Source organism: Scyliorhinus canicula, chromosome 7 (assembly GCF_902713615.1).
Source record: "Scyliorhinus canicula chromosome 7, sScyCan1.1, whole genome shotgun sequence".
In the NCBI taxonomy this organism is placed as follows: domain Eukaryota; kingdom Metazoa; phylum Chordata; class Chondrichthyes; order Carcharhiniformes; family Scyliorhinidae; genus Scyliorhinus; species Scyliorhinus canicula.
The window spans coordinates 8,678,545-8,822,723 of record NC_052152.1 but is presented as its reverse complement, the minus strand read 5'-3'; the positions used below and the strand labels follow the sequence as shown (position 1 = coordinate 8,822,723).

At 48.6% G+C, this 144,179-nt stretch overlaps 3 protein-coding genes across 3 annotated transcripts; 1 reads left to right on the top strand and 2 right to left on the bottom strand.

Annotated features, from left to right (window-relative positions):
* Window positions 1-17,968: 17,968 nt before the first annotated feature.
* Window positions 17,969-32,764, bottom strand: LOC119968721 (lysozyme C, tracheal isozyme-like). The gene is made up of 4 exons (XM_038801352.1): window positions 32,539-32,764; window positions 29,087-29,260; window positions 23,813-23,888; window positions 17,969-18,197 (listed from the first exon to the last, which is right to left on the bottom strand). Exons 1-4 carry the CDS (start codon window positions 32,666-32,668, stop codon window positions 18,131-18,133), a joined length of 447 nt encoding a protein of 148 aa, XP_038657280.1. The 5' UTR covers window positions 32,669-32,764; the 3' UTR covers window positions 17,969-18,130.
* Window positions 32,765-79,688: 46,924 nt separating this feature from the next.
* Window positions 79,689-111,752, top strand: LOC119968631 (lysozyme C-2-like). Its single transcript, XM_038801253.1, has 4 exons — window positions 79,689-79,806; window positions 87,323-87,496; window positions 95,148-95,226; window positions 111,638-111,752. The coding sequence occupies exons 1-4, from the start codon at window positions 79,776-79,778 to the stop codon at window positions 111,750-111,752; spliced, it is 399 nt and encodes a 132-aa protein (XP_038657181.1). The 5' UTR covers window positions 79,689-79,775.
* Window positions 111,753-114,871: 3,119 nt separating this feature from the next.
* On the bottom strand, window positions 114,872-139,947 carry LOC119968720 (lysozyme C-1-like). The gene is made up of 5 exons (XM_038801351.1): window positions 139,794-139,947; window positions 131,560-131,781; window positions 124,581-124,754; window positions 121,248-121,326; window positions 114,872-116,251 (listed from the first exon to the last, which is right to left on the bottom strand). Exons 2-5 carry the CDS (start codon window positions 131,687-131,689, stop codon window positions 116,185-116,187), a joined length of 450 nt encoding a protein of 149 aa, XP_038657279.1. The 5' UTR covers window positions 131,690-131,781; window positions 139,794-139,947; the 3' UTR covers window positions 114,872-116,184.
* Window positions 139,948-144,179: the final 4,232 nt, after the last annotated feature.

The window sequence follows — 144,179 nt, the reverse complement described above, 5'->3', positions numbered from 1 at the left end:
TCACACAGAACACCCCACAAAAAAGGGACCTCTGTTTGGAAGCTAGAGAGCAGTTCAGAAAGGGGCAGTGGGATGGATTATAGCTGTAATACTTACCGTGAAGCTCGATGTGTCCATTCCTCCAAAGAGAGCAGCTGTGTCTGGTTCCCACAGATCCATTATCTACAAGCCATTCATAGCTTTAGAGTCGTGTTCGGTGATTGACAGCTCGCAAAAAAAATCTGCAGCTTTGATCTATTCATATCCTTTCATGCTTCAGTGGCCTAAGTGGCGAAACCCCAATGTTTGTAAACATTGACCACATCAAAGGGAGGTAAGTGCAGTGAAATCACACGCTTGAGTGATTGGAATGCAACTAGTGTTTAGAATGCACTTACATCCTCATGCTGTCCATAAAGCCACATATACATACTGGGTTGGATTCTCCGAGCCTCTACATCGAAATTGGGATCGGCGCGGCGGCGGAAAATGGCCATTTACGCCGAAATCCGGTCCGACGCCACTCCCGCAATTCTCCAGTCCCCGGAGAAGCGCTTGCGAATCGTGCACGCGTGATCTACTTGGAGCCATTGATAGAGACCCTCCCCGCGATTCTCCAAGGAAAACCGGCCGAGTTCCCGACAGCGTGGTTCTAACCACATATCAGCCGTCGGGAACGGCTAGTGGCGGCAGCAGACTCAGTCCGCAGCTGCCCTGGTTGGGGGCGGGGGGATCCTTCACCGGGAGGGGGGGGGGCCTCATGGACAGCCAGGCAAGCGATCGGGCGGCACCGATCCGCCGGCGCGCGCGTTCGCGGGGGAACCTACTTCTTGCATCTGGGTCCATGGTGCGAGTCCACCATGTCGCACGGGGTGGCCACCGGAGGCCGCCGCCCTGCGCATGCGCAGACTCCTGGCTGGAAGTGCGGGGCCCCGTATCCACAGCCACAGTTGCGAGAAGCACTCTGGGGCTCTGCAAACCTCCTGCAGGTTGGAGAATCGCTCAGGACTTTCTTAAGGAAAGCATTTTAACGCTGGCTTGGGGACATAGACACATTATTGGAGAATCCAGCACATTGTTTGAATGAAAAGTAACTGGCGGCAGAAGATCCCCTGTATAACTAACCACATAAGCTATAGCTGCCAATTCAGCTGTTTGCGCGCCCATTGCTGAGGGCAGCGTCAATGCTAAATCTATGACAGGTTTGCCTGTGTGGCCTTCAACATAAATACCACAGCCTTTTTTTCTAGTTCCATCCTCCAACATGGAAGAACCATCTACAAACATTTTAATTTTAAGTCCGATTGGTCTCTCTGTGCCTCTTCTCTTTAATTCCGGCACCAATGGGCCCTTGGGCACATTTATTTGTGGTCCCATGGTAAATATCATTGCCCGCTGAGAATGGATTTGAGTAAATTCATTTGACGGAGATATCCTGACCCTGGAGCACAGAATCGACCTAGCAGTACGGTTGTGGTCGATTGTGCTGTTTTTTATACCTTCATCCAATAAAGGTTGGATAGGAATGTGCTCCATCAGGATAGGAAGTGGATTTCAACACATAATATTAACATACTGGGCAGTTCAAAATACTGCCCAAAGGCGGCGCTCACACACAGAGAAGCCTGTTCCACTGAGATTAATTGCCATGAAGCATAGGCAACGGGCATTCGCCTGTCGTGTCGTTCTTGCAACAGAACGGCAGAGATTGTCAAGGTAATTGCTGCTAAGTCCCGCGTACAGCGGGCGCGATTCTCTCACCCCTGGGCCGGGCCGGAGAATCGCCAGGACCGCGAATCGCGTCACGCCGGTCCGCCGATTCTCCGGAGAGTGGACAATCGCGCCGTTGGCGCTGGCAAGGCGCCGGTCGGGGGCCCCTCTACGGGGCCACTCCGGTGATTCTCGGCCCCGGATGGGCCGAGCGGCCACACTAAAAAAGCCGAGTACCCCGCCGGCGCTGTCCACACCTGCTTTTACCCAGCGGGACCTCGGCGTTGATGCATCTGGGGACGGCCTGGTGGGGGGGAGGGGTTCCAAGCCCAGGATAGGCCTCTGCTGTGGCCTGGCCCGTGATCAGGGCCCACCGATCGGTGGGGTCGGCCTCTCGGGCTGGGGGCCTCTTTTGTTCCGCGCCTGCCCCTGTAGCCCTACGCCATGTTGCGTCGGGGCCGGTGTGGAGAAGGGAGCCACCGCGCATGTGTTGGTTGGTGCCGGCCCCAATGCGGATGCGCAGACCCGCGTCGCCCATCCGACGCCGGGGATCAGCAGCTGGAGCACCATGGGTCGCTCCAGTGCCGTGTTGGCCCCCTGTAGGGGTCAGAATCGCTGCTCTGAGGCCATCGCATTTCTCGACGTTTCAACACTTAGCCCCAGGATCACAGAATCCCGCCCAGGGAGTTTCTGGTTGGGGGATCTGTGAGGCTGGTCCCTGTGCGAGAGTTCGTTCGAGCTCTTGAATCGCCTGCGTGTGCCCGGGTGTCCATTACCACTCAGCGTGTTTCTTTAAAAGTTCAGACGACAGTGCCGCAATTGTGGTGAACCTGTCGATGTGATTCCAGCAGTAACCCACCAACCCTAGAAAGGATCTTAAAGGCCTCACATCCATACGGACCGGCAGTTGTAAAACTGATTCCGTGCTGATCAATTTCTTTCTTTCCATGTTTCATCACGGTTCCCAAGTATGTGACCTGAGTTTTCATTACTCCTGCCCTTTTCAGATTTGCTTTTAGCACAAGAGAGGTCAAAGGTTTCAATAATTCACCCAACAATTTAAGGGGCTGGATTATCAGTTTGGGAGACTGTTCTCCCAACGGAGGTGAATTGCAACATGGCGTTTCGATAGCGGGATTGCCTCTGGAATTTTCATGGCAAGGAATACGGATTGCTTGCCGATTTGAGCTCCCAGCGGGGGTCTAAGTCTAATGCCCACCAGAAACATGTTACCCTGTAAGCCACTCTGATACTCCAGGAGTAGGTTTTGGCCCTTCTTTGAGTTGACTCGAGATTTACCCGTGCTGATTTACTAGTCTAACCCTCTGACTCACACAAGTTCCTGATCTGTCTTCAGGTAACCGCAGACTACCTGGCTCAGGGTCCTTGATGTTATGAATATTCCCCTTCTCATTCAAGGAAACTCTTAGTCAACATTTCACTCTATACGCTGTCTTTTCCCTCTCTCTCTCGCAGAGGCAGTTAATTTAGTGCTATTTTGTGACTATCAATAGTTGGGATTCAGGCATGTTGGTGAAAAAATCCCCACCCTTAAGTCAAGCCCACCCAGGGTCACCAATGTTTACTGGGACCCTCGCTCCAGTCCTTTGATAGACACAAGGGGTGGGATTCTCCGTTGCCCGACGCTGATGGGGTGGAGAATCGACTCCAATGCCCAAATTGAGACTGATGCTATTTTGACACCGGTTAGCCATGTTCCGGCCCCTCGTGAATGGCTAACCGCATCACGCGCCTTTGCGATGGCATTGGCGCATCATCAGCAGGCCCTCCCGTGATGCTTCGCCCCCCCCCCCCCCCCGATGGGCAGAGTTCCTGATGGCGTGGGGCATGTGTGGTCTCAGCGGTCGGGAACCAGGCATGGCAGCTGCAGACTGTGCCCTGCAGTCGGCTGCGATCCGTGCCACTGGTCAGGGGTGGGGACTTCCGCGAGGACTGGGGGAACTGGCGGGGGGTGGCTAGGGGGTGGCCAGGGAGTGGTCTATGGGGTCGCAGATGGTGGGTCGGGTGGGGCTCACGCACAGCCGGCGCCATGTTGTACTGCGCGACCAGTTCAGGTTGTCAGCCATGCGCATGCTCGGCCAGAGAGCCGACCATTCTCCAGCCGTTTACGGCGCAGGAGCCGGGAGTTTCACCCAGCGCCGCTGCTCGCCCCTCACCGGTCCCGGAATCGGTGACTTTCTGGTCGCAAACCTTCTGTGAATTCTCCATTCGAGCCGGCACTTAGCCGCAGAAACGGAGAATCCAGCCCAATACCTTTAACTTTGAATCAAATCACTTTTTATTAAACACAGTATAAAAATCCCAACTGTAACAACAGCACAGAAATGATTCTACCTTCCTGTGGTAACATTATCAGTTCATAAGCCTAGTTTAGACTTAAAACTTCTGCAATAACTTTTATCGTGTAGTGACGTTAGTCTTGAGTTTTTTGCCCATTAAGCAACAGATTTTAAGTCCATTGAAAGCCATGGGGCTGGATTCTCCGTCGGCGGGGATGCTCTGCGTCGCCGGCAGCGCACCTATGCCCGCAGACTTCCCAAGGGTGTGGGGATGCCCACAATGGGAATCCCATCGGCCGGCTGGCGGGATGGAGGATCCCGCTGCTGGCGGGGGGCGCGCCTCACCAGAAAACGGGGTGTGGTGGGCCGGGAAATCCCGCCCATGAGCTGTTGGACCAGGGTTGACGCTGCAGTCATGGTCACTTTCAGGGTGAAGTCACGAGGCATGACGGAGACCTCTGGTGAGGGCACAATAAGAGTCTTCAGTCCAGTTCTGCTCACCGAACGTTAGCAACGAGACGAGAGACCTTGAGGGGGTGAAAAGGAGATTTCCCAGAATGGTACCAGGGGCGAGTGACGCTTGTTGCGAGATAAGATTGGAGATGTGTTGTTACTCGTGTCTTAATAAAGCTCGAAGTCTCAAGTGTGGAGAAGATGCTTTATTGTGAGTTCGTTCAGTTTCCAGAGCTCGGCCTAGAACTACCTTCCAGTGCTAACTACCAGCTTTGCTTGCTGTGTGTCCTGCTTACCAGCCCGCCTGCTGTGAAGAGTGTCTTGTGTATGTGTTGCTCCAAGTTCTGCCCTCAGTGAAGTGTGTCCTCACTTCCTGTCCTGATCTATTTATATGGCTCTCCCGTGCTCCCTCTAGTGGTTGCTCAGTTGTGTTGCATCTGGTTAACTTGTGATCACCACATCCCCCTTTTTCTCTTAACATATTTTCTGTACATCGTTAAAGAAAATTGTACATCCTGTCCCAGTGTATTTGTAGCTCTCCCTCTGGTGTTTGCTCAGTTGTTTTGTATCTAGTAAATCTACGATCACCCCATCCCCCTTTTTCTCTTTACATATTTGCTGTACATCGTTAAAGAAAATTATAGAAAACAGTTACTTATGATATGCGTATCTATACAGGCGATGGTGCTATTGCATACTGTACAAAGCCAATGTAGTTATATGTCCAATCTCAATAAAACATTTATGAGTCCAAACTTGATGAATTTGTTCAGAGCTTTTTTTTCTTTTTTTTTTTGTTGTTGTTGATGACGTGGTGATATTGATATTGCCAGTCCGCTGTGAATGTTGTTGGTGTTCCTTGTTATTTTAAGTACCCAATGCATCATCCCGAGGTGTTTGCATGGTCACATCACTGATGTTGACTGGCATGGACTTTTTTCTGTGCTTGTGGTGTTGATTTATTGTCTCATCCGCCTTGGATGCTGGTGTGCTTGCTCGTTCTGGAGCAGACGTGTGTTTATGCGATTCGTCGTCATCCCATGACATGTTTGTGGTCTTGTCATCGTTTTGCCATGCGCTGTGGCATTGTCCGTCATGTGCCGAGTAGTACCATTGTGTACAAGTCGTTGTTTCATTGCTGTTGTCTCTGTCGTTCCTGTTTTTGTTGTTTTCGTTGCCGTACTTGTTGCTGTTTTTGTCGTTTCTGTCTTTGGTGTTGTCGCTATCTTTGTTCCTGACTTTGTTGTTTTCGTTGCCGTTCTTGTTGTTGTTTTTGTTTCTGTCGTTGTCGCTGTCTTGGTGCCTGACTTTGGTGTTTGTCTTGTCGCGCTTCATGTTGCTTTTGTTCTTGCTGTTGTCGTTCTCGTTTCTGCTGTGCTTCTTGCTATTGTTGTTGGTCTTGTCGCGCTTCATGTTGTTTCTGTTCTTGCCGTGTTTCTTTTGACTTTTGTTTTTTTTGTTATACTCTACGAGTGTCCCGAGTGGATAATTTGAGTAATTTAGCATGCCGCCTCGCGAGTGGTGCGAATGATCTGATGTTGCATCGGTGCAGGTGACATCAATCAGTTGTGGAGAATTGGATTCCGCATCTTTGCTTTCTTGGTGCTCCTCTTCCTGAGTCAAAGTCTTCTCGATTACATTTGACGCGGTGTCTGTGGACTCTTGCCGCTCCTCTTCTGGAGTCAATACCTCCATGATTACAATTGACGTGGTGTCTGTGGACTCTCGGCGCTCCTCTTCTGGAGTTAAAATCTTCATGATTTCTGTTGATGTTATCTCACTGGACTCCAGGTGCTCCTCTTCTGGAGTCAGAATCTGCATGGTTTCTTTTGGCTTGGTCTCTCTGGACTCCAGGTGCTCCTCTTCTGGAGTCAAAATCTGCATGTTTTCTTTCGGCATCGTCGCTCTGGACTGTTGGGTGGCCCGACTCTGTGCTTCTGTACAGACAAGCTGAGAACTGTCAGTCTCGCTGTGATCCTGTACGTCGAGTGCGATCACCTTGTCACTGTTCTCGCTCTGTGCGTCGGTACAGACAAGCTGAGAACTGTCAGTCTCGCTGTGATCCTGTACGTCGAGTGTGATCATCTTGTCACTATCTTCGCATGCAGTGGGTAGAGGTGCATTGTCTTCTTCTTGTTCATGTGAGCTTGTTAGACTTTCATAGTCTGCTTGTGGTTGCTCAGATACTGCGGGTTGACCTTCATGGTCTTGTGCATGCATGGTGTCAGTGGTGAGATGTACGTTGTCTTCTTCTTGTTCCTGTGAGCTTGGTAGACTGTCATAGTCTGCTTGCGGTTGCTCAGATACTGCGGGTTTACCTGCATGGTCTTGTTCATGCATGGTGTTCGCCAGGGAGTGTTTGCTTGCATCCCTTTTGGAGTCTTCCATTACTCGCACTGTGGAGCCTGTCATCACTCGCTCTGTGGAGTCTTCCTGTGCTCTCTGTGTGGCGTCGTCTTCGTCTTGGGTATTGCTGTCATCCAATGTATCGACGAGCTGCCATGGTCTCATGGTGTTGGATTCATCTACCATGAGTAGAGTCGTGTTGAGCTTTGCAACGGTGTCGCTGATGCTGTGATCAGCATGTCCAAATAACTCCTCCATGTCTGAGTAGTATTCCTTGATAGCCATTTCATCTTCGTTGGCTTCTTCTACCACGAGTTGATTCGTGTTGAAGTTTGCGACCGTGTCGCTGATGCTGTGAGAAGCATATCCGACTGACTCAGCTGTGTCTGAGTAGTATTCTTCGAAAAACAAATCATCCTGGTTGGATTCTTCTACCACGAGTTGATTCGTGTTGAACTTTGCGACCGTGTCGCTGATGCTGTGAGAAGCATATCCGACTGACTCAGCCATGTCTGAGTAGTATTCTTCGAAAAACAAATCATCTTTTGTTGTTTCGGAATTCTTTTTGTTCTCTTCACTTTGGGTGGTGCAGACTGCTTTTTTCAGGGTGTTGTGCAAGTTGTTTTTAACTGTTGGTGTAAGTTCAGGCGTTTTTCTGTGTTCTGAGGCAAGAAAATTTGTGTTTACCACTTTAAGTGTCTTATTTTCAATTTTCGGGCATTTCCCTTTTAAGTGGGCGTGGTCGGGATGCTCAGACGTCATGACGTCACGCGCAGGAATGCATTGCGCATGCGCAAATCGGCCTTCCTCCTTCACTGTGCGGTTTTGTTTCCATTGCGCATGCGCGGCGTGCGCATGCGCATTACGATCCGCGACCAAAACTTCTTTTGACTGCGCATGCGCGGCTTGCGCATGCGCATAACGATCGGCACCGCGATATTTTTTGAACTGCGCATGCGCGGCGTCCGGTTCCGGCGCATGCGCATCACGATCGGCACCGCGATCTTTTTTTAAACTGCGCATGCGCGGCTTCCGGTTCCGGCGCATGCGCAGACGCCATTTGTAGTTCTTTGCTTACCGGAGACTGCAAAATGTGCTCCAACGCCATTTTTTGCCGTTTTTTCGCGGATTTCAGCGATTTTACTGTCCCACCAGGACTGCAAAATTCGTAAGTGATCTTCTCTTCCCGATTTGGACAGGGTTTCAGCCTTTTGGCTTTGTGAAAAATTCTTTTTATTTCTTCTTTTTGATCTGTACTTTTCATTCGCGATTTCTTGCTCTTTTGGTGATTTTTTAAGTTTTGCATCACTCAGTCTCTGTGCAGTTTGGACTCTGAGTATGTCTTGCTGTTCAAATTTCTCACAGTACTCTTCAAATTTGTTTAGTACCGTTTGTAAGCTGTTTCTGTCTTCACCTTTTGAGTATTTAAATCCATTATAAACTTTCCAAGCTTCATTTCCTTCGATGAGAATTGCTATTTTAATTTCGTCTGAGGCGGCTGCTGCATCATATGCTATGATAGCGAAATCGAACATTTGTTTAAACCTTTCCCAGACACTTCTTACTTTTCCAGGCGTGTCCAGGTGAAGTGGGAATCCAAGGCACATCCTCTCATCAGCAATGTCTTCCCAAGTCGAATGTCCAGCAGGAGATCTCCATGCCATTCTTGGTTGAGATTTCCATGCCATTTTTTTTTTTGTTTTCTGTATCTGCAGCTGAGTTGTCCTGTCATAAGCGTCTGAAATCACTCCTAGGTACCATGTGTTGTTACTCGTGTCTTAATAAAGCTCGAAGTCTCAAGTGTGGAGAAGATGCTTTATTGTGAGTTCGTTCAGTTTCCAGAGCTCGGCCTAGAACTACCTTCCAGTGCTAACTACCAGCTTTGCTTGCTGTGTGTCCTGCTTACCAGCCCGCCTGCTGTGAAGAGTGTCTTGTGTATGTGCTGCTCCAAGTTCTGCCCTCAGTGAAGTGTGTCCTCACTTCCTGTCCTGATCTATTTATATGGCTCTCCCGTGCTCCCTCTAGTGGTTGCTCAGTTGTGTTGCATCTGGTTAACTTGTGATCACCACAGGAGAAACATTGATTGTTCTCCTTGGAGCAACGGAGATGAAGGAGTACATTTGATAAAAGTGTGCACGATATTGACAGGTTTGGAAAAGGCAGTCAAGGGGAACCTGTTTCCATTAGTTCTTGCTACAAAGATTAGGGTTTAATGACATGGAAACAAACAACCCAATAATTATCGTTTTCACTGACAAGAATAATAATTGTGCTAAACAAGCGTGACACTGGTGTGATAAGATGACAAAGGGAGTAATTGCTGCGGTAATTGTTAGCTCATATAAAAGGAGTTTGTTAAAGTAAAGAAAATTAAAGATATTGATAAGGTTATGTCAATTGAAATTGCATTCCCTCACCCTCACTCACACACTCCCTCACCCTCACTCACACTCCCTCACCCTCACCCTCACTCCCTCATCCTCACTCACACACCCTCACCCTCACTCACACTCCCTCACCCTCACTCACACTCCCTCACCCTCACCCTCACTCCCTCATCCTCACTCACACACCCTCACCCTTACTCACACTCCCTCACCCTCACTCACACTCCCTCACCCTCACCCTCACTCCCTCATCCTCACTCACACACTCTCACCCTCACTCACACTCCCTCACCCTCACCCTCACTCCCTCACCCTCACTCACACTCCCTCACTCACACTCCCTCTCCCTCACCCTCACTCCCTCACCCTCACTCACACTCCCTCACCCTCACTCACACTCCCTCACCCTCACCCTCACTCCCTCACCCTCACTCACACTCCCTCACCCTCACTCACACTCCCCCACTCACACTCCCTCACCCTCACTCACACTCCCTCACCCTCACTCACACTCCCCCACTCACACTCCCTCACCCTCACACACTCCCTCACCCTCACTCCCTCACCCTCACTCACACTCCCTCACCCTCACTCACACTCCCTCACCCTCACTCACACTCCCTCACTCTCACTCACACACTCCCTCACCCTCACTCACACTCCCCCACTCACACTCCCTCAACCTCACTCACACACCCTCACTCACCCTCACTCACTCAAACACACTCCCTCACCCTCACTCACACTCCCTCACCCTCACACACACACTTCCTCACCCTCACTCACACTCCTTCACCCTCACTCACAATCCCTCACCCTCACTCACACTCTTCCTCACCCTCACTCACACACACTCCCTCAGCCTCACTCACACTCCCTCACCCACTCACACTCCCTCACCCTCACTCACACTCCCTCACCCTCACTCCCGCACACTCACTCACCCTCACACACGCTCCCTCACCCTCATCCATCCCACCCTCACCTTCACCCTCACCCAGCCACACATATTCTCTCACCCTCACTCACTCAAACACACTCCCTCACCCTCACTCACTCAAACACACTCCCTCACCCTCACTCACACTCCCTCACCCTCACTCAGACACTCCCTCACCCTCACCCACTCACACTCCCTCACCCTCACTCACACTCCCTCACCCTCACTCCCGCACACTCACTCACCCTCACACACGCTCCCTCACCCTCATCCATCCCACCCTCACCTTCACCCTCACCCAGCCACACATATTCTCTCACCCTCACTCACTGAACCACACTCCCTCACCCTCACTCACTCAAACACACTCCCTCACCCTCACTCACACACTCCCTCAGCCTCACTCACACTCCCTCAGCCTCACTCACACTCCCTCAGCCTCACTCACACTCCCTCAGCCTCACTCACACACTCTCACCCTCACTCACACTCCCTCACCCTCACACACACACACACTCCCTCATCCTCACTCACACTCCCTCAGCCTCACTCACACTCCCTCACCCTCACCCACTCACACTCCCTCACCCTCACTCACTCAGACACACTCCCTCACCCTCACTCACTCACATTCCCTCACCCTCACTCACTCAGAACACACTCCCTCACCCTCACACACTCAGACACACTCCCTCACCCTCACTCACTCACACTCCCTCACCCTCACTCCCGCACACTCACTCACCCTCACACACGCTCCCTCACCCTCATCCATCCCACCCTCACCTTCACCCTCACCCAGCCACACATATTCTCTCACCCTCACTCACTCAAACACACTCCCTCACCCTCACTCACTCAAACACACTCCCTCACCCTCACTCACACTCCCTCACCCTCACTCAGACACTCCCTCAGCCTCACTCACACTCCCTCACCCTCACCCACTCACACTCCCTCACCCTCACTCACACTCCCTCACCCTCACTCCCGCACACTCACTCACCCTCACACACGCTCCCTCACCCTCATCCATCCCACCCTCACCTTCACCCTCACCCAGCCACACATATTCTCTCACCCTCACTCACTGAAACACACTCCCTCACCCTCACTCACTCAAACACACTCCCTCACCCTCACTCACACACTCCCTCAGCCTCACTCACACTCCCTCAGCCTCACTCACACTCCCTCAGCCTCACTCACACTCCCTCAGCCTCACTCACACACTCTCACCCTCACTCACACTCCCTCACCCTCACACACACACACACTCCCTCATCCTCACTCACACTCCCTCAGCCTCACTCACACTCCCTCACCCTCACCCACTCACACTCCCTCACCCTCACTCACTCAGACACACTCCCTCACCCTCACTCACTCACATTCCCTCACCCTCACTCACTCAGAACACACTCCCTCACCCTCACACACTCAGACACACTCCCTCACCCTCACTCACTCACACTCCCTCACCCTCACTCACTCAGAACACACTCCCCCACCCTCACACACTCAAACACACTCTCTCAGAAACATCTTCTTCTCCACTGTCACCTTCGGGTGAGGGGTGGGCTCTTGGGCAACAAGGGTTACCTGCTAAGGTCTTGGCTAATGATGCCAGTCCGGAGGCCCCAGACCAATGTGGAGAATCGCTGTAACGATGGCCATGCAGCAACCAGGAGCATCACTGAGCGGTGCATCGGCTTACTCAAGATGCACTTCCGATGCCTGGAGCGCTTCAATGGTCCGCTCCAACATAGCCCCAGGAAGGTCATGAACATCATGGTGGCCTGCTGCATGCTGCACTACATTGCTCAGCAAAGGGAGGACATGCTGGAGGAGGAGGAAGAATGCCAGGCTTCACCTGATGAGGAGGATGGTCAGGAAGAACCGGTCATGGAGCCTGGGATGGAAGACCAGGCCGCCCAACGTGTGCTCCAGGGCTGCCGCACACGGGCTAACCTCATCACCTCCAGATTTGCCTGCTGGGAGACCTGGCCACTGGCAGCTCCACCAGCCTGTCCTACCTCTCCAAACTCTCAAGGCCCCCTTCCAGGTTCCCCCTTCCCCCAGGCTGCTCAGATCCTCACTTGTACCACCCCCTCGCTCCATCCCCCCACCTCAAGCAACCCCTTCACCCTCCGAGTGTCCTACCAACATCACGACAGGGCATTCACCCTGGGAAGGCAACTACTGTGCTGTCCTCGTGTGGGGGCATTCGAGTGGTAGACATCTTATGGCCTACCTCGTACAGATGACCCTCTCACCCACCGTGGGAGCAGAACGTCTGAGCAGAAAATTTCACCCAATACCTCTGAAACCTGCGGAAATTCAAGGTGATCCTGCCACCTGCCCTGAGCCTGAATTACGAGCAATGGAAACAGATAAAACTCTGCCTTGATGGTCCAGTAGGTTCTGGAAGAGGATTGGAATCACCCTGAATGAGATTCTCCCATTCTACTCTGGTATTTGTGGTTTTTATCAATATTGTAATTCCCCCTCCTTTTCCACATCCTTAAATAAGGATCTGCAGCCTGGAACACTAAATCTGTGCTCAGGTTGGAGTCAATTCTCTGCATTTTGCCACTACTAAGCAATAGATTTTCAGATTACCGCAATATCTTTTCCCTTCTCAAAGGTGGAGGGGATGTCTTCTGGTGCAGTGAGTAATGGTGTCCTTGTCCCTCAGTCAGAAACTCTCTGTTGGAGTCTGTGGTGAATGTAATATATAGATGTATATATGATAATTCACACTGTCTTTGTAAGCGCAGTAGCACTATCCTAACACTAGAGGGAGTAGCTCTGGGAGTACTCAGGAACTTGTACTGGGCTCCACCCTTGGCTCCGCCCACAGCTACTCCCCCTAGTGCGGCTGTATAAATACCCTTGTCCAGAGTCAGCCTGAGTTCACTAAGAGTTCATCAACGGGTAACAGGCTGGCTCTGAAGTAAGTTGATTAAAGCCTAGATTCATATCGGAAACACGTGTCTGGTGAATTGATGGTTCCATCAATTTAATCGACTTAAGAACAGTAAGTTATGGAATCGGCCCTCAAGCCTGGACGCCTGGAACTCGACCCGCAGGATGCAGAAGCTAAAGAAATCTTCTCCCACTGGATCCGGTGCTTCAAGGCCTACCTGGCAGAAGCGAGCACAGCCGAAACGACAGAGGATCAGAAGCTAAGTCTACTGCACGCGAGGGTGAGCCACAGAATCTCTAAGCAACTAAACTCGGCCAGTTCATATACTGCTGCGCTAGCAGTTCTAGATAAAATTTATGTAAGGCCTATTAATGAAGGTTACGCTCGCCATGTTTTCACGACTCGCCGCCAGCGGCCTACAGAATCACTCGCCGAATTCCTAAGGGAACTCAATAATTTGTCCAATGACTGTAATTACCAAGCGGTTACCGCGGCTGAACACAGGGAATTGGCGGTACGCGATGTTTTTGTAGCGGGCCTCAGGTCTAACTATGTGCACCAACGACTGCTGGAAAAGGGGGCCCAGGACTTAGAAACGACTGTGGAAGCTGCTACCACAATGGAGGTCTCCTTCCGCAGCCTTAACAGGTTCCCCGTGGACCCCGCGACCCCATCATGGCCCCCCCGACCAGCAAATCCCCCAGGCCTGTGCTACGCGGCCGCGCAGCCACCATGCTGCCCCAGCCAGCCACTATGCTGCTCCAGCCTGCCATTTCTGCGGCCAGAACCAGCACCCGTGGCAGCACTGCCCGGCCCGCAACGTGACCTGCGGCAGCTGCGGGCGGAAAGGCCACTACGCGAGAGTGTGCCACGCTAAAAGGGCCCCAGCTTCCAGCTCCCCAGCGACTTGAAGTAATCGCTCCCCTCACTCGCAGGCCCGTGGCGCCCGAAATGCTGCGGCCTATGGCCCGACTCCACCCCCTCCAGACACGTGCGATCCATGGGGGCCGCCATCTTCGAAAACCTCCACCACGCGGCCGGCCACGTGCGACTCATGGGGCCGCAATCTTGGACGCCATCTTCCTCGCCGCCCGCCAAGTGCGACTCATGGGGGCCGCCATCTTGGACGCCATCTTCCTCGCCGCCCGCCACGTGCGATCCACGGGCCCGATCGGCATCTCCTCGCTCGGACAACACTGCGGAAGAATTCGAATTCGACTATGAACTCAGAGGGCAGTCATCACGGGGCCACTCCAGCACAGCTGATCGAGCCGCCAACTACCCGCATCTCAGCACGGTCACCCTGGACCAATCACAACCGAAGAATCTAGGAAACTCGATGGCAGAGGTCCAGAGCAACGGGTACAAAACGTCATGCCTCTTCGACTCTGGGAGCACAGAGAGCTTCATACATCCAGACCTGGTAAGACGCTGTTCGCTCCCCGTTTTCCCCGTGCAGCAAACTACCTCGCTCGCTTCAGGCTCCCATTCGGTCCAGATCAAGGGGCGCACCGCCGCGACACTCACAATCCGAGGCGCTAGCTACTCAAAATTCAAACTCTACGTTTTGCCCGAACTCTGCGCGCCACTCTTATTAGGCCTAGACTTCCAATGCAACCTCAGGAGCCTCACCCTCAGCTTCAGACGGCCCCTGCCCCCACTCACGATCTGCAGCCGCGCTACGCTGCGAATCCCCCCCCCTCCTCTCTTTGCCAATCTCACAAACGACTGTAAACCCATAGCCACTCATAGCAGGCGGTATAGCCAGCAGGATAGGGTATTTGCCAGAGCAGAGGTCCGAAGGCTACTCAGTGAGGGGGTTATAGAGGCCAGCAATAGTCCCTGGACAGCTCAGGTGGTGGTCGTTAAGACCAGGGAAAAATTCCGTATGGTGGTCGACTACAGTCAGACCATAAATAGATTTACGCTCCTCGACGCGTATCCCCTCCCCAGGATTGCAGACATGATAAACCAGATCGCCCAGTATCGGCTCTTTTCCACGGTGGATCTGAAGTCTGCATACCACCAGCTCCCAATCCGCCCGGAGGACCGCCACTAGACGGCATTCAAGGCCGATGGCCGCCTCTTCCATTTCCTCCGGGTCCCTTTCGGCGCCACTAATGGGGCCTCGGTATTCCAACGAGCAATGGACCGAATGGTAGACCAGTACGGGCTGCGAGCCACGTTTCCATACTTGGACAATGTCACCATCTGCGGCTATGACCAGCAGGACCACGACGCCAACCTCCACCGTTTTCTCCAGACGGCACAGAAACTGAATCTCACGTACAACAAGGAGAAATGCGTTTTCCGCACAACCAGACTAGCCATCCTCGGCTATGTCGTGGAAAACGGAGTCCTGGGTCCCGACCCGGACCGTATGCGCCCCCTCTTAGAACTCCATCCCCCCCCCATTGTCCCAAGGCCCTCAAACGGTGCTTGGGATTTTTTTCCTACTATGCTCAGTGGGTCCCTCAATACGCAGACAAAGCCCGCCCACTCTTTAGGACGACACGATTTCCCCTGTCAGCCGAGGCACGCCAGGCCTTCGACGGCATCTAGGAGGACATCGCCAAAGCGGCCATGTGGGCGGTGAATGAATCCACTCCATTTCAGGTAGAGAGCGACGCCTCAGAGGTAGCTCTTGCAGCCACTTTAAATCAGGCAGGGAGACCCGTTGCATTTTTCTCCCGTACCCTATCTGCTTCAGAACTCCGACACTCTTCAGTCGAGAAAGAAGCACAAGCCATTGTGGAGGCTATCCGTCACTGGAGGCACTACCTCGCAGGTAGGAGGTTCACCCTCATCACCGACCAAAGGTCGGTTGCCTTCATGTTCGACAACTCACAAAGGGGCAAAATTAAAAACGACAAAATTCTGAGGTGGAGGATCGAACTCTCCACCTACAATTACGATATCAAATATCGACCCGGGAAGCTCAACGAGCCTCCGGATGCCCTGTCCCGCGGGACATGCGCCAGCGCGCAGATCGACCGATTAAACGTCATCCACAATGACCTCTGCCACCCGGGGGTCACCCGGCTCGCCCACTACATCAGGGCCTGAAACCTGCCTCTCTCCAACGAGGAGGTAAAAGCGGTCACCAGGAACTGCCCGATCTGTGCGGAGTGCAAACCGCTCTTCTATAGACCAGACAGGGCCCACCTGGTCAAGGCTTCTAGGCCCTTTGAATGCCTCGCAATTGATTTCAAAGGGCCACTCCCCTCCACTAACAAGAACGTTTACTTCTTAAACGTCGTAGACGAGTTCTCCCATTTCCCATTCGCTATCCCGTGCCCCGACATGACCTCCCGCACAGTCATTAGGGCCCTGCATAGCATCTTCACCCTGTTTGGTTTCCCCAGCTACGTACATGAGCGACGAGCTGCGTCAGTACCTGCTCGACAAGGGCATTGCCTCGAGCAGGACTATCAGCGACAACCCCAGGGGGAATGGGCAGGTGGAAAGGGAGAACGCGACAGTCTGGAAGACCGTCCTACTGACCCTTCGGTCTAGAAAGCTCCAAGTCTCCCAGTGGCAGGAAGTCCTCCCAGACGTGCTCCAAGCTATTAGGTCCCTTTTGTGCACGGCGACCAACCAGACCCCTCACGAGAGGCTCTTCATTTTTTCCAGGGGCACTACCATGGGGGTCTCACTTCCGGCATGGCTGAGGACGCCGGGCCCCGTACTTCTGAGGAAACACGTCAGGGCGCACAAAACCGACCCCCTTGTTGAAAAGGTGCGCCTGCTCCACTCGAACCCCCAGTACGCATTTGTCGAGTTCCCTGACGGCCGTCAGGACACAGTATCCCTCCGGGATCTGGCACCCGCCGGATCCAGTGCCCCCTCTACCCCCACAGAAGGACCTCTCACCCTACACCCCATGCTGCCACCCCCTTGCGCTTCCGAGCCCACGAGCTCGCACCACCAGTTCCGCGAGCCCCCGCCAGCCAGCCCCCAGCGCCCCCAGTCCCCGGTCGAACCAGGAGAGTATGAAGCTCGAATACAACCCTCCCTGGAGTCCGCCATCGTACCCCAGCACACTACACCCATCCAACCACCGCAAGAGGCTGCAACCCCGCTGCTCCGCAGATCACAGCGGACAATTCGACCACAGGACAGACTGACTTTATAGGCCACCACCCCCGCCAGACTTAATTTTTTTGCAGTGGGTGAATGTGGTGAATGCAATATATAGATGTATATATGATAATTCACACTGTCTTTGTAAGCACAGTAGCGTTATCCTACCACTAGGTGGAGTAGCTCTGGGAGTGCTCAGGAACTTGTACTGGGCTCCACTCTTGGCTCCGCCCACGACTCCTCCCCCTAGTGCAGCTGTATAAATACCCTTGTCCAGAGTCAGCCTGAGTTCCCGGGTAACAGGCTGGCTCTGAAGTAAGTCGATTAAAGCCTAGATTCATATCGGAAACACGTGTCTGGTGAAATGATGGTCCAGTAGGCTCTGGAAGAGGATTGGAATCACCCTGAATGAGATTCTCCCATTCTACTCTGGTATTTGTGGTTTTTATCAACATTGTAATTCCCCCTCCATTTCCACATCCTTAAATAAGGATCTGCAGCCTGGAACACTAAATCTGTGCTCAGGTTGGAGTCAATTCTCTGCATTTTGCCACTACTCTTCATAAACTATAGATTTTCAGATTACCGCAATATCTTTGCAAAATCTCTACGGCAGGTGATAAGAGTGGGAGGGTCTCCTGGTCAGCCATGTTTGACATGGAGAGGCAACAGGATCGCCACCTTTTCTGGGAAAAGTTAACTATGGAGATAGACATTAGTTGTTACTTTTACCCATGAGCCACCAGGCACAGGAAACCCTCTGAGTCGAACAACCGCATCCCAAACGGCTCATTCACATCCAGAATCATCTAAATCAGTCAATAGAATGCAACACTAGATATTTTGATATTTTCATACATTTATTTTAACGAGCTGTGACAGAAGGCTTCCTTTACTGCGGCCGTCCCGCCATCGTAACAATGCAGAGCGAGCTATTGGAAGAGTCCCACGCTACGCGAGGTGTGGCAGCGAGTGGGTTTGATCATCAGAATCTCCTCCATCTTTACAAGTAGCAAAAGTAGGAGTAATAATTGATCCATTTTCCCATGCAGTTTTCAACCCAGCTGCTCCTGCAAAACGCAAGCGTCAGAAACAGATCAGTCAGAGAAAAGCAATATTTATTTATTAATTTATCTTTCCCTGACACTCAAGGTCCCCCCCCCCCCCCCCCCCCCCGCCCCCAACCTCCTCTCCTGAGGTGCTTGTCTCTTCAGAGTGTGAAGACACCCAGACATAACCTAATTCTGGAAGCTTTAATGGTACCCGTGCCTGTTGCTGAGGCCATTCAGCCTATTGTGTCCGTACCAGTTCTCCGCAAGTCCCCTCGTCCCCACTCCCCTGCCTTAACCCTGCAGCTTCCAATTGGATCCACTGCCCTGCTCCTTCACCAGAACCCCCTTTTGTCATAATCCCCAGGAGGGCCGTAAGGAAGCCTTCATTGATCTTCCTGTGGGACGCGTGGCTTATGGGATCCCCAGTTAGAGGGCGGAGGCCTACCACCTGGGGCTGGCTCTGAGCAAAGGTTAAAAACAGGCCCAGATCAGGGCCTGGTGAGATAGATTGTCCCAGGATTGCACTGGGAGTGAGATGCTGCATTACACAGACCCTTGTAAAAGCTTGTAAATAATCTATATTATGTTGACCATCAGTCTCGTCTGCGTCATTATACCTGTACATTGTTTCTCTACCCTTTATAGAAACATAGAATTTACAGTGCAGAAGGTGGCCAATCCATTCGGCCCATCGAGTCTGCACCAGCCCTTACAAAGAGCACCCTACGTATCTACCTTATCCCCGTAACCCAGTAACCCCCACGTAACATTTTTTTTTGGACACTATGGACAATTTATCACGGCCAATCCACCTAACCCGCACATCATTGGACTGTGGGAGGAAACCGGAGCTCCCGGAGGGAAAACCCACACTGACACGGGGAGAACGTGCAGACTCCACACAGACAGTGACCGAAGCGGGGAATCAAACCTGGGACCATGGAACTGTGAAGCAACTGTGCTGCCCACTATGCTACCGTGTTGCTACCTATGCTACTGTGCTGCGACACCTTTGTGGAGGTTAGCATGGTAGTGCAGTGATTAGCACTGTTGCTTCACAGCGCCAGGGACCCGGCTTCCATTCCTGCTTGGGCCACAGTCTGTGCGGAGTCTGCACGTTCTCCCTGTGTCTGTGTCAGGTTGCTCTGGGTGGTCTAGTAGCCAGGCCGCCTATCTCACTGTGACGCTACCCGTCTCCATAACACCCTCACTGTGACGCTACCCGTCTCCATAACACCCTCACTGTGACGCTACCCGTCTCCATAACACTCTCACTGTGACACTCTCTATAACGCACCCTCACTGTGACACTCTCTATAACACACTCTCACTGTCACACTCTCTATAACACACTCTCACTGTGACGCTACCCGTCTCCATAACACCCTCACTGTGACGCTACCCGTCTCCATAACACCCTCACTGTGACACTACCCGTCTCCATAACACTCTCACTGTGACACTCTCTATAACACACCCTCACTGTGACACTCTCTATAACACACTCTCACTGTCACACTCTCTATAACACACCCTCACTGTGACGCTAACAGTCCCCATAACACTCTCACTGTGACGCTAACAGTCCCCATAACACTCTCACTGTGACACTACCCGTCTCCATAACACCCTCACTGTGACACTACCCGTCTCCATAACACCCTCACTGTGACACTACCCGTCTCCATAACACCCTCACTGTGACACTACCCGTCTCCATAACACTCTCACTGTGACGCTACCCGTCTCCATAACACCCTCACTGTCTCTATAACACACCCTCACTGTGACGCTACCCGTCTCCATAACACCCTCACTGTGACGCTAACAGTCCCCATAACACTCTCACTGTGACGCTACCCGTCTCCATAACACCCTCACTGTGACGCTACCCGTCTCCATAACACTCTCACTGTGACACTACCCGTCTCCATAACACCCTCACTGTGACGCTACCCGTATCCATAACACCCTCACTGTGACACTACCCGTCTCCATAACACCCTCACTGTGACACTACCCGTCTCCATAACACCCTCACTGTGACGCTACCCGTCTCCATAACACTCTCACTGTAACACTCTCTATAACACACCCTCACTGCGACACTCTCCATAACACTCTCACTGTTACACTCTCTATAACACACCCTCACTGTCACACTCTCTATAACACACTCTCACTGTGACGCTACCCGTCTCCATAACACTCTCACTGTAACACTCTCTATAACACACTCTCACTGCGACACTCTCCATAACACTCTCACTGTGACACTCTCTATAACACACTCTCACTGTAACACTCTCTATAACACACCCTCACTGTGACACTCTCTATAACACACCCTCACCGTGACACTCTCTATAACACACCCTCACTGTGACACTCTCTATAACACACCCTCACTGTGACACTCTCTATAACACACTCTCACTGTAACACTCTCTATAACACACCCTCACTGTGACACTCTCTATAACACACCCTCACTGTGACACTCTCTATAACACACCCTCACTGTGACACTCTCTATAACACACCCTCACTGTGACACTCTCTATAACACATCCTCACTGTGACACTCTATAACACACTCTCACTGTGACACTCTCTATAACACACCCTCACTGTGACGCTACCCGTCTCCATAACACCCTTACTGTGACGCTACCCGTCTCCATAACACCCTCACTGTGATGCTACCCGTCTCCATAACACCCTCACTGTGACGCTACCCGTCTCCATAACACCCTCACTGTGACGCTACCCGTCTCCATAACACCCTCACTGTGACGCTACCCGTCTCCATAACACCCTCACTGTGACGCTACCCATCTCCATAACACCCTCACTGTGATGCTACCCGTCTCCATAACACCCTCACTGTGACGCTACCCGTCTCCATAACACCCTCACTGTGACGCTACCCGTCTCCATAACACCCTCACTGTGACGCTACCCATCTCCATAACACCCTCACTGTGACGCTACCCGTCTCCATAACACCCTCACTGTGACGCTACCCATCTCCATAACACCCTCACTGTGACGCTACCCGTCTCCATAACACTCTCACTGTGACACTCTCTATAACACACTCTCACTGTAACACTCTCTATAACACACCCTCACCGTGACACTCTCTATAACACACCCTCACTGTAACACTCTCTATAACACACCCTCACCGTGACACTCTCTATAACACACCCTCACTGTGACACTCTCTATAACACACCCTCACTGTGACACTCTCTATAACACACCCTCACTGTGACACTCTCGATAACACACTCTCACTGTGACACTCTCTATAACACACTCTCACTGTCACACTCTCTATAACACACCCTCACTATCACACTCTCTGTAACACACCCTCACTGTGACACTCTCTATAACACACCCTCACTGTGACACTCTCTATAACACACCCTCACTGTGACACTCTCTATAACACATCCTCACTGTGACACTCTATAACACACCCTCACTGTGACGCTACCCGTCTCCATAACACCCTCACTGTGATGCTACCCGTCTCCATAACACCCTCACTGTGACGCTACCCGTCTCCATAACACCCTCACTGTGACGCTACCCGTCTCCATAACACCCTCACTGTGAAGCTACCCGTCTCCATAACACCCTCACTGTGACGCTACCCGTCTCCATAACACCCTCACTGTGACGCTACCCGTCTCCATAACACCCTCACTGTAACACTCTCTATAACACACCCTCACTGTGACATTCTCTATAACACACTCTCACTGTAACACTCTCTATAACACACCCTCACCGTGACACTCTCTATAACACACCCTCACTGTGACACTCTCTATAACACACCCTCACTGTGACACTCTCTATAACACATACACTGTGACACTCTCTATAACACACCCTCAGTGTGACACTCTCTATAACACACCCTCACTGTGACACTCTCTATAACACACCCTCACTGTGACACTCTCTATAACACACCCTCACTGTGACACTCTCTATAACACATACACTGTGACACTCTCTATAACACATCCTCACTGTAACACTCTCTATAACACCCTCACTGTAACACTCTCTATAACACACACTCTCTATAACACACCCTCGCTGTCACACTCTCTATAACACACCCTCACTGTAACACTCTCTATAACACCCTCACTGTAACACTCTCTATAACACACACTCTCTATAACACACCCTCGCTGTCACACTCTCGATAACACAACCTCACTGTGACACTCTCTAGAACACACACTCACTGTGACACTCTCTATAACACACACTCACTGTGACACTCTCTATAACACACCCTCACTGTGACACTCTCTATAACACACACTCACTGTGACACTCTCTATAACACACTCTCACTGTGACACTCTCTATAACACATCCTCACTGTGACACTCTCTATAACACACTCTCACTGTGACACTCTCTATAACACACCCTCACTGTGACACTCTCTATAACACACCCTCACTGTGACACTCTCTATAACACACCCTCACTGCGACACTGCCGATAACACACACTCACTGTGACACTGCCGATAACACACACTCACTGTGACACTCTCTATAACACACCCTCACTGTCACACTCTCTATAACACACCCTCACTGTCACACTCTCTATAACACACACTCACTGTGACACTCTCTATAACACACCCTCACTGTGACACTCTCTATAACACACCCTCACTGTGACACTCTCTAGAACACACACTCACTGTGACACTCTCTATAACACACCCTCACTGTCACACTCTCTAGAACACACACTCACTGTGACACTAACAGTCTCCATAACACTCTCACTGTAACACTCTCTATAACACTCCCTCACTGTGACACTCTCTATAACACACCCTCACTGTGACACTCTCTATAACACACCCTCACGGTGACACTCTCTATAACACTCCCTCACTGTGACACTCTCTATAACACACTCTCACTGTGACACTCTCTATAACACACCCTCACTGTAACACTCTCTATAACACACTCTCACTGTGACACTCTCTATAACACACCCTCACTGTGACACTCTCTATAACACACCCTCACTGTGACATTCTCTATAACACACTCACTGTGACACTCTCTATAACACACCCTCACTGTGACACTCTCTATAACACACCCTCACTGTCACACCCTCTATAACACACCCTCACTGTGACACTCTCTATAACACACCCTCACTGTAACACTCTCTATAACACACTCTCACTGTGACACTCTCTATAACACACCCTCACTGTAACACTCTATATAACACACCCTCACTGTGACACTCTCTATAACACACTCTCACTGTGACACTCTCTATAACACACTCACTGTGACACTCTCTATAACACACCCTCACTGTGACACTCTCTATAACACACCCTCACTGTGACACTCTCTATAACACACCCTCACTGTCACACACTCGATAACACACCCTGACTGATACCTAAAATGTGTATTTAATACTGAGATGTATATCATTATAGTATTTGTACACTCGATATAGAAAATAGCAGCAATTCTTCACTCAATTGTCGTCCATTAATTTATTACACAGAGAGAGAGAGAGAGAAGATCAAAACTTGAACTTACCAGGCCTCCATTCCCTTTTGGGCCACGATGATTGAGGCACAGTCAATGCTCGCTTTCAAGTTGTCACTCATGAGATCTGTATTGGGAAAAGAAATGTGATCATTTCTAAAATGTCCCAAGGGCATTTTTCAAAGAGTGGTGCCTGTGGCATTGAAGTCCAGTGGTTCATGTTTGAAGACTGGTGTGGGGATGGACGTGTAAGTGGCAGGGGGCAGTTATATGTGTGGTGAATATGGGAACAACAATGAAGGAGGGAGACAAAATGCATCCTGCATTGTAAAGTACGGGGCCCCATTTACGGGGGATTAGTTACATGAGAAATTATTTGGAGTCGTTCACACTGTACCTTTGAGGTGAATTTCTATGGAGATTCTCATGTCCCACCATTGTTGCTTAAACATAAATAGAGGAATCAAAAATAGGCATCTTTCAAGGCAACGAGCATTCATCACATAATTGAAATGACCATGAGGAATTTCTCATGTAATTAATCCACATGAGATTCAGTCGCTGTGGGAAAGACACGGCAATGAGATGTATGTGAGCATGTCGTACAAAGGCCCAGGGTGGAATGTGTTTGTCACTATATCTGATGTAACATGGGCAGGTGTGTGGGGGGCGGGTGTGGGTAGCCAGGGTATCGGGGGTCGGTGCAGTTGGTGCGTTACTGCGGTGCATGGTCTGGTGGACTTTGTACACATGTCCCGAGAACTTCAACAACAAAAGCAGCAAATGCTGGTCGATCTCAGCAGGTCTGACAGTAACTGAGGAGAGAGAAAGGAGCTGACGTTTTGAGACTGGACGACCTTTTGTCAAAACTGGAGATAACATGCCGAATCAGAAGATGAGGTGCTGTTCCCCCCACTGGAACATTGCAGCAGGCCAAGGGCGGACATGTGGACGTGAGAGTAGGACGGGGAGTTGAAATGGCAGCAACAGGAAGGTCTGGGTTCTTGCGGACGAACCGAAGGTGTTCTGCAAAGCGGTGACCCAGTCTGCGTTTAGTCTCTCCAATATAGAGTGGACCACATTGAGCACACCAAATGAAATAGACCAAATTGAAGGAGGTGCACGTGAAGCATTGCCTCACTCGAAACGAATATTTAGACCCTTGGATGGTGATCTGGGAGGAGGTAAAGGGGCAGGTGTTGCACCTTCTCTGATTGTATGGGAAGGTGCCGTAGGAAAAGGGTCAGATGTTGGAGGTGATGGAGGAATGGACCAAGGTATCCTGGTGGGAACGGTCCCTGCAGAATGCTGTCAGGGGGCAGTAACTGGAAGATGTGTTTGGTGGTGGCATCATGCTGGAGTTGGCGGAGCTGGCAGAGAATGATTCTTTGGTGGGATGAAAAGTGAGGGCGAGGGGGACTCTATCCTGGTCTGGGAGGCAGGGGAAAGGATGAGAGTAGAGGTCCGGGAGATGGATCGGACACGGTTGAGAGCCCTGTTAACCACAGTGGATGAGAAACCACGATTAAGGAATAAAGACATGTCAGCAGCACCATTTTGGAAAATGGCATCATTGGAACAGGTGCGATGGAGGCGAAGGGACTGGGAGAATGGGATGGAGCCCTTACAGGATGTAGGGTGTGAAGAAATGTAGTTGAGGTAGCTGTTGGAGCCGGTGGGTTTGTAATGGATGCCCATGGACAGTCTATCCCCAGAAATGGAGATAGAAAGGTCAAAGAAGGGAAGGGAATTGTTGGAGAAGGTCAGAGAGGGGTGGAAATTGGAAGCAAAATTAAAACGTTTTTCTAGGTCCAGATGCGAGCATGAAGCAGCAGCGATTCAGATGTCGATGTATCGATAAAAGAGTTGTGGGAGAGGGCCAGAGTAGGACTGGAACAAGGATCTTTCCACATACCCATAAAGAGACAGGAAAAACTGGGACCCATGCGGATACCCATAGCCACACCTTTGGTTTGGAGGAAGTGAGACAAGTTAAAGGAGAAATTGTTGAGTGAGCGGACAAGTTCAGCCAGACGGGAGAGAGTGGTGGTGAATGGGGATTGATCAGGTCTCTGCTCAAGGAATAAGCAGAGAGATCGCAGACCACACTGGTGAGGAATGGAGATATGGAGGGATTGGACATTGTGGTGGGGAGTGGAGGTTGTAGAGGGATTGGACATCCTGGTGGGGAATGGAGATATAGAGGGATTGGACATCCTGGTGGGGAATGGAGACATAGAGGGATTGGACATCCTGGTGGGGAATGGGGGTTAGAGGGATTGGACATCCTGGTGGGGAATGGAGACATAGAGGGATTGGACATCCTGGTGGGGAATGGGGGTATAGAGGGATTGGACATCCTGGTGGGGAATGGAGACATAGATGGATTGGACATCCTGGTGGGGAATGGGGGTATAGAGGGATTGGACATCCTGGTGGGGAATGGAGACATAGAGGGATTGGACATCCTGGTGGCGAATGGAGATATAGAGGGATTGGACATCCTGGTGGCAAATGGAGATATAGAGGGATTGGACATCCTGGTGGGGAATGGAGGTATAGAGGGATTGGACATCCTGGTGGGGAATGGAGGTTGTAGAGGGATTGGACATCCTGGTGGGGAATGGAGATTTTAGAGGGATTGGACATCCTGGTGGGGAATGGAGGTTGTAGAGGGATTGGACATCCTGGTGGGGAATGGAGATATAGAGGGATTGGACATCCTGGTGGGGAATGGAGACATAGAGGGATTGGACGTCCTGGTGGGGAATGGAGGTTGTAGAGGGATTGGACATCCTGGTGGGGAATGGAGACATAGAGGGATTGGACGTCCTGGTGGGGAATGGAGGTTGTAGAGGGATTGGACATCCTGGTGGGGAATGGAGGGTGTAGAGGGGTTTGACATCCTGGTGGGGATGGAGGGTGTAGAGGGATTGGACATCCTGGTGGGGAATGGAGGGTGTAGAGGGGTTTGACATCCTGGTGGGGATGGAGGGTGTAGAGGGATTGGACATCCTGGTGGGGAATGGAGGGTGTAGAGGGGTTTGACATCCTGGTGGGGAATGGAGGTTTTAGAGGGATTGGACATCCTGGTGGGGAATGGAGGGTGTAGAGGGGTTTGACATCCTGGTGGGGAATGGAGACATAGAGGGATTGGACGTCCTGGTGGGGAATGGAGGCTGTAGAGGGATTGGACATCCTGGTGGGGAATGGAGATTTTAGAGGGATTGGACATCCTGGTGGGGAATGGAGGGTGTAGAGGGATTGGACATCCTGGTGGGGAATGGAGATATAGAGGGATTGGACATCCTGGTGGGGAATGGAGACATAGAGGGATTGGACGTCCTGGTGGGGAATGGAGGTTGTAGAGGGATTGGACATCCTGGTGGGGAATGGAGACATAGAGGGATTGGACATCCTGGTGGGGAATGGAGACATAGAGGGATTGGACATCCTGGTGGGGAATGGAGACATAGAGGGATTGGACATCCTGGTGGGGAATGGAGACATAGAGGGATTGGACATCCTGGTGGGGAATGGAGACATAGAGGGATTGGACATCCTGGTGGGGAATGGAGGGTGTAGAGGGGTTTGACATCCTGGTGGGGAATGGAGACATAGAGGGATTGGACGTCCTGGTGGGGAATGGAGGGTGTAGAGGGATTGGACATCCTGGTGGGGAATGGAGGGTGTAGAGGGATTGGACATCCTGGTGGGGAATGGAGGGTGTAGAGGGATTGGACATCCTGGTGGGGAATGGAGGGTGTAGAGGGATTGGACATCCTGGTGGGGAATGGAGGGTGTAGAGGGATTGGACATCCTGGTGGGGAATGGAGATTTTAGAGGGATTGGACATCCTGGTGGGGATGGAGGGTGTAGAGGGATTGGACATCCTGGTGGGGAATGGAGGGTGTAGAGGGATTGGACATCCTGGTGGGGAATGGAGGGTGTAGAGGGATTGGACATCCTGGTGGGGAATGGAGACATAGAGGGATTGGACATCCTGGTGGGGATGGAGGGTGTAGAGGGATTGGACATCCTGGTGGGGAATGGAGGGTGTAGAGGGATTGGACATCCTGGTGGGGAATGGAGGGTGTAGAGGGATTGGACATCCTGGTGGGGATGGAGGGTGTAGAGGGATTGGACATCCTGGTGGGGATGGAGGGTGTAGAGGGATTGGACATCCTGGTGGGGAATGGAGATTTTAGAGGGATTGGACATCCTGGTGGGGAATGGAGGGTGTAGAGGGGTTTGACATCCACGGTAAAGAGGAGGCGGTTAGGGCCGGTGAACTGGAAGTTGTTGATGTGATGTCGGGCATCGGAGGAATCATGGATGTAGGTGGGAAGGAAGTGGACAAGAGGAGAGAGAATGGAGTAAAGATAGGATGAAATGAGTTCAGTGGGGCAGGAACAGGCTGACACAATGGGTCAACCGGGACAGCCTGTTTGTGGATTTTTGGAGGAAGTAGAGGCGGCTGTCCAGTTTTGGGAAATGATGAGGTTGGAAGCTGAGAAGAGAAGATCTCCAGAGAAGATGAGGTCAGTGACAGTCCTGAAAACAATGGCTTGATCTTCAGTGTTGGGATCAAGGTCTCGAGGGAAGTAGGGGGAAGTGTCTGAAATTTGGTGCTCAGACTCTGCAAGGTAGAAGTCAGTGCGCCAGACAACAACAACCCCACTCCTTTTGGCGGGTTTGATGACAAAGTCAGGATTGGGCCAAGGGGGTGGAGTGCAGCTCCATGCCCTTCCCACCCTCCCTCCACTCCCAACAGCATAAATCTGACCCCATTTCCAGTTCTGTCTAACTTTGACAAAGAGTAATGCAGACGCGAAATGTTAGCTCCCTTCTCTCTCCACAGATGCTGTCAGACCTGCCGAGATTGTTCAGTATTTTCTGTTTAGGTTTCAGATTCCAGCATCAGCAGTAATTTGAGGTTATCCCGAGAACGTTAAAACGGGTCTCTGGATTGCTAGTCTAATGCCATTACCACCATTACTCATCCCCCAAGGTAGGATAACATGTTAGGCATTATATACATATGCGTTCCTCAACCTCAATTGGGCAAATGGCCAGTTAATCTGTCCATTTTTTATTGGTAGAGTGAAAAATGTTGACCAAGATACCAAGGCAGATTGATTGTTGCTTCTAGCAAGCGTGACCCTGAATTGGCAGAGCACATTACACCGTGTTAACTTTATTTGTCAATTTAAGTCGGTGTGAATGAAGTTTGGGCGAGGTGCAAACTAGATTAATGATTATGCCCAGTGTTAAATTACGTCTCCTGATAAGTAGATCTGAGACTAACATTGTTGCTTCACGTACCAGTGCATTGTATCCCACAGCCATTTGAAGAATTTGGAGTCTTTCCATTGTTGCACCACCATTTGCTGCTGATTTGAAAGAGCCCGTAGTTTGTTGAAAAGGATTTCCCATCCTTTGAGTCATGACCGACTGCCAACGTGTTGTAGTTACTCGCATGCTTGATCAAACACACCCCTAAAATGAACATAAGACGCTGTAGGTTAGAACATGTGGCAAACACAGTTGTGATTCCCACTACGCGGCGAACACCGAGGAAAGTATAATGAAGGTTTGGCTGAATTTTCCGGGCCTTCTTGCTGGGGGGGGGGGGGGGGGCGATTCCCCCACAATGGGTTCCCCAGCAGCAACACAGGTGAGCCATGCAAAATATACTTGGCATTGACGGGACTGGTAGACCCTGTCGGCGGTCAATGGTGGATGAGCCGCCTGTGCCAATGGAAAATTCCACCCATTGTTTTTCGAGGTGAATTTCCACCGGGATTCTCATGTTCCACTGCTATGACTTCGACGTAAATGGGGTAACTAAAGATAGACTTGCATTTACATCGCACCTTTTGTGACACCCAGACATCTCAAAGCACTTTACAACCAATTCTTTGAAGTGTAGTCACTGTGTAATGTTAGAAAAATGGCAACTCATTTACACTCGGCAAACTCCTTCAAAGACCAATGTGGTAATGGTAAGAGGTCTCACCCGGTTAAAGTTCAACAGGTTCATTTGAAATCACAAGCTTTCGGAGCGCTGCTCGTGGAGGCAGGTTCACAATCACAGCATACATACAGCGGGATTCTCGCTTCTGGCAACTAAGGCCCCACGCCGGCGGGAGAACCGGCGCCAACCACTCCGGTGCCAACAGCCCCCGAAAGTCCGGAATTCTCTGGACTTTCGGAGACTAGGTTGACGCCGGAGGAGTTGGCACCACTCCAGCCGGCAGCGAAGCGACTGCGTGAGTTTGCGCATGCGCCGAAGGGCCGGCGTGATCTTGCGCATGCGTGGAACCGCCAGCGTGGTTCCATGCATGCGCAGACTGCCCGGCTTATTTTGGTGCATGCGTTGTGTTCTCTTCTCCGCGCCAGCCATGGCGGAGCCCTACAGGGGCTGGCACGGAAGAAAGAAGTACCCCCACAGCACAGGCCCGACCACAGATCGGTGGGCCCCAATTGCGGGCCAGGCCACCGTGCCCCCCCCCCCCCTTCCCCCCCCCACCCCGGGGTCGGATCCCCCTGCGCCCACCCGAGGACCACCCCAGCCGACTTACCTGCCAGGCCCCACTGTGTTGGACCATGCGTAACCCACTCTGGTGGGCCTCTCCTCCTATATCTTATGAACTAGTTGCCCTTGAGAAGGCGGTGGTGAACTGCCTTCTTTTTAAAAAGTGTTTTTATTTTTCTATTTGCAATTAAGGGGCAATTTAACATGGCCAATCCACCTACCCTGCGCATCTTTGTGTTGTGGGGGTGAGACCCAAGCAGGCAGGAGGAGAATATGCAAACTTCACACGGACAGTGACCCAGGACTGGGATTGAACCCGGGTCCTTGGCTTTGTGAGGCAGCAGTGCTAACCACTGCGCCGCCGTGCCGCCCTCAGCTGCCTTCTTGAACCGTTGCAGTCCATGTGGTGTAGGTGCACCCACATTGCCCCTAGGGAGTGAGTTCCGGGATTTTGACCCAACGCCAGGAATGGAACGGCGATATATTTCCAAGTCGGGGTGGCCGAAAACATGCTGCACCAAATGACAGAAATCAGAAATGTTGCAAATAGTCAGTAGATGCTACTTGGCCTGCTGGACGGATTTCTAGTATTTTCTGCTCATATCCTACAACTGTTAAACTTAAATCTGTGTCAAAGATTAAGCAGTTCTGCGTGTTAATTTCTAGTGCCTGTTCCTCTAATTCAGACGCAATACATGAGAGTTTTAAGATTCATCTGCGCGGTCTCAGCCTATGTTATCATGTATGTTGCAACCCTTTGGATTAAAAGTTTCACTGGTAACATTGCTGAGAGAGAGTCTGACACAATTTCAAAACTGTAACTGGTTCTGTAATTTTTGGAGTGTGTCATCCCAAATACTTCACAAGGTTCCGGCCCGGGCTTCCGACGGCGCTCCACAGAAGAATAACATAATTACCTTGGAAGGTTGGAGGGGATGACAGAGATAGGGAGGGGTGAGGCCATAGAGGGGTTTGAAAACAAATATGAGAATTTTCAAATTAAGACATTGCTTATCTGTGGGCGAAGGTAGGGAGGCGAGCAGGGAAAGGTGAGGGAGTGAACACATCGCAGCAGAGCTTGAATGGCATTAGGTTGGCGGAGGGTAGAATATGGCGGCCAACCAGGAGTACGTTGGGGAAGACAAGTCCTAGTTCCTACATGGATAAATGGTTCAGCTACAGATGAACGGAGGCAGTGGTGTAGTTGGTTGGGTGAGGTGGAAATAGACAGACATTGTGATAGTGTGGGTATCTGGTTGGGCAGTTGATCTCGGGGTCAAATATGGCATCAAAGGTTGTAAGCAGTCTGCTTCAACCTCAGATGGTCACTATTGGAAGGGGGGAGTTGGTAGCTGTGGGGAGGTTGTGGTGTGGTGGGATTGTCACTGGACGAGTAATTCAGAGATGCAGGGTGATGCATTGGCCGAGCAAACCGCTCAGATGGCAATGAAAGCTGGCCCAGCCACATCCCAGGAATAATTTTTTTTTAAAGTTGTTGTGAGGACAAAAAAATGGTTTGTCTTCCCAATGCACAATTAGAGGAAATAACTGCTTGTCCCATACTGTTTGGGACATTGGAAGGATTAAGAGAGAGAGGAGTGATGAGATCGAGCTGGGAGCCAGCACCCTCCATGCACAAATGAACAGATTTCTAGATGTTGATGAGCATGTGGACTTGGCCAACAGTAGATCGTTGGTCATACCAGAGCTAACCATGCAGGGGTGGAAAGAAAAGCCGTTGCAAGTGATTATCTGCCGATTTACGGCATGGTAGCGCAGTGGGTAGCACTATTGCTTCACAGCTCCTTGTTAGTGCCTGAAAGAGCGGCGAGAAAGGATATTGGAAAGAGATCAATAATGACCTTCCAAAAGGAATTGGATGGATGGGTGAAGGGGGAAGTATGGAAGGATTATGGTGAAAGGGCAGGAGTGAGGGAATTATTGGTTAGCTAATCCAAAGAGCAAACAATAGTACAAATCACCCGTCAGTGATTAATCACTCTACGAATATGCGCAAGGGGCCTTGGAGAGAAGGGATCAATGGTGGGAACCCTCAATGATTCCCCCTGCCTCTTCTATCAGTCTCAAGACCAACTGGAGTTTGGCTAAGATCAATTTACAGAGCCTGGAGCAGGCTCAGATACCCGCCAAGCCAAACTATTGAACGCATTGACTCACTGACTGACAGAACTACAAGTGCATTTGACATTGTTTCAATTGAACAGAGAGCATTACTCACAGTCTGCCACACTGTACTTGGTGTATTTCGCCAGTACAGAATTCTTGATAGCTTTAGCCGTCTGGCATCTCGTAAGGATTTCGGCGCTGGTGACCGCGAGGAGGACACTGAGAACAATCAGAGTCTTCATCGTCTTGGCAGGAGATGTGTTTGGGTCTGGCTAAGGTTGCAGTTTTATACAGGATCGTGCCTGTGGCTATCAGTTCCATCCACCTGATTAAACAGGAGCCTGGAAAACAAATCTAGGGTAAACTAAATTTGTCGGATTAATGCCAAGTTCTTGGTGTCACGCCGTGACTTAGCAAACACTCCAATAGGAGGCGAGGATGAAAAGAATTTCAGGGCTGACTTCATTTCTTTTAGACCTCTTCAGGAGAAGTGACAAGCAGGAACATTTCAGGCAGCTACACAGAGCAGTAAGGTACAAATATGATGCATTGGCCAGAAAGGCCCAGCTGAGAGGGAGCAATGATTGAGACGTTGTGGAGTAATTTACTCACTGAAAAAGTGGGGGTTAGTGTTCGTTGGCTGATGTCACTCACAACAGCATAGGGGCTGGGATTAGTGTTGGGTGATCAGTAAAAAGGATCATCATGTTGAATGTTGGCATACCCACAAAGGTGATTCGTTAGAGAAACTTGATTAATGGGCTCGTCCTCCAATGCGGCAAAGGCAGGCTTGACAGTAAATATTGAGTGGAGAGTTTTATTCCCATCTGACATGCTGCTATAAATGCCTCGCTTCATACATCTTCTCTACTGAGTAGTACTACACTCCTGTATAGCACAGTTGTTAGCACTGTTGTTTCACAGTGTCAGGGTCCCAGGTTCGATTCCCGGCTTGGGGTCACTGTGCGGAATCTGCACGTTCTCCCAGTGTATGCGTGGGTTTCTTCTGGGTACTCCGGTTTCCTCCCACAGGTCCTGAAAGACGTGCTGTTAGGTGAATTGGACATTCTGAATTCTCCCTCGGGAGGAAAGGTCTTGAACTAGACTCAAAGAACATAACACTCCGTGCTATTTGCAGAGCATGAGTCCCGATCCAGAGAGTTGGGCCGAGAATCCAGGGTTGACAATCCAGTGCTGAGGGACTGCCGCAATGTTGGCATGCTGCCTTTCGCATGAGGTGGTTGCAAGTGGAAGGGAAAGATCCCATAGCACTGTTCAAAGAAGAGAAGGAAATTCTCCCCAACATCCTGACCAAAATTCATCCCTCAACAAATATCATTATTTTAAAAATCGAGAGTACCCAATTCTTTTTACTCCAATTAAAGGGCATGGTAACACAGTGGTTAGCACTGTTGCTTCACAGTGCCAGGGTCCGGGTTTGATTCCCGGCTTGGGGCACTGTCTGTGCGGAGTCTGCACGTTATCCCCATGTCTGTGTGGGTTTCCTCCGGGCGCTCCGGTTTCCTCCCACCAGCCCCAAAAGACGTTCTTGTTAGGCGAATTGGACATTCTGAATTCTCCCTCAGTGTACCCGAACAGGCGCCGGAGTGTGGTGACTAGGGGCTTTTCACAGTAGCTTCATTGCAGAGTTAAGCCTACTTGAGCCACTAATAGAGATTATTATTATTTCACTCGATACCTGTGTCCATCTATTTACATTGCGTATTTATGTTTGCTCTATTTTCTTTTCATGTATGGAATGACCTATCTGGACTGTACGCAGAACAATACTTTTCACTGTACCTCAGTACACGTGACAAAATAAATCCGTGGGGCAGCACGGTAGCATGGTGGTTAGCATAAATGCTTCACAGCTCCAGGGTCCCAGGTTTGGTTCCCGGCTGGGTCACTGTCAGTGCGGAGTCTGCACGTCCTCCCCGTGTGTGCGTGGGTTTCCTCCGGGTGCTCCGTTTCCTCCCACAGTCCAAAGATGTGCGGGTTAGCTGGATTGGCCATGCTAAATTGCCCTTAGTGTCCTAAAAAGTAAGGTTAAGGGGGGGTTGTTGGGTTACGGGTATAGGGTGGATACGTGGGTTTGAGTAGGGTGATCATTGCTCGGCACAACATCGAGGGCCGAAGGGCCTGTTCTGTGCTGTACTGTTCTATGTTCTATGTTCTAAAATAAATCCAAATCCAACATGGATGCAAGATTGGCTGAATAATTGGAAGCAGAGAGTATCGGTGAATGGATTTTTATCAGCCTGGAGGAACGTTTGGATTGAGTTCCCCAGATGCCGACACTGAGACCCTTGCTTTTCCTGATATATATTAATGAACTGGATCTTGGTGTGCAGGGGACAATTTCAAAGTTTGCAGATAGCACTGCTGCCTCACGGTGCCCGAGGACCCGGATTCGATCCCGGCCCCGGGTCACTTTCCGAGTGGAGTTTGCACATTCTGTCCGTGTCTGCTGGGTCCCACCCCCACAACCCAAAGATGTGCAGGGTAGGTGGATTGGCCACGCTAAATTGCCCCTTAATTGGAATAAAAAAGAATTGGGTACTCTAAATTTGTTTATTTTTAAACTTGGAAGTATTGTAAACTGTGAGGAGCACAATGTAGAACTTCAAAATGGCACAGACTGGAGTGAACAGATAGGTGGCAGGTGAGGTACAATGCAGAGAAGTGTGAGGTGATGCATTTTGGTGTGACGAACATGGAGAGACAATATAAACTAAGGGGTACAATTCTTGAGGGGATTCAGGAGCAGAGGGACCTGTGTGTCTAGGTAAAAGGTCATTGAAGATGGCTGGACAGGTGGAGAGAGCAGTTAATCAAGCATTTAGTGTTCTCAACTTCATTAATAGAGTCATAGAGTACAAGAGAAAGGGTGAAATTGTACAAGACACGAGTTAGTCCTCAGGTGGTATGTTGTGCACAGTGCTGGGTACCACACTATCAGAAATTGTCACGAGGAGTGACAAGGCATTGGAGGTATTGGCGGGCTTAGATGTGGACAAATCTCCAGGTCCAGATGAACTGTGTCCCAGGATACTGTGGGAGATGAGGGAGGAGATTGCCGGTACTCCGACCCAAATGTTTTATTCCTCGCTGGCCACGGGGGAAGTGCTACAGGACTGGAGAACAGCTAATGTGGTCCCACTATTTAAGAAAGGTTGTAGCGACAAGCCAGGGAACTGCAGACCAGTGAGCCTCACGTTAGTGGTGGGGAAACTACTGGAGAAGAGTCTGAAGGAGAGAATCTATCTCCACATGGAGAGGAAAGGTTTGATCAGGAATAGTCAGCATGGCTTTGTCAGAGGGAGGTCAGGCCCTAACAAATTTGATTGAATTTTTTGAGCATGGAACCAAGTGTATAGATGAGGGTAGTGCAATCAATGTCGTTTACATGGATTTCAGCAAAGCCTTTGACAAGGTCCCACATGGGAGACTTATTAAGAAGGCAAATTTCCTGGAATGAACAGCTTGTCGCATGAGGAACGGTTGAGGACTCTGGGCCTGTACTCGGAGTTTAGAAGGATGAGGGGGGAATCTTTTTGAAACTTCCAGGATACTTCGAGGCCTGGATAGAGTGGACATGGAGAGGATGTTTCCACTTGTAGGAAACACTAGAAGCAGAGGACACCATCTCAGACTAAAGGGACAACCTTTAAAACAGAGACGAGGAGGAATTTCTTCAGCCAGAGGGTGGTGAATCTGTGGAACTCTTTGCCGCAGAAGGCTGTGGAGGCCAAATCACTGAGTGCCTTTAAGTTAGAGATAGGTTCTTGATTAATAACGGAATCAGGAGTAATAGGGAGAAGGCAGGAGAATGGGGATGAGAAAAATATCAGCCATGATTGAATGGCAGGGCAGACTCAATGGGCCGAGTGCCTAATTCTGCTCCTGTGTCTTATGGTCTTATAAATGCACATGGGATACAGGGTGATTTGACAAGGTGGATTCTTAATTGGCTTAGCGGTAGGACACAGATGGTGATGACAGACAGCTGTTTTAGTGTCTGGAAGCCAGTGTCCAGTGGCGTTCCAGAGGGATCTGTGCTGGGCCCCCTATTGTTTGTCATTTATATAAATCACATAGATGACTATGTGGGAGGTGTAGGATCAGTAAGTTTGCAGATGACACAAAGATTGGAGGGGTGGTTAACAGCGAGGTTGAGTGTCTTCGGTTACAGGAAGATAGAGACGGGATGGTCAAATGGGCAGACAAGTGGCGGATGGAATTTAACCCTGAAAAGTGTGAGGTGGTGCACTTTGCAAGGAGTAATTTAACAAGGAAGTAACTGTGAAAGGGCTGACACTGGGAAGTTCCGAAGAAAAAAGAGACCTTGACGTGTTTGTCCATGCATCTCTGAAGGCAGAAGGGCAGGTTAATAGGGTGGTGAAAAAGGCATATGGGACACTTGCTTTTATCAATCTGGGCATAGATTACAAAGCAGGTGTAATGATATCTAGTATATCATCTTTGTATATATAGTATATTATCTTTGTATAAATGAATGATCATGTGGAATCGTGTGGCATTTCAGCATCCAGCCACTAGGTGGAGTAAGAGCACATCTCGCACCCCACACGGTGGTCCACGTGCTCTTGGAGTGAGTTGAGAGGGTTGGAGACAGTTGTGGTTTTCAGTAGCTCTGTGTATTATTATTATTGTAGTTATTTGATCGTACTTATCTTTTTTGACATACTTAAGAATTCACAATTTATAGCATAGTGTAAATAAATTGACTTTGATTTAGTACAAAGTCTGCATGTTCTTAGTAGCAACACAACAAACTTGATGATATTAATTTAAACAAACAAATAACATCACAGCAGGGAGGTCATGATGGAGTTATATAGACCTTTGGTGAGGCCACAGTTGGAGTACTGTATGCAATTCTGGTCACCACATTATAGGAAGGATGTGATTGCCCTGGAGGGGGTGCAGATGGGATTCACCAGAATGCTGCCTGGGATGGAACATTTAAGTAATAAAGAGAGGTTGGATAGGCTTGGATTGTTTTCTCTGGAGCAGAGAAGACTGAGGGGTGACCTGATCGAGGTGGACAAGATTATGAGGGGCGTGGACAGGGTGGATAGGGAGCAGCTGTTTCCCCTTAGTTGAAGGGTCGTTATGAGGGATCACAAGTTCAAGGTGAGGGGTGGAAGGTTTAGGGGGGATTTGGGGAAAAACCTTTTTACCCAGAGAGTGATGACGGTCTGGAATGCACTGCCTGGGAGGGTGGTAGAGGCGGGTTGCCTCAAATTCTTTGAAAAGTACCTGGATGAGTACTTGACACGCCATAACATTCAATGCTATGGGTCAAGTACTGGCAAGTGAGATTAGATGGGCAGGTCAGGGTCTTTCATGGGTGGGAGCAGACTCTTGGCCGAAGAGCCTCTTCTGTACTGTAGTATTCTACGATTGTGTGAAGTACTCTTAAAAATCAGAGTTTAGGGGCTACAGTTGAGGAGGTGCTGAGCAGCAGAGAAATGGGCTGGATGACATCTTGTGGACTGTTCCCCACTTGGACTGTACTTCACATCTGTCCCAAGCCCCGAACTTGACCTCGGGCGCTGGGGCCCCACAATCTGAGGTGAAATTCCCTCCATGTGGTTTTCAGCTGAGCATGGAGGGGATTCCTGTATGGTCTGCTGTTGGAAACCCTTCACCTTCTCTCTTTTTTCTGACACCCGCACCCCCTGGGCCTTCTCTCCTACTGTCTGATGGCGGATGTACCGGTGCAGGGTCCCCTACACGGGAGTTCTCCCCTTTACCATCAGGGACCTGGGATAGAGAGTGTTGCACTGAACAGTCCCGTACAGCTACAGACCGCGATGGTTCACAAGCTCCTGGGCTCGACTGTGATTGTTTGCGGCCTAGAAGAGTCTGTGAACCATTCATACACAGGGTGGATGCATTTGGACCCCATTTTTCGTTTTTTTACTGATTTGATTCTGAGGTTTTGATTGAATTTCAGCCCCTGAAGCGAGGGGGGGGTTGGGGGGGGGGGGGGGGTGGTAAGGGAGGAGGATCGCTTTGCATGCCTACTATGTCCAGGCAGGGGAAAGTCAATGATGTCCTTCACCCCAGCTGTCTGCCCCTCCTCCATGAATATTTTCCCAGTCCGGTGTCCTGGGAGAAGGAGCACGCATTGTCCACGAGCAAGCTCGATGCTGCCCACGGCCAGTGGGCACCGCAGGGGTTGGGGTGCATTATTGAGCCCCAGACAACACTTGGCTTTGATAAACATCCTTTGAAGCTTTGTTCTTTCTGTGTAGGCTACCCCGTTAAGGGTCTGTCCCCTTTGGTTCGCGTTAATTTGTCCTAATTTGCTTAATTTGTTTTGATTGCTCTAAAAGCGTCGCAGGTCAGAGTCGAATTGGAATGAAATGAAAATCGCTTATTGTCACGAGTAGGCTTCAAATGAAGTTACTGTGAAAAGCCCCTAGTCACCACATTCCGGCGCCTGTTTGGGGAGGCTGGCACGGGAAATCAACCGTGCTTCTGGCCTGCTTGGTCTGCTTTCAAAGCCAGCGATTTAGCCCTGTGCTAAACCAGCCCCTACAGTACTGCTCAGTAACGTTAACTAAAATAAGCATCTTGAGTTTATAAACTTAAGCAGTCCTGCAGTTGTCTTTAGCAGCCCAGAGATAGGGAGGGGTAAACCTGTCAGGATCACTGGTACAGATGATGTTCCGATCATGAATGGATATTCGATGAATGCTCACGCCTATCAGGAATGACATGCGCCAATTCAATTTGAACAAGCCTAACGTTTTACATCATTATTTAAACATGTGCCGTGTTGCTATAACAGTTAACCCCCTCAATGTTTTCCACTGTTTGCTGTGATTTCTTCACACCCTGTGGCCCTGATATCAAATAAAACATTAGATTTGTTCTTGTTTGCAGGCAATCTAATGTGTTTGATGAGGAAGGTATTTTCCAGGTGACAGCTTTATTGGCAACTCAACACCCTCTGGATTCGATCCATATCAGTTCCATTCTGACTCATGTATCATCCTGACTTGGGCCCTTTTGTGCGCAGTCCAAGTCCTGGAACTCCCTGGGTGGGATTTTCTGTCCAGCGATATCGCAATCGTGAAACATGATCGGGTGGAGAATCACACGTCGGCTGAAAATTCAGGCCGCCTCCCGCCGCCCAGCGGAATGCCATGCTCCGGTACCTCAACAGCGGTGTGAGTGCGTTCCACACGGCATGCCGGCGTGGACACGCAAACTGTACAGTAAACGCCGTTGGCATGTCATTAACGGGCTCGACCCAGCATTCTCTGGGGCCTCCCGCAATGCTCCGCCTCCGCCAAGCGAAATTACTGATGACGAGGTTCACGTGTGTTATTGAAAATCGGGAACTGGGTGCCGTGGTTGCTGAGGGAGAGAGAGGGGGCATGAATAGTGTCGAACGTTGCTATGGGGGAAACATCTGCCAAGGGCAGAGGGGGGTGTAGCCATGTGGTCGGGGTGGACGGGCATGGAGCACCATTGCCGCAACCTGCAAGGCAGCTACGCCGCTGCGCACGCCGCTGACTGCCCACTGTGAACTTAACACCGTGGGGTGTATCGGTGCCTCTCCAGGCTAACACCCAGGTACCCTCTGTCCCCAGCCGACCCATCAATGGAACCAGTGCCATTTTCGTGGCTGGGAGGAGGATGTGTGAGGTGGGGAGTGCCTGTATGTAACTCCTGCCTGTCAGGCTCTCCAGTGCAGATCCAAACCCCGTCATGTCGCACACCGGAGTGCATTGGAATTGCACTCGTTCCGTGTGGCACTGATGCTGTCCCATTAACATGGAACTGAGCAAATTCCCAGAGGTTTCCCAGCCTGGTGTGTGTACCATTAACGGGGTTTTTGTGTTATGTACTCTGGGATAACGCAGGCTACAACTCGATGCAGCTTTGACCAAAAGATACTCCAGACTTTGAAGTAAGATCAATTTGATTAATTGAACCATTGGCACAGTTCTCTATGAGTTCAACTCTCCTGCTAATCTTGCTATAGTAACTTAGTCTAATTAACTAGTCTGCTCTAAGCCACATGGTGGGTGTGAGGCTTCTGATCTGCCCCTGTCCTACTCTCTAATTTTATGCGTAAGAAGTGGTATAGTTGGGATATGGGGTGGACCGAGATGGCCTGCAATCAGTCGCCAAAACGTGCAGGAAATCAAAATGGCCCCCGCTCTGCGAGACACAAAAGCAACATTTGCAAGACATGGAATACCTGAGGCAGTAATGAGTGACAATGCACTATGCTTCAACAGTAATGAATGGAAGTACTTTGCACAGCAATATGATTATAAGCATGTAACATCAAGTCCATTATACTCGAGAAGGCAGGAAAGTGGGGATGAGAAAATATCGGCCATGACTGAATGGCGGAGCAGACTCGATGGGCCGAGTGGCCTAATTTTGCTCCTATGTCTTATTTCATAGAATTTACAGTGCAGAAGGAGGCCATTCGGCCCATCGAGTCTGCACCGGCTCTTGGAAAGAGCACCCTATCCAAGGTCAACACCTCCCCCTATCCCAATAACCCAGTAACCCCACCCAACACTAAGGGCAATTTTGGACACTAAGGGCAATTTATCATGGCCAATCCACCTAGCCTGCACATCTTTGGACTGTGGGAGGAAACCGGAGCACCCGGAGGAAACCCACGCACACACGGGGAGGATGTGCAGACTCCGCACAGACAGTGACCCAAGCCGGAATCGAACCTGGGACCCTGGAGCTGTGAAGCCATTGTGCTATCCACAATGCTATCGTGCTGGTCTTATGGTCTTATAATCAAATGGCAAAGCAGGAAAAGGGGTTCAGATAATCAAACAACTACTGAAGAAGGACATGGACAGTAAAGATGATCCATATTTAGCATTGGTAAGCTATCGAACATCCCCATTAAGTTGTGGTTTATCAGCAACAGAAATTTTGATGGGTGAGAAACTACGAACAATCTGCCATGTAAATGAAAAGATAGGGGATCAGATGGAATCTCAGAAGAAGAAACAAAAGGAATATTATGACAAGTCAACACCATAATCCCAGCCAAGCTCATATCAAAGCTCCAAAACCTAGGACTTGGCTCTCCACTCTGCAAGTGGATCCTCGATTTTCTGACCAACAGACCACAATCAGTAAGAATGAACACCAACACCCCCTCCACAATAGTCCTCAATACCGGTGCCCCGCAAGGCTGTGTACTTAGCCCCCTACTCTACTCCCTGTACACACACGACTGCGTGGCAAAACTTGGTTCTAACTCCATCTACAAATTTGCTGACGATACGACCATAGTGGGCCGGATCTCGAATAACGACAAGTCCGAATACAGGAGGGAGATAGAGAGCCTGGTGGAGTGGTGTAACAACAACAATTTCTCCCTCAATGCCAGCAAAACTAAAGAGCTGGTCATTGACTTCAGGAAGCAAAGTACTGTACACAGCCCTGTCAGCATCAACGGGGCCGAGGTGGAGATGGTTAACAGTTTAAAATTCCTAGGGGTGCACATCACCAAAAATCTGTCCTGGTCCACTCACATCGACGCTATCACCAAGAAAGCACAACAGTGCCTATATTTCCTCAGGAAACTAAGGAAATTCGGCATGTCCACATTAACTGTTACCAACTTTTACAGATGCACATAGAAAGCATCCTATCGGGTTGCATCACAGCCTGGTATGGCAACTACTCGGCCCAGGACCGCAAGGAACTTCAGAGAGTCGTGAACACTGCCCAGTCCATCACACGAACCTGCCTCCCATCCACTGACTCCATCTACACCTCCTGCTGCCTGGGGAAAGGGGGCAGCATAATCAAGGATCCCTCCCACCCGGCTTACTCACTTTTCGAACTTCTTCCATCGGGCAGGAGATACAGAAGTCTGAGAACACGCACGAACAGACTCAAAAACAGCTTCTTTCCCACTGTCACCAGACTCCTAAATGACCCTCTTATGGATTGACCTCATTAACACTACACCCTATATGCTTCATCCGATGCCAATGCTTATGTAGTTACATTGTATATATTGTGTTGTCCTATTATGTATTTTCCTGAATTTTGTTTAATTCCCTTTTCTTCCCATGTACTTAATGATCTGTTGAGCTGCTTGCAGAAAAATACTTTTCACTGTACCTCGGTACACGTGACAATAAACAAATCCAATCCAATCCAATCCAATCCAAATGACCTGGTGAGAGTGGAGGATCCTGATAGCTGGTCAAAACTTGTGAAGTGTTAGCTTACTGGGTCTAGTAATATGTATCATTACTAATTGCTGTTGATGCAGATGGCCTGATGGTCTGATCCTCAAGAAACCATGAGTCTTCAACATAAGCAAACTAATTTATTAAGTAACGATTAGTTATATCTGAGTTTGACACGCTACAGAACTATCTCTAGAAATCAAGTAATTAGATATGATTGAATTAATTGATTCACAACTATAAATACTAACTATACTGAGAGCTATCTAAATACACAACTGTTTACTAAACACTCCTGGGTAGAAAGAGACCAAAATCCTCTGGGAGCTGATACTTATATTGGATCTTTTAATGCCCTCTGGTGGTAGTGTTACAGCGAGATGTTATAATTAACCCTTAGTTGATTTGATTTGATTTGATTTATTGTCAAATGTACCGAACTACAGTGAAAAGTATTTTTCTGCAGCCGAGGGAATGTACACAGTACGTACATAGTAGACAGAAAGAATAATCAACAGAGAACATTGACAAATGGTACATCGACAACAGTGATTGGTTACAGTGCGGAACAAGGGGCCAAACAAAGCAAATACATGAGCAAGAGCAGCCTAGGGCAGCGTGAATAGTGTTCTTACAGGGAACAGATCAGTCCAAGGGGGAGTCGTTGAGGAGTCTTGTAGCTGTGGGGAAGAAGCTGTTCCTATGTCTGGATGTTATATACACGTATACATATCATTACACTAATGTGTTGCAGAAAACAGGTCCAAGGACCTATACTATTAAAACTGAGCAAGGACAGGTCTTGACTAGTCTTGAACTAAATGTTCTTTAGTAGTCCGACTCAATAATTAAGAACATAACACTCGATGCTCCTTGTGGAGTACAGGCTCCCCTGCTAACAACAAGGCACTAACCAGAGAGGAACCCGGTAGGGATCGACTAGGAACTGCACATGTAACGTTTGTAAATAAAACCTTGTTCTTATTTTTACTTGACGTGGACTCCCCATGTCCTTATTAAAGTAAACCACTTCACTTATTCAAAATAAAATGTACTTTCAAGCTTACGTTCTCATTTAGTAGCTTACTCTTTAAGTTCTGTTATAATTGATGACTTCCGGAAATTCCTTGAGGGAGTTTCCTGATTGGTCACAGTGACCTCAGCAGGAAATTGGCAGAAACACCATTGTGTCGCCCTTGATTCAGTGTTGGACTCGCATCCCTGAGTCAGATGTTCAAGAGTTTAAGTCCCGATCCAGAGAGTTGGGCCGAGAATCCAGGGTTGACAATCCAGTGCTGAGGGACTGCCGCAATGTTGGCATGCTGCCTTTCGCATGAGGTGGTTGCTAGTGGAAGGGAAAGATCCCATAGCACTGTTCAAAGAAGAGAAGGAAATTCTCCCCAACATCCTGGCCAAAATTCATCCCTCAACAAATATCATTTATTTATTTATTTAGAGGACCCAATTATTTTCTTTTCTCATTAAGGGGCAATTTAGCGTGGCCAATGCACCTACCCTGCACATCTTTGGATTGGGGGGGTGAGACCCACGCAGACACGGAGAGAATGTGCAGACTCCACACGGACAGTGAGCCAGAACCGGGATTGAACCCGAGTCCTCGGGGCCGTGAGGTAGCAGTGCTAACCACAGTGCCATCATGCCGTCCCCTCAACAAACATCCTTAAACAGATTATCTGCTCATGATCACATTGCTGTTTTGTGTGAGCTACTTTCCTGACTAGAAACTCATAGAATCCTGACAGTGAAGAAGGAGGCCATTCGGTCCATCGAGTCAGCACCAACCCACTGAAAGGACACCCTACCTCGGACCAACCTCCACCACCGACCCGCCTTATCCCCGTAACTCCACCCAGAGTAGGCAATGTAAACCTACACCTCAAAAATAGTGAATGGGTTGAGACATCCTGAAGTCATGAAAGATTCCAGATGAATTGTGATTTTATTTCTTGCCTGTTGTGATGAGTAAAGGGCTGGGCGTGGGTTGGGACAGCTATGATGATCTCCAGAAACACATCTTTGGGTTGTGGGGGTGAGCCCCACACTGACACGGGGAGAATGTGCAAACACTACACGGACAGTGAGCCGGGACCAGGATCAAACCTGGGACCTCGGCGCCATGAGGCAATAGTGCTAACTATCTGCACATAAAGCATAGGTAAATTAGACAATTGTTAATCAAAAATGTGCCTTGGTGAAGGTGGGAGAGGAGATCCTGAAGGTAACAACAGTGTATATTATACTTTATGCTTTTCCAGTCTGTCTCCAGGCACTGAGTCCACGATGACACATCAGTTAGATGTTAGTTGATATGATGTTTGTATCTGCGCCCTGTGGTTTCTTCCCTCCAACCCGTGCTCCTGATAAAAAACAAATATTACTTTAGTGAAAGATAGGATTCAATGTGTTTTGGAGAGGTAAAGGTTTGTTGATTGAATATGTGATATTTGTCCTGGCAATACAAAGTATCTCAAAATAATTTAAGTTTAATTGGGTTGCAGTCCATTTAATGTTAATGCACCAGACACTGAATGTGACATGACAAAGAGCTGTGACCTAGTGAAATGTTGTGCTGAGGTTAAATTCCTGCTGAGAAATTGAAACAACGTCAGAAAACTGAGCAGATATTTCCTGGAAGCCAACATGTGTATGTCTGTGTGTGTGTGTCTGTGTGTGTGTGTCTAGATGTGTGTCTGTGTGTATGTCTGTGTGTGCCTGTGTGAGTATGTCTGTGTGTGTGCATTTGTATGTGTGTGTCTGTGTGTGTGTGTCTAGATGTGTGTCTGTGTGTATGTCTGTGTGAGTATGTCTGTGTGTGTGCATTTGTATGTGTGTGTCTATGTGTGTGTGTCTGTGTGTGTGTGTCTGTGTGTGTGTTTGTATGTGTGTCTATGCGTGTGCCTGTGTGTATGTTTGTGTGTGCCTGTGTGTGTGTCTGTAAAAGACCATAAGACTGTAAGACATAGGAGCAGAATTAGTCCACTCAGCCCATCGAGTCTGCTCAATCATGGCTGATATTTTTCGCATCCCATTCTCCTGCTTTCTCCCCAGAACCACTGATCCCCTTATTAATCAAGAACCTATCTATATCTGTCCTAAAGACACTCAGTGATTTGGCCTCCACAGCCTTCTGCGGCAAAGAGTTCCACAGATTCACCATCCTCTGGCTGAAGAAATTCCTCCTCATCCCTGTTTTAAAAGATCATCCCTTTAGTCTGAGATTGTGCCCTCTGCTTCTAGTATTTCCTACAAGTGGAAACATCCTCTCCACGTCCACTGTATCCAGGCCTCGCAGTATCCGGGAAATTTCAATAAGATCGCCCCTCATCCTTCTGAACTCCAACGAGTACAGACCCAGAGTCCTCAACCGTCCCTCATACAATAATCTCGGCATTCCAGTGATCATTCTTCAGAACCTCCTCTTGACCCTTTCTAAGGCCAGCACATCTTTCCTTAGATATGGGGCCCAAAACTGCTCACAATACTCCAAATGGGGTCTGACCAGAGCCTTACATAGCCTCAGAAGTACATCCTAGTCTTGTATTCTAGCCCTCTCAACATGAATGCTAACATTACATTTGCCTTCCTAACTGCCGACTGAACCTGCACATTAACCTTGAAAATCATGAACAAGTACTCCCAAGTCCCTTTGTGGTTTTGATTTCCTAAGCATCTTACCATTTAGAAAATAGTCTATGCTTCCGTTTCTCTTTCCAGAGTGCATAACCTCACACCTTTACACATTGTATTCCATCTGCCCACTCTCCTAGCCTGTCAAAGATCTTCTGCAGCCCCCTTGCTTCCTCAACACTACCTGTCCCGCTACAGATCTTTGTATCATCTGCAAACTTAGCAACAGTTCCTTCAGTTCTTTCTTCCAGATTATTAATGTATATTGTGAAAAGATGTGGTCCCAGCACAGACCCCTGAGGCACACCACTAGTCACCGGCTGCCATCCTGAAAAAGACCCTTTTATCCCCACTCTCTGCCTTCTGCCAGTCAGCCAATCCTCTATCCATGCCAGGATCTTACCCTTAACACCTTGGGCTCTTAATTTATTTAACAGTTTCCTATGCGGCACCTTGTCAAAGGCCTTCTGGAAATCTAAATAAATCACATCCACTGGTTCTCCTTTGTCTAACTTGCTTGTTACCTCCTCAAAGAACTCTAACAGATTTGTCAGACATGACCTCCCCTTGACGAAGCCATGCTGACTCAGTCCTATTTTATCATGCACTTCCAAGTACTCTGCGATCTCATCTTTAACAATGCACTCTAAAATCTTACCAATGACCGAAGTCAGGCTAACTGGCCTATGATTTACTGGCCTCTGCCTCCCTCCCTTCTTAAACAGGGGTGTTACATTAGCCATTTTCCAGTCCTCTGGGACCCTTCCTGCCTCCAGTGATTCCTGAAAGATCACCATCAATGCCTCCACAATCTCCTCAGCTATCTCTTTTAGAAAGCTGGGGGGTAGTCCATCCGGTTCAGGTGATTTATCCACCTTCAGACCTTTCAGTTTCCCCAGAACCGTCTCCTTAGTAATGGTCACTGCACTCACCTCTGCCCCCCGATTCTCCTGGAGCTCTGGCATCCCACTGGTATCTTCCACCGTGAAGACTGATGCAAAGTAACTATTCAGTTCGTCTGACTTACTTTGTTTCCTATTATTACATCTCCAGCCATATTTTCCTGGGGTACAATGTCTATGTTTGCCTCTCTCTTACATTTTATATATTGAAAAAAACTCTTCCTATCTTCCTTTATATTAGTAGCTAACTTGCACTCATACTTCATCTTCATTTTAGTTGTCCTCTGCTCGCTGTTAAAGGCTTCCCAATCCTCTGGCTTCCCACTAATCCTCGCCACTTTGTATGCTTTTTCTTTAGCTTTTCTGCTGTCTTTGACTTCCCTTGTCAGCCATGGATGCCTTGTCCTCCCCTTAGCATGTTTCCTCCTCCTTGGGATGAATTTCTGTTGCGCCTCCCGAAAAACCCAAAAAACTCTCACCATTGCTGTTCCATTGTCTTCCCTGCTAGGCTCCTTTTCCAATAAACTCTGGCCAGCTCCTCCCTCATGTTTTTGTAGTTACCCTTATTTAATTGTAATACCATTACCTCTGACTCCAGCTTCTCCCTCTCAAACTGCAGGGTAAATTCTATCATATTGTGGTCACTGCTCCCTTAGGGTTCCTTCACCCTAAGTTCCCTGATCAAGTCTGCCTCATTACACATCACCAAATCCAGAATTGCCTGTTCCCTGGTGGGTTCTGTCACAAGCTGTTCCAAAAATATATCTCTTAGACATTCTACAAATTCAATTTCTTGGGATCCACTACCAACCTGATTTTTCCAGTCCACCTGCATATTGAAGTCCCCCATGATTATTGTAATATTGCCTTTTTTACATGCCTTTTCGATCTCCTGATTTATTTTCTGCCCCACATCCTGACTACTGCGAGGGGGCCTATACATAACTCCTATCAGGGTCTTTTTACCTGTGTGTGTGTGTGTGTCTGTGTGAATGTCCGTGTGTGTGTCTGTGTGTGTGTCTGTGTATGTGTGAATGTGTATGTGTCTGTGAGTGACTGTGTGTCTGTGTGTGTGTGTGTGTGTGTGCGTCTATGTGTGTGTGTATCTGTGTGAGTGTCTGTGTATGTGTGTGTCTGTGTGAGTGTCTGTGTGCGTGTGTGTGAGTGTGTGTCTGTGAGTGGCTGTGTGTCTGTGTGTGTGGCTGTGTGAGTGTCTGTGTGTCTGTGTGAGTGACTATGTGTGAGTGAGTATGTGTATATGTGTGACTGTGTGACTGTGAGTGAATGTGTGTGTGTGTGTGTGTGTGTGTGTGACTGTGTGAGTGAGTGTGTGTGTGTGTGACTGTGTGAGTGTCTGTGTGTCTGTGTGAGTGACTATGTGTGAGTGAGTATGTGTATATGTGTGACTGTGTGTGTGACTGTGAGTAAATGTGTGTGTGTGTGTGTGACTGTGTGAGTGAGTGTGTGTGTGTGACTGTGTGTGTGTGTGACTGTGTGTGCTTACTGGGGAAGTTTTAAGAAGATAGTTTCCAGGTTACAATTGTCTGGTAACCAGTTCTTGCAACATTTTAAAAAGTAAGGGCAGAGGGCCTAGATAATCTGAGCACTCCTCCCATTTCAACCCTAACAGTTTCCAGGCTGAAACATTAATGCAGTATTGAGGGAATATATTGATGTCATCATTGTCATAATATACACCAACATATCATGGTGCAGACACACACTGATGGACACACACAGGGACCAATCAACATGTACAAACACCGCAGCCAATCACCAGTTAGAATACACACACTATAAAGGCAGAGGGCACCACGGTTCCCGCTCATTCTGGGTGCTGCCTCTCAGTGTAACAAGAACTCACCCAGCCTAGCACAGACTTACAACATGTGCTGAGAGAATCAACTGGTTCGGACAAGGCTTAGGTCTCTCGTTTAAGTTAGCATCATTTAGACCCACAGTCATCGTGTGTTAGTTAGTTAGAAGTAGTTAATAAAATTGAGTTGAACCTTCATCAGTGTTGGAAGTGTCTGTTCATCTCTTAAGTCTACACTAGCCAACACTTCAATCATCTGATCGACAATCATGCCATTTCAGGCAGATCACGTGGTAATTTTTGATAGAGAGCTGGATAATTCTCCATGGTACCCTATCCAATATTTTTCCCTCATCAAACACACTCAAATAGATAATGTGGTAATCATTATATTGCTATTCATGGGAACATGTTGCCTGCCATGCTCTGTTACAATTCAGTATTGACAACACTTCAAATGGAATGAATTGTCAGTAAAATCATTTGGGATATCCTGAGAATGGAAAAGGTGAATCGTTCTTTCTTGTGTGTAGTTGGAGTTGGGTCAGCTCTGATGCTCCCCAAAAATAACCTGCCAAAACTCAGCAACCGAATGCAGCCGTCGGTCACTTGAATGGTTTTGAAAATTCATTCATGGGATGTGGGTGTCGCTGGCTAGGCCAGCATTGATGAGCCATCCTGTCGTGGAAATAATAATAGACAGAGGCTTCGAGCTTCGTTCCAGGAATTTTATCAACACAATGTCGTGGAGAGGCTGCAACGGTCGATGACCATTCCAAGCACTCTGAGATTAGACCAAAGAAAGCCATATCTTTATCATCTGAAATAAACAGTTCTGGAAGTAAACAGCATCTGACTGGCCATGTTTATATTAAACTAACCTTGGGAAAGTGCATAGTTCTTGCCCTTGATTGAAAACAACCTGTCAACATAAAAAGGCCAAATGTTTCTAAGCAGTACGTTGGTACATTTACCCGACATCCTAAGATGTGGCTAAAAGCAGTGTTAAAATATAGTCAAGCAATCCCATCATGCTTTAGCAAGTGCCTTTTCTGTAATACCAACTAGATATTAATGTATGCTCTAAGCAGGCAACTCTAACCTCACATTACTTTCCCCTCCACACATCCCCAATTGCCCTTCAGAAGGTGGTGGTGAGCTGCCTTCTTGAACCGCTGCAGTCCATGTGGTGTAGGTACACCCACCATGCTGTTAGGGAGGGAGGTCCAGGATTTTGACCCAGCGACAGTGAAGGAAAGGAATGGTGATATGTTTCCAAGTCAGGATGCTGTGTGGCTGGAGGGGAGCCTCCAGGTGGTGGTGTTGCCAGGTATCTGCTGCTCTTGTCCACCCAGCTGCTAGTGGCTGTGCGTTTGGAAGTTGCTGCCGAAGGACCCTTTTCAAGTTCCTGCAGTGCATCTTGTAGATGGCACACACAGCTGCCACTGTGCATCGGCGATGGAGGGAGTGAATGTTTGTGGAAGGGGGAGCAATCAAGCGGGCTGCTTTGTCCTGGATGGTGTCGAGCTTCTTGAGTGTTGTTGGAGCTGCACTCATCCAGGCAAGTGGAGAGTATTCCATTACACTACTGACTTGCGCCTTATAGACCAGGGTCTGGTTTAGCACAGTGGGCTAATCAGCTGGCTTGTAAAGCAGAACAAGGCCAGCAGCGCGGGTTCAATTCCAGTACCAGCCTCCCCGAACAGGCGGAGGAATGTGGCGACGAGGGGCTTTTCACAGTAACTTGATTTGAAGCCTACTTGTGACAATAAGCGATTTTAATTTCATTTCATTCATTCACAGATGGCGGGACAGGCTTCAGCGAGACAGGACGGGAGTTACTCACCGCAGGATTCCCCGCCTCTACCCTGTTCTTGTAGCCACACTATCTATATGGTTATTCATGAAGGCCACACCTTCCCAACCTGCACCTCACCTGAGGTGTGCTGACCCTCAGGTTAAATCACCACAAGTCAGCTCGCCCCCTCAAAGGCGAAAGCAGATTGTGTTCATCAAGCACTGTGGTGACTTTACATTTATATGGCTAGTCCAGTTCCGTTTCTGGTCAATGGTAACCCTCAGGATGTTGATAGTGGGGGTTTATTTGATGATAACATCATTGAATGTCAAGGGGCGCTGACCAGATTCTCTACTGTCGGGTATGGTCATTGACTAGCTCTTGTGTGGCACAAACGTTCACATGAAAATCCACCTCATGAGAATGGGGTAGTGCCTTGAAATAACATTAGAATGTCCAAATATGTGCTTTGGATGTTGAGTGTCATGGTGTGTGTAACTACACCTTGTCCTTTTCACATTCACACCCTGCGCTCCTGATAAGAAAACAAACATTTGCCAAAGATAGGATTCAGTGTGTTTGATACAAAAATTGTTTTCAGAGGGCTGAAGGTTATTTTCTGAACAAGTGACTCTTTTTTTGGCAAAGTAAAGATCATCAACAAGCTTGGAAATGTTAATCTCAATCCCCTTGTCTAGGTCATGACCATAGACGGTAAATACTTCAGGCCCAAGTGCTGATCTTTGCAGTACCTGCTTGGCATAGCCTGCTGGCCCCAAAAGAACCCTTTTATCAGTACTCTCTGTTTATTTTTCTTCATTAAACGCGTTAATGTACTACTCCCAATCCCATTGATCGTAATATTATGCAATAAACTAATATGTAACATCTTATCAAATGTTTATTTTTGAATCCAAATGTACTCCACCCTATTCTCCACTCCTACAAGTTATGTCCTCAAAAAACCCAAACGGGGTGAAATTCCCCGACCCCCAGTAGGGTCGGAGAATCGCCTGGGGCCTCCGAAAATCCAGCCCCCGCTGTGGCAGAGATTCTCCGTCACCCGGGAAGTGGCGGCGGCGGGAATCTCGCCACTCCAATCGGAGAGGCCCCTGCGGCGATTCTCCGGCCCGCGATGGGCCAAAGTCCCGCCACTGGGAGGCCTCTCCTGCCGCCAACGTTTGAACCACCTCTGATGGCGGCGGGATCGGTGGCACGAGCGAGCCCCCGGGGTCCTGGGGGGGGGTGGGGGGCGATCGAACCCCGGGGGGTGCCCCCACGGTGGCCAGGCCCGCGATCGGAGCCCCCCGCTCACACGGCCTCTGCCATGGCGGAATCGGAAGAGAAACCCACACCGCGCATGCGCCGGTGGTGACATCAGCGGCAGCTGGCCGCTGACGTCACCGCCGGCGCATACGCCGACCCACGAAGGCCTTTCGGCCAGCCCCGCTACCGGGGGCGCCGGTTTATTGCGCCAGTCTTCTGGTGCCAACCGCTCTGGCGTGGGGCTAGCCCCCAAAGGTGCGGAGAATTCCCCACCTTTGGGGAGGCCCGATCCCGGAGTGGTTGGCGCCACTCCCCTACGCCGGGACCCCCGTCACGCCGGGTTCGATTGCCCCCCGCCCCCCCCAGGACCCCGGGGGCCCGCTCGCGCCACCGATCCCGCCGCCACCAGAGGTGGTTCAAACCTCGGCGGCGAGAGAGGCCTCCCAGTGGCGGGACTTCGGCCCATCCGGGCCGGAGAATCACCGCAGGGGCCTCGCCGATTGGAGTGACGAGATTCCTGCCCCCGCCACTTCCCGGGTGGCGGAGAATCTCTGCCACGGTGGGGGCAGGATTTTCGGCGGCCCCAGGCGATTCTCCGACCCTGCTGGGGGTCGGAGAATTTCGCCCATGATTTCCCTTTCATAAGTTGTATCGGATTGATCGGACTATAATTTTCCACCACCCAATTGCTACTAATAGATTTTAGCATTTTGCCTATTATTGATGTTAAGCTAACTGACCATCATTCCCAGTTTTTCCTTTTCCTTCTGAAGGATTCAGAATTTGGGTTACCCTCCATTTTGGATTGTTCCTCCATTTTGTATTGGTCAGAACAGAGGGCGGGATTCCTTCAGCCCGCAGCCGGGCCGGAGAATCCCCACGACCGGCGCAAATCACGCCACACTGTCTCGCGGCGTCACACGATTTTCCGCATAGCAGAGAATCGGCCCCATTGGCTCTACGCAGCCGGCCCGCCGATTCTCGGGCCTGGATGGGCTGAGCGGCCGTCGTAGAAATGCAGAGTCCCGCCGGCGTCGTCCACACCTGCTCTTAGCCAGCTGGAACTCAGCATTGAAGGGTCGGGTGGCGGCCTGCGGTGGAGGGGGGAGGCGGTTGGCCGACCCAAGGGGGGGGCTTCTGATGTGGCCTGGCCCGCGATCGGGGCCCACCAATTGGCGGGCTGGCCTCTCTGTCTCCTGGCCTCCTTTCTTCCACCCTAGCACCTGTACTCCTGCACCATGTTGCGGCGGGGCCGGCACGGACAAGGGAGACACCACGCATGTGCGGAAATAGCGGCGGTGGGACTTTGAAGCGCGGGTTTGCGACGGACCCACTGCGCATGCGCGCATCTCCCGGCGCCCATTCCACGGCCGGATCAGCAGCTGGAGCGGTGTGAACCTCTCCAGCGCCGTGCTGGCCCCCTGTAGGGGCCAGAATTGCTGATCCTGGGGCCATGTTGACGCTGTCGAGAAACGCGACGGCGTTTCCGACGGCGTCAACACTTAGCCTCAGGATCAGAGAATCCCACCCTGACTGTCTGTTAATTCAACTGAACCCCATTTTGAACAAAACATGCTAAAGCCAGGCATAACCTAATGAAACTGCCCCCCTATGCTAACTCCCAGGAATAGCTCATGGCCACCTGACATTGGTTCCTGCTCATTAACAGTTGTTGTTCCATTTGCCTCCAGCAATAACGTGGCTTTCTGACAGAAACTTCATTAACTTCTGCCCCAGTAACATTTGTCCGGTTGGCCAGTGTACATAACTCAGAGGCAACGGGCAGGGGCCTGTGCTTGAGACTACAGCATTTGTAGGATTCGCAGGATATGTATTACCAGAATTGTCTGGCTGAATTAAGCCTTCATTAAACCAAAATGCTGTTTGTGATACCTGTGGTATTATCCTAAATGTAAGAACTGCAAGGGTAATGAAATGTCTAAAATAGTCACTAGAGGGAGCTGCAGTTACAAGTATATAAGGCATGGATGCCGTGCCTTGTGGGGGAGATAGTGTGCAGGAGTTAGCTAGAGACAGTCAGAAGTAAAGATAGTGTGAGTAAGAGCAGATCACAGTTGAAAAATGAAACAAAATGAAAAATGAAGTGAAAATCGCTTATTGTCACGAGTAGGCTTCAAATGAAGTTACTGTGAAAAGCCCCTAGTTGCCACATTCCGGCGCCTGTTCAGGGAGGCTGGTATGGGAATTGAACCGTGCTGCTGGCCCGCCTTGGTCTGCTTTAAAAGCCAGCGATTTAGCCCAGTGTGCTAAACCAGCCCCAGTTTATATCAGTTAAAGCAGTTTATATACCAGTTTATATCAGTATAAAGTTTAGTTGCAGATGAGTGTAGTTTATATGTTAATAATCAACTGTGCATTCGTTAGGAGTACGTGTCGAATCCAAGTTAGTAGCGTTAATAAATGTATAGCTTTGTGAACACTACGCCAACCATCCTGAATTTAGCAATACAAAGAACACCACATACCCATTGATTTAAGGCCTGAGAAAATGCTGACGAGCTTGGAAAAGGTGCAAAGGAGATTTACCAGGATGTTGCCTGGAATGGAGAGTAGGTCATACGAGGAAAGGTTGAGGGTGCTAGGCCTTTTCTCATTAGAACGGAGAAGGATGAGGGGCGACTTGATAGAGGTTTATAAGATGATCAGGGGAATAGATAGAGTAGACAGTCAGAGACTTTTTCCCCGGGTGGAACACACCATTACAAGGGGACATAAATTTAAGATAAATGGTGGAAGATATAGAGGGGATGTCAGAGGTAGGTTCTTTACCCAGAGAGTAGTGGGGGCATGGAATGCACTGCCTGTGGTAGTAGTTGAGTCGGAAAATTTATGGACCTTCAAGCGGCTATTGGATAGGTACTTGGATTAGGGTAGATTAAGGGAGTGTAGGTTAACTTCTTAAGGGCAGCACGGTAGCATTGTGGCTAGCACAATTGCTTCACAGCTCCAGGGTCCCAAGTTCGATTTCGACTTGGGTCACTGTCTGTGTGGAGTCTGCACATCCTCCCCGTGACTGCGTGGGTTTCCTCCGGGTACTCCGGTTTCCTCCCACAGTCCAAAGATGTGCAGGTTGGGTGGATTGGCCATGAAAAATTGTCCAAAATTCTATGATTAACCTAGGACAAAAGTTTGGCGCAACATCGTGGGCCGAAGGGCCTGTTCTGTGCTGTATTTCTCTATATCTCTAGAGGACAGACAATTATCACAGGAGTGTTAATACCTCAAGGCAAGTGGGCTGTTTGTTTATTTTATCATCCAAAAGAGCACATAGCAGAGGATTGGACAGATGTTCACATAATGATCTTTCTTATAAGTGTTGCAAAGAAGTAAGTACTTTCAACTCTGAATTGGAATTTGTAACAGTATATGGTTAACTTGTAATGATACAAGTCTTTAGCTCATTGTTATTATCCACCACAGTGCATTATGATAATAATAATAATCTTTATTGTCACAAATACTTTAACACTGCAATGAAGTTACTGTGAAAAGCCCCTAGTCGCCACATTCCGGTACCTTTTCGGGTACACAGAGGGAGAATTAACAATGTCCAACTTACCCAACAGCACGTCTTTCAGGATTTGTCGGAGGAAACCCAGGCAAACGTGCAGACTCCGCACAGACAGTGACCCAAGCCAGGAATCGAACCTGGGACCCTGGCGCTGTGAAGCAACAGTGCTAACCACTGTCCTACCGTGCTGCATTGGAGCACAGGTTCTTAACCAGGGCTTGAGCGAACAATTAGGTTCACTTAAAAAACGGCTTTAGATGAATAAAACTATTGCTTAATGTCCACGATGACACCCAGAATGCTGCTCCCACCCAGTGGCTCTCTGGGGAACTGCACATAGAATCTCATATTGATCAGTTTCCAGTCCTCAGTTCCTACTTTTAACCTTCAAACTGCACAGGGGTACAGAGGTGATCCATGCTCAATGCTCCTTCAGTTGGCGGCGTGTATAATTACTATTGGTGAGGAAGGAACGGCAGATTAAACTTGTGCAGCCTCAACGGTATCATAGTTTCCAATGTCGCACTTGATCATTTCTGCCTCTGCGGCTGAATATCTGCAATAGGAAATGAGCATTTACAATCACCGGGTGATGAACATGAACCAAAAGTGTACAACCCTCCCCATTCCTTCAAATCCACAGTAAATGTCACGTGATGTCAGGTTCGATTCCCCGCTGAGTCACTGTCTGTGCGGAGTCTGCACGTTCTCCCCGTGTCTGCGTGGGTTTCCTCCGGGTGCTCCGGTTTCATCCCACAGTCCAAAGACGTGCAGCTTAGGTGGATTGGCCATGCTAAATTGCCCTTAGTGACCAAAAAGGTTAGGAGGGGTTATTGAGTTCCGGGGATAGGGTGGAAGTGAGGGTTTAAGTGGGTCAGTGCAGGCTCGATGGGTCGAATGGCCTCCTTCTGCACTGTATGTTCTATGTGATACTCAGCAATGCTCCAGACAAAAAGTGCACTCTGAGAGAGAGAGAGTAAAACAAGAATTTGAACTCCTCAGGTCATTTCTGGGAACTGTGATAACTAAAGACAAGAAACAGACTTATCTAGAGTTAGACGTTGCATTGTCAGAGCAGAATAAAGAAGGGGCAGCAGAGAGATTGCGCTTTGTTGACCTAACACTGGGAAGTATAGTTGCAGGTTGACAGAACCAAAGATTCTGAAGGTCTGAATGTGCCCAAGTTGTTATGTTGATTCTAAGCCAGTTAGTGTAGTATGAAACTAGACACTAATACTTTTCTTGATGATAAGTTTATTTACAGAATGCGGCATTACAGTTTCATAGATTATCATAGAATTTACAGTGCAGAAGGAGGCCATTCGGCCTATTGAGTCTGCACCGGCTCTTGGAAAGAGCACCCTACCCAAGGTCAACACCTCCACCCGATCCCCATAACCCAGTAACCCAACCCAACACTAAGGGCAATTTTGGACACTAAAGTCAATTTATCATGGCCAATCCACCTAACCTGCACATCTTTGGACTGTGGGAGGAAACCGGAGCACCCGGAGGAAACCCACGCACACACGGGGAGGATGTGCAGACTCCGCACAGACAGTGACCCAAGCCGGAATCGAACCTGGGACCCTGGAGCTGTGAAGCAATTATGCTATCCACAATGCTACCTACACAGTGTTCCAACAGTCTCTCCTTACAAATGTTCTAAGTCATAGAGTAATAGGGTGGGATTTTCTGCACAACCCACCTGTTATAGCAGCCATGAGACTCATGGGGATGGCCCGATCAATGTCCCCATAGGGAACATTGAATATAGCTCCCCTATTGAGGGACGCAGGCCCAATGGCATGGCTCATTAATACCCCAAGATAAAATGTGGCTCAAAAGGGAGCGGATATCTCTGGACGGTTCCGGCTGGGACTTGAAGTGTGGCTTAGTTGCTGAATTTCCTAACCGTGAGTCGGAAATAAACTATTTTTGACTTACCTTCTTGGAGCTCCCCACATTGACTACAATACCGGCACGTGTTCCATGGTGGCGGAGGCTGCCTATCATTGGTCAGCGGTCTGATCTTCTGGTCCCGCCCTTGCTAATGAGGTTCCCCGTTAAATGCGCCCCTCGGAAACCTGTGGTGAGGGTGCACCTACGAAGGGGTCAGAAGATCTCACCGGTGTGAATGGACAGCAAATTCCAGCCAAAGAGCTGCACAGTACAGAAAGAGGCCCTTTGGCCCATCCTGTCTGAACCAGCAATCAAGCACCTATCTATTCTAATCCCATTTTCCAGCACTTGTTCTGTAGCCTTGTGCGCTACGGCATTTCAATTGCTCATCTAAATGCTTCTTAAAAGTTGTGAGGGTTCCAGTCCCTCCCGCCCCTTTCAGGCAGCGAGTTCCAGATTCCCACCACCCAGAATCGGCGGCAATCGCACCGGCTATTGAAAGCAGCCCCCGCGGCGATTCTGCGCGCTTGACAGGCCAAGTGCCCACCGAGTACCGCCGAGTCCCGCCGGCGTCGTTTGTGTATGGTCCTACCCGGCGGGACCTCACGTTCTGGCTGCATGGGCCGCCCTGGTGAGGTGGCGGGGTGGGGGGTGGGGGGGGGGGGGGTCTGACTCCGGTGGGGGCCTCCACGGTGGCCAGGCACGCGATCGGGGGCCAACGATCAGCGAGGGCCTATGTTCCTCTGCGCCGGGTTCCTGTAGGGCTCTGCCATTTTGCTCGGGGGCCAGCGCGAAGACAGCCATGACATGCATGCGCTGACCCGCGCCGGCCATGTAGGGACGGTTTTCGGCGCCGGAGCAGCGGACGGCACTCCGGCACCATGCTAGCCCCCAAGGAAGGGGTGAATGACTGGGTCTGGAGGCCCGTTGCTCTGGCGTCACTTGCGCCGTTTTGGACGCAGTCTGAATCCAGAGAATTGATAAGGATCCAGTTACCATAAAGAGATGTAAAATGATCAAGAAATAAGACAGCTTGAATTGGAATTAAAATAAAAGGAAAGATGGAGGCTGAAAACGAAAGAGCGGCACTGACAGAAAAGAGAGAGAAAGGCAATGGTGTAAGCAAAAGAAAGAGAGAGAGAGCGTGGCAATCACAAGAAAAAAAAGTAAAGATAGAGAATTTAAACTCAGAAAATGGAAATAAGTAGAGGGAGTTGGAAAGACAAAGAGAATATCAATTTAAATTTTGGCGTTAAATGCAGGCAGGGTGGACAATCTAGAGGAAGGTGCAACCCCTCCTCGTGGGAACATGTTTAAGTATGTTCAAGCGTTGCCAAGGTTTGACGAGAAAGATGTGGAAACTTTTTTTATCTCATTTGAAAAAGTGTTGAAGAACTGGAATTGGACAAAGGCCATGTGGGTAATGTTGGTTCAAACAAAGTTGGCAGGTGGAGCTAGTGAAGTGTTTGCACCACCATCAGAGGAGGTATCTGTGTATTATGATGAGGTGAAAAAAAGCATAGTAAGTGCTGATGCACCATCAATTGGACACGAGACGAAGATGAGATCCAAACAATAGGCTTTAATGCACAAGATGTGTGCCTGGCAGCAGACCAATTGGCTGAGAGCACATGACTTACCCGGGCCAATGGGTAGCGAGTCCTCTGCACCAATAGCGGCTCACTTCTAAGGTACCGTAATACCCCTAGTCATACTACCACATTCACCCCTTGTTGAAAAAGAAGCGGGGGGGGAGGGAGGAAGGCGGGCATGGGGGGGTATGGGGGGGGGGGGGTGGTGTCCCGTAAATACGTGAGACTGGTAGTATGACTAGAGATGTTTAGGTCGTACCGTCGCATTGATGATGGCTGCCCACCGACCCGTAACTTATGTGCAAAAGGGAAAACATCAACTATGTACAGTGTGCACAATTAAGGGGGGGGGGGGGGGGGGGGGGGGGGGGGAGGGTGAACAGGTAAAGAACAAAAGAAAATCACAAGAGTCCATCTGCAGGCAGAAGTCCACCAGTAGGTCACATCGATTCAATCAGTCGAGTAGGCGCCTTTGATGTCCTGCTTGACCTGCGCAGCGGTGCCATTTGGTCCAGGATCCTAATATCGTCGGCAGCCTAAGTTAAGTCATGATCCAGAGCAATAATAACCGAAAACCAGTTGGACACCTGTTCATTCAAAAAGCATTTTCTTCCTTTGGTTCTGTTCCAGATTCACCTTTGAGGAACTTTGTGAGCTGGACACAGTATTCCTGTAAAAGGGCGGAATGGACTCCAGACTCCAGTCTGTGCCAACGAAAACTCTCCTGCTTCTCAGTCTCCTGCTTCAGGCCACAAGAGGCACAATCCTGAAGAAATGTGCAGTCGGCAAGACTTTAAAGGATAATGGATTTGATGGATTCAGCGGATATACTGCAGGAGACTGTGAGTCACTGCGTCAGTTCTCGTTAACACAGCCGAGCGCGCTAGAATATTCCCGCTCGACCGGGGCTTCCCCTTGACCTCACTGCCTCCCACAATGGTGACAATTTAAGGTCACAGGCTCCTGTCGGTGGATTAGACAGTAAATGCAGTGTGTGGTGTCGAACTGGGCTGTACAGACCACAAAGGCCAGAGTTCCAGAACATTCACTGTCAGCTTGGGTCATGTGACTGGACAGTATCCCAGGAAATGTGAGGAGGGGGGGTGGAATTCCAGAGCTTAGCGTGTAACCAATATGAGAATTTGATACTCCCAACCCTGGGGGAGGGTTTGCAGGGAGAGGGGTGGAAATCCGGCACCTTAGCAGCAGCTGTGCAGTCATCACAGATAGATAGATAGATTTTTGAAGAATAAAGGGATTAAGGGTTATGGTGTTCGGGCGGAAAAGTAGAGCTGAGTCCACAAAAGATCAGCCATGATCTCATTGAATGGCGGAGCAGGCTCGAAGGGCCAGATGGCCTCTCCTTTTTTTAAAATTTAGAGTACCAATTAATTTTTTCCTATTAAGGGGCAATTTAGCGTGGCCAATCCACCTACCGTGCACATCTTTAGGTTGTGGGGGCAAAATCCACGCAAACACGGGGAGAATGTGCAAACTCCACACGGACAGTGACCCAGAGCCGGTATCGAACCTGGGACCTCGGCGCCGTGAGGCAGCAGGGCTAACCCACTGCGCCACAGTGCTGCCCTAAGTCCCTGATATGATGAGGGAGAACTCCTCCGTAGAGGCGCCTCCACTGGAGATCTCCACCGCTGGACGGCAACAAGGCATGGGCATGCCCAGGCGACAAGTAAGGACAAGGAAGTGAAGGGTATGCAGCAGCAGCCCAGATAGGAAACCCCTCCATGTAGTATGAAAGGACACAGAGGGCATTTCCACGAGGCAGCTCAGACTGTGGGGCTTTGCATCCCGAGGCAGGAGGCAGGCTTTGGGGCCAATGTGGCCAATGTGGAATTCGTCCGAGCAGGGGCTCGCTCAGATGGGGAGGTCCACCGCACACCCGTTGCCTTTTCAAGCCACACGTGCAGCCAGGTCTGAGCACGACCATTTTAATGTCTTATCAGTCACAAGCTAGTCAGACATTCCAAAGTGTTCCAGTTGTCTGTATTTCTCGGATAATCATTGTCACGTGTTTAACTAGCAATTCCCTCAACAAGGTAATTGACGCACGGTGATTAATGTTACTTTGGCAGATAACCCTCTTTTCCTTGAGTTTTACAAGAAAGAAAATTAAAGCACATTCCTTTGAATCTAAATAAAAGTAAATGATGCCACATTTCCACATCTATGGCACCGTAATTCCTTTAACAGCGCGGTAGCATGGTGGTTAGCATAAATGCTTCACAGCTCCAGGGTCCCAGGTTTGATTCCCGGCTGGGTCACTGTGCGGAGTTTGCACGTCCTCCCTGTGTGTGCGTGGGTTTCCTCCGGGTGCTCCGGTTTCCTCCCACAGTCCAAAGATGTGCGGGTTAGGTGGATTGGCTATGCTAAATTGCCCGTAGTGTCCTAAAAAGTAAGGTTAAGGGGGGGTGTTCTTGGGTTACGGGTATAGGGTGGATATGTGGGTTTGAGTAGGGTGATCATTGCTCGGCACAACATCGAGGGCCGAACGGCCTGTACTGTTCTATATACATGAGCCATTATCAAAGAAACAGATATTATAACATGAGACGCCCTTCTTCTAACACATTTAGTAATTTCTTAGAGCAGGCACTTCTTTTTGTAAAACAGTCCAATAGCTTTTGACTTGTGTCAACCCATTGCATTTTAGAGATTTCCCTTCTCTCTAACGTTTCTTTTATGCTGGCTAGGTCTACACTTAGTCTTTTCCCAGTCATACAACTCCCTGAGTAAGTGCACGGTCCATTCCAGCCCGACAGACCCCAGTGTCCCAACACAAGTGAACTAACCAATAATTTGTGTAAAGTTTCTGAGATCTTTGGCCCTTGGCTGCTCCAATGACTTACAGGCACCAGATTTGTAAGTGAAACAAAACAACAGTTTATTTGTAACACAAACAGAGATAAGATATGCAATACTTATAATAAAACAACGGCCAGCAAATCTTTTATTCCCCCTTTTATAGATCCACCTTCTACCCAAACAGGCACAGGACCGAGGGAGGGGTAATAATAATAGGAATTAAAATATGAAATGGAAGATGAGTACCTTTGCTTCGGATGGTGAAGTGGTTGTAGCAGGCTATCCTCCCAGGCTGCTTGAGGATCAAAGCCACCAATGTATGGCTAAGTATGGTCTCCTGGCGTGTGCACTCAGTCAGTACTCTCCAGCTGTATAATATTTATTAAACTGGACCATCACTCAGAAGATCTGCCTCAGGCCGCTATAATTCCTATTTGTTTCCAATTCCACCAGAATGTCCCCTAGTTTTACTGAGGAAAACGTTGTCAGAGAAGCAACCTCCATGATATTTTGGAGAGGATTTTTCAGGATTGATTGATTTATTGATTTGATTTATTGTCACATGTACCGAAGTACAGTGAAAAGTATTTTTCTACGGCCGAGGAACGTACACAATACGTACATAGTAGACACAAGAAAAATCAACAGAGAACATTGACAAATGGTACATCGACAAACAGTGATTGGTTACAGTGTGGAACAAGGGGCCAAACAAAGCAAATACATGAGCAAGAGCAGCATAGGGTGTCGTGAATAGTGTTTCTTACAGGGAACAGATCAGTCCAAGGGGGAGTCGTTGAGGAGTCTTGTAGATGTGGGGAAGAAGCTGTTCCTATGTCTGGATGTGTGTGTCTTCAGACTTCTGTACTTTCTGCCTGATGGAAGGGTTTGGAAGAAGGCAATGCCTGGGAGGGAAGGTCTCGGATAATTCTGTCTGCCTTCCGCAGGCAGCGAGAGGCGTATACAGAATCAATGTGGGGGTTTGATGTTGAAAACTCACCACTATTCTTAGAAATCCCCCTATACCAAAAAAGGCCGACATTCTAAATGGTGAACAGGGATTCTCACTCCCTGACTCCGATGCAGGCTTCAGTGGGTGCTATTGAGGTCAAACTATGTTTTCAAGTTATCCCCGGTATAACCCATACCTTCACAGAAGATTTAATCTACTTACCACTTAGTAGCATCGATCCTGGGTCCGCATTGCTAAGTAAGTAAAGTAGACTTTGAAATAACCACTTTTTCATGTTAAAACTTTTAAGTTATTTTATTATTATATTTTTTTCTTTTAAAAGCTGCAATCACTGTATTTACAGAAAGGTAAAACGATCTTGCTTCTGGGTCCTTCTGGTTGGTTGAAGGGACCTTCAGGCCCACCTTGACAATCAGTCTTTAAAGTCTGTGTCTTCTTTAGGTGTATTCGCTGGTGAGCTCGGTTGCTATGTCCTATCTTTCCCATGTACCGAGCTGTGAGAACTGGCCTGCTGACTGTATCTGAGCTGACTCTGACTCCTCTTTAAATTCTGGTCTTCCTTAGATGTATTAGCTGTTTTAACTCGGCTACTTGGCTCCGTCCCTTTCCCATGACCGAGCAGACTGTAAGCTGACTCTACTTGCTCTCTTGTTCCTTCTCTGCTTCTCTGCCCCTTTCTCATGGCTTATATATTTTTCCAACAGTTATTAAGTTTTTGTGGCTTTATTGTAAAGTAACTTTTATTTCACTTGGATTATAAAAGGTATCTTTGATCAAACTTTTTCTAACACGATTAAGAATTCATTTTGGGTATGGCCTCACCTCTCAGATATCTGATTACATTGTTTTCTTTGTGATGTTCAAAATGCTCGATTTCAAGGTGTTACTTTTAATTCCTGTCAGTTCTATAGCTTTATTATCCAATTGTGTCCCCAGCTCATAATTTTGACTTTGATTTTGGCTTTAAATTATGTTTCTCGTCGACTGATAATCTCCAATTTTCTTTAATTTACCTGGTGTTAGCAGAATTTGACACTTATATATTTGCCCCCCTAGTCATTCTTTTCTATCTGCTGATTTTACTTCAATTAAGCTGTGAATCATTGGTTTTAGCTGTATGCTAAAATCCACTTGGTTATAACTTGAAAGGTTTACATTTATCACCTAGCTCAACTGAAACCCTCATCCATGCTTTTCCAGATGCTTACTAAAACGGTTAATTTCAATGAAAGAGTAAGCCATTGTTTTTAGCTTCATACAAAAATCCTGTTTGTTTGCTAAGCCTGCTTGGGAGAAGAAATCTGCATTTTATAATCCTGCTCTTTGCAGCTGCTGTTAACCCTTCGTGGGATCTTTCCCTGTATCCTCTCATGTTTCTCTCAGACCAGATATTGCCAGACTTCCATGTTTCAAATGACACATGTGTCCATATTTTCAATTACAGGTGGCAAGTTTCTGTGATGCGTTGGGCTGAGTTCACCACACTCTGCAGCTTCTTGTGATCTTGGGCCAAGCAGTTGCCATACCAAGCTGTGATGCAGCCGGACAGGATGCTTTCTGTCGCACATCTGTCGATGCATACATGCTGAATTTCTTTAGCTTCCGTAGGAAGTAGAGACGTTGTTGGGCTTTCTTGACTGTTGCATCAACGTGAGTGGACCAGGACAGACTGTTGGTGATGGTGACCCCCAAGAAACTAAAGCTATCGACCATCTCCACTTCGGAGCCATTGATGCAGATGGGACTGTGTGTCGTGCTGCGCTTCCTGAAGGCAATGATCAGTTCCTTGGTCCTTCCTGCATTTAGTGAGAGGTTGTTTTCTGTACACCAAGCAACCAAGTGATTTATCTTTCTCCTGTAGTCTGATTCATCGTTGTTTGAGATACGGCCCACCACAATCGTATCATCCGCAAACTTATAGATTGAGTTGGAGTTAAATCTTGCCACACAATCATGTGTATATAGGGAGTACAGTAGAGGACTGTGCACACATCCTTGCGGGGCCCTGGTGTTGAGGACTATTGTGGAGGAGGTGCTGTTGACTATCCTGACAGATTGCGGACTGTTGGTGAGGAAGTCGAGGATCCAGCTGCACAGGGAGGGGTCAAGTCCAAGATTGCGGAGTTTGGTTATTCGTCTTGTTGGGATAATGGTGTTGAAGGCGGAGCTGTATTCGATGAACAGCAGTCTGACGTAGATTTCCTTGTTGTCGAGGTTTTCGAGTGTTGATTGTAGAGCCAGGGAGATAGCATCTGCTGTGGACGGGTTGCGGTGATCGGCAAACTGCAGTGGATCGAGACAGTCTGGGAGGCTGGCAGTGATCCATCTCATGAGTAGCCGCTCAAAGCATTTCATGATAACAGATGTCAGGGCCACCGGTCGTTAGTTGTTGAGGCAGGCTACCTTGTTCTTCTTCGGTACTGGGTCTTATGATGGTCTTCTTGAAGGAGATGGAGACCTCAGAGCGGAGGAGTGAGGTGGTGAAGATATCTGCGAATACACTCGCCAGCTGGTCTGCGCAGGTTCTGAGTGCTCGCCCAGGGACTCCGTCGGGGCCCGTCGCTTTCCACGGGTTTACATTCAAGAAGGCAGCTCTTACCTCTGAGGCTGCAATAGTGGGTATGGGTGTGTCCAGGGCTGTTGGGGCGGGTGGCACTGATACATTGGCTGACTGCACAAAGCGGGCATAGAACTTGTTCCGATCATCGGGTAGGGATGCTCCAGCCCCAGATATTCCGCCTGGTCTTGCTTTATAGCCTGTGATCTTGTGTAGGCCCTGCCATAGTCATCATGGGTTAGTGTCGTTGGCCTGGGACTCTAGTTTGCTGCTGTATTGTCTTAGGAGGCGAAACCCAAAGAGTTCCCTCCAGCTCTGCCTTCAAAAATTAAACACTTGCAGGCTGGATAGGTAGGAAAAGCCAGCTGGATCTGTTTTCCTGGGGCGATCCACAGCTTAAGTCTTAATCTGCTGCAGGATTTTAAAACAAACGGCCCAACCTGCGCCCAGTGGCTGGACTGGACTTCTTTGCAGTTCAACCTGGCTGTACAGAGACAAAGGTCTTGACTTTGGACCTTTAGACAGAATCCATCAGGTGGGAGAGAGAGAGATATGAGCAAAAGCCAAACACCGTCCCACAGAGGAAGGAACATTCCAGAATGGTCAGCACCAATCAGCATCAAATATCAGCCAAGGCCCGGCAATTGTAAAACACCTCATCGGCCGCCAGCCAAGTCCATCAAGACGTGTCATCGCTGATGTCAGACCAAACAGCACATCCTGCTGGAGTTCCCTGTTTCTTTAAAATTAATGGTGGAGTCCATCTTAAAGGCATAGGTCCCATTAATTGTCCAGGTACAAAAATTGAAATAGAGGAAGAACAGAAATTAAAAGGAAAAAAAAGGGACAGACAGAGATTAACAGGAGGATCCTTATGTCAGTTAAATTCTTTGTTGAATTAATATTGTCCCAAATAGATCGATTGTAAACATGATATTTTTTCAGTAAACTTTTTTCACATTACACCTTATATAAAAAGTTCTGACAATATATTGGACTAATAAATCCCCATATCCAGTGCTTCTACCAAAGCCAATATTTCCGCAGCTAATGTGATTTTTAAGACTCTCTTTATTTTCTTGGCCTCTCAAGCCAATGGACAGCAGTTATCGTTTTTTCCTACCAAGAATATGATAAAGCCTGCGGTGCTAGAGTATCCATCTGGGAGGTTGGCACATGAGGCATTACTGAAAATGACCAAACCACATTCTCCAGGCTCACCCAAGGCTGGGAACATCAGCTTTTTAAGTGTTTTATTTGCTTCCAGAACTTCCTCAACTGGAGCATGTTTGATCATGGTACTTAGCTCAAACACACACCTGGTTGTGGTGGCTTGAGGTCAATCATTTCAGCTCCAGGACATAACTGCAGGAGTTCTTCAGGGTTGTGTCCAAGGCCCAACCATCTTCAGCTTCTTCATCAATGGCCTCCCTTCCATCATAAGGTCAGAAGTGGGGATGTTTGCAGATGACTGCTCAATGTTCAGCGCCATTCGCGATCCCTCAGATAATGCAGCAATCTATGTCCAAATGCAGCAAGACCTGGAAAAATTCAGGCTTGGGCTGACAAGTGGCAAGTTACATTCGTGCCACACAAGTGCCAGGCAATGAACATCTCCTGCATGAGTGGATCTAATCATTGCCCCTTCCCATTCAATGGAATTACCATCACTGAATCTCCCACAATCAATATCCTGGGGTTTACAATTGAACAGAAATTGAACTGGACTCGTCATATTAATACTGTGGCTACCAGGGCAGGTCAAAGGCTAAGAATCCTATGGTGAGTAACTCAATTCCTGACCCCCCCAAAGCCTGTCCACCATCTCCAAGGCACAAGTCAGGAGTGTAATGGAATACTCTCCACTTGCCTGGATGAGCGCAGCTCCACCAACACTCAAGGAGCTCAACACCATCCAGGCCAAAGCAGCCGGCTTAATTGCTATCCCTTCCACAAACATTCAATCTCTCCACCACCAACAAACAGTGGCAGCCCCACGTACCATCTACAAGATGCACTACAGTAACTCACCAAGGTTCCTTCGACAGCACCTTCCAAACCCATGACCTCTCCCATCTAGAAGGACAAGAGCAGCAGATACCTGGGAACCCCACCACCTGGAGGTTTCCCTCCAAGTCACTCACCAGCCTGACTGGGAAATATATCGCCGTTCCTTCACTGTCGCTGGCGCAACATCCTGAAACTCGCTCCCTAACAGCACAGTGGGTGTACCTACACCTCAGGGACTGCAGCGATTCAATAAGGCTACTCACCACCACCTTCTGAAGGGCAACTAGGGATGGATACTAAATGCTGGCCTAGCCAGCGATGCCCGCATCCCGTGAATTAATTTTTAAAAAAATTTCAGATAGCATCGCATCCAATTTGAGTGCTCAACTTCCCAATCAATCTATTTCAGTTGTTCTGTTTCTCCCTTGGTAGCTGGATCCTCGATTTGAGAGGTTCTAACCTGAGTTATAGGGACATGATTAACACTTTCTAGATAAGTTTGTTGATTCAGTGTCACTATTGTCTTGTTTTGCTTAATGTCTGATGCACTATCAATTACGCGAAGACGAGAGTAGGACGTAATTGAGGCTTTATTACACTGAGATGTTTGGCCTCCTACAGCAGCTGACAAAATGGCTGCTGTACGGGGAGCACACATATTTATACTCTGCCTACTGGGCGGAGCCAGCAGGCAGGGATATCCCCCTGTACCTGTAGTACAGGGGCCTTACCGTAAAACACATATATATACAGTATATACATCAGTACCACAATGTCTAAACTTATGTATTTAAAGGCCCCGGAAGCCTGACGTCTTACCTTGAATTCCTTCCTTACCTTCTCGATTACGCCTTGTTCAAATTCAACAGAAGCTCCCCACAGGAAATCATCAACATGCAATGTGAACATTCCAGCTAGTTTCTCCTTCTGGTACCAGCAGAATATTGTGCGGTTTGCCTTTAACTGAGCGCAACCTATTTTCAACAGGACAGACTCTGCAGCAAAATACCGTGGGCTGGATTCTCTGCTTCTGAGGCTATATCCCCACGCCGGTGTGGTCTTTGACACTAGAAGAATTGGCGTAAAATGGCCACCAATCCTCCGTTTGGCTGGGGAATAGCATACCGGCAGCACAGAGCACCCGGCTCTAGCTGCCGATACGGCCTGGAGAATTGCCGGGCATGCGCACAGCGACGGCCTGCATCGGCCGCGTCGTGCTACATGGCGGAGGTTGCTCGCGGACCCGGCCCACGAAATAGTGCCTCCCCTTTGTCCGACTCGCACGCCCCGGACCGACCCCCCATAGTGCCCTCAGCCTGATAAAGTACCCCCTGCCCCGCTGATCGGCCCACCCCCCCCCCCCCCCCCCGGCTGTGGCGGCGCTGGGCTGAGTCCGCAGCCGCCACGTCGAGTTCCCGACGGATGAGACCACACGCGGCCGGCGCCATCGGGAACTCGGCCGGTCGGGGGCGGAGCATTGTGGGGCGGGCCTCAGACAATGTCCTGAGGCCGTCGATACGCGGCGCGGCGTACTTGCGGAGTACTTTGGAGTGGGCGGAGCGTCGCGATTTGGTCGGGAACTTTGATTCTCCGGCCGACCGGCAAACGGAGAATCCAGCCCCATATCCCTGACGCATCGTTCAACCCGTGAACACACTTGTTCATTTTCCATAGCTTTCGTTCTATGTCAGAAACTTCTTTCTGGGGTTTCAAGAAAACTTCCCTTTGAAACTTCTCCCCTTGTAAAAACGCAGCCGGTGTATCATAAATTTATATCCCCGCGAATTTTATGCCAAAATAATCTTCAAACTCACTTTCCCTGCAGTAGATGAGTGCAGCTGTTCCCCTGAGTTGAAAGGTCAGCTATTAGGGGACACAAGTTGAAGGTGAGGGGCAGCAGGTTTAGGGGGTGTGGTAGTCACCACTGATGTATATATTGTATTTAGAGGATGTAGGTGCTTTACGGTAAGGCCCCTGTACTACACGTACGGGGGTAGATCCCTGCCTGCTGGCTCCGCCCAGTAGGCGGAGTATAAATATGTGTGCTCCCCGTACAGCAGCCATTTCGTCAGCTGCTGTGGGAAGCCACACATCTCAGTGCAATAAAGCCTCGATTACATCCTACTCTCGACTTTGTGTAATTGATCGTGCATCAGGGGGGATTTGAGGAAAAACATTTTTACCCTGGGTTAGTGACGGGTCTGGAATGGGCTGCCTGGGAGGGTGGTAGGGGCAGGTTGATTCACGTCCTTTGAAAAGTACCTGGATTAGTGCTTGGCACGTCATAATATTCAAGGCTATGGGCCAAGTGCTGGCAAATGGCTATTAGGTATGCAGGTCAGGTGACTTTCATTCGGTGGTGCAGATTCGATGGGCTGAAAGGGCTCTTCTGCTCTGTATTATTCTATGATTCTGATTCTCTGATCTGTGAGATAAAGCTGGCTGTACCTTGTAAGGTACCTCAGTATCTTTCCAAATTCCTTCCAACTTTCCAACTATCTCTGGTTTCCTCGTCATGAGGACTTCTACTTCTATGGAGATTGGCACCTTGCTCGTTAGGCTTCATTCCCATTAAACTACGACCTCTAGTTACATCCCTTTCCCTTTCTGGACTACTACTATTTAATCTTTCTCCCATACAAGCAGAACCTCGTGCAGATGTTTGCGATTTATTTCTGAGGTCACCGCCATTTTAAAAGCAGAAAAAGTAGAACTAATTCTCGTCTCTTTGAAAGGAGGAGGAGCATCTGATAGCACGGAAGGCAACTCTGGATATATTCCGTACACCAACTGGTATAGTTTTTACCCCCCAACCCCCATCCCCAAACCATTTGCAAAGAGTTATTTGCGTGTACCGTCCATGTCAATGCCATTTGCAATTTATAATAATATTATTGTCACAAGTAGGCTTGCGTTAACACTGCAATGAGGTTATTGTGAAAATCCCCTCGTCGCCACATTCCGCCGCCTGTTCGGGTACACAGAGGGGGCATTCAGAATGTCCAATTCACCTAACAAACACGTCTTTCGGGGATTTGTGGGTGGAAACCGGAGCACCCGGAAGAAACCCACGGGGAGAATGTGCAGTCTTCGTGCAGGCAATGACCCAAATCGGGAATTAAACCGGGGTCCCTGGCACTGTGAAGCTACAGTGCTACCCTCTGTGCTATCGTGCCGGCCTTAATCAGCCAATATTTTATGTAACGTATCGTCCACTACGGCATGGTTTCTTTCACAAAGACCAAAGTCGGTGTTTGGTTTAGGGGTAAACAGCTGGCTTGTGCGAGTTCAATTCCCTCCCTGGACAGGCGCCGGAATGTGGCGACTAGGGGATTTTCACAGTAACTTCATTGAAGCCTACTTGTGACAATAAGCGATTATTATTACTAAACGGGCCCTCAGCTGCAGTGTGCATAACTTGAATGTTTAGATTTTCTCACATAACTTGAAATTTCTCATGGCTAAATTCCCCACCATTATCTGTCAGGAACTTCTTTTTAGTTCCTAATGCTGTTCCTGCCCATTTTTCCATGACCTTGTTACAGTTTTAAAAATAATTTGTTTTGTTACGGGATGTGGGCTTCGCTGGCTAGGCCAGCATTTTTTGCCCATCCTTAATTGCCCTTCTGAAGATAGTGGTGAGCTGTTTTCTTGAGCCTTAGTAGACTATGTGATGTAGGAACGCCCACTCTGCTGTTAAGGAGGGAGTTCCAGGATTTCTACCCAGTGACAGTGATAAATTTTCCTCTGGCTTTCCAGCTGTTTATCAAGGTCGGGGGTAGGTCCTCAGAGCCTATTACTCAGGGAGCTCTGTCTCAAATATAGGGGTCAACTGATTGCAAATTGTGTACACAACATCATCTGAAGTCAGGGGTCCCCAACTGGAGATGTTTCTGTTTAAGAACTACTGCACAGTAAAGAGAATAGGCATTATATTTATTACTTACTATCTTGTGTTGTACTACTTTAATGTTTAAACATCGACCTGGGCGAGGACATAATATTCTATCCTATACACGATATTGAGTTAATGATAAGTTGTGGAAGATACTGGGCTTGGATAATGTGTAACATCCTACACTCCGAAGAATTGTTTCAAGCAGTGTACTGTTGAGTATGCATTAATCCATCCTGTTTCCAACCCCCCAGCACCTCCCTCCCAGGAAGGCAAGAGTTGGCAACATCAGAGTTCGAGGAGTGGAAGTTGTCCCATTGCCTTATACTGGCAGTGAGGGAGGAACAGGGGCCTGTTTAGCACAGGGCTAATCGCTGGCTTTGAAGCAGGACCAAGCAGGCCAGCAGCACGGTTCGATTCCCGTAACAGCCTCCCCGAACAGGCCCCGGAATGTGGCGACTAGGGGCTTTTCACAGTAACTTCATTTGAAGCCTACTCGTGACAATAAGCGATTTTCATTTCATTACATTTTTCAACGTGCCGTTGGCAGTGGGAGAGGCGTGAGGTTAGAAAGGGTAGTGATCTCTTTGCAGGAATGTGGAAAGAGGAATCACAACCCATCCCGTTTAGGTTTAAGCTGGAGATATCCGCCAATCTTTCTGACAGGGCCAACGTCTGAAGGGACAGCCTTCAGGTGAGTCAGTGTAATTATTCTTATCTCTGACTGCGCTGTGGGTTCGGAAAGGAAATCCCCCTTGATGATGCACCTTGAGAAGTTGTTTTAAAGAACACTGCATCTAACCATGTGATCAACTCCAGATAGACGCCAACATGCAACAGGCAATCTTGGATAAATGGGCCACCTTCAGATTGGCAAAATGGAACTAGTGAAGCGAAACCAGAATCTGCGCTGAGGCAGAAACTATTACAATCTGGTGAAACTGAGGTGAAACAGTATTTTAGCCAAATTTCCGGCAATTTGAAAATAGGTAGGAAGGCGAGTTGTGAGGAGGATACAGAATGTCGCCATAAGGAGATGAATTGTTTAAGTGAGTGGGGAAATCACTGTCAGTGTTGTACATGTGAGATTGCAACCTTCACACTGCAATGAAGTTACTGTGAAAAGCCCCTAGTTGCCACAGTCGGGAAGAATAGAAAATACATTTCACTGTACCTCGGTCGATGTGACAATAAACACAATCCAAATCCAAAAGTAGGGTATTGTCAAGTTGGCAGAGATTGCCAGGAGCAGTGTCACAGAGAGACCTGGGTATCCGAGTACATGAATGACAACAGGTTAGCATATATATCGGCAAGTAATTAGGAAGGCAAATGAAATGTTAATCTTCATTGCAAGTGAGGAGGAATACTACAACTGCATAGGGGAATAGTGACATCACACCTCAAGTGCCATGTGCAGTTTGGGTCACTCTACTTATGGAGGGATTAATTGATGTGGAGGCAATTCAAAGAAGATTTAGTCGGCTGATTCCTGGGATGAAGGGATTGTCTTAAAAGGAAAAAGTGATCAGGTTGTGTACTCATTGGGGTTTGTAAGAATGGAGCGTGTTTTTATTGAAACGTAAGGTTCTAATTGCTGAGGGGGTGTTTCCGCTCATGGGGAATCTAGAACTAGGGGTACAGCTTCAAACGAAGGGCCTCTCATTTAAGACTAAGATGAGGAGGAATTTCTTCTCTTAGCATTTAGAATTCTCTCCCTCAGAGAGCAATGGTGACTGGGTCATTGAATATATTCAAGGCCGAGTTCAATAGATTTTTGATTGACAAGGGGGTCAAGACTGGAAAATGAACCTTTTGTCACGTCACATCAGCCATGATCTTATTGACCAACAGAGCAAGCTCAAGGGGTTGACTCTTGTTCTTCTTCTTATGTTGTACGATCTGATTTAGAACGTTGGGTTAGGTTGGCTCCAACGTTGTTCCTGTCAAGTGGATTATCAACTCTCACACTCCGTGCACCTGTAAATGCTGTTGGGTCAGGAGGGGGTCCATCCAGGTTTGGTCAGGTCTGGGAGAGGAGGTAAGTCCAAAGGGGGAGGGGGGAGGAGTTTGTCGGTGGGGAATACCATGGGGGAGGAAGGTCCTTAGTGGGTGTGGGGCAGGGGAGTATCCCGGGGGTTCAGGGATGTGGGGAGTGTCTCTCCAGGGCTTAGTCTGGATATTTAAAATACCCTGAAGTTAGAAGTGTTTTTATTTCTTCTAACTTTTTCAGAGTAATTATTAACGTTAAAACTGGCAGGAAACATCTGAACTCAGCAATTTAAATCACTTGGCCAGATGGAGCCCAACGCAGTGCAATTGTCCAGGGGAAGCTCGCGCTTCTGAACAATTGACAGGTAAACTCTTCCCTGGGAATTCCGAGAGGGATTCCTAGCGGATCTTTGTACGATGCTGGGGAGCCAGGAAGGTCCGGGCATTATCTGGTCAGTGCTGTTTGTGAGAGCTTGCTGTGCATAATTGTGCTGCCATTTTGCCCACATTACAACAGTCTTTATTGGCTGGGAAGTGATTTGGGAGCTTTATGAAAGGGGAGTTATAGATGTAGCTCTTTCTTCCTTTAATAACTGATGGAGCAGCTGAAGACAATTGAGCAACCCCCTCAGGTCCTGCAGTAGCAATGTCCTGGGATTGTGAGAAACAGCCTCACCATGACCCAGGGGATTGATAGTATTTATTTCAGAGTGTTGAAAACAAGCAATGTGAATGATTCTTTGGAAAGGCAACAGCAGATTGTTAACCCAGGCAGCACAGTGCTCAGGTCCAAAAAATGAATGTCGGACCAGGCTTGGATAACTTCAAACCAAAGTCGGCAAAGGGAGTGAGGGGGTGGCCTGGGGTGTGGAGGGCATTGTGAAGGGGGGAGGGGGTCAGAATTTGGGACTGTGCTCAAACAAGCTGAGATTCTGCCCTGTGCAAAATAAGCAAAGGAAATTCCAGTTAAAGAGAGTGGAAATGTCAAACATCCACTACCCCGATCAGCTCACAGCTTGACTATTAGGCACTGGAATGTCACTCTGCTTCTATATTTCTCCACATTGTCAGAACTTTGTATTCCTCCCTTGGACCTCCAAACAGGGCCTATTCAGGAATACGGAGTGTACCTATTCTTCTTTGTAGTGCAGGATCATCGGAGAAGACAAGACACGGCCCCTTTTAATGGCACAAGCCATTCTATTTTGTGAAGTCTTCATTCTCCAACACATTGAAAATCTTTGGCGTATTTAAATAACTTTTGCTGTGTTAGTGAATAAGTGTGAGTGAGGTAAGTGAGTAAGGGGGTTGGATGGTAGGGTAGTAGGGTGGTTAGGATGCCACTTGAGTAGGGCGGCATAGTGGTAGGTGGCAGGGTGGTGAGGCCAGGTCAGGTTGGACTCATAGAATCATAGAATCCCTACAGTGCAGAAGGAGGCCATTCAGCCATCAAGTCTGCACTGACCCTTCGGAGCACCCCATCCAAGCCCACGCCTCTGCCCTATCCCCGTAACCCCACCTAATTGTGAGGAGGTCAGGAAATAGATGGAGGTTCGGGGGTTTGGAAGATTAGTGATTTGGAGGGTCAGCGCCTAGGAGGATCAGGAGGCGAAGGATAGAGGGAGTTGCAGGATGGGGAAATTCAGTGAATCAAAGAGCTTAGAGATTTGGGGGGAGTCAGGGGGAAGTTAGGGAGCAGGGGTTGGTGGGAGGGATCAAGCCTATAATGCCTCAGGTTATTCTAGGCTGCTTTTAAAAATATGAGCAACACTTGCAGTCTGCAGTGCATTGTTGTATAAGAGAGGTCTCTGTGCAAACAGCGATTGCTTCCTCTCATTCCCTCTTGCCCGAGAGAGGCAGGCAAGGCGAGTACATGGACTTGCAAGGATGACAGGCTTCCCTGCAGTGCATGGTTCCATTGGCTGCATCATGTTTTGTACGCACTCCAGGCTGCTGACTTCCAAAGCAGGCGACTGTAGATGGCCTCGGAGGACAACCTCGAGCAGCTTGGAGTCTGGAAGACCTGGCACAACGTTTAGACTGCACCACCTTGGCATGGGGGCAACAGCAAGGACAATGACGGGGTGGCAGAGGTATATTCCCCATATCCTCCCAACAGCCCAATTCAATCACCCTCATCCTTGTTTTCACACCCCTCCTGGTCAGAGAATTTAGCTGAAAAGAATTCAAGTGCAAGCTTTACTTTAATGCTGTCTTCCGAGGGTTTGAGGCCATGAAATACACATGTGCGAAAGGCAAGGCCTAACACATCTGTATGAATGACTTGAGCCTCTGTAATGGCCTCCAGTTGACTGCCAATTTGGTCAATGTGAAGAACTTGAGATTAATCTTGTTAAAACTGAGATCTAGCTCATTGGGTGAGGGAATACTTTGAAGTGTGCGGATCGGCAGAAGAGTAGATGGTACTATAGGACAGTTGTTAAAGCAAAAGCTAGATACCGGAATGAAAACAAAATAGACAAAAGGCTCTGGAAAAATTCCGCAGGCCTGGCGATATCTGTAGAGTTTTCCAGCCCCACTCACAATTCCTTCCCATTACACTTTCTGTCCTGCCTGTCATTATTCTATCCACGAACAGAAATGAAAGACCCCAGCCGGAGGTAATGTTTCAAGTCCAATATGATGCTTCATCAGAAGAACACCACTTCATGAGGTGCTACAATAGATGCTTCTGAATTCGACACAACCCAATTAGTTGGATTAGCACTTGGAACTCAAAGAAATGACGCAAAGGTACGAAGGATGGGGTGTTACAGTTCACTCAGGGCGGTGGCAACATGCATTTTCACATACACAGTGCAGTCCGGGGCTGTGGGTTGGGATGGTGGAGGTTCCAACATTCTTTTCATCGCATGGCTGATCAGCAATCTTGCCCACTCTTACCACCTGCACTTAGTGAGTGTTGGAAGCATTTTCAGATTGATACTCAACCTGTTTGGTCACATTATGAATGCACCTTCCATGGCCATTGACGGCCTGGAGTGCAACTCAAACATGGAGCATCTGACTTAGATCGGGCAGGAAAAATACTCACTGAACCACAAGACCTTCAGTGCGTGCTGTGAATAATAAAAGGCAGCATTGTGTGTTTAATTCCAATGGTTGCCAATAAATTCCTTTGAACCCTATTATCTTGGAGAACAACTTAGAAACTTACAAGCGAAGGATATCATTTCCCCAACACTTGAATTAGGACTGAGGTGAGGAGAAGTGACTTTACTCAGAGGGTTGTGAATCTTTGGACTATCGCTAACCCAGAGAGTTGTGGATTCTCAATCATTGAATTTATCCAAGATATTGGTCGATAGATTTTGAACGTTAAGGGAATTACGGATATAGGGAAAAGGCAGGAGGTGGAATACGGTTGAAGATCAGACATGACCTATAGAATGGAAGAACAGGTTTAATACGGTGATATTCCTGCTGCGGCTTTCCAAAGTTGTCATATTCTTAAACCTTGAGCACAGGTTGCATTTATTATCAGAATATCCAATTCACCAAACAGCACGTCTTTCGGGACTTGTGGGAAGAAACCGGACCATCCGGAGGAAACCCACGCAGACAGTGACCCAAGCTGGGAATCGAACCTGGGACCATGGAGCTGTGAAGCAACAGTGTTACCCACTGTGCTACCAAGTCACCGGATGATTTGGTCCATGAACTCATAATCGGAACGTACCTTTAAGCAGTGGAGTCAAGCTGAGCCAGCCTGTTAATCAGGACAGTGTGTTCCAGGATTTGGTTTTGGAGAGATGAAACAGACTTGTCGGCACCGAGGGAATGTTAACAGCCAGCTTTGGAGGAAGTCGGTTCAATTGGCTGGCTGGAAGCTTGTGATGGCCAGGGACAGTGTTCTGGCTGATAACAGTCAGTGTGTGGTTCCTGCGGGATGCTTCTGAGAGAGCTGGGCAGAAGTGATTGGACCTGGAAAGGAGAAGCTGGTGAAGTAAAGAACTGCTTTATTGTTCTAAAACCAGCGAGTGCCTGGCACATTTTTACTGTGTGATTGAAATGATCTTGAATCTACAGAGAAAGTGGACAACCTTGCCAGGGAACACCATCGCAAGCCTAGCAAGAGGAACTATGGAAAGGAAAGCTTGACCTCCTGAAAGACTCTAACGGAAGCCATTCCAGGGCATCAGCGGTCCTTTATTCTTTTTACTTTATCTCTATTTTTTTCCATCTCCACCACCTTTTCCCTCTGCGTTGTCTGTGTGTGTGTGTGTGTGTGCAGAGTGAGGTGAGTTGGAAAGATCAGGGTTGGTAAGGGGTATTACGTAGTCAGTTACATTTTTCTCAGTTTAATTATATTGCTGTTAAATAATCAAAGATTAATTGTGTTAAATATTTACCAACCTGGTGTACTGCAGTTTATTGGGCTCAGCCAAGGAACTCAAAAATGACATCTGATTGTGTTGTGAGCCGCTTGCCTTCATTGGACAAGTCATGCTACAATTGTGTAGAACCTTAATAAGGCCGCACTTGGAATATTGCGCACAATTCTGGTCGCCACACTACCAGAAAGGTGTGGAGGCTTTGGAGAGGGTGCAGAGGAGGTTCACCAGGATGCCTGGTTTGGAGGGTGTCTGCTATGTGGAGAGGCTGAACTGACTCGGACTGTTTTCATTAGAACAACGGAGGTTGAGGGGTTACCTGATAGAGGTCTACAAGGTTATGATGGGCATGGATAGAGTGATGGGCAGGCGCTCTTTCCCAGTGTGGAGGGTTCCAATTACCAGGGGGCATGGGTTTAATGTCCATGGGGCAAGTTTAGAGGAGATGTGCGAGGCAGGTTTTTTTTGCGAGGGGTGGTGAGTGCCTGGAACACGTTGCCAGGGGAGGGTGTGGAAGCAGATACATTAACAGCGTTCAAAAGGCACCTTGACAAACACATGGATAGAGGGATACAGCACTGGGAAATGCCGAGGGTTTTGGCCAAGGGGTCAGGGGTATGGGGAGAAGGCAGGAGAATGGGATGAGAAAAATATCAGCCATGATTGAATGGTGGAGCAGACGCGATGGGCCAAGTGGCCTAATTCTGCTCCTATGTCTTATGGTCTTATAGTATCATAAACCGGTACAGGCTTGGAGGACCGAAGGGCCTGTTCCTGTGCTGCATTGTTATGTGTTCGAATTGGGGCTGCTGCACTAGCCCATGAGGTTGTGACAATATTCACCTAAGTATAAAAGATTAAACAGTGATCCAATTGAGGGTTCAATAAGGTAGATAAAGGGAAACTGTTTCCTATGATGGTGGGGGTATGGTATAAGGAGGCACAACCATAAAATTAGAGTCAAACTGTTCAGGGATGATTTTTCACACAAAGGATAGTTGTCATCTGGAACATTCTCCAGCGAAGGGTAATTGAGACCGGGACTAATTTCAAGATTGTGATCGATTGATTTGAATGGAATAGAAGGATGCAGAACCAAATTGCCCCAGCAATTTCCTCCCTTGCTTCCCTCAGCATTCGGGGGTAAATCCGGACAGTCCGCCGAGCCGAACAAACTCCTCTTGTTTCTTTTTGCAAAAAAACCTCGCAATGCGTCAGCTGAGAAATATTGTGAAGGTACACACAGGATTGGACCCGACCTTCAGAAAGATACAGGGGAGAAATTAAACAAAGAGGAACTTACGAAATTGGGAGCACAAGTGGGCCATTCAGCCCTTTGAGCCTCCTCTGCTATTCAACAAGATCATAGCTGACCTTCAATTTAACACCATTTTCCTGCACCATCCCCATATCCTTGACTAACTGAAATCTGCCGATCTGTGTTTTGAATGCACTCAATGCCTGAGCCTCCACAATCCTCCTTACAATTCCAAAGATTCAGAAGTGCAGAGAAACTCCTCATCTCCATCCTGAATGACCTACCCCTAATTTGAAGTTTTTTTTTAACCTAACTGTGGACCCCCTCCACCCCTACCCCAATATCTCCCCATCCCCCACCCCCCTCCCCTGCCCACCCCCAACATCCTTCCTGCAGCTGCTATGATGAGCCACATGGCAATTTTGTAGATTTCAATTAGATCAACTCTCCTTCTAAACGCCAGAGAACTGTGGCCCAGTCTCCTCAATCTCTCTCAAAACCTGCCCTGGTTCCCAACGCGGCCCCTCCCTGCCCCGCGTATGGCTATCTGATCATCGGTTAAATCAGTGGAACACCATCACATTCAAACGCATTTCTTCCTTTTGTTCCATTCCAGGTTCGCCTTCGAGGAACTTTGTGAGCTGGACACAGTATTCCGGTAAAAGGGCAAGAATGGACTCCAGACTCCAGTCTGCGCCAATGGAAACTCTCCTGGTTCTCAGTCTCCTGCTTCAGGCCACAAGTGGCAGAGTCTACGAAAAATGTGAACTTGCCCGGATTTGAAGGAGAAGGGATTAGATGGATTTCACAGACAACAGCCTGGCTAACTGTGAGTCTCGTTGGCATCAATGCTCGTTAACACAGTGCTCGATATTCCCACTCAACTGGGGCTTTGCTTGACTTCTTCCCTTCCACAATGGTGATCATTCGTGGTCACAGGTTCGTATCAGTGGGTTAGGGAGTAAATAAGGACATAAGGACAGGAACAAGGAGTCGGCAATTCTGTCCCTTGAGCTCGCTCCGCCATTCAATACGATCATGGTTGATCTCCGCTCGGCCTGAACTCCACTTTCCCGCCCATCACCCCATTAGTCATTAAAAATCTGTCTATCTCCTCCTTAAATTTACTCAACCAGCAACCACTGCACTCTGAGGTAACGAATTCCACAGATTCATGAACCTTTGAGAGAAGTAATTTCTCCTCACCACTGTTTAAAATCTGAGACTCTTTATCTTAAACTATGGGTGGGATTCTCCAATATGGGGCTATATCCCCACGCCGACATGAAACCGGCGCCAACTACTCCGGTGTCAACGGCTCCCGAAAAGTGAGAAATTCTCCCCTTCTAGGGGGCTAGGTTACCGCCGGAGTTGTTCCGCAGCTCTAGCCAGCGCTGAATGGCCCGCGCGAGTTTGCATAGCGCGGAATGGCCGGCGTATTCCGCATATCGCAGGCGTTCCCCTTTTCCGCCCGGCCCCTGGAAAATAAGCAGAGCCCTACAGGGCCCCGGGGCGGAGTAAAGTAGGCCTCCCTGGAACCAGCCCGCCCGCTGATTGGCAGGCCCCGATCGTGGGCAGGCCACCGTGGGGGACCCCCCCCCCCCCACTAGATCGGATCCCCCCCGCACCCCCCTCCAGGACGGCCCCCATACACTCACCTTCCAGGTCCTTGCCGTGCGTGGCGTGAGTAATTTACACGGCCGGACTGGTCAAAACTTGTCGCCCACTCTGCCCCCCAGAGAATTGCTGAGGGGGGGGGCCACTGTCAACCGTCCCCGATCGGTGTGGCGGCGATCCCGCCGGAGAATAGGGCAGCCGGCGTTGGGGTGGCGGGGCGCAGGGTCGGAGAATCCCTGCTATGAGCTCTCGTTCTAGAATTCCCCACAAGATGAAGCGCCGGACTACATCAACTTTATCAATACCTTTATCATCTTATATACCTCAATAGATCACCTCTCACTCTTCTAAACTCGAGGGGCTATGAGCCTAAACTGCTCAAACTCTCTTCATAAGACAACTCTCTCATCTCTGGAATCAATCTAGTGAACCTCCTCTGAACTGCCTCTAATCCCCCCTCGAATAAGGGCACCAAAACTGTGCACAATACTCCAGGTGAAATCTCACCAATGCCTTGTACAATTGCAGCAACATTTCCCTACTTTTATACTCTATCCCTTTAGCTATAAAAGTCAAAATTCCATTTGCCTTCCCTGTTAGCTGCTGCACCTGCACACCAGCTTTCTGCGATTCATGCACAAGGACACCCAGGTTCCTCTGCATCGAACCATCCCAAAGTTTCTGTCCATTGAGATAATAAGTTGCCGTTCTACTTTTCCAGCCAAACCTCACACTTATCTATGTTATGCTCCAGCTGCTAGGTTTGGACCCATTCGCCTAACCTACCTGTATCCATTTGTAAATGTGTCATTTCCTCATTGCAACTGACTAACCCACCTATTTTAGTGCCATTTGCAAATTTGGCTATCTTACCTTCTATCCAGTGTGTGGTGTCGGGCTGGGCTGTAAACACCATAAAGGCCAGAGTTGGGTCAGATGACTGAACGGTATCCCAGGAATTGAGATTGGGAAAAGGGTGAAAGAGTTGGAACAGTCTTACCTTTCTTCAGTTAGTGCAATTCAGGAAAAAGGGCGAACATTTCAGGCCTGTGACTTCTCAACAAAGCCAATATCACCTCCAGCTTTGCTTTGATTGGCCACTGTCTTCGAATCAGTCTTTCCCAGAAGCTCAAAATGGCAACTTTCCAATGTTCAAAGCACAGATTTTAAACCTTCAAATTAATGCTCTTGATTTAGTTCGTCGCCATGACTACTATCAGTCTCGCTAGTGTCCTGCAGTATGGGCTCAGTCCATCGCCTAGGCCATTCAATAACAGCATTGTGGGTGGTCTGTGAGTGGGAACAACCGGTGCAGAGAAAGACACAGCTCACCAAAACTAATTGAAGCAAACCTTTGGAAAGAGAGACAAGGGGATGGATAAAGTCAATGAAAGAAAGTTTCTGCTGCAAGAGATCTCAAGACCTTTGCATAATTTTTAAAATTCAATCATCAGGTATGGCTTTGCTGGCTAGGTCAGCATTTACTGACAATTCCTAATTGCCCTTTTATGCGAGATGAGGGTGAGCTGCCTTGTTGAACCGCTGCAGTCCCTGTGGCGTAGGGACACCCACAGTGCTGTTAGGGAGGATGTTCCATTATTTTGACCCAGCGAAAGTGAAGGAACGGTGGAATATTTCCAAGTCAGGATGGTGAGTGACTTGGAGGGGAATTTCAAGGTGGTCGTGTTCCCATGTGTCTGTAGCACTTTGCTTCCAGATGGTAATGGTCGTGGGTTTGGAAGAAGCTGTCCAAGGAGCTTTGGTTCGTTTCTGAAGTGCATCTTGTAAATGGTACACACTGCTGCCACTGCGCGTTAGTGGCGGAGTTATTCACCGCAGGATTCCTAGTCTCTGATCTGTTCTTGTAGCCGCAGCATTTATATGGCTCACCAAGTTCAGTTTCTGGTCAATGGTAGCCTCAAGGATGTTGTTAGTGGGAGATTCAGCAATGGGAATGTCACTGAATGGCAAGGGGTGATGGTTAGGCTCTCTCTTGTTTGAGATGGTGATTTCTTGGTCTGTGAATGGTGCGAATGTGACTTACCAAATATCAGCCGGACCCTGGATATTGTCCAGGTTCTGCATTGCTGAGGTGCTGTTCCCCCAGTTTGCACTGGGCTTCAGTGGAACATTGCAGCAGGCCAAGGATGGGCATGTGGGTGTGAGTGCAGGACGGGGAGCTGAAATGGCAGCGACAGAAATGTCTGGGTCCTGCTTCTGGACGGACCAACGGTGTTCTGCAAAACGCTCACCCAATCTGTGTTCAGTCTCTCCAATGTAACATAGACCCCATTGGGAGCAGCAAATGCAATAGACCACATTGAAGGAGGTCCACGCGAAGCGCTGTCTCACTTAAAAAGAGTGTTTAGGCCCTTGGATGGTGAGCAGGGAGGAAGTAAAGGGACAGAATTTGCACCTTGTTTGATTGCATGGTCAAGTGCTGTGGGGAGAGGGTCAGGTGTTGGGGGTGATAGAGGAGTGGACTAGGGTGTCCCGGAGGGAACAATCCCTGTAAAATGCTAAGAGGGGAAGTGAGGGCAAGATGTGTTTGGTGGTGGAATCATGCTGGAGTTGGCGGAAGTGGTGGAGGATGATTCTTTGAATGTGAAGGCTGGTGGGGTGAAATATGAGGACAGAGGGGGACCCTATCCTGATTCCGGGAGGGAGTGGAAGTAACTGTTCAGTTCCTCTGCCATTTCTTTGTTTCCTATTACTACTTCTCCAGCCACATTTTCCAGTGGTCCAATGTCTATTTTTGCCTCTCTCTTAACTTTTATATATTGAAAAAAACACTTTGTACCTTCTTTTATATTACTCGCTAGCTTTCACTCATATTTCCTCTTCCCCCCCTTATTGCTTCTTTAGTTGTCCTCTGTTCGCTTTTAAAGGATTCCTAATCCTCTGGCTTCCCACTAATCCTCGCCACTTTGTATGCTTTTTCTTTTGCTTTTATGCTGTCCTTGACATCCCTCGTCAGCCATGGATGCCTTGTCCTCCCTTCAGCATGTGTCCTCCTCCTTGGGATGAATTTCTGCTGTGCCTCCCGAATAACCCCCAAAAACTCCTGCCATTGTTGTTCCACTGTTTTCCCTGCTAGGCTCCTTCTCCAATCAACTCTGGCCAGCTCCTCCTTCATGTGTTTGTAGTAACCCTTATTTAATTGTGATGTGGAGATGCCAACGTTGGGCTGGGGTGAGCACAGTAAAAAGTCTTACAACACGAGGTTAAAGTCCAACAGGTTTGTTTCAAACACTAGCTTTCGGAGCACTGCTCCTTCCTCAGGTGAATGAAGAGGTAGGTTTTGTGCTTACTGTGCTCACCCTTATTTAATTGTAATACCGTTACATCTGATTGCAGCTTCTCCCTCTCAAACTGCAGGGTAAATTCTATCATATTGTGGTTATGGCTCCCTAAGGGTTCCTTCACCTTAAGTTCCCGAATCAAGTCCTCATGCAGCCCCTGGCTCTGCAACTGCATCTCCAACAATGATGGGACCGTCCTTTCCATAAGCCTGAGACCCATCTGGACGGCAGCTAGTCCCTGGGGTTGGGCCACCCTCCAAATGCCCGCCCCTCGGGGATTCCTAACTCTGCTTGATGTACCACTGCATATGTAGCACTGCATATGTGGGGTATGAATCAGAAAGTGACCCAGGTGCCTCTTCACTAACAAGCCCAACCGAAGTGAGTGTCTCTGGGATGGTGGAGGGAGCTGGTGACAGCCGTGATGACAAGTCAATGGCGTCTCCAACATGTGCTCCGGGGTGTTGACAGGTGAGTCCAGGGTTTACGCCGAGTTAGAGGGACGCCAGATGGATCTGCCTCATTCACAGGCAATCCTGAGAGACACAAGACAAAACGCATGGTTCGATCGCGGGAAGGCATGGTGTGGGGGAGAGGAGTGGAGGGAGTGCCACATGTGCCATAGGGACATTGCAATTCATTGGCGGCTCACTTGGATCTCCGATGCCAACCTCTGCCCCCGCCTCTGTGACTGCCCATTCTCCAACCTCATCGACCGGGTCCATTGCCTTTTGTTCTGAGACGGTCCGGCGGGCCCCCTCCGGCCTTCTCCTGCTCCCTGCAGTTGTGCGGCACCTTCTCCTGGGAGGGGGACAGATAATGCACAGTGTGAGACACTCGGACGCAGGCAGCAGAGGGGGTACATGGCCAGTGTGCAGGGCACCCGGCCATGACGGGTGGTATGGGTGTGGCATGTGCCATGCGGTGGGGTTCGATCTCCGGCTAGTTTGGGGGGCGGTAGCTATGGATGTGTGCAACAGGGGTTGGTGCCAGGTGCACGGTGGTGGTGGGGTCTCACCCTGGCTGGCCTGAGGGGAGGGGGGGGTGGCTGTTGCCCATCCTCACCCAGCACAGCCTGCTGGTCTGTCTGGTGGGGGTTGCAGGTGATGATGGTGTTTGGGACATTGTAAGGTATGATTCGATGAGTATGACTGTCTCTCTGTGGGACAGCTCTCCCAATTATGGCACAAGCTCCAAATGTTAATAAAAAGGACTTTGCAGAGACAACAGGTCTGAGTTTGCCATTCTTGTTTCTCGTGCCTCGTGCTTGGTGGTTTGTCCAGTTTCTTTCCTCATAGACTTTCTAGTGGTTCATGTGCAACTTCAAGGTTTATTTGACCATTCCAGGGTCAGCTAAGAGTTAACCTTTGCTGTGGGGACATGTATGAAGGGATGGCAAAAAATCTCCTGCCCAGATGGGCTTGTGCAAGAATCAACAGTGGCCACATGGTCATTATTAGACATTTTAATTCCATTTTTAGTGATCTGAATTCAAATTCTACCCTATTTCTTGGTGATATTTGAACTCTGGTTCCCAGAACATTACACTGGGTCTCTGGATTAATAACCCAGTGACTATTCCACGACACAACACCATCACATTCCATCAACTAGAGCTCTGTAGTGGTGATGTGTGGGGGCCAGAGATGCTGAATTAACGTCCCACAAGAGTATAAAATTGAACTGCGCCAATTTGTGAGAGAGAAGCTGGATCAATATGTGAAACAGAAACATAGAAAGGTACGGTGATGGGGTGGGATGAAGTGAGAGGGGGGAACTATGGTTGGGCAGGCTTGGTTGTAATATTTCACGAAGGTTATTTTGGTTTGGGTTAAACATTTGTTCTTTTCGCTGACTGTCCCCAAGAAGCTGGTTAATACTGATCAGGCTGTACGGACTTTAAGGTTTACTAAACGTCCAAGAATAGGAAATGAATTCCTGGTTTGGTATATCCTTGGAGCTCTCACCATTTACCCTTCCATCTTCAAGCACCCAATCGCCCAGCAGCAGTCGGACAGCCTTTTATTTTCCACTTCTCCAATATTCTGATAACCAAATAGACAAAGGTGAAGTTACACGGGATCAGAGGTGAGGTGGTAAGATGGTTGCAGAACTGGCTCAGTCACAGGGAAAGGGTGGCAGCTTTTCTGATTGGAAGGTTGTGGACTAGTGGTGTTCCACAGGGATCCGTGCTGGGGCCTCTGTTGTTTGTATTGTACATAAACGATTTGGAGGAAATTGTAGCTGGTCTGATCAGTAAATTCTCAGATTACACCAAGGATGGTAAAGTGGCAGTTAGTGTTGGGGATTGTCAGAGGATACAGCAGGACATAGATAGGTTGGAGACTTGGGCAGAGAAATGGCAAATGGAGTTTAATCCAGACAAATGTGAGGTAATGCATTTTGGTAGATATAACATAGACGGAAAATATGCCGTAAATGGAAAAACTCTTGGGAATATAGAACGTCAGAGAGATCTGGGCGTGTCACAAACCTTTGAAAGTGGCAACAGAAGTAGACAAGGTAGTCAAGAAAGCATACAGAATGCTTGCCTTCATTGGATGGAGCATTGAGTATAAAAACTGGCAAGTCATGCTACAGTTGTATAGAACCTTGGTAAGACCTCATTTGGAATATTGTGCACAATTCTGGTTGCCACACCACCAGAAGGATGTGGAGGCTTTGGAGAGGGTGCAGAGGAGGTTTACCAGGATGTTGCCTGGTCTGGCGGGTGTTAGTTATGCGGAGAGGCTGAATAGACTCGGACTCTTTTCATTAGAAAGACGGAGGTTAAGGGCGACCTGATATTGGCCAACAATATTCTGAGGGGCATGGATAGAGTGGATGGGCAGGCACTCTTTCCCAAGATGGAGGGGTCAGTCACCAGGGGTCATAGGTTTAAGGTGCATGGGGCAAAGTTTAGAGGAGATGTGCGAGGCAGGTTTTTTACACAGAGGGTGATGAGTGCCTGGAACGCGTTGCCAGGGAAGGTTGTGGAAGCAGCTACATTAACGGGGCTCAAAAGGCATCTTGACAAACACATGGATTGGATGGGTACAGAGGGATATTGCACAAAGAAGTGCTGAGGGTTTTGGTCGAGGGTTGTATCATGACCAGTCCAGGCTTGGAGGGCCGAAGGGCCTGTCCCCGTGCTGTATTGTTCTTTGTTCTTTGACAAAGGTGTTCCAAAATAGGTTTTTACAAATTTTCTGTGATTTTGCTTCTCGGCAGTAATGTTCAAGAAATTAATTTTCAATTCCTGGAGATGCAAGGGCACTCCGGGCAGTTGGCCACCCTGGCAGCAAGGCTACTTTTTGTCGACATTCTCAGGGGGAGTTCACAAATAAACAAAGGTTTAATCTGGGTTCAAACCTGTGTTTGTGAAATATTTCAAGCAACAGTGCTCTTGTGTCATTCTAATTTTAGGGGTGTGCATGGTTGACTTGGAAAGTGGATTCAACACAAAAATAACAAGACATTATCGGAATCGTGGCATAATCACGTCAACTAACTATGGGATTTTCCAGATTAACAATAAAGTGTGGTGTGACGATGGAACAGCCTCATTCAAGTACAACCTCTGTGATCTCAAATGCAACAGTAAGTCACCCAACGCTGTATCAGTCTTGCTTATTTTCCTGACTGCTATTTGACAACCGTCGCGCTGTGGGTGGTATTTTCAACCTCTAAATGGGAAGGGTGTCGTCACAAATCCTGCTCCAGCGACCACAACGTCCAAGGTGGCATTTCCCGGGAGTGCGGAGCTGTTGGAGGTGCGGCCTTTAGGAAGGGATGATGGACTGAGTCCTTCTCTGGTCGTTGCAAAAATCCCACTGCCACTATTTTGAAGAGGAGCAGGGAAGCCATCCTGTGTGGATCTCTCTCCCTGAACCACGGTTCCCGAAAGAACGAGATAGTCCGGTCGTGATAGCTTTTGTGGTTTTGTGAGATATTGCTGCTTGCATTGGTGCTGGTTTAGCACAGTGGGCTAGACAGCTGGCTTGCAATGCAGAACATTCTTCAATTCAATTCCCGTACCGGCCTCCCTGAACAGGAGCCGGAATGTGGCAACTCGGAGCTTTTCACAGTGACTGTATTGAAACCTACTTGTGACAATCGGCGATTATTATTATTATTACGTTTCCCCACATTGCAATAGCGACTACACTTCAACAAATACGTAATTGGCTGAAAAACTATTCGGGACAGCTTGAAGTTACCAAAGGCAAATCTCAAGTGAACGCAAGTCTTTTTCTGTCTTTCAATTTGCCAAACTGAGTGGGTGATGGTGGGTGAAGCTGTGGAGGGGAAAGGGGAGTGGGCACATTTCCTGGTAGAGAAGGTGACCCAGTGTCTCAGGGTCACATTTGTTGCTCTCCCCTGATTTCCCTCAATTCAGCAGGTGGCGGTGAGCTGCCTTCTTGAGCCGCCGCAGTCCATGTGGTGTAGGTACACCCACTGTGCTGTTGGGGAGGGAGTTCCACGACTATGACCCAGCAACAGTGAAGGAACAAATTATATAATTCCAAGTCAGGATGATGTGTGACGTGCGGTAGGAGTGGGTGAACAGACTTTCCAATTCAATGCTGATTTGATGTCAACTGCCCAATAGGAGTCCCTGATACATAAAGGGGTTACAGGTGGCACTATTGGTTGGTGGAGATTTGTGTGTGAAGTTGGATCAAGGAAAATAAAGGTGTTTTGTGGAGAAGCAGAACTCTTGTCTCCTTACTCTACAGCAACCCAGAAATCTTAAACAACTTGGAGGGGAGCTGGCAGTTGATGATCTCATCATGAATCTTCTGCCCTTGTCCTTCTAGGTGGTAGAGCTCATGGCTTTGGAAGTTACCGTTTAAAGAGCATTGGCAAGTTGCTGAATGCGGAAGTGTATTTTGTAGATGGTGCACATTACTACTGGTGGAAGAAGTGAGCATTTAACGTGCTGGATGGGGTGCCAATCAAGCTAAAACGGATGGAAAACCCTTTACTTCCAATGGGGAGATGTAGACTGCAAGAGAGGAATACTTTTTCAGCATCCACTCTGTCAAGTCCTCTCATAATCTTATATGTTTCAATAAGGTCACCTCTGATTCTTCAGAACTCCAATGAGTACAGCCCCCCCCCCCCCACCCCCTCAACCTTTTTCATAAGAAACCCCCTTCATTCCATGAGTCAGCCTGAAAAAGCTTCTCTGAGTTGCCTGAAGTGCAAGTAAATCCCTCCCTAAGTAAGAACACTTAAACTACAGGTGTAGCAAGACTGCCCTACTTTTATACTGCATCCCCCTTGTAATAAAGGCAAACATTCCATTTGCCGTCTGTTACAAATCAGAGAATCCATCCCGGCTGGTGAAGCATCAGATGATCTGCAGTGACGTCAGCAGAGAGTGTTGTGTGCGCGGCTTCAGTTCTCCATCGTAGTTTGTCCGAGGAACATCCCTAAATAAAACCTCTCAGCGTGTTTGTAAGAGTCCAGAGTGTGGGCACCTCCGTGCCTTTTCTCGTTGCCGCAAACTCAAAGATGCGACAAAAGAGAAAACTGGCGACGAGGATTGAGGCAAAAATAGTCGGCTAAAACATTGGAGCGGTGTCAAGAGTGGAAATAGATTCTCGGGACCGGCCTCTCGCCCACGTCGGGCGAAGCAAGCCGCCGATACTGCAAGGTGGTTTTAAAAATCGACGACAACTGTGAGTAAAGAAGAAAAACAGTTTGAAAACGAGCCTGCTGTTGTAGGGGTAGAGTCTGGATTGCAGAGGCCGCGCGTGTGGCTAAACTAAACGGGCTGCGGGAACAGGGATTCAGAAGTCTTCCGACTCTGTACAGGCCACTCCTCGGGGACTAGGTCAAACCACAGTAAAGTACAAAGGAAAAAATGTGAAGCTACATTATAGGTAAGGGGACCACTTGTACCATTCATCCAAAAGAATTAGAAGGGAGGAAGTTGGTTGAAGCATAGATCCTAGGAGCTTGGATCTGAAAGCGTGGGAAGAACAGGTGCCATTGATGCATTCCATGAAGACTATGAGACTTGGAAGTCATAGGGGGAAAGATTGCAGTCATGTATCGTAGCGAATCAAACATTTCTCATTTCGTAGGTCTAGGCCGCACAGGCCTGACTGCTGGGAGTAGGCCGCACAGGACTGACTGCTCGGTGTAGGCCGTACAGGCCTGACTGCTCGGTGTAGGCCGTTCAGACTTGACTGCTGGATGTAGGCCGCACAGGCTTGAATGTTGGGTGTAGGCCACACAGGCCAAACTTAATAGTCATCAGATTAAGATGGAAGTGGATACAGACACAGCAATATTGTTAATACCTGAGACAATTCATCATCATAAGTTGATGCATCTGTTTTGAAAAGCATCAGATGTGATCCTAAGGACATACACATAAAAGGATACATTATGATGAAAGTAACAGTCAATTGACAGATGGTGGAGTTGCCCCTCTTCACGTTGTCCATCAAAGATTTCCTGCTTTATTAGGCAGAGTACGGTTGACAAAGATTAAACTCAACTGGGGAGCAATAAATCAACTAATGGAGTCCAAGAACAACCTACAACAACTCCCAGACAAGTATGAGGAAGTGCTTGAAGATTTACCAGACTCCATGATTGGAGTTGAAGTACAATTAAAGATCAAGCCAAACAGCACGCCAAAATGTCTCAAATCGAGAACCGTACCATATGCCATCAGGCCAAAAGTTGAAGAACTAGAAAGGCTAGTCCAAAGGAGTCTTTGAACCAGTTTCTACAAGTGAATGGCCAACACCAATTAGAACAAACATACAGTGCAGAAGGAGGCCATTCAGCTGATCGAGTCTGCACCGACTCACTTAAGCCCTCACCTCCACCCTATCCCCGTAACCCAATAACCACCCCCCCCTAAACATTTTGGTCACCAATGGCAATTTATCATGGATAATCCATCTAACCTACACCTCTTTGGATTGTGAGAGGAAACCGGAGCACCCGGAGGAAACCCACGCAGACACGAGGAAAATGTGCAGACACCGTACAGACAGTGACCCAGCGGAGAATCGAACCTGGCACCCTGACGCTATCAAGCCACGGTGCTAACCACTTATGCTACCGTGCTTCCCTGTACTGAAATGTGATGGCTCAGTGAGAATAGGTGGAGATTTAAAAACAACTATTGGCCCAGTATTGTGCACAGATCACAACCCAATGCCATTGATCGTGGACTTGTTTGCCGGGCTTTCTGGGTGACAGCAATTCAGTAAAATTGATTTGTCACAGGCTGATTTAAAAATGAATGTGGCTGTAAAATCACAGCTGCTACTCACTATCATGAAGCACAAAGGTCTGTTTTGTTACAAAAATGTTGTTCCTTTTGAAACAAGATTTGTTCCGACTCTTTTTCAGAGGTCCGTGGATCAAATTCTAAGTGGGCTAAATGAGGCGCCATGTTATTTGGATGACATTCTCATCATGGTTCGAATGAACAGGAATGCTTGAAGGACTTGGAAGCCACTCTGGAACGTCTGCAAAATCATAATCTCCGAGTCAAAAAGGAGAACTGCAACTTTTTCAAGGCATCCATAAATTATCTGGGCCACACCAGCAATAAAGATGGCTTACACAAGGAACTGAAGAAGATGTGTGCTAAACTTCTTGTCATTCATGTACCAGGACATCCAGATTCCTCGACAGTGCTACATTCTGTAGTCTCTCTCCATTGAAACAATATCCTTCTTTTCTATTTATCCCACTGGTAGCGTGCCCCTTTAAGGATGAGTTCTCAGATGGTCTTGTGACCTGTTCGGACAATTTGGCCAATTGGGCCAATTGAGCACGGGTTTTCCTAACCAGTCTAGAACCTGGAGTCGAAGTTTTCGGTGGCATTGTTGTCATTCTCTGTACATAGCTCTTCCACAGACAAGGGAAGCAAACCCTTCCTTATGGTCCATTTTGACCCTTCCAAAGAAATCATTCTCACTTGTCTTGTACACAAAATGGAGGATGGTTTAGAAAGACCCATCGGCTACCCTTCAAGGAACCTGACTGATTCAGAAAAGCCATACTCTCAGATCGAGAAAGAGATTGGCCATCATCTTCAGGATAAATAAATTCCACCAATACGTTCACAACTGGCATTTCACCATAATTACAGATCATCAACCCCTGTTAGGTTTATTTAGGATGTGGAGAAGCCATTGGACTGGGGTGAACACAGTAAGAAGTCTTACAACACCAGGTTAAAGTCCAACAGGTTTATTTGGAATCACTAGCTCCTTCATCAGGTGAGTTATTTAGGGAAGCTAAAACCATCCCTCCAATAACGTCAGCAAGGATACAGATTTGGGCATTATATGCGGCACTTTTGAATAAACTTTCCAGCATAGAATGGGGACACAAATATCAAATGCAGATGCCTTGAGCTGTCTCCCACTTCAGGGAAGTATGACATCGCTGCCTGTACCAAAATAAATTGTCCTTGCTTTGCATTTACTTGAGACAATACCCGTGTTGTCGCAACAGATCAAATACTGGACTCAAAGGGACCCAATATTGTCCAAAGTTAAGCAACTTCATGACTGGTGTTACCAGGGAATGTCTGAACAACTAAAACCCTCTCAAATAAGGAAGGAGGAGCTGAGTTGTGAAGATGGCGTCCCTCTGTGGGGAGCGAGGGTGGTCATCCCCACGCCCGGCAGGAAGTTGTGTACTGGAGGAACTAAACAGTGCCCGCCCAGGGATGTCCAAAATGATAATGGTGGCCTGGGTTAGACGTAGAAATAGAGAGCATGATTAAACACTGCGACCAATGCCAGGTACTGCCAGCCCCGATGCATCCTTGACTTTGTGGCCAGGTAGGCAGTGGGTGAAACCCCACATGGATTTTACAGGCCCATTCGTGGGCACCATGTTCCTACTTATAGTGGATTCAAACTCAAAATGGCTAAACATCTATGAAATCTATTCCACGAGTTCTTTGGCAACAGTGGAAAAGTTAAGGGAAACCTTTGCCACCCATGGTTTGCCGGAGGTGTTGGTTTCAAGCAAAGGGACAGCATTTACCAGCGAGGAGTTCTGGCATTTCACGGCATCAAATAGCATTTGCCTACCGCACCGTACCACCCCTCCTCAAATGGACTGGCAGAGAGCGCTGTGCAAACAACCACCAGCATCCCTGCAGACCAAGTTAGCACATTTTCTTATTACCTATAGAACTGCACCCCACCCGACCACTGGAGTAACTCCTGCCGAATCGACAGGCAGGTGTATTTGGACCAGGTTGGACCCGATTTTTGGCGGTCCAAATTTGGCGGGGGATGTTGAGGCGAGGCAGAGTGTGCAAAAGAAACACCAGCGTCGGGATTCTCCGATCACGTGCCGGGTCGGAAGATCGCCGGGGGGGGGGGGGGGGGGGGGGGGGGCGCACGAATGCCGCCATGTCACTCCAATGCCAGGCTGCCGATTCTCTAGCCGCTGGAGAATCGGCAACAATAGCCCCAGCGCGGTTGCCCCGGCGCCGGTCGGGGGACATTGAAAGTGGTCCCCGCAGTGATTCTCCACGATCGACGGGCCGAGTGCCCGCCAAGCCCCGTCGACATCGTTTACGTATGATCCTACCCGGCGGGATCTCGGCGATCTGGCTGCGGGGGCCGTCCTGGTGGGGGGGAGCCGGGGGGGAGCCAACTCTGTGGGGGAGGGGGGGGGGAGCTGACTTTGGGGTGGGGGGAGCCTCTATGTTGGCCAGGCCCGCGATCGAGGGCAACGATCGGCGGGTGGGCTAATTCTGGGCGGGGCCTATGTTCCTCCGCACCGGGCCCCTGTAGGGCTCCGTCATGTTGCCCGCGGGCTGGCACGGAGATGGCCGTGGTGCGCATGCGTGGAACCGTGCCGGCCGTGGTGCACCGGCTTTTGGTGCCGGAGCAGCGGACAGAAATCTGGCGTCATTCTAGTCCCCTAGGAAGGGGTGAATGCCTGGGCCTGGAGGCCCGTTGACGCCAGCTTCGCTTCTGCCGGTTTTGACGCCGGTATCAACACTTGGTCAGGATTTCGGAGAATCCCAGACCATGATTCTCAACAAAACTGAGAAATATTTGAGGTGGGCGACTTGATATATGGTAAGTGTTTTGGTGTTAGCCCATATTGGATCTCTGGAACCGCCATGGCCAAAATAGGTTCAGTATGAACTAGATGTCCAAGGAAAAAGGGTGAAGAAACACCTGGATCATTTCAGAGGAAGAGAATCACACACGGAGCCAGTGGGGCAGTCCGCCCCGAGTGTGCCTGTCAGTGATATTGCTGCGGGTGAATGTAATGCTTCAGCAAGCGACCCTGAGGAAGAGGCAAGTAATGTTCCCGTGGGAACTGGAGAGGTTAACTGGACAGACCCACCTTTGCAAGTCGAGAGTCAACCCATTGAGGTTCCAACCAAAGTTACCTCCACTGCGGGAACAGCCGCTGGTGAGCCACGCCGCTGTCAATGGATCAGGAAGTCCCCAGACCAGCTTACCTCATAAAGGACTGTGTTGAGATCTATTTGTTGCATAATATTGTAAATAGGTCCATTGTTATTGATAAGTGTAAATTGGGAACTTAAACGAGAAGGGATATAGCAGGGAGCCCCTTTAAGGGGCAGGTTCTTGGAAGGCCATGTGGCCCATTCAGCCAATCTGAGCTGAGTTCTGGTTTTCCTAGCCAATCTAGACACTGGAGTCAAAGTCATCAGTAGTGTCAATATCATTCTCTGCACATAGTTTATGAAATAAATGGGAATACGCTCTACTTGGTAGTCACCACGCTTTGCAAGATATTACTCCCACTAAAGTAGAAAACCTCAATTTCCCACAATAATCTCCATTTGCCAAACCTTTTGCCCATTCAAGTAACCTATCCATATCTCTGTTTTCAGACTCTCATCCCCCTCGCAACTTGCTTTCCTATCTATCTTAGTATCATCAGCAAATTTGATTGGATTACACTCAGTCCCTCATCCAAGACACTCCATTCTGCTGGAGAAATCACCTTGCTATTGTTGGGAGACACTGCTATAGTTTGAAGGGTGCTTGATGCAATCCTTTTCTCAAAATAGTCTAGAAACTGACTGCCTGCGGAGTAAGCAAACTGTATGAGGTAGAATGTTCACAATACGTCCTGCCCTAAAATCCACAATGGCACCTTCCCACCCCCCACCACCCCTGGTCCTGCTCATTGGTTGGTATATTGGCGTCACTTTTGATATATAAGAATGTCAATAGTTTTCTTTACTTTTTAATTATAGGTTTATTGGACGATGATATCACTGATGATATTCAATGTGTCAAGTCTACAGTCATTACCCAGCTTGGAATGGATATATGGTACATTCAACCCCACTTTCTTATTTTGTCCTGGCCAACTCTTTGAGTATTCATGTTGACAATTCAAAATGGTGGAAAAATGGAATGACATGGAAGGTGAGGGGTTGAGGTCCACAGTTCAGGGCAACAGGGTGATTTAGCAGTTTGGATCAGAAATTGGCTTGCTGTAAGAAGACAGAGGGTGGTGGTTGATGGGAAATGTTCAGACTGGAGTCCAGTTACTAGTGGTATACCACAAGGATCTGTTTTGGGGCCACTGCTGTTTGTCATTTTTATAAATGACCTGGAGGAGGGAGTAGAAGGATGGGTGAGTAAATTTGCGGATGACACTAAAGTCAGTGGAGTTGTGGACAGTGCGGAAGGATGTTGCAGGTTACAGAGGGACATAGATAAGCTGCAAAGCTGGGCCGAGAGGTGGCAAATGGAGTTTAATGCAGAAAAGTGTGAGGTGATTCATTTTGGAAGGAGTAACAGGAATACAGAGTACTGGACTAATGGTAAGATTCTTGGTAGTGTGGACGAGCAGATAGATCTCGGTGTCCATGTACATAGATCCCTGAAAGTTGCCACCCAGGTTGATAGGGTTGTTAAGAAGGCATATGGTGTGTTAGCTTTTATTGGTAGAGGGATTGAGTTTCGGAGCCATGAGGTCATGTTGCAGTTGTACAAAACTCTGGTGCGGCCGCATTTGGAGTATTGCGTGCAGTTCTGGTCGCCGCATTCTAGGAAGGATGTGGAAGCATTGGAAAGGGTGCAGAGGAGATTTACCAGGATGTTGCCTGGTATGGAGGGAAGATCTTATGAGGGAAGGTTGAGGGACTTGAGGCTGTTTTCGTTGGAGAGAAGAAGGTTAAGAAGTGACTTACTAGAGGCATACAGGGTGATCAGAGGATTAGATAGGATGGACAGTGAGAGCCTTTTTCCTCGATGGTGATGTCTAGCATGAGGGGACATAGCTTTAAATTGAGGGGAGATAGATATAGGACCGATGTCAGAGGTAGGTTCTTTACTCAGAGAGTAGTAAGGGCGTGGAATGCCCTGCCTGCAACAATAGTGGACTCGCCAACATTAAGGGCGTTTAAATGGTCATTGGATAGACATATGGATGATAATGGAATAGTATAGATGGGCTTTAGAGTGGTTTCACAGGTCGGCGCAACATCGAGGGCCGAAGGGCCTGTACTGCGCTGTAATGTTCTATGTTCTAACATTGTGGGGTGAAAAAAGTGAAAGAATATCAACTGAATCAGAAAAATGGTCTGTAGGATTCTCCGTCGGCGGATCCTCCAATTCGCCGGCAGCACCCCCACATCCGCGGGTATCCCAATGGCTTGGTGGGAGGGGGGGTGGCCATTATGGGAAACCCCCATTGACTGGCTGCAGGAACGGAGAATCCCGCTGCCGGCGGGAACGGCCCGCGCCGGAAAGTCGGGCTGGAAGGACGGAAATCCCGTCCGGTGACTTTACAAACACGGGTTGAATAAAACCCTCCGGAATTGTGAGCGGTTCCCACATCGCAGAGCATATTTTGGGGCACAATGACACCAGTCACAACGTCATCGTGCCGGTTTATGATAATACCATATTCAGGTGGGCCAGAAAGCAAAGAACCCGTCTGATTTAAATACTAACTGAGGCAATGAACAAACTATCTGGCCTGAACAATATGGCCAGAAGGCATTGGGGGGCCTTAACGGAGATTTACGTCAGGTGGAGAACACTTCCTTTCCAGGGCAATCTTGCCTGGACGAGTTTGTAAACTGCAGCTGAGAGCAGAGTCTGAGTTTGCAGGTTAAAATCCATTGGGCGCAGGGACTGATCTTGTCACTCAGTTCCATTTTGGATATTATCCCTTGAGAAGGACGCTCCTCGCATTCAGGGGGCTCTCTCGACTGGTCACTGAATATTCTCCTGTCTGTAGCCCGGGGGAGAATGCTCCCAGAGACTGTGTAGATTGTGGTCCCTGTCGGAGACACAACCCCAACTGAGGAGGAGGTGATGGTGAGGATTAGGAGGAGGGGGAGGAGAAGAAGGAGGAGAGGAATAAGGGCCCCCCAGGGAGGCTCAAGATGCTGTGGGTCCTCAGTAAGGGGGCAGAGGAGAACACGAGCCTGACAGTCAGGAGGAGCCTAAAAAAACCGTCATTGACGGCACAGACAATCTCACGCTGCCCCAAGGTAAAACAGGCAGCAATTTAGCTGCTCTTGCACCAGCGCAAAAGATCACTCAGGCTTGGAAGGGCACATTTTACATCCCTTTGTGAGATGCCTGCAGGGGAGATCTTATCCAACTGCCTTGATGCTCCCAATGCTTGTGCATTTGAGGGTGACAATAGCACTCAAATTTTTCACCACAGGCATTTCAGGCAGCTTATGGAGACCTGACTGGGATAACGCAGCGTCCTGCGCACCATCACCTCAAGGTGTTCATGGATTCAATATTCCGGAGGGCAGGTTTACTATACACGGGCTGTCCAAAAACAAATTGAAGGAGCCCAAGGATTTGCTGCCATTGCAGGATTCCCTGGAGTGCAGGAAGCCATTGATAGCACACACATAGCCAGCAAGTCTCCTGTCAAACAGTCCTGCATGTTCACAAGGAGAAATAGATTCCATGCAATCAATGTGCAGCTGGTGTCTGATCATAAACAGTGGGTCACGCAGGTGTGTCCCAGATATCTGGGCAGCAGCTAAGATGTGTATAGTCTTAGGAATTCTCACGTTCCAGACCTTTTCATCAGCCTGGGTGCGTCAGGGTGATGGCTTCCAGGTGTTAAGGGCCAGCACGGTAGCATTGTGGACAGCACAATTGCTTCACAGCTCCAGGGTCCCAGGTTCGATTCCCGGCTTGGGTCACTGTCTGTGCGGAGTCTGCACATCCTCCCCGTGTGTTGCGTGGGTTTCCTCCGGGTGCTCCGGTTTCCTCCCACAGTCCAAAGATGTGCAGGTTAGGTGGATTGGCCATGCTCAATTGCCCTTAGTGTCCAAATTTGCCCTTAGTGTTGGGTTGGGTTACTGGGTTATGGGGATCGGGTGGAGGTGTTGACCTTGGGTAGGGTGCTCTTTCCAAGAGCCGGTGCAGACTCGATGGGCCGAATGGCCTCCTTCGGCACTGTAAATTCTATGATAATCTATGATAAAAGGTGGCTCATAATGCCTGTGAGAGTGCCAAAATCTGAGGAAGAGAGGAGGTAAAACTAAACACATCTGCACAAGTGGAACAGATCATCAGTCTCCTCAAGATGCATTTCTAATGTCTGGACCATTCCACCGAGGCAGTGCAGTACGCTCCTTCACGTGCTCTGCTGTGTTCTCCACACCATTCCCATGCAAAGAGGAGATGCCCTGGAGGATGAAAACAGACCAGAGGGGACCAATTGTCTGAGGGCGATAGCGAGGATGAGGTGACGGATCATGGCATTGCCGACGAGAACACCCCTGACCGTGACAGAGGGGATCGCTGTAGTTAATTGCTGCACAAATCAAATCTCAAAGGGAAACTTGGCCCAGGTATCACAACTTTTCTTTAGTGTCTGGCAACAAAAAGAAAAGTTTTCTGAGTTCAGAAGCCCCAGATTTTGGATTTTAAACATTAAATTAAAACATTGATCAACAGAGGGAATGAAAACTTAAACATGCAAGGTTTATGCAGTTACATTTAGCCTTGCAGAACATTCTCCCAAAATGTTATGATCAGACTCACTAGTAAACATCCTCCATGCGACAATCCCTGATAGATGTTTAACTACACAAAGTCCAGTAACACTATAACAATGCAAATCCACTGTCACACTCGCACAAAACTTCTCGCTCACTCCCACTCTGCTGTGGAAACTCAAAAGCTTCAGACACCAGACTGCTTTTTACAGCCACAAGCTCTTTCTGGCTTAATTGGATGTCTGATTTAGACTGCACCTATTTCAGCCTAGAGTTGTTGCTGGCAGGTCTCTCTCACACAGCAACCCCAGGAGATCTCACATTGCCCTCCTGACAGTTTAATATCTCTCCTTAAATACCCTTTTCATTTTTCACCTTCGATTCCATTGCCCTGAGCACTTTAATAATGTTTCCTTGCTTACTTACGAAACTTTGCAAGCTGTAAAAGTTTTTACTTCCCTTTGAAATTTAGCAACTGAAAACAACAACCCCTTACTTATCCCCTAATGCAAATTTATACCCATTGTGTATTACTGATTAAAACTCACTTGGTTATATCTGCTTCAAATGCATACCTTTCACATCTTTCAGGTCTTCAACCCGACCACACAATCAGTCCCTAGCTTAATGCAATTGTCTTCACACAGAGAGAGGCCCTTCAGTCTGCTTTACAAAATATCACAAAATCCCCCCAAAATATTAAAAATAACATCCATCATCATATGCAGCACTGAGGTGATATCGTGTGGCAAACACCACTGGTCATACACTACGTGTATTACGGTACTACCACTGTACTACAGTCAATACAGTAAATCCCGACCTGCTGGCTCCTCCCAGCAGGCTCTGTATAAAAGTGTGCTCTCTCCTGCGCTGCCTCCATTCTGGCCTCCACATCTAGCGCAATAGAGCCTCAATAGTTTACCTCGTTTCGTGGTCATTGATGGTACATCATACCGTCTGTCAGATCAGACATCGTACTGCCCTCTTGTGTAGGTTTAAATAATCCCAATGGACAATTGGTCGCTTCTGCAAAGTTAATTAAATAGATTTCCCGTTCAAAGTATTTAGTTCTTGTTTCTGGGATGTAGATTAGCTGCCATAGAAGCCGACTGGTCTATTAGACCACAAGACCATTCGACATAGAAGCAGAATTAAGACACTGGGCCCATCGACTCTGCTCTGCCATTCAACCATGGCTGATATTTTTCTCATCCCCATTCTCCTGTCTTTTCCTGCCGTGGGGCAGCACAGCAGCATTGTGGATAGCAGAATTGCTTCACAGCTCCAGGGTCCCAGGTTCGATTCCGGCTTGGGTCACTGTCTGTGCGGAGTCTGCACATCCTCCCCGTGTGTGCATGGTTTTCCTCCGGGTGCTCCGGTTTCCTCCCACAGTCCAAAGATGTGCAGGTTAGGTGGATTGGCCATGCTAAATTGCCCATAGTGACCAAAATTGCCCTTAGTGTTGGGTGGGGTTACTGGGTTATGGGGATAGGGTGGAGGTGTTGACCTTGGGTAGGGTGCTCTTTCCAAGAGCTGGTGCAGACTCGATGGGCCGAATGGCCTCCTTCTGCACTTTAAATTCTATGATATCTGTGACAAACCCTTATTCCGAAATTAATCCTCCACACTTCTCACTCTTTTACTCCACAACTGAGCAAAGGACAAAGGAATAGGAGAATATATTGATGAAATTAGATGAAGTCATATGTGAGGGAGGAGTCTCGTAGAGAGCACAAACACCAACACAGACCAACTGGGCTAAATGTCTGATCCTGCACTATAATTACTGTGTAAATCTATATATAAATGCTCTGGGATGTTTCTTAATCAATGTTGTGTTCCCTTCAGTTCTGATATCGTTTTCCATTGTAGGTCTGGATGGAGAAAGAACTGCTCAACAAAAGATCTCAGTCACTATCTGGACAATTGCTCCGATTAAAGATTCAGCATTCCGCTTTGCATTGTTGGGTCTAAACTGCCCTGACCGGTAGCCAGGCCCCTGGGGTCACTCTCTACACCTTTAGCTGGTGGGGCTGTGGGGAGGGGGTGGTTCATTGTCAGGAATTATGACCTCCTTACCTGGTCACCATCTGGAGTGAGGGACCTGGTCCTGGAGATGTCCGTTCCCAGCATTGGTGTGATGTGAATCATCATCCAAAAGTACAACGGCGTTCCCGAATCTGTTCCCTTTTCTCTGTCGATTGTGAGGGGATTGGGAGAGATTTTGATCAGCTTCAATGCCCCTGGGCTGTAGAGGGTGAAAATAAGCTGAACCTGGTGCTGGCATCTGAACCCCGATCAACAATGTGGCACTTTCAGAACCTGAGACTGGCTCCCCAATCTCCCGTCAAAAACCATTCAGCCCAGAGTTAAATTAATGATAATTACACGTGTAGATTGTGATGGTGAGGGACAGAAAGGGTGACCATGTGAAGTGTTAACTTGTCCCAACTTTGCACTGATTCCCTTCATTGCTTCCGTTCTGCTTCTGTAACGCTTCAAACTCCAGCTTTATGGCAATTATTTTACAATTGTAACCACAAGAGTCAGCAAATAAATAAACACAGGCAACCAAATCTAAACAGTCGGTGTCCATTACATTCTTTCAACAACAACCTGCCTTTATACCATGTTTGAACATAGTAAAACATCCTAGAGTCTGACACAGAAGTTTAAATGCGCCACCAAGACACAAAAGGCGATATTAGGACAGGTGGCCAAAGGAGGCAGTTGTTAGGGAGGAGAGAGGGGCAGATAATAATAATAATCTTTATCATTGTCACAGGTAGGCTTACATAAACTCTGCAATGAAGTTTCTGTGAAAAGCCCCTAGTCGCCACATTCCGGCGCCTGTTCGGGTACACGGAGGGAGAATTCAGAATGTCCAATTCACCTAACAGCATGTCTTTCGGGACTTGTGGGAGGAACCCAGAGCACCCGGAAGAAACCCACGCAGACATGGGGAGAAAATGCAAGCTCCGCAGACAGTGCGAACCACGGATAGGTTTAGGGAAGCATTTCCAGAGCTTGGTGCCTTGGCATGATCCCAAACGTGTGCGATGAAAACTGAGGATGTTCAAGAGGTCGGAACTGGAGGAACTCATAGGCCCGTGGAGGGTGGAGAGGAAAGGGCAAGCTTTGGATTTGAACACAAGATGGAAATTTTACAATCAATGCTTTCCTGAGCCAGGATCCAATGTGGGCCATCGAGTGCAGAGAATGGAACAGGATGTGAATTCGGATTCAGGCTGTTTTTGCGTCCCTTATTGTGGAATAAGTGTGCTCAGCAGCTTCAGCCATAGTTCAGGGATCGTGTAGTCAAGATTTCCTTCAGTGTCTTAAGCACAGAACATCCATAGTGACAAAGTGCTGGGCCAGTGTGACACTGTCAGTGATCTCTTTCCGATGAGGCATTGAATCGAGGAACTCGCCTGCCCTTTCAGGTAGACTCAAAAGATCCCGCGGAAATATATTGAAGAAAGTTTTCCCTAGTGTCCCGGCCAATCTTTATCCCGCGACCAATGTTTGTGGGATCTTGCTGTGCTCAAACTGCCTGCCATGTTTCCTGGGTTAGAGCCATAACTGCATTGCTAAAGAACTACATTGGTTGCTATGCACTTTGAGGCAGCATGAGTTTGAGAATGGTGCTATATCAATGCAAATCTTCTTTGGCTGTGTTCATACAACAGGCCACTGGCAACTACCAAACAAACCTTACCCCACTCTCATCTTTCATCCCCTTCCCATCGCAACCCCCCCCCCCCCCCCCCCCCCCCCCGGCCACCACCAGCCCAGTCCCTCTTGAGGGACTTCCGGAAAATCCTGAGGTTCTTCATTGGAGTTTGAGTAGGCTCAGTTTGCTGCTGCCCCCTACTGGCTGGCTGAGCGGCATTGTCCCTGAGGCATCGCACTGGCTTCAATCTAAATCTGGACAATTTGCTATGTCTCTGTTGACAGAATCATAGGAAAATTGTAATTAGGGACTCAGTAAGATTGTTTATAATCTCCTGCTTCACCTCCACATTCCTGTCCTGTGATACAATCCCCTTAATCCCTTGTTGCCCGAAGCTCTATCAATCTTTATCCTGAATGTATCAAATGAATATATTGAATAGTGTCAACAAATGAGCATCTGCAGCTCACTGAGGCAGAGATTTCCAAAGGTTCGCAACCCTCTCGGTGAAGGAATACCCCTCATGGCCGCAGGCTGACCCCTTAGCCTGTCAGGGGCTGGTTTAGCACACTGGGCTAAATCACTGCCTTTTATAGCAGACCAAGGCAGGCCAGCAGCATGGTTCAATTCCCGTACCAGCCTCCCCAAACAGGCGCTGGAATGTGGCGACTAGGGGCTTTTCATGGTAACTTCATTTGAAGCCAACTCGTGATGTCGCCACCGAAGTTGGCCATTCCCTCAATACAAAATGGAGGAACGCAAAGCTTGCAGGTTAAAATGGACAAAGTTTGCAGCACAAGCAGGCTGCACCAAGCCAATGTGTATTCTGTCTGCTAAGAGAGCAGACAGCACCGAAACGAACATTCCGCATACTAATGAGGCAAACTCTGAGACAGTTAACATGGTAATGGAACGATCCCAGGGACAATGGACACAAATAGGGAAGTGATTGCAACATTGTATAGGATACCAGACACCCCGGCACCAGCGGGGTTCGAGACAAAGCACCTGAAGGCCCGCCCAGTAGCCGAGGGACAGCCTCAGTATTGGGGGGATTCAAACAAATCAATTGGGAAGAGACCCAATCGATCCCAGCAGATAGAGGGTCCGCCCAAAAGGGCGCGAAGCCCTGGGACCTATAAAAGACAGGTCCCAAACTTAGTTTGTTCTTCTTGACCAGCCCTCCTTTCTGGACCAGCCCTCTCGACCAGCCTTTTACCAAAGAAGACCTTGACTGAGAGAGAGAGAGAGAGAGGAGAGGTCTGGGACAGCAGCCGCCAGCAAGTAAGTGTCTCACAACGATCGCTACCAGAGATAGACACTCCTGACGCCTTTTTAACCCGTACCAACCTGAAGTCTGCGGACCAGTGCAGAGCAAGAGGCCTTGTCCCCTGTTCCGGCAGTTCCTTTAAGATAAGTATTGGTTTATATAGTGGTAGGAATAGTTTAGTCATCTTAGCATGTGCATGAGTAGATTATAATTGTATTATAATAAACTCATTTGTTTGAACTTACTAATTGGTGTATGGTTTTATTGTTTTGAACTTGACCTTGAAACTTGTGGCGGTATCTTAACGATACCTGGCGACTCCAGAGCTAATTAACGAAACAGAGCCAAATTGAGTGTTAAGCACACTCACCCAGAACGAGCAACATTTAGTGGCGACATCCGACGGGACTCGATTAGAAGTGTCCGAGAGAACCCAGAAATTTGAATCTGAAATCCAATTGGAAAATGAAAAACCACAAGTGTTCAAGGAGTTCAAATCAATACTCATAATTCGGAAGTGTGTTTGTTGCATGCGTAACTAACAGGGTTGTGAGGTTAAACCGAGAGATTTTTGTTGCGACAAACTGTTGGGGGTTTTATAAGTCGGAACATAGCGAAAGCCGTACCCGTATTTTATAAGCATTGCCTTATCATCCCTCGTTCCAAATTAAAAAGAGAGCATAAAGAAAAGGAAATGGCCATGCAGGCAATGGAACGCCTCATGAACCCAGAGCAGTTCATGGTCGCAGCGACCAACAGCAGCAGAGTAGGCCAGTGTCCCGTATGGGAGCTGGAACTCAGGAAGTACCTCAAAGGGAAAGGATGGCCCCTTTGGAGTGAATTTTGTGTGAATGAGGAGACAGGTCCCGGGAGTATAGGACATACTTGGTGGACCAACCTGTCTCAAATTCATAAAAAGAATTTAGGAAAAGCACGCAAGCCGATGGCAATTGTGTCCTGCTTGGCACAATTGCGAGGCACAGAGGAGGTTGCTTGGACGCTCCGCAAAGAATTAGAAGAGAGGAATAGAATGAGCAAAGTGGATGTCAGGGACATAGAAAAGGAGAATCTAGGTTTAAGGCAACGACTGGCAGTGAAGGATAGAGAGGTGGATGATGCCAAGAGGGCACATCAGTCTTGTCTAGCCCATCTGAGCAGTTCCCAAGCCCAGTATGAGAAAGCCGATCAGGATGTGCAGCGAGCAGTTCTGATAAGAGAAGATTCAGAGAAGCAGGTAGAGGCACTGCAAAGGCAATGCTCTGACCTAAAGGCAACTTTAAGAGCACTCCATACTGCCACCACTGAGCAAAGGCAAAGCACAGTGGATCATGCTAAATGTAGGAAGCAGATTGCGCAGCTGCAATCTCTGCTTTCTGTTCAGAATGGGTTCCAAGAGACATTTGGGACCCAGTTAGATGAAGAAAATGCCCCAGATTGGCAGGAATTGAGCGAAACCATGCAGCGCTATGTTCAGGGAACATGTGCGCCAGCAGCGCAACAGAAAAGGAAAGTGCCCCAACCCCCCACAGATGAACCCAGTCACCACCCAGAGAAAGGCAACCACAGAAGGCGCACCCGAGGTCACCTACACCACCCCTTAACCGTAACACAACTAAGGGACACGTGTGAGAAAATCACCCCGTTCCTCCCCACTGCAAACCCCCACCAATTTTTCGCAAGAGTGAAACAGCAGGCTACCATGTACGGCCTGGATGAGCGAGAGCAAGTGAAGCTCACAGTGTTGAGTTTAGACTCATCGGCAGTAGCAGCCCTCCCTGACCCACAGAACATTGGAGGAGGCACCCTCGAAGAGAGGCATACATCTATTTTAGACGCGATAGGGTACAACAGAGGAGACCCAGTCTAAGGCCTAAATAAGTGTAGGCAGAAAAGGACCAAGCACCCCACAGCATTCGCAGGAAGGCTGTGGATTCATTTCACTGCCGTTTTTGGCGATTTAGACCGCGCACATTTAACCCACGATAATATGGTTAAATTAACCCGCACAATCATCTCCCACGCCACAGATGCAGGACAGAATGTCTGCAGCAGTTATGACCCCTCAGAAGAGGCCCATAATGAAAACTGGGTACTGAAAAGATTGTCCCGCACTTGGGAGCAATCTGTCCAAGGCAAGATAAAAGCAAAGAACACCGAAGAAGCTCAGGCTTTAGCAGATATTCAGCCAGTGAGAGCACACCAAAACCCCGCATGGGTAAATGAAGGAAAGAACAGCCCCCCACAGAAATCACAAGAATGTTACAACTGCGGACAGTTAGGGCATTTTGCTAGAGAATGCAACGGCCCGCAGAAATCTCAGAGAGGCCAGCAGACAGGCACTCTGAACAGGAACAAAGCAAAGCCAATCCACAGTATGGAGACGCAGTCAGGACAGACCAATGTGGACGGAACGGACTGACGGTGTTCGGGCTCCCCCAATTGGGTTTGTGACACACTCTGGGACCAATCCGGAAGACCGGTGGTCACAGCGAAAATTAGAGGGAAGCCCATAGAATTACTTTGGGACACAGGAGGATCCTGCACTACCATCAATTCCTCCACTACACCACAGGCAGACATGTGGCCCACTACAGCTTCAATAACCCTCAGCGGCTTTACAGGTCACTCACAGCAGGGACACATTACAGCCCCTGTATCAATCCAACTACGGAATATCTCCACCAGACACCCCGTTGTTTTAGTTAATCTGCCCCGCACAGCAGAACACATACTGGGCATTGACTTTATGAATACCCACAGTCTGTCGTTTGATCCAGTAAATCAGTGTGTCTGGCGAATGGCAAAATCTGACAGAGCACCCGCAACTCTCACAGTGGGAGAGTATGTGAACAGGATTAGCGCTGTTGGCGACTATTGTTTTGACCCGACCACACTTAGCACGAACAAACAGGTTAGGGCAGTTTTGAACAGACACAGGACAGCATTTGCCAGTCACCGGCACGACTGCGGCAGAATGACTGGACAAGTTCAAGTTACTGGACCTGACCCGAGACCACAGAGACAGTACCGATTTCCCCTAGAAGCAGAGAGAGAAATTGGAAAAGTTATAGAGAGCTTATTAGAGCAGGGTGTACTTAGGACAGTAGCCTCAAATAATAATGCCGCTATTTGGCCAGTGAGGAAGCCCGACGGTTCATGGCATCTGACCATAGATTATCGGGAACTCAACAAAGTTACCCCAGCAGTAGCCCCCATGGTAGCAACAAGTCCCGAGACGATGCTCAAACAGGGACTCCACTCCAAATATTTCACGGTATTGGACATTAGCAACGGCTTTTGGTCAATCCCATTGGCAAAGGCGTGCCAGTACAAATTTGCCTTCACATTCAAAGGACAGCAGTATACGTGGACATGCCTCCCACAAGGATTCCACAATTCCCCCTCCATTTTCCACCGGCAGCTGGCAAATGGACTAGCAAAATTTTCCCGACCCGAATGTCTGGTACAGTATGTGGACGGCCTACTACTGCAGACAGACACCAAGGCAGAGCACATCACGCTTCTGTCCAAACTCCTGGAACTATTGCAAGACATTGGATGTAAAGTTAACCCCAGAAAGGTCCAAATATTGGAGAATCAAGTGATGTATTTGGGTACAGTCATCACACACGGCAAACGCGAGATCGAGTTCAAAAGAATTGAATCGATCGTCAAATTGCCCCTTCCACAAAATGTTTCAGCCCTCCGGTCGTTTTTAGGACTGGTTGGGTATTGTCGGAACCATATCGATGGTTTTGCGACCAAGGCAGCCCCACTCTCAGACCTCCTCAAGAAACGAGCCCCTTGGGAATGGCTTTCACAGCATATAGAGGCTGTGGACGATTTAAAGAAGGCCCTTAGCGCAGCACCCGCGCTACAAGTTCCAGACCCACTCTCCCCCTATGCAATAGAGGTGGCTAGCACCGATCTGACCCTCTCGGCCGTGCTCCTTCAGGAACGGCACGAGCAGCTACGACCCATGGCTTATGCCTCCAGACTTTTAGACCCCGTAGAACAAGGATTTTCAACCTGCGAGAGGCACCTACTAGCAGTATTTTGGGCAGTACAAGATTTTTCCTACATTACCGGACTCAACCCCATCACCATTTTGACCGAACACACCCCCACACAGTTACTTTTAGACGGTCGACTGAAGGACGGTTCAGTGAGCTAGATAAGAGCAGCTAGGTGGACACTCCTGTTACAGGGACGGGACATAACAGTTGAACGAACCAAGACACACACATTTTTAGCGGACAACCTACAGTATCCAGGACAACCCCATGAATGCGAGATAGTAGCACCCCTACACAACACAGGACCATTCATTGCCAAAACTCCCCCCAGGAAGATCGGGAATTCAAGCCAGAGCCCCCAGCACACAGACACGTGTGCCCCCTTAAAGATATATGTGGACGGTTCATCCACAATTTTAGATGGCGAACGCATTACAGGATGCAGAATTTTGTTGAGGATACACAGAGACGCGCTTTAGAGGAGATATCTCTAAAACTCCCAGGGCACTTAGGCACGCAGGCAGCAGAGCTCACGGCCATTGCATACATCGTGGACCACCCAGATTCGTTCCCCAGCCCAGAAGACATATATTCGGACAGTTTATATCTCTGTAACAGCCTAACAGATTTCCTACCCCTGTGGAGGATAAGAGGTTTTGTCTCCTCAGATGGGAATCCCCTTCCATCAGTCCCATTACTCCGACACATCCTAGAAAAGGCAAAACATAGGATGTTCTGTATAGTTAAAGTGAGAAGTCACCATAGGTCATCCCCCCCCCCCGGAAATGTGAAAGCCGATGCATTGGCAAAAGCAGGTTCCAGGCACGGACATTTTTGGACACCCCCAGCTAGCGCACCAGCTAGCGCCCCTGTGAGTTCAGTTCAGGTCTCACAGACAGAAATAGAGGATTTAGTACAGGCACAGAAGCAGGACGAAAATCTCCGGGAGATTTTGAAAGGAACTTTGTGGCCCAGTACGACAGATTCAAACACGCTTTGACCACACATGAGGGTGTGATTATCAAAGACCAGTTATATGTGGTTCCTGAAAAGGACAGGAATCAAATGATTGCCTTATTCCATGATGGTCATAGACACCAAGGGATCGACCCTACCACAGCACACCTTAGACAACTCTGTTGGTGGCCCAACTTAAGACAAGATGTTACCCACTATATAGAGAATTGTTTAAGTTATGCACAGAATAACCCGGAGAGATATTCAAGGAAGGCACAACTCAGCCACACTCGCCCCGTTAATGGCCCCTGGACTAACCTCCAGATCGATTTTATAGGTCCATTGCCCCCTTGCAGGAATGGCTATAAATATGTTCTGGTGGTCATAGATACCTTTACCAAATGGGTAGAGGCATTCCCTTCACGCACCAACACAGCAAAGACAACTGCAAAGATCCTGACCCACCACATCTTTATGAGATGGGGACTCCCCAGAAGTATAGAATCAGATCAGGGGTCTCGTTTTACAGGACGGGTCATGAAGAACGTCCTGACCATATTCGGAATCAAACAGAATTTTCACATTGCGTATCACCCCCAGTCAAGCGGGATAGTAGAACGCATGAATCGGACTCTAAAATCGACCCTTAGAAAAATGGAACAGGAGAACAATTCGACTTGGGATTCAGTGCTCCCATTCGCTCTTATGTTCATAAGAAATACTGTTTCATCATCTACAGGTTTCACCCCACACACACTCATGACCGGACGCCCTATGAAAGGATCAGAATTCCTTTTAGGATTCGACATGACCAGCCCAGAAGTGACGGCCCTCACACACGAGAAAGGAGTTAAACAACTAGTTGAGACTGTAAGGTCTGCTCAGCTAGCAGCCGCAGTAAAATTGGGTAAAAGGAGGAAACAGAGCAAGGCCTTTTTCAACAAAAATGTGCACACCACAGAATTTCAGGTTGGGCAACAAGTAATGTTATCTGTATATAACCCCAGCATGTTTTTGGCTCCAAAATTTTCCGGCCCGTACTCAATTTCGGACAAAATCAGCCCCTCGGTATATAGGATAAAGTACCCCAACGGTAAGACTGCGTGGTTCCATATTAACCAGCTAAAGGCTTATGGAACACAGTCAAACCACTCGCACCATGTCCTGCTAGACGCAGCAGAACACCTTGCCCCGCCCACAAGAGACACATTTCCACCCTCCCCCTCACAGACCAGTTCCTCATCGGACTCGACCTTGACTCCGCCCACCGACTCCAGACCACGCCCCGGAACGCCCACAAGCTGCCACAGCAGAGACAGTGACTGTGAAACTGAGGACAGCCACAGCACTCCACCCTACAGCCCCCACTTCAGCGACTTCGACCCCGACTCCACTGACTCCATGGAGATCACTTACATTAAAAATCCAGACCCACATCCAAACCCACCGCCCAACTGTGACGACCCCGACAACGCTCCTTCACATTTAGACACCACGATTTGGCACAGGGACAATTCTTGGAGACTTGTCCAAAATGATGAGAGTGACCACCGGTCACACAATGCAAAAATTGCATGCCTGATCCATACAAGGGTATGGGATCCGGGAGAAGAGGATGACTTGATGTCTGACTCCCGACACGGCAACCGGGGCAGCAGGCAACCGGGGCAGCAGGGTAGCATGGTGGTTAGCATAAATGCTTCACAGCTCCAGGGTCCCAGGTTCGATTCCCGGCTGGGTCACTGTCTGTGTGGAGTCTGCACGTCCTCCCCCTGTGTGCGTGGGTTTCCTCCGGGTGCTCCGGTTTCCTCCCACAGTCCAAAGATGTGCGGGTTAGGTGGATTGGCCATGCTAAATTGCCCATAGTGTCCTAATAAAAGTAAGGTTAAGGGGGGGTTGTTGGGTTACGGTTATAGGGTGGATACGTGGGTTTGAGTAGGGTGATCATGGCTCGGCACAACATTGAGGGCTGAAGGGCCTGTTCTGTGCTGTACTGTTCTATGTTCTATGTTCTATGTAACCCCTTTGCGACCCTGTTCACAGAGAATGATGAGAAGTGAGGTGTCCAGATGGTGTAAAAAGAGGAACCGCTTGAGAGAAGCACTGTCCTTTCTGATGGAACCTGCATGCATGTTTGTACGTTTGTTTGTTAAATGTTTGATATGGAGATTGGCCACTCGGTTTTCAGCTGAAAAGCTTGTGACCATCTCACATGCCCCCGCCATATCACTGGAAATGTCTTCTGCTGAATCGAACAATGTTCACGACTTGTCTTCTGTTTACAGATGTTGGAGCATCTTGGCTCCCCCTTTTTTTTTAGGTGCCCCTCTATTCTGGGAATAGAGGCTGCAATTCAACAATGACTACATTCTTGCCCGTTCGTTTCAGGTCGCTCAGGCAGTGGAGAAACGGCATTGAGGTTCCGCCCTGTCTGAGGACCACCCCTTTGGTCAGCTAAGCTCGGATACAGCAGAGCACGCCCTACCCGGGGATCCCATTCAACTCTTACCCGTCGCGGCCCACACGCAACTCATTCGACTTTTCCATTTCTAAAGCTTGGTTTCATTTTTGTTTAAGGTCGACATTCGGCCGCCATTCCATATGCTATTTACATCCAGGAACATTTTGGGATGGTAAATTGCAACACTCTGCGAGACGGCTCGCACTGGTTTAATAGATAAGTATATGTCTGGTCCTAAATCCGCTTTTGAAAAATAAAATGAGGGAGTCACATTGAGGTGACCATCATAAAGGGAAATTTGGAACAAGAGGACAGATATACTTAAAGTCAAGATATTAAGCTGAACACTAACAGATAATATGCTTGATCCCATAGGTTTCGGACGTTCGAGAGAGGAACCGAAGCAACAGCACAGCAAGATCCCAGGAAGGGAAGAGAACACAAGAGAAGAGACAGAGAAGATGAAGAGCACTACAATTGCTATTTTTAGTTTATGTGGCATCTGCGTGGTTGCGCATGGACGCGAACCCCCTTTCCCACAGTACAACGTTTGCTAACTTCTCCCAAACCCACACCACCCCTAGCCCAGTCAATGGTAACAGTACCCCAACCTGGTGTACCAGATTTCTGACATGGTACTCCTTGTCACACGTCATTGAATCACTTTTGGTGATTGCAGTTCTCTGTATTATAGTCCAGACCCTCAGGATGAGGAAATGGAGAAGGAGAGCCTACCGCTCTCCTGCCTCAACAGTGTATATAGTGAGATCCCCTATTTTTGGATTCCACCAGTCCCCCGAACCCCTGGAAATGTAATCAAGTATTTATTTTTACACTCGATGCCTTTGTAAAATAAAGAGATTCTTTCTATCAATGATGTACCTCTGTACTCGACTGCCGAGTCAGTGAGAATTAAATGTAATAGAACATAGAACAGTACAGCACAGAACAGGCCCTTGATGTTGTGCCGAGCAATGATCACCCTACTTAACCCACATACCCGTAACCCAACAATCCCCCCATTAACCTTACACTACGGGCAATTTAGCATTGCCAATCCACTTAACCCGCACATCTTTGGACTGTGGGAGGAAACCGGAGCACCCGGAGGAAACCCACGCACACACGGGGAGGACGTGCAGACTCCACACAGACAGTGACCCAGCCGGGAATCGAACCTGGGACCGTGGAGCTGTGAAGCATTGATGCTAACCACCATGCTACCCTGCTGCCCCTCAGTAATGATGCTGCTGTGTGAATGATTAAGGATTTAGAATGTTGTAGAATGTTTAAATATGAGATGAGAGTAGTTTATTGAGGATAGTTAGAGGTTCCCGATTCCAATTGGTAATGCATGTCTCCTTTGACAGAGCGCCCATCAGAAATTGTTAGTTAAAATTTTTTGCCATAATTGAGGACAGGATAGAAGTCATGGAACTCGCTGAGGTCAGGGGACCCAAAGACACCGTACTTGGGTGATCCTTCATGATTTCTCATGAGGATCACAAGGAGGGAGTGTAGTAGCCACCGAAGTTGGCCATTCCCTCAATACAAAATGGAGGAACGCAAAGCTTGCAGGTTAAAATGGACAAAGTTTGCAGCACAAACAGGCTGCACCAAGCCAATGTGTATTCTGTCTGCTAAGAGAGCAGACAGCACCGAAACGAACATTCCGCTTACTAATGAGGCAAACACTGAGACAGTTAGCATAGTAATGGAACGATTCTAGAGACAATGGACACAAATAGTGAAGTGATTGCAACAGTGTATAGGATACCAGACACCCCGGCACCAGCGGGGTTCGAGACAAAGCACCTGAAGGCCCGCCCAGTAGCCGAGGGACAGCCTCAGTATTGGGGGGATTCAAACAAATCAATTGGGAAGAGACCCAATCGATCCCAGCAGATAGAGGGTCCGCCCAAAAGGGCGTGAAGCCCTGGGACCTATAAAAGACAGGTCCCAAACTTAGTTTGTTCTTCTTGACCAGCCCTCCTTTCTGGACCAGCCCTCTCGACCAGCCTTTTACCAAAGAAGACATTAGGTGGATTGGCCATGCTAAATTGCCCGTAGCGTCCTAAAAAGTAAGGTTAAGGGGGGGTTGTTGGGTTACGGGTATGGGGTGGATACGTGGGTTTGAGTGGGGTGATCATTGCTCGGCACAACATCGAGGGCCGAAGGGCCTGTTCTGTGCTGTACTGTTCTATGTTCTAAGACCTTGACCGAGAGAGAGGAGAGGTTTGGGACAGCAGCTGCCAGCAAGTAAGTTTCTCACAACGATCGCTACCAGAGATAGACACCCCTGACCCCTTTTTAACCCGTACCAACCTGAAGTCTGTGGACAGTGCAGAGCAAGAGGCCTTGTCCCCTGATCCGGCAGTTCCTTTAAGATAAGTATTGGTTTATATAGTGGTAGGAATAGTTTAGTCATCTTAGCGTGTGCGTGAGTAGATTATAATTGTATTATAATAAACTCATTTGTTTGAACTTACTAATTGGTGTATGGTTTTATTGCTTTGAACTTGACCTTGAAACTTGTGGCGGTAACTTAACGATACCTGACGACTCCAGAGCTAAGTAACGAAACAGAGCCAAATTGAGTGTTAAGCACACTCACCCAGAACGAGCAACAGTGACAATAAGCCATTTTCAGAATATGGATGCCGAGTGCTAAAATCTCCGGCCAGGGAATACAGCCTCACCCGCGCAACACATTGAGGTCACCATCTGGAGCGGCTCACCACCACCTTCTCAAGGGCAAATTAGCGATGGGCAAAAAGTGAATGCTGGTCTAGCCAACGATTTTCACAAGATGGAAATGAAACAGTCGAGACCTGATATTTGTTTCATTTATTTATTCACTAACTTTCAAATGCACAAATGTAAAATAATCATTACAGGGGTGGGAGTTCTACAGTCTGAACTCGAACCAGAAAGAATATAGAGCATTATTATTATTATTTATCTATTGTATAATACAGGGTTATAAGTGTTTAAAGGGCATTAGTGCTAGGCTGGGGCACTTTAATGATTACCATGCCAACCATGTCCTTTGACACTCTCTAAATCAATGTTTCTCAAACTTTTTCCCACGATGACTTTATTTTATTGCCACACTATGCGACACTGATGGGAATGGTAGGATGGAGGGAGGTTCGCTTCTGGATTTTAAGGGGGGTGTTGGGGGTGCGGAAGGTTCGCTGTGATTGGGACTGCTAAAGTTTGAATAGAATGGGATAGGATAGAACAGAATACTTCCAGTGCAGAAGGAGACCATTCAGCCCATCGTGTCTGCACCAACATTCCGAAAAAGCACCCTACCCAGGCCCACTCCCCAACCCTATCCCCCGAACCTCACCAAGAGGCAATTTAGCATAGCCAATCCACCAAACCGACACACCTTTCGACTGTGGAAGGAAACCAGAGCACCCGAAGGAAACCCACACAGGCAGGGGTAGAATGTACAAACTCCACATGGTTACCCAAGGTCGGCATCGAACCCGGGTCCCCTGGTGCTGTGAGGCAGCAGTGCTAACCACTGTGCCACCTTGCTGCCCTGCAATGTTGCAATGTGTAGGCAAACCCACATTTTCCACAGGCTTTTTGTTTTTACAAGCAGCAATCAGACCTCAAAGTATACCTGTTAGGCCACAGGGATCAGTAAGAAAAATGGTGCAAGGATTAAAAGGGCCCTGGCAGCAATTGCTGACTTGGAGATAACAAACCCAAAATCTTATCTCATGACCCCACTGGGGAACCCTGTTATAAATGGAACAAGGATTGTTTGCGGTTCTTCTGTTAATGTGACCATTGTGAGAGGTTTGGGGAAGAGGCTACAGGATCTGAGAGGCCTGGAGTTTTGCATATGTAAAACTTTGAAGGTAGCAGAGAAAGTCAATACGATTGTTGAAAAAAAAAACTGTACAGGATTCTTGCTTTATAAATGAAAGGTACAACGGCCAGGATGTTAAGCCAAACATTACAAAACACTGGATAGGCCTGAGATTGGAGTATTGTGTCCAACGTTTGGAGGGATGTCATGACCTTGAGAGGCCGGGTACAAAATAGATGTCCCAAAGTGATTTCAGGAATGAAGACTCCCAATGATATGGAGGGAGTGAAGAAAAAAGAATTGATCTCCTTAGAGCAAATACATTTAAGGGGTGATTGAAATGTTGTGTTCAAATTAAGAATCTTCTTGATAGAGTAAATGAGAATATATTGATCCAGTTATTCCCTACAATGGAACTGCTTTCAGGTGCATATTTGGGGCAGGTTCGGATATGCGTTGTTGATGGATGCAACTGGCCATTTAAAACATCAACACAACTGAAGTGGTGGTCCAGAAATGTGAAACCAGAGTGTGAGGATGACAGCAGGTAACCATAGCTCTGAACTTGGTGAATTAATTTGGAGAGATAATGTTCCTCTTTGGAGACTTCAGGTACCCCTTTGGATGTGATCCTTGGACAGCCTAGGGAGAGGTTAGTCACCTTTTGGGATTGTTGAAAGTAAATATAATTGTGCAGAAAAAGTGCATCAATGCGTTGGAACTGGCAAAGCTGTCGAGGAACTGTCAAAACTGTTAAAGGGCTATTGAAGCTGTCAAGAGCTGTACAGCTGTGAACGGATGGAGAATCCCGCTGTCATGAGCGGACGGAGAATCCCGCCCAATATCAGCTGTGCAAAATTACCTCCCTCAAAATGAGAGCAGCTGAGATCATGCAGTGTCTCGCAATCGCTCTGCTGCCCAATTAAAAGCACGGAGAGTGATCCCGAGGGGCTGAATAATGATCATGTGCCATTAAGTACCGGTTAATGCAATTTGAATGGAGCACCTCTCTCACTCCTTAATAGGGTTTCAGCTGTGCAGTTTTCTTGTGTAGTGGGCCAAACTGCACCAATCAACATGGTTTTTGCCATCTTTATGTACCGCATCCATTCGCAAAGTGGTCGATATTTTGTCCATTGCATCTGTTAGTCCAGGCAACCCTGCAAAAGGTAGATGGCAATAGTCAGTCAACAGATATTCAATCCAGATATTGATCTGTTCAAAATGGAATCATAGAGTAATAGAACCATTCAGCACCAAAAAGGCCCTTGGGCCATCGTGTCTACGCTGGTCAAAAACAACTACTTGACCATTATGATCGCATTTTCTAGCACTTGGCCCATAGCCTTGTATGCCCTGGCATCGCAAGTGCTCATCTAAATACTTCTGAAATGTTATGAGGGTCTCTGCCTCCACCACCCTTTCAGGCAGCGAGTTCCAGACTCCCACCACCCGCTGGGTGAAAAGGTTTCTCCTCACATCCCCTCTAAACCTCCTGCCTCTTACCTTAAATCTATGCCCCCTGCTCATTGATCCCTCAACCAAGGGGGAAAGTTTCTTCCTGTCTATCTATGTCTCATAATTTTATACATCTCAACCATGTCCCCTCTCAGTCTACTCTGCTCCAAAGAAAACAACTCCAGTCGAGGGGCTGATTTAGCTTAGGGGCTGATTTAGCTCACTGGGCTAAATCGCTGGCTTTTAAAGCAGACCAATGCAGGCCAGCAGCACGGTTCGATTCCTGTACCAGCCTCCCCGAACAGGCACCGGAATGTGGCCACTAGGGGCTTTTCACAGTAACTTCATTGAAGCCTACTCGTGACAATAAGCGATTTTCATTTTCATTTCATTTTTTCAATCTCTCTTCATAACTAACACTCTCCAGCCCAGACAATCTCAACGGCATTCTTTCCAGTGTTATCACATCACTCCTATAATGTGGATTCCAGAACTGCACACAATTCTCTAGCTGTGGCCTAACCAACATAACCTCCCTGCTCTTAAGCTCTATGCCTCGGCTAATAAAGACAAGTACACCATATGCCTTCTTAACCACTGTATCCACCGACCCTGTTACCTTAAAGAAATGGAGTACATGCACACCAATGTCTCTCTGATCCTTTGTGCTTCCCAGGGTCCTGCCGTTCTGGTTTAGCACACTGGGCTAAATCACTGGCTTTTAAAGCAGACCAAGGCAGGCCAGCATCACGGTTCAATTCCCGTAACAGCCTCCCCGAACAGGAGCTGGAATGTGGCGACTAGGGGTTTTTCACAGTAACTTAATTGAAGCCTACACGTGACAATAAGCAATTTTCATTTCATTTTAATTTCATTTCATCATGTATTTGGTTTGTTTGTCACCCCGTTGACTCTGTTAGATCTTGTAGCCCCTCACAGTCCAGCGGGTCAGGCCACTACAACATGACCATCATCATTATTCCTCAGCACTCACAGCTGCCTCACTCTCCAAGTCAGGGTTAGGGAAAGAATTCCTTAATGGCAAGGGTCACTGGCCAGGCAACTTGAAGGGCGCTGGGCAAATTGATGGGTGGTCCTCTGGATGGATCATGAGGACAAGAGGTTGTGGGGTGGGTTGGAGGAGTTGAATGTCCCAGGATGGAAGACCTAACTGATTGTCAGTCTCTCATCTTCTCCAAATTATTTCAAATATACGATGAATGTTGGGTTCGATCCAGCTGAGATTTCTGTTGTCCTGATAGATCCAGCTAAGGTGAGCAGATGTTGTTGAAGGCATCAAGGCCAAGGTAGGCTGGAGCCTGCACCACATGGGCAGGGGGCTGCGCACAGGCTCAAAGCCCAGCCACCCATTAGGCTGACGAGTGGGCTAGAAGGGTACACTGACGACGAACTGGCATGTACGGGACTCGCTGGTTCTACAAGGAGTTGAAGGGCACCATGTGCCACAGAAGACTGTATCTCACCAATGGACCACTGTGGCACCCTGTGGAGGAGAGCTCCCACTCCCGGTGGCCTTGAAGGTCACGGCAGCCCTCAACATCTACGCCACTAAGTCATTGAAGGGCTTGAGCTTGGGCCCGTGTGGCATCTCCCAGCCTTCTGGCCACAGGTACACCCAGGAGGTCACGATTCTCAGTAAGCCTGGGCATCCAACTACATGAACTTCGACCTGTACCAGGCCCACCAAGGTGCCAGGCTGCAGGATTCGGTGCCATCACCGGGGTGTCCCAGATCCAGGGGGCCATCGGTGGCATCCATGCTGCCGTGCAAGCACCGGGGTATCAGGGAATGCTCTATATTTACAGGAATGGATTCCACTCCGTGAATGTTCAGACCATGTGCGACCACCGCCTAAAGATAATGCATATGTGTGCCTGCTACCCTGGGAGCGTGTGTGACAGCTACATGCAGGAGCAGGAGCACACAGAGATTTCCAGTGTCTTTGAGGACCACCTCAGGATGTCGGTTTGGCTTTGTGATGGACAAGGAATACTCGCGAAGATCATGGCTGATTACGCCAGTGCAGAGATCTGAGACCGAGGCAGATTTTCCATACAATGAGACCCATGCTGCCACCCTTGCTGTCATTGAGCGGTGCATTGGCTGCTCAAAATGCACTTCTGCAGCCTGGACCACTTTGGCGGAACATTGCAATATAACGCCCAGGGGGGGTAGCCCGTTTTGTGGTGGTCTGCTGTTCCCTCCACAACATCAGTGGAGTGACATGCTGGATGAGGAGGAGAAGGAGGAACATGCGGCCTCGTCTGAGGAGAAGGACCAGGATGGGCTTGAGGAAGAGCCCAAGGTGGATCTGGAGGATGGAGGACAAGCAATGGCAAGGGATCAACATGCCAGGAGGGCCAGAGAGGCCGTCATAGCTTCCAGATACATTTGACAGGAGGGTCTGTGTCCATCAGCTCAATGCCCTCCCATCTCGGTATCCCTGTTCCCCCTTTCCATGACCCCCTGGCCCCCATTGCCCACCTCTAAGGGTCTATGTTACATCACACCAGGGTCACTTTTCAAGGCAGGAGGGTGATGACCACTCACTCTGTGGAAAACTGTGGTGTTCCTCAAGTTCCGATTCAGGATGACTCCAATCTTTCTGCTGACAGTGTAGTCCCATCCTCATGCCGTAGTCTGCATCGGGGTCACTTTATTTTGACCACTGAGGAGTGGGAGGCGAGGGAGGGGGCACTGCGGGGGGAACGTATGTTTCTAGTGAGTGAGGGGGCTTGCAGTTCAGCATGTCTGCCAATGGGTTTCCTGGGCTGTCACTAGTGGCCTCTCTTGGGGAGCCTGTAGCAGGAAGCAACTCCAGATGGGGATACCCACCCTATGCCATGCATTCCTGTTCCCCTCAATCAATGAAGTCCAATTCGTCCAATATTGAATGCTGTCCCCATACCCAAAAGGGTCTTGTAGTGTTTCCTCTGAATTGCTGGATAGAATGAAAGACATGAGCATCAACTTTTACACACTCTGTCTCACTCACACACACACACACACACACACACTCCCTCTCTTACACATACTCTCTCTCTCTCTCTCTCTTTCTCGCTCTCTCTCACATACACACAATCTTACACACACACACACAAACAAACACACACACACTTTCAATATGATGGCAACTAAAGTGGGGTCTGAGGTTAGCAGGGCCAACCAGGCCTCGCCAGGGTTGTCCCAGCAAGGCAATGGAGTTTGGGCTTACTCAGGGTAAGCACACCATTGCTGCGGGGATGGCCATTGTAGTTAGGGCACCTCTCCGTGGGCCTAAGAGTGCACATAAAGGAGGATCTCCACCCAGAGCTCACTGAGGGCTGCCAGGGTTTAACTTGTAGTCTCCCCACAAAACAGCTGTCCCACAATCACTGGTCAGACACCTGCCATGGTCGAGAAAAAGGCCCAAACTAGCCACTAAAGGGGCTCAAATGGGCCCCTGGGGGGGGGGGGGGGGGGCACGTCATCTGCCACTCTTACCCATGTGCAGAATGGCATGAAGGAGGCAGGGAGACAATGGGCATGCCACCTGCCCCCTTTCATCCAATTTTTCTAGCCTTCCCATTTCCCAGACCATCTCCAAAGGAAGAGTAGAATCCAATAATAATAATAATCGCTTATTGTCACAAGTAGGCTTCAAAGAAGTTACTGTGAAAAGCCCCTAGTCGCCACATTCCGGCTCCTGTTCAGGGAGGCTGGTACGGGAATTGAACCCGCCCTGCTGGCCTTGTTCTGCATTACAAGCCAGCTGTTGAGCCCACTGTGCTAAACCTGTCCCGCCATCCATCCATCCGTACTCTTCCTCTCATTCTCTTTGTCATACTCATTCGATTTCATTACTGGGTTAAAAATACTGGAACCACTCCCGAACAACACGGTGGTTGTACCTACACCACATGTCCTGCAGCGGTTCAAGAATGTGGCTCGCCACCCCCTTCTCAAGGGCAATTAAAATGGATATTAAATGTTTTCCTGGACAGCCATGTGTGGTGATATAACCACTGTAGTGATGTGTACTTGCAGTAGGGGGATGTATGCCAGTACCTGTAATACAGGTTCCTCCGGCTAGCTCCGCCCACAGGGTGCTTGTGTATAAATATCCGTGTGAGTCACTCAGACCCTAGTCTACAGTTGCAGAGGGAGGAATAGCATCACACAGCAATAAAGCCTCTATTGTACTACTCTCTCGTCTTTGAGTATAATTGTTAGCTGCCACACCATGCCCACATACCCTGAACGAGCTCACTCAGCCTCCCACAGCCCTCCCTCACATTCATTTCCCCATTCATTCTCATTCCCTCGCTCCCTCTCCATATTCTTCCCATTCCGACCATCCCCTCTCTTTTGTTGATACTCTGCCATCAATCACTATTTTCCTTGAGCTGCCCTTCCTTGAGCTTCCCAACCTTCACATTGTCTGTTGAGGTCAGTGTCCTTCTCCCATGTCATTGTTACATTCCCTCAATATGGAGAATCTCTTCCTCCAGCTCATTCCATGAAACCGAGCTTCTCGCCACCCGCTTGCTGATGTCTGATTTCCTCTGTTACAATTTTCAGACGTCCCCTCGGACGCCGAGGGTCTCTTTTAATGAAATGTTACTTTTTTTTCATCATGCCAACAAAATCTATCAAAGATCTAGTGAGAGGGGATAAACAGCAAGCAGGGCTTTATACCAGGCCACCATTCCAGGATGTAAATTGACTATGGACTTCACGCATTTAATGTCATCGGTCAGGTCATCATCGAGAAAAGCTGCAATAAAAACATATTAAACATAAAATTAGAGGACATGAAAGGAGGTAGAAAGAATTGCATTTATGCAGCACTTTCGAAGACCGATACCAAAGCACTTTAGAATTTAGAATTTAGAACAGTACAGCACAGAACAGGCCCTTCGGCCCTCGATGTTGTGCCGAGCAATGATCACCCTACTCAAACTCACGTATCCACCCTATACCCGTAACCCAACAACTCCCCCTTAACCTTACTTTTTAGGACACTACGGGCAATTTAGCATGGCCAATCCACCTAACCCGCACATCTTTGGACTGTGGGAGGAAACCGGAGCACCCGGAGGAAACCCACGCACACACGGGGAGGACGTGCAGACTCTGCACAGACAGTGACCCAGCCGGGAACCGAACCTGGGACCCTGGAGCTGTGAAGCATTTATGCTAAACACCATGCTACCGTGCTGCCTGTACTTTACGGTCGCTCAAGTAATTTTGAGGTGTAGTCACGATTGCAATGTATAAAATGAACAGTCAATTTTCACCCAGGAAACTCCCACGAACAGCAATGCTGAGAATCTTTCAGTGACTCTGGTTGCAAGCAAATATTGACCAGGGTTAACTCTGCAGTTCTTCTTTGAAATAGCGCCTGCAGCATCTCCTGAAAGGGAACTATGATAAAGGCTCATCGGAAAGACAGTGGGTGGGATTTTCCGCCCACTCCCATGGTCTTCTGGTCCCCCTTACGGTGACCCTCACCACGGGGAGGCTGCGACGAACAGGAAACTCTGTCGACAGTGACGGGACCAGAAGATCCCATCAGCAGTCAATGGCGGCACGCGCCTTTACCTCCAAGAAACACGCGTGCAGAAAGTCCTGCTCTGTACAGTAACTCTGACAGGGCTCCCTCAGTGCTACACTGGGGTGCCAGCCAGGATTGGTTTCCTGAATTAAGGGTTATCTCCTCAAGGACAAAGTTGAAAACCAATGTGTCATGGCTAATACCTGCTTTCTCAGGTGAGATCCAGGTGTCCTCCAAGAAGCCAATGAGGTAATATCCCCCAATGGTCCCTTCAACAGTTGACTTTCTTCCAACGTTAAATGTGTATTGTCTTTGATGTGGCCTTACTTACAACACTGGGTGCCTCCAGTAGGCACATCATCATCATGGGCAGCATGGTAGCACAGTGGTTAACACAGTTGCTTCACAGTTCCTGGGTCCCGGGTTCGTTTCCCGGCTTGGGTTACTGTCTGTGCGGAGTCTGCACATTCTCCCCCGTATCTGGGTTTACTCCGGGCGGTCCGGTTTCCTCCCACAGTCCAAAGACGTGCAGGTTAGGTGGATTGGCCAAGATAAATTTCCCCTTGGTGTCCAAAAATGTTAGGTGGGGTTACTGGGTTACGGGGATAGGGTAGAGGTGTGGGTTTAACTAGGATGCCCTTTCCAAGGGCCGGGGCAGACTCAATGGGCCAAATGGCCTTCTTCTGCACCGTAAATTCTATGATCATGAACAGCGTCATCCAGGACAATTGTGGGGGAACGAGCACTGTGCCACAGGGATCGATACTGGGGCCTCCTCTTTTTACAATCTACACATGTGACTTGGATGAAGGGACAGATGGGACGGTTGTTAAGTTTGCTGATAATACAAGGAAAGTTGGGAAGCAAGTTGTGAAAAGGACATAGGAGGATACAAAAAGATATAGATAGGTTAAGCAGGTGGGCAACGATCAGACAAATGGAGTATAATGCGGGAGAATGTAAAATTGTCCATTTTTGGCAGGAAAAATAAAAAAGAAGCATGTCATCAAAATGGTGAGAGAATGCTAAGGTGCAGAGGTATCTGGGCGTTCAGTGCAAGAATCACAAAAGGCTCGTATGCAGGTACAGCAAGTAATTAGGAAAGCTAATGCAATGTTCTTGTTTCTTGCCAGTGGGACTGAATACAAAGGTTGGGAGGTTATGCTTCAGTTATACAGGGCATTGGTGAGACCACATCTGGTCTACTTATTTACAAAAGGATGTAAATGCAATGGAAGAAGTTCAGAGAAGGTTTACGAGACTAACAGCTGGATTGGGCCAGCTGCCTCATGAGGAAATGCTAGGCTGGTGTCCACTGGTGTTTAGAAGAGTAAAAGATGACTTGATTGAAACTTAAAATCCTGAGGAGCCAACTCCATATTCTAACTCCATTTTCCAGCACTTGGCCAGTAACCTTGTGTGTTCTGTCATTTCAAGCTCATCTAAATACTTCTTGAAAGTTGTGAGGGTTCCCGCCTCCAGCAGCCTTTCGGGCAGCGAGTTCCAGATTCCTACTGGGTGAAAAAGATTTTCCTCAAATCCTCCGGCCCATTACCTTAAATCTATGTCCCCTGGTTTTCACAACTCCACTAAGGGGAAAAGTACCTTCCTATCCACCCTATCTATGTCCTTCATAATTTTATATAACTCAACACTAAGGGCAATTTTGGACACTAAGGGCAATTTAGCGTGGCCAATCCACCTAACCTGCACATCTTTGGACTGTACATAGAACATAGAACAGTACAGCACAGAACAGGCCCTTCGGCCCTCGATGTTGTGCCGAGCAATGATCACCCTACTTAAACCCACGTAACCCGTAACCCAACAATCCCCCCATTAACCTTACACTACGGGCAATTTAGCATGGCCAATCCACCTAACCCGCACATCTTTGGACTGTGGGAGGAAACCGGAGCACCCGGAGGAAACCCACGCACACACGGGGAGGACGTGCAGACTCCACACAGGCAGTGACCCAGCCGGGAATCGAACCTGGGACCCTGGAGCTGTGAAGCATTGATGCTAACCACCATGCTACCGTGAGGCCCCTGTAGGAGGAAACCGGAGCAACCGGAGGAAACCCACACACGGGGAGAACGTGCAGACTCCGCACAGACAGTGACCCAGCCGGGAATCGAGCCTGGGACCCCGGAGCTGTGAAGCAATTGTGCTATCCACAATGCTTCCGTGCTACCACTGTGACCCCCCCCCCCCCCCCCCCCCACCCCCCCCCCCCCCCCCCCCATATTCCAGATCGGATTACTTTCCTCGGTGTTTTCACGGCAGGTGCGTTGGAGATCGATCAGACAAGCCTCGAGCACCAGGACAAATCGCGGGGAGTTGCTGACTGGGAATGGGTGAATTGGGGTGAATCAGTCTGACGGGGGGAACCATTTTGTTTCCAACAGGGTTAGCGCTGAGCACCTTTCAGAAACAGGTGATCAGTTTTAACTTGGCAAACGCTGTCCTACCTGAGCAGCTTGTGCCGCAGTTCCTTTTGGTGACAGGAGTGTCATCATCCAGACACCACCAGAAACTGTTGATCTGGAACATTCCGCAATCCATTGACAAGATTTTTCCGTTTCTCCATTCGAGGTGGAGAGCTGCCGAGTTGTAGGCACTTTCATAGAAAGCAGTGCACAACCCTGGAAACCAGAGCACAAAGAAAACAAAGGGAGTTAAGTGGAGAGGAGCAAGGCCATTCAGCCCCTTCATCTTGATCTGTGATTCAAATCAGGCCTTGCCTGATCTACAATATTAGCTCCGCCTAAATATATAAACATCAAATTAATTCTCCTGTCACTCAGCATTCTGGCTTTAACATCTGCACACAGGTTTCCCAAGCTGTGTAGAACTAACTCGTCAGGAGTCGCGGAGGTGGGGGACTATTGGGAGTCACTGTTCAATGAAACTGGCAGGCTGGGAAGCCTTCAAAGAGTTGAACCAAATTGCTGCTTCCCTGTTCATCTGAAGGATTGGGGCTCCAAGGAATTCCGAGAGTGTGCTTCCACTGCTTTGCCGATGTTTTTTTTTTTCAAAGCTGTTTCACCTACCTCAAGACTTTGTCCATTTTGATCTGATCTTCTCCACTGTCAGCCTTCACCACAGCACTGGAGCTCAATGTGCAGCTGTACCAGGGAACTCTGATGAAGAACAAGAGAAGCAGCAACAGTAACAAGGACAGAGGCAGCAGGAGCAGGAACAAGGCCAACAGCAGCTGCCTTCTCCGGCGCCACAATATAAAGTATCCAGGCAAAGAGTGTCCTTGACATGACAGCACCTCAGGATTCTCAGGCTTTCAGGGCATGCTGTTGCTGACATCTGCACCCTCCTGGAAAAAGGCCTCCTTCCAAGAGGACCAGCTGGCCATGCATTACTGGTCACTGCAGCTTCGAATCTCTTACCCTCTTGGCTCTTCCATGGATCTGCTGGCAACATCAGCGGCATTTCACAATCACATTCACACATGTGTAACTACCGGCCAATGGCAGCCACCTTTGTCAAGCCACCATAAATCCTTTGACCCTTGTGAAGTCACTGAGACCCAGAGGGTTTGTGCACCTACTGTGGTGTCGAGAATCCCAATGCTGCAGAAACTCAGTGACTGCGCACACGCGGAACTCCTCTGAGGACCTGGTTGATACCACCAGTGAGCAGCACTGCTACAGGGAGGAACGGTACAACTCGAGCCACCTGACTATAAAATCAGTTGTAGAAAAAGCTAAGTCATGGAGAAAGGGGCTGGTTTAGCGCAGTGGCCTAGACAGCTGGTTCGTGATGCAGAACAAGGCCATGCAGCGCAGGTTCAATATCCGTACCATCTGAGCATTCTGAATTCTCCCTTTGTGTACCCGAACAGGCGCCGGAATGTGGTGACTAGGGGCTTTTCACAGTAACTTCATTGCAGTGTTAATGTAAGCCTACCTGTGACAATAAAGGCTATTTTTTTTCTCAATGGTTTGATTTTGATTTATTACTGTCACATGTACATATTGGTGCCAACAAACAGCATGGATTCCACCCCCCCCCCCCCCTCCCCCCCCCCGTGATTGAAACTGGCAAATTGAGTGTACAGGCCATCAGTGAGGGACAGCATGCACTCAGTTCCCCAGCACAGGTGGGCAATCTTCCAAAGTGGGTGGACATCAGCACAAAGGCCTGGGGCATGGTTGCACTCATGGAAGAGACAAATTCTTCCAATCTCTCTCCACGATGATCCAGCACATCCAAGGGTGTGCGGAGGAAATGCTGACAGAACCACACACATTTCGCACTACTGTTCGGGAAGTGTCTTTCTTTACCGACAATCCCAAGGGCCAACGTCTGATTCCAGCTCAGCGGGTCTTGGAGAGCTCTTCACCCTCTGAAGAGGACTGCTGTGCCTGCCTCCAACATCTGCAGCTGCTCACACGTGACATGTAACTCATCACATGACAACCTGGTTATCTCCACTTCCTGTACCCACCGAGCTGTATGAATCAGCGCTGGTGAAAGATGCGCATGACTCATGTGACAGAGCATTCTCAGAGTGCTCAACCTCCTCTTAGGACTCCTTGACCTCCTGCTCCAACTCATCCATCATCCTGGAGGTAAAGGACATGGATTACAACTATCGTGAGGAAATGGTTCAAAGTTTATATTGTGTTGACATTTCAGTTACTGATGGCAATTTAACATGTGTGACTGCGACGTGTCAGGTAGCAGTGCATCATCTAATGCTGTTTTGTAAAGTATGTGGAAACCTTCCTCTCTTCATTGCTTATACCCATGGACTCCATCACCCCACCCATCTCCAAGGCTGCGGCACAGTGGGTAGCATCTCTGTCACTGAGCCATAAGCTTCGGGTTCTGGCCCCACACCAGGAAGGTGCCAAATAGGTTGAGAAGCAACTTGTAAGTCCTTCCAACACACGTCTCTGACATACAGTAAGAGCAGAAGAGATTCCTGGTCAGCCGTGTGGTGAAAAGAAATTGGGGCTTCTACCGTAGGTATCCATAGCTTCAGGCTACAAACAAGCATGAAACGTATTGTGTTGCTTTTTTATAAATTCATTTACGGGATGTGGGCGTCGCTGGTGAGGCCAGCATTTGTTGCCCATCCCTAGTTGTCCTTCCGACGATGGTGGTGACCTGCGTTCTTGAACCGCTGCAGTCCTTGAGGTGTAGATACACCCACTGTGCTGTTAGGGAGGGAGTTCCACATATGCATGCTGCAGCAATCTTGATGCCTTGGGCGGCGTCTGTTGCCTGGATGGCCCATCAGTTGGATGGATGGCCAATGGGGATCCGATGGGTGCCAAGAGCAGAGGGTTTGACTGGGGTGGGATTGAGACCTAACTCCTTGCCCACCCGCAGTGTTGGACGTGGTGCGGTGGGCAGAGGACTCAAGAAGTCAGAAACCTTTCCATCGGATTCATACCCTTAGCTCGTCATCCACTCTGGTCCTCTCTTCTTCAGCAATCAAGTTGCCTTTGATTTTAGGCCACCCTCCTGTGGCTTTCCGCCTTTCCCTTCTCCTGCAAGCACACACAGTAGAAAGTGACGACTATGATAGGAGAATGAAAACGACGACCTTTGTGAAGGAAGGTGTTTTAAATGACATCAAGATGATGGTGCCCATTGTGCTGAGGTCTGCTGTGGAGGGGATTACTGAGAAAGTCAATGTTGGGATGGGTACCTGAGATGTGTGATATCAACTCACCTTTCCTGCCCGTCAAAGGTCAACAAACCTCTTGTTGTGCTGAATTCAGGTGCGAAGAACTACATGTACATGCTGCTGATGGTTTCTACAACTTCCACCTTGCCTGTTTGCTTTGTCTATCTGGCCTCTGCTCGGTTCACACTTGTTTACAGTTGCTCATTCCATCCAGCATCACATCCAGAGGAGAGTTAAAAAACTGAGTAAGGGGAGAAAGGGTAGGTGGGGGGAGTGGGGAGGGGTGCAGGAAGAGGGTGGGGGTAGCCTGTCCATGTCTTGCCTCCATTGTTTTTCTTGCTGCACCATCCTGATCCAGTGTAGGAGGCAGCCATTATGATTGGTTCCCTGCCATTGACTGATGCAGATCTTCATCACGCCTACAGTCCGTTATGGGTTGGAATGTCTAGGAGTGGGGCACTAATGTCATGGCTGAGTTAAATGGCCATAACACATCAGCAATGATCAATTTCCCGCTGTCGGCCCTCTGCTGTGAATAGGTTGGTTTCACTAAAATTCCTCTCACCAACTCAGAAGGGGTAAGAGCAGCAATTTTCATTCCTCACAGGGGCATTGAGGGCTCAGATCGTATTTACATCAGTCCAAACGCACCGTGGTCACTGTTATCAAGCATTTTATTTCCAGGAATTCTAAACCGTATTCAAATCTCCAACTCGTGGGCTGGGATTCTCCAATCCTGCACCGGGTTGGAGAATCGCCGGGGTGGGGGGGCGCAAGAATCGCGGCGCGCCACTCCGACGCTGGGCCGCTGATTCTCCGGCAACCGGAGAATTGGTGCCAATTGCACCCGCGGAGTCGCCCCCGTGCCGGTCGGGGGGTCGTTGAAAGCGGGCCCCCCCCCCCCCTGGCGATTCTCCTTGCCTCGAGGGTCCGAGTGCCGAGTGCCCGTCGAGTTCGGCCGAGTCCCGCCGAGTGCCGCCGCCCTGGGTTACGTATGGTCCCATCCGGCTGGTCCTCGCAGTTCTGGCTGGGGGCAGGGAGTTCCGAATCCGGCGGGGGGGCCTCCACAATGGCCAGGCCTGTGATCGGGGCCCACCGATCGGCGGGCGGGCTAATTCCAGGGGGGGGGGGGGCAGATGTTCCTTGTCGGACTCCACCATATTGCCCGGGGGCCGGCATGGAGACGGCAACTCATACGCATGCGCTGACCCGCGCTGGCCGTGGTGCGCATGCGCGGACCCATACCAGCCGTGGTGCGCATGCTCAGACCCATACCGGCCGTGGTGCACATGCGTGGACCCATACTGGCTGTGGCGCGCCAGCTTTCGAGCACCGGAGCAGCAGACAGCACTCCACACTGTACTAGCCCCCTAGGAAAGGGAGAATGCCTGGGCCTGGAAGCTGGTTGATGCCGGAGTCGCTCTTGCCGGTTTTGACGCCGGTGTCAACACTTGGCCGGGATTTCGGAGATTCCCGCCCGTGATCTATGGACTAGTTCAGTCACATAGGCTGGGATTTTCCCGTTGTGGGGGCACCCGCCACGGTTGATTTGGCAGCCCATCGAAAAATCCATCGACTTTCGTTGGGGCCGTGCGATTCTGATAGTGCGACAAGGTCAGAAAATCCCACCCATAACCACAATACCATTTCTTCAATAGTTAAGCAACTAAGGTTTGTTTTAAAAAAACCTGCTTTTCGGATACCGTTCTAGGTAAGACCAGACAAGTCTTAGTGCCCATTCCTAGTTGCCCCTTTGGTGGTGCTAAGCTGTCTTTTTGAACCACTGCATGGTGTAGGTGCTCCCACAGTGCTGTTAGGGAGGCAGTTGCAGGGTTTCGGTTCAGGGATGATGTAGGAACGGTGGTATATTTCAAAGTCATGATGATGCATGACTCGAGGGGGGATTTCAGGGATAGTGATCTTCCCATGCAGCAGGTTTAGAATTATGGAATCTATAGAATCCCTACAGATGCAGAGGAGGGAATTTGGCCCATCGAACCTGCAACGACCCTCTGAAAGAGCACCCTATCTCGGCCCATGGCCCTACTCTATTCCCGTAGCTCCACCTAAGCTTTTGGACACCAAGGGGCAATTTAGCATGGCCAGTCCACCTAACCTGCACACCTTTGGTCGGTGGGAGGAAACCGGAGCACCCGGAGGAAGCCCACGTGGACATGGGGAGGAAGTGCAAACTCCACACTGAAAGTCACTCGAGGTCAGAATCGAACCCGAGTCCCTGGAGCTGTGAGGCAGCAGTGCTAACCGCTGGGCCACCGAGCCGCAGTGGTTTAGAAGGTGCTGGTAATAAAGCCTTGGCATCTTAAAGATGGGACACATGGAGGTCACTGTGCTGTGTTTTTTGGGAGAATTCTCTCTGCACAACGGAGTTTGTTGGGCAACCTGAGTGGAGCTACCTGCACTTATAGGTCAATGGGAGAAACATTTCTCAGAATAGATACTTTAGAACTGCAAAAACAGTGTTGAAGAAGCAGCCTGATTTGCCAGCATACTAACACTAATTAACACTAATTAACACTAACAGGTATTGATTTGACAAAGTGGCCACTTTCCTCATCGTAAGAAGTCTTACAACACCAGGTTAAAGTCCAACAGGTTTGTTTCAAACACAAGCTTTCGGAGCACTGCTCCTTCTTTAGGTGAATGGAGAGGTATGTTCCAGAAACATTTATATAGACAAAGTCAAAGATGCCAGACAATGCTTGGAATGTGAGCATTTGCGGGTAATCAAATCGTTACAGATCCAGAGATAGGGGGTGATCCCAGGTTAAAGAGGTGTGAATTGTCTCAAGCCAGGACAGTTGGTAGGATTTTGCAAGTCCAGGCCTGATGGTGGGGGGTGGATGTAATGCGACATGAATCCAAGATCCCGGTTGAGGCCGCACTTGTGCGTGCGGAACTTAGCTATAAGTTTATTGCTAGGCAATTCTGCGTTGTCGCGTGTCCTGAAGACCGCCTTGGAGAATGCTTACCCGGAGATCAGAGGTGGAATGCCCTTGACTGCTGAAGTGTTCCCTGACTGGAAGGGAACATTCCTGCCTGGTGATTGTCGCACGATGTCCTTTCATTCGTTGTCGCAGTGTCTGCATCGTCTCGCCAATGTACCACGCTTCGGGACATCCTTTCCTGCAGCGTATGAGGTAGACTACATTGGTCGAGTCGCGGTCTTCAGGACACGCGACAACGCAGAATTGCCGAGCAAAAACTTATAGCTAAGTTCCGCACGCATGAGTACGGCCTCAACCGGGACCTGGGATTCATGTCGCATTACATTCACCCCCCACCATCTGGCCTGGGCTTGCAAAATCCTACCAACTGTCCTGGCTTGAGACAATTCACACCTCTTTAACCGGGGATTACCCCTATCTCTGGATCTGTAACGATTTGATTACCCCCAAATGCTCGCATTCCAAGCATTGTCTGGCATCTTTGAATTTGTCTGTATATATGTTTCTGGAACATACCTCTCCATACATCTGAGGAAGGAGCAGCGCTCCGAAAGCTAGTGTTTGAAACAAACCTGTTGGACTTTAACCTGGTGCTGTAAGACTTCCTACTGTGCTCACCCCAGTCCAACGCCGGCATCTCCACATCATGACTTTCCTCATCATGCTATCTAACCATTAGCTTCTAAAGTTGTAAAAAAACAGATGAAAATGTTCTCAGGATCGCAAATTTATTACCCATGAACCACATGAAAGTAATCAGAACATGTAGAAACTATTACGATTAAATGGGGTGTCAGCATTTGTCTATGTTTAGCTAGCGTTACTCACAATCATTCAGTCTGTACCCGTGGTAACCGTCCAGTCCAGCATTCTTTAAAATCCGAGCTAGCTCGCACCTATCAAAGATTTTGGTGCTTGCCGTCAAGAGGAGGGTGCTCAGAATTAGAAGTGTCTTCATTCTGATGGTATTGACTTTGGTAGGAGTCCCTTAGACAATTCTGCTCTTCTGCAGCAGTGGACCTTTGGTCATCAGGCACCTCAAACACGATCCTGAGGGGAAAAAGTTAACAATGATGTTAGCCCCATTCCCCCGCCATGATCCTATATGGACGGATCTTGAGTGGTTCAGACTATCTCGCGCTGTAATTAGCTGGTTCTCCCCAATCCCTGCATTGGATTCAATGAGTGAAGAGCAGCTTGGTGTGACCGCGTTAAACAATGAAGATCCATTAGTAATCTTCCTTGCTTTTGGCACCATTCCCCAATATAGAAAGCTTTGCAAAATTGGGATAAATACATTTGTGATATTCTTACTCACTTCTTTACATGCCCTGAGGTGGAAACAATGGGTTTCTTGGGAATTTGTCCAACGTCTGTCCCATTAATTTCTCCATTGCCACTTCTAAAACATGTTTTGTGCAAAGTGCCTCACCTATTGTAACGTTGGAATTTTGTCCACTTGTTTGACAGTGAAAACAAATACAAAATGCTTGTTAACAAGTCTGCCATTCCCTTATGATCTGTTATGGTCTCAACTTCATCTGTCATTGATAGATTTCCCATGCCTCTTCACCCTCCTCTTTCTTAATATATCTATCAAGGTTTTTGCTGTTAGCTTTGAAACACATGAAAACTTCTTTTTCTTAACAAATACCTTTCTTTGCACCTTTTATCATGGAGGATTGCACAGTGTTTATAGCACATACCCTGTGGCTCACAAGGTCAACACCATGAGACTCCTCTCATCCATCTTCAACTCACCTTCACAACATATCTTTCTATTTCTTTTTCCCTTGTGTGTTTATTTAACTTCCTATAAATACACCTTTTAAATACACCTTTGCTCTTTGCATGAACCTTTCCAAGTAGGACTGAGTTCCACAACCTAGCCACACTCTGGGCAAAGAAGTTTATCGTTGCATTTATTGATGACTGTCTTTCAATTGTGACCCCGAGTTTGGACACCCAACAAATGGACAATTCATCTCCAAATCTGCCCTTTTATCATTTTAAAGACCGCTGCCTTCTACTTTCTGGAGGAAGCCGCTCCAACTCATTCAGCATTTTCTAATCAGCATAACCTCTCATTACGTCCTTTGATGCTTCTTACAGCTTTCCTCAGCCATTGGATTTTTGTGTTTGCGATGAGAATATCCTTTGAGTTTCATCCAGTCTCTTACCACATTTGATCATCGGCCGAGCGAGGTTCCCTGTGGAACCTCCCTTACAGCATCTACCTGATAAAATACTCCAGTGTTGAATTTATTGTACTTTATCTCCCGGCTATTATTGCCCTTGGACCTTGCTGCCTTCTGGGCTGGAAAAAATAAATTAAAATTTGCCGCTATTGGGACTGACCCTGAAATAGTGTCTCAATTTATGGCAGTTTTGTCCTGTTCTCGTGGCTAGGAGATTGACTCTTCGAAGAGAGACCTGTCATTCTCATACCTCTGACCACCTCGCACCACCCCACTCTCCTGGAACACAAATAATTCTGTGAGGCAAACAATGCGAGGATTACACTGACGCCAAAGGAGCCTTTGTCTTTTAGGTGGAGCTGCAGGTTTTAAATTGTATCAAATAGTTCTGTTTTGTTCTAAACAGGCCAGGTGGGGTTACGAGGTTACAGGGCGAGGGCGGGCTAGTGGGCCGAGGTGTGCTGCTCTTTTGGAGTGTCGGTGCAGAGTCGATGGGCCGAATAGCCTCCTTCTGCACTGTAGGGTGTGTATGATCCTATGATTCTATTCTATGATTCTGTTCTGTGTCACCAGAGGCTCTCCCATTAACAGGACAGCCCAGTTTACCTTGGATCAAATAATTTTCTGCCTCATCGAAGCTTGCCTCACTTAAATTTAAAATCTTGGCTTTTAATTCACCTTTTTCCAACCTAGACCAAACATCAAATCCAATCATATGAACAATGATTAATTAATGTGGCAAATTGTTAACAGAGCTTCCCTCTCCTGATGAAGATTGAACAGAGCATCGGTATGGTTTCCATATTAATTGTCTAAATTGACACTGATTTGGGATTCCTCCATCTGTCCTCCACTCTTAAGTTTAAGTTACAATCTTTATATTGCTTCCTCCTCCTTTTTCAAAATTATATTCAAAAATTCCTCACAACTTTGTGGTGTGGGTGATTAAGCTTCCCCTTGTGAGCAGAATTTTCTGCTCTGAGACAGTTAATTTACTATTGACAGTTGCTTTACAAACCTGATCCAGCTTTCCAAATGTCCTTGAAACTTCAACATATTCACAGAAACTTTTACCCATCGCTTTCTCCCAGATTATAATTCAATGTTATCAGTCACAAGGTCATGAGAAATAAATCTCTTTGGTTACAGTTATATTGCTTGCTCACCATTTCTCGTAGCATTGCCTTAACATCATCTGTAATCTGCCATTGAAATAGATTGGAAGAATTAACCCTGCAATTTCAAATCCTTGTACATCTGCTCAAGGGATGTTTGATGGGACAGCACAGAAAGAGCTTTACTCTGTATCTAACCCCGTGCTGTACCTGTCCCGGGAGTGTTTGATGGAGCAGTGTAGTGGGAGGTTTACTCTGTATCTAACCCCGTGCTGTACCTGTCCTGGGAGTGTTTGATGGGGACAGTGCAGAGGGAGTTTTACTCTGTATCTAACCCCGTGTTGTACCTGTCCCGGGAGTGTTTGATGGAGCAGTGTAGTGGGAGGTTTACTCTGTATTTAACCCCGTGCTGTACCTGTCCTGGGAGTGTTTGATGGGGACAGTGCAGAGGGAGTTTTACTCTGTATCTAACCCCGTGTTGTACCTGTCCTGGGAGTGTTTGATAGGGACAGTATAGAGGGAGCTTTACTCTATATCTAACCCTGTGCTGTTCCTGTCCTGGGAGTGTTTGATGGGGACAGTGTAGAGGGAACTTGAAATGAAATGAAATGAAAATCGCTTATTGGCACAAGTAGGCTTCAAATGAAGTTACTGTGAAAAGCCCCTAGTCGCCACATCCCGGCGCCTGTTCGGGGAGACAGTGAAGAGGGAGCTTTATTCTGCATCTAACCCCGGTGCTGTAGCTGTCCTGGGAGCATTTGATGGGGACAGTGTAGAGGGAGCTTTGCTCTGCATCTCATTCCATGCTGTACCTGTCCTGGAAAGTTTGAAGGTCACAATGTGGAGGGAGCATTACTCTGTATCTAACCCCATGCTGTACCTGTCCTGGGAGTATTTGATGAGGACAGAGTAGAGGGAGCTTTACTCTGTATCTAACTCTGTGCTGTACCTGTCCTGGAAGTGTTTGATGGGGACAGTGCAGAGGGCGCTTTACTCTGTATCTAACCCTGTGCTGTACCTGTCCTGGGAGTGTTTGATGGGGACAGTGTAGAGGGTGCTTTACTCTGTAGCTAACCCCGTGCTGTATCTGTCCTGGGAGTATTTGATGAGGACAGTGTAGAGGGAGGTTTACTTTGTATCTAACCCTGTACTGTAACTGTCCTGGGAGTGTTTGATGGGGACAATGTAGAGGGAGCTTTACTCTGTTTGTAACCCTGTGCTGTAACTGTCCTGGGTGTGTTTGATGGGGACAGTGTTGAGGGAGCTTTACTCTGTATCTAACCCTGTGCTGTACCTGTCCTGGGAGTGTTTGATGGGGACAGAGTGGAGGGAGGTTTACTCTGTATCTAACCCTGTGCTGTACCTGTCCTGGGAGTGTTTGATGGGGACAGTGTAGAGGGAGCTTTACTCTGTATCTAACCCCGTGCTGTACCTGCCCTGGGAGTGTTTGACGGAGCTTTGTAGGACTTGAACAACACTTGTTAATTCAATGTTACACTCGCTCTACACAGCTCCATAAAACACTCGGGCACGTACAGCTGATCGTGCCTTAATAAGACCACATCTAGAATATTCAGTACAGTTTTGGTCAACTTTTTAAGGAAGGATAAAATTGCTTTCGAAGCTTTTCAGAGAAGGTTCACCGAACCTACTTCAGGGATGAAGGTATTGGATTATGAGCAATGGTTGAACATGAGCCTATATTTATTGGAATTTGGAAGGATGAGCAGAGACTTATTAAAACATATAAGATCCTGAGGAGACGTGAAAGGGTGGATGCTGAGAGGAAATTTCTCCTCATGGGGGACTCTTGGACTAGGAGACACAGTTTAAAAAATAAGGATCTCCTATTTAGAATTGAGATGAGGAGAAGCGCTTTGTCTCAGAGGGTTGTTAATGTGTAGTGATGCACAATCAATGGACACGAAATGTAGATAAAGTCCGAACGATAGGCTTTAATACACAAGAAGTGGACCCGGCAGCAGACGTACAGAAGAATGGCAGACTGCCGGGGAACACGGGTTCTTATCCCCCGCCTCGTAGGTGGAGCTACCTACCTCTCAGCCAATCGACTGATAAGCACCTGACATACCTGGGCCAATGGGCAGCGAGTCCTCTGCACCAATGGCAGCTCACACTCCCGGGTACCGTAATACCCCTAGTCATACTACCACATGGAGACTTTCTTCACCAGAGAGCAGTGGAAGGTAGGTCACTGAGTATATTCAAGCTTTTATTTAATATGTTTATGGGATATGGGTGTCATTGGCTGCACCAGCATTTATTTTCCGTCCCGGGTTTCTCTTCCAAAGGTGGTGGTGAGCTGCCTTCTTGCAGCCCATGTGGTGTAGGTACACCCACAGTGCCGTTAGGGAGGGAGTTCCAAGATTTTGACCCAGTGACTGTGAAGGATGGTGAGGGAAACATCCAGGTGGTAGTGTTCCTGTGTATCTGCTGCTCTTGTCCTTCTAGATGGTAGTGATCATGGGTTTGGATCATGCTGAAGGAGCCTTGGTGTGTTCCTGCAGTGCATCTTCCAGATGGTACACACGGCTGTCAATATGCATCGGCGGTGGAAGGATTGAATATTTGTGGAAGGGCAGGGGAGGTCAATTAGCTCAGTTGGCTGGACGGATGGTTTGTAATGAAGAACGGTAACAACAGTGCGGGTTCAATTCCGTTACTGGCTGAGGTTATCATGAAGGCCCCATGTTCTCATCCTTGCCCTTCGCCCGAGGTGTGGAGCCCCTCAGGTTAAACCACCACCAGTCAGCTCTCTCTCACAAAGGGGAGTGCAGCCTATGGGGTTATGTCTACTTTCATTCATTGCACCAATCAAGTGGGCTGCTTTGTCCTGGATGGTGTCGAGCTTCTTGAGTGTTGTTGGAGCTACACTCATCCAGGCAAGTGGAGAATATCCCAACACACTCCTGACTTGTGTTTTGTAGATGGTGGACAGGCTTTGGGAGTCACGAGATGAATTACTGGCTGCAAGATTCATAGCTCTGACCTGTTCTGGTAACCACAGCATTTATGTGGCTAAGCCAGTTCAGTTTAGTAATTGACAAGGGAATGGAGGGCTATGGGGGACAGGCAGGAAAGCGGAGTTCAGACTCGCATCAGATCAGCCTAACCTTAATGAAAAGTAAAGTCGGCTTGGAGGGCCGAATGGCCTAATCCCGCTCCTAATTCTTGTGTTTTTACGAGTAGTGCTCCCTCTACAGAAGGTTCATCCAGCCCCCAGAGACCCACAACCCAACACCCAAAGACTCTGTGACCGGTCTGCAGACTCACTGTTAGGGTAAGCTCAATGAAAGATCTGCAAGGAACTGCTCCTTAAATCACAGGCCATTTCCCTCCTGTGATTGCTGAAGACGGGCTCACCAGTGAGCCTATCCTGTTTGAGTTTAATTATTTAAGTGTGGCTCAATTAGGTTTAGATATAAATATATTGTCACATGTACCGAGGTACAGTGAAAAGTATTGTTCTGCGTACAGTCCAGACTGATCATTCCATACATGAAAAAACACAGGACATACAATAGATACACGATGTAAATGCATCGACACAGACATTGGTGAAGCTTACGGAGTGTAGTAGTACTCAGTAGAGAAGATGTGTGGAGAGATCAGATCAGTCCATAAGAGGGTCATTCAGGAGTCTGGTAACAGCGGGGAAGAAGCTGCTCTTGAATCTGTTGGTGCGTGTTCTCAGTCTTCTGCCCAATGGAAGAGGTTGGAAGAGAGAATAAGCCGGGTGGGAGGGGTCTTTGATTATGCTGCCCACTTTCCCCAAGGCAGCGGGAGGTGTAGATGGAGTCAATGGATGGGGGGCAGGTTCGTGTGATGGACCGGGCTGTGTTCACGACTCTCTGTAGTTTCTTACGGTCTTAGGCCGAGCAGTTGCCATACCAGACTGTGATGCAGCCAGATAGGATTCTTTCTATGGTGAACCTGTAAAAATTGGTTAGCGACAATGTGGACATGCCGAATTTCCTTAGTTTGCTGAGGAAGTATAGGCGCTGTTGTACTTTCTTGATCATAGCGTCGACTGGGTGGACCAGGACAGATTGTTGGTGATGTGCACACCTAGTATCTGAGAGTGACTGTGTGTGTAAGTGAGTGAGTTAGTATCTGTGAGTGACTGTCTGGGAGTGAGTGAGTGAGTTAGTATCTGTGAGTGACTGTGTCTGTGAGTAAGCTGGTATTTGTGAGTGACTGTCTGTGAGTGAGTTAGTATTTGCGATAACGATCTGTGAGAGTGAGTAAGTGTGAGTGTGATCCTTCTGAAGTAAGGTGTCAAAACTTTGCCCGGCTCGGAGATGAACCAATGTGAGTGAGTTATTACCCGTGAGTGAGTGTGTGAATGAGTGAGTCTGTGAGTGAATAATTCTGAGAGTGAGTCTGGGTGACACTGGTGAGTGAGTGTATGAGAGAGGGAGAACCCTGATACTGGGAGTGAAGGAGACAGGGACTCCTTGTCTTCCCAAAACCTATCTGCAAAGCAGGCCAGGAGAGGAGGAAAACTCAGGCAGCAAGGTAAGCCGCTTCTGACCCCCACTTCAGCACTGGGACCAGCTGAGAATGTGTAGAGGCAAATGCAAGGTCAGGGTTAATTAAACCCAACTCCTTAGATCATCCCCAGATGCTCCTCTTCCCTGATAACCAGAATGTAGGGCCTTCTCTGTCTCTCTCACTCTGCTTCGAAACCAAAAAGACAAATAAAATGTTTTATTGGTTATCTCTGTTGCTTGACACTTTTTAATAGCAAAATAATTTGGATGCTGGAAATCTGGAAACAAAAACAGAGAAAAAGCTGGAAGTACTCAGTAAGGCTGGAGAGAGAGAAAAGGAAAGTAAACATTTTGAGTCTGAATGACTTCTTCAGAGCTCTCAAGCACAGGGTCAAATACAGAGTACAGCTCCCCCAAACCGTCCCCATCAAACACTCACAGGAAGTGTGCACTGTTCCATCAAAATACTCCCAGGGCAGGTACAGCACAGGGTTAGATACAGAGTAAGGCTCCCTCTACACTGTCCCTATCAAACACTCCCAGAACAGGTACAGCACGGGGTTAAATACAGAGTAAAGCTCCCTCTACACTGTCCCCATCAAACACTCCCAGGACAGGTACAGCACAGGGTTAGATACAGAGTAAAGCACCCTCTACACTGTCCTCATCAAACACTCCCAGATCAGGTACAGCACGGGGTTAGATAGAGTAAAGCTCCCTCTACACTGTCCTCATCAAACACTCCCAGGACAGGTACAGCACGGGGTTAGATACAGAGTAAAGCTCCCTCTAGACTGTCCCCATCAAACACTCCCAGATCAGGTACAGCACGGGGTTAGATAGAGTAAAGCTCCCTCTACACTGTCCTCATCAAACACTCCCAGGACAGGTACAGCACGGTGTTAGATACAGAGTAAAGCTCCCTCTAGACTGTCCCCATCAAACACTCCCAGATCAGGTACAGCACGGGGTTAGATAGAGTAAAGCTCCCTCTGCACTGTCCCTATCAAACACTCCCAGGACAGGTACAGGACGGGGTTATATATAGAGTAAAGCTCCCTTAAATCGGTCCAACAAGATGTCTAATTCAGAAAATTATGACATTACACATACTGAATCAAAACAGATGCCAACACAGAAAACTCTCTCCACAGCATTGTCAAAGAATTGTTACACTTGCCCTTCTGCCAATTCAGACTGGCACATTCCTCCACACCGAGATTCTCTCCTCTTACCTCCTCAGACTTGTACCTCGTTTCTTCCTGTTTCTGTTGCTGGTGCTGATTGAAGAGGCCAACAAGCTGATCTTACAGGGTTTTCTGCTCACTATAGTCTTTGAGAGCCTGATGCAGAGGACTTAGGGGAGGAGTCATGAACAGGACAAAGAGGAAGAGGTGGGGATTGGACTTGAGGGGTGGAAACAGGATTAGGGGGGAGGGGAGGAGCTGGGGTTAGAACAAAGAGGAGGAGATGGGACCAGGGTTAAGGGGAAAATTGGAATTGAGGTAAATTAGTGGAGGGAAAAGAATGATTGGGTAGGAGTTGGCACAAAGGATGATTTCTGAAAATGAATTGATATAATTTACAGCTGACTGGGTTGAATTCCAGCATTGACCTCTTTATTTGCTTTGATGGAGATTAACCCATACAAGAGATAATAGCAGGTACCTAGAATGCAATTTCCAAGACTAGCTCTGATCACCAAAAGTGGAAATCGCAGGAAATCACATAGAATGCAAAGAGTATTGACATCATGAAGTCGATATGGATCAGGATGGTGGACCAGTTGATCTTGCCTAGTCGGCTATTTTCATTCACTTGAATGTTACTGTTGAAAAACTGATGTATTCGATCCTGGTTTCATACCTGACGCTCGATCTATGACCCCCAGAAGCGAGATTGGATAACAATTGAAGGCTTTATTGGACTAGATGTTTCCCCCAGCAGCGCAGGAACAGAATGAAGCTGCTAGGGAAACACAGACTCTTATGCTCAACCTCGAGTGAAGAACTTGCATCTTCTGGTCCTCCGTGGGTGTAGTTGTGGCCGTCCTGAGGTACCCGTTGAAGCACGCCAGCCAGTGTTTGAAGGTCGCCGCTGCGTTTGCTGCGTGGGGGCTGAGTTGCACACACTCCGGCTTGATTCGGAGATCCATTCTTTAAAATCTAGTCCAATAAATTGATGCTCGATCAATGACCCCAGAAGCGAGATTGGACGACCATTGAAGGCTTTATTGGACTAGATGTTTTCCCCCAGCAGCGCAGGTACAGAATACAGCAGCTGCTAGGGAGACACAGGCTCTTATACTCCGCCTTACTGGGCGGAACCAGCAGGCAGGCTTCACCAATGATATTGCTGTCTCAGGTACCTCCCATACCAGTGGTCTTCCAGCATCAACCTGGGTACCGTAATACCCCTAATACCGACGACCACAATACCTTTATATTTTTTCTCGAGAACAGTGATGTTTAATATTGAGCAACACCCGTACCTCTGTAACCTTGTCAGGCCATACATCCCTCCACCGCTCCGGACTGCTGCAAGTCCGCCCTCTTGTACAGTCCCAGGTTTGTTGCTATGAAGTGTCGTGAGACATTGTACGATTTTAAAGGTGCTATATAAATGCATGTTGCTGTCTGACCTGCATCAGTAAGCTTTTTAAAACTGTATTGTAATTTAATGTGTTAAATTTTAATTCTATTTGCTGTAAGATTTGTCCATAAATTCATATTTCTCTCCTGACTGTTTTACATTGCAAGCCTGCAGGCAGCTGAATGCATGCACCAATGGTGGGAGTATTGGAAACTGTGACCAATACTTTAACTTCCAGGACAATAAACTCTCATCCCTTGGCTCAAGGTTATCTTAATATTAAGGTTTTATGTCACTGGGTCCTTCAAAGCCAACGCAAGCGACATGCCAAATCATCCTGGGGGATATGCCAGGATGGAAAGGGCTTTCCTGTAGGAAAAAGGGACAAGCTAGACAGGGGCCGAACTTTTGCTGAAAGGCTTAATTCCCAAGAGCGAAGGGCACTGCCCTTCGACCATCTGGATTCCTCCCATCAACCACGTGAACAGAAGGTGCTACCATTCCACCGATGAGCAGGTAGTCTTCATTACAACCCAAAGACTGATGTCTAGAGCTACATCAATACACTTTGCCACCAGAGCGGGTCTGGAGGTTTCATGGCGCAATGGGTAGCTGTGCTGTTTCCGAGGGTCGGTGCAGACTCGATGGGCCAAAAGGCCTCCTTCTGCACTATGTTCTGTGTTCATGACACGGTCAAATAAGCTGAGTATCAACCTGGGATGTGCCCAAAGTCATAGATAGAATCCTCATCATAGAATCCCTACAGTGCAGAAGGAGGCCATTTGGCCCATCGAGTCTACACCGACGCTCTGAAACAGCGCCCTACCCAGGCCCACTCCCCCATAACCTCACCTAACGTTTTGACACTTCGGGGCAATTTATCATGGCCAACCCACCTAACCTGCACATCTTTGAACTGTCGGAGGAAATCCATGTAGACACGGGGAGAACGGGTAAACTCCACACAGACAGTCACCCAAGGTTGGAATCGAAGCCGGGTCCCTGGCGCTGTGAGGCAGCAGCGCTAACCCCTATGCACACGCAGTCGGCACAAGGCAGGAGCAGATGTGAAACCTGCTTGTGATCGTGTTATTAGCGTACTAGTACACCAGCTGGTCAATTAACAGTAACCCAGCATGAAGTACGCTCTGTGAAAGCCTGACTCTTCTAGGGAAGGAGCGTGTGCGCTGGCATTTCCGACGTGCTCCCACAGGGAATCAAAACTATGTCACAAGTATCCAGACTGCACAATCGTACACTAGGCCTCAATCCCCAGACAGTTTTGTTAATTTTATTTGAGCACTGGTTTTCACCCAGCCCTGGGTCAAGGTGACAGGTAAAACATGAAAGCCTCCTTGGCCAATCAGCCCGCTCGTCAACCATAAAGGCAGATGGGTAACGTAAAACCCTGCTCAATTGCTGTTTAACTTAAAATGGTCCCTTGAATGTCGGCGGGCCCACTTACTACTCGCGTCGTCTGCCAATTGAAATATCGCACCAGGCATTGGGCATGTGGCCGATGTGGCCTTGTGTGACTTTATGCGCTTCTGGGTCAGGTGTGCGCCCAGTCGAGCAATGTAAAATTCTGACCTAGGTCCTAGAATAGAATCATTGAGTAGTTAACACACAAAAGGAGGCCATTCGGCCCATCGTCTCCATGCCAGCTCTCTGTAAGAGCAGTTTAGCTAGCCCCAGCAGCCTGCATGTTTCTCTTCACGGTTTTATCTAATGCCCTTTGCAAAACCACAATTACATCTGCCTCTGTCACACTCTCCAAGCAGTGCTTTCCACTCTGCGCAAATAAAGCTTTTCCTCAGGTCGGCATTATTTTTGTTAATCTTTTAAATTGCCGCCCTTTGATTCTCAACCCTAAGCCAATTGGAAAGTTTCTGTCTCTCTACTCTGTCCAGGCAGCTCACGCTTTTGAACACCTCCACCAAATCTCCTGTCAAACATCTCTTAGAACATAGAACATAGAACAGTACAGCACAGAACAGGCCCTTCGGCCCTCGATGTTGCGCCGAGCAATGATCACCCTACTCAAACCCACGTATCCACCCTATACCCATAACCCAACAACCCCCCCATTAACCTTACTTTTTAGGATACTACGGGCAATTTAGCATGGCCAATCCACCTAACCCGCACATCTTTGGACTGTGGGAGGAAACCGGAGCACCCGGAGGAAACCCACGCACACACGGGGAGGACGTGCAGACTCCGCACAGACAGTGACCCAGCCGGGAATCGAACCTGGGACCCTGGAGCTGTGAAGCATTTATGCTAACCACCATGCTACCGTGCTGCCCCTAACGCTCTTCTCTATAGGTTGGCCCCAGCTTCTCCAACACCCCCCCCCCCCCTCCCCACCCCCACCACCACCACGTGATCTGATAGCGAGAGACGGTGGAACAGTGGTAATAGACCATAGAATTTACAGTGCAGAAGGAGGCCATTCGGCCCACCGGGTCTGCACCGGCCCTTGGAAAGAGCAACCTACTTAAGCCCACACATCCATCCTACCCCCACAACCCAGTAACCCCACCTAAATGTTTTGGCCAATCCACCTAACCTGCACATCTGGCGCCGGAATCGAGGTTCACGGCGGGTCTTAATGACCCATTTGCGTACATCTAGCAGGCCCGGCACCCTGTTCTCTGGCCCTGCGTGATTCTTCAGTCCCCTGGGCCGGGATTCACATGGGCATGGATCAGTTCTGGTATTTAGCAGCGTGCCCATGACGTGGTAAACCTCATGGTGGGCCAAGGGGAATTCCGTATCGGCGAGAGATAGGGAATTGCTTCCCGATTTGCGCTCCCAGGAGGAACATTTATCCTCCGGCGGGAGAATATATGGCAGGATTCTCAGTTCCCCGAGGCCGATATCGCAATCGGCGATCGGGCGGAGAATCCCTTTTTACGACCGAATCAGGGGCAGTGCGTGTTTTCAGATACTCAGCCCTCTCCAAAACGGATTCATGGGGGAGTACGCCACAGGTCGTTGGGACGGCCTCAGAACGTCACCTGAAG

Excerpts from the sequence above, each read along its gene's own strand:
- LOC119968720 (XM_038801351.1), bottom strand. The coding sequence starts at position 131,689 with ATGAAGACACTTCTAATTCTGAGCACCCTCCTCTTGACGGCAAGCACC. Across the intron at positions 124,755-131,559 it reads CGGGTACAGACTGAATGATT|GGTTGTGCACTGCTTTCTAT; the intron begins GTGAGTAACGCT and ends TCTGGTTTCCAG. Across the intron at positions 121,327-124,580 it reads CTGCGGCACAAGCTGCTCAG|CTTTTCTCGATGATGACCTG; the intron begins GTAGGACAGCGT and ends TTTTTATTGCAG.
- LOC119968721 (XM_038801352.1), bottom strand. The coding sequence starts at position 32,668 with ATGAAGACTCTGATTGTTCTCAGTGTCCTCCTCGCGGTCACCAGCGCC. Across the intron at positions 23,889-29,086 it reads CTGTGGGATACAATGCACTG|ATCTCATGAGTGACAACTTG; the intron begins GTACGTGAAGCA and ends TTCCCAATACAG. Across the intron at positions 18,198-23,812 it reads CAAAAGGGAATGGAGGCCTG|GAGCAGCTGGGTTGAAAACT; the intron begins GTAAGTTCAAGT and ends TGCGTTTTGCAG.
- LOC119968631 (XM_038801253.1), top strand. The coding sequence starts at position 79,776 with ATGGATTTCACAGACAACAGCCTGGCTAACT. Across the intron at positions 87,497-95,147 it reads CTGTGATCTCAAATGCAACA|GTTTATTGGACGATGATATC; the intron begins GTAAGTCACCCA and ends TTTTAATTATAG. Across the intron at positions 95,227-111,637 it reads CAGCTTGGAATGGATATATG|GTTTCGGACGTTCGAGAGAG; the intron begins GTACATTCAACC and ends TTGATCCCATAG.